The 144,179-nt window shown below is 47.2% G+C and overlaps 4 protein-coding genes and 1 pseudogene across 9 annotated transcripts; all 5 read left to right on the top strand.

Moving 5' to 3' along the window:
- The first annotated feature begins 101,878 nt into the window (after positions 1–101,878).
- On the top strand, positions 101,879–107,138 carry LOC121443752 (A-kinase anchor protein 17A-like). The gene is given in 8 exon segments (XM_041645554.1): positions 101,879–102,127; positions 102,215–102,517; positions 102,689–103,037; positions 103,247–103,395; positions 105,150–105,179; positions 105,181–105,234; positions 105,236–105,386; positions 106,328–107,138. Coding segments are annotated over 8 exon segments (1,863 nt in total). The 5' UTR covers positions 101,879–101,951; the 3' UTR covers positions 106,979–107,138.
- Positions 107,139–107,392: 254 nt separating this feature from the next.
- Positions 107,393–111,013, top strand: LOC121443725 (acetylserotonin O-methyltransferase-like). Its single transcript, XM_041645522.1, is given in 7 exon segments — positions 107,393–107,502; positions 108,140–108,319; positions 108,749–109,080; positions 109,157–109,260; positions 109,493–109,636; positions 110,175–110,297; positions 110,802–111,013. Coding segments are annotated over 7 exon segments (1,179 nt in total). The 5' UTR covers positions 107,393–107,418.
- A 3,264-nt stretch (positions 111,014–114,277) lies between these two features.
- LOC121443750 (CD99 antigen-like) lies at positions 114,278–119,674 on the top strand. 6 transcript variants are annotated; one of them, XM_041645550.1, is made up of 9 exons: positions 114,278–114,348; positions 115,002–115,028; positions 115,642–115,686; positions 116,162–116,203; positions 116,560–116,604; positions 116,971–117,087; positions 117,737–117,819; positions 118,826–118,974; positions 119,272–119,674. In XM_041645550.1, the coding sequence occupies exons 1-7, from the start codon at positions 114,285–114,287 to the stop codon at positions 117,793–117,795; spliced, it is 399 nt and encodes a 132-aa protein (XP_041501484.1). In that variant the 5' UTR covers positions 114,278–114,284; the 3' UTR covers positions 117,796–117,819; positions 118,826–118,974; positions 119,272–119,674. The 6 variants fall into 6 exon arrangements, with proteins under 6 accessions (XP_041501484.1, XP_041501483.1, XP_041501482.1 ...); XM_041645549.1 differs by having other exon boundaries at positions 118,454–118,974; XM_041645548.1 differs by having other exon boundaries at positions 118,394–118,974.
- Positions 119,675–119,707: 33 nt separating this feature from the next.
- LOC121443723 (neuroligin 4-like) lies at positions 119,708–123,776 on the top strand. Its single transcript, XM_041645521.1, has 3 exons — positions 119,708–119,723; positions 120,638–121,766; positions 122,465–123,776. Exons 1-3 carry the CDS (start codon positions 119,708–119,710, stop codon positions 123,168–123,170), a joined length of 1,851 nt encoding a protein of 616 aa, XP_041501455.1. The 3' UTR covers positions 123,171–123,776.
- Positions 123,170–134,227, top strand: LOC121443722 (annotated as a pseudogene).
- The last annotated feature ends 9,952 nt before the right edge of the window (positions 134,228–144,179 follow it).

Genomic DNA, 144,179 nt, shown 5'->3' with positions numbered 1-144,179 from the left:
GCTGTCCCCAGCAGTACACCCTGTCCTATAGCTGTCCCCATCAGTAGACCCTGTCCTATTCTATCCCCAGCAGTACACCCTGTCCTATAGCTGTCCCGAGCAGTACACCCTGTCCTATGCTATCCCCAGCAGTACACCCTGTCCTATAGCTCTCCCCAGCAGTAGACCCTGTCCTATAGCTGTCCCCAGCAGTACACCCTGTCCTATGCTATCCCCAGCAGCACACCCTGTCCTATTGCTGTCCCCAGCAGCACACCCTGACCTATTCTGTCCCCAGCAGCACACCCTGTCCTATAGCTGTCCCCAGCAGTACACCCTGTCCTATGCTGTCCCCAGCAGCACACCCTGTCCTATAGCTGTCCCCAGCAGTACACCCTGTCCTATGCTGTCCCCAGCAGTACACCCTGTCCTATAGCTTTCCCCAGCAGCACACCCTGTCCTATGCTATCCCCAGCAGCACAACCTGTCCTATGCTGTCCCCAGCAGTACACCCTGTCCTATGCTGTCCCCAGCAGCACAGCGTGTCCTTTTGCTGTCCCCAGCAGTACACCCTGTCCTATAGCTGTCCCCAGCAGTACACCCTGTCCTATGCTCTCCCCAGCAGTAGACCCTGTCCTATTGCTGTCCCCAGCAGTACACCCTGTCCTATTGCTGTCCCCAGCAGCACACCCTGTCCTATGCTATCCCCAGCAGCACACCCTGTCCTATGCTGTCCCCAGCAGTACACCCTGTCCCATAGCTGTCCCCAGCAGTACACCCTGTCCCATAGCTGTCCCCAGCAGTACACCCTGTCCTATAGCTGTCCCCAGCAGTACACCCTGTCCTTTGCTGTCCCCAGCAGCACACCCTGTCCTATAGCTGTCCCCAGCAGTACACCCTGTCCTATGCTGTCCCCAGCAGTACACCCTGTCCTATGCTGTCCCCAGCAGTACACCCTGTCCTATAGCTGTCCCCAGCAGTACACCCTGTCCTATTGCTGCCCCCAGCAGTACACCCTGTCCTATGCTGTCCCCAGCAGTACACCCTGTCCTATGCTATTTAGTTAAGTAAATTAATTAAAAAAAAAGAATTGTAAATACCAACACATCCACCAGCTTTTTGACCTACAACCATGTCCTGTCTGACTGCAATATTTACTGAGCTAATGGTAGAACAACGCTTGCAGAAGTAAACAACCAACATCCCATTTGACTTAAGAAACAAAGCTGACACTGCTTGTGGAATCAAGAACCACCTAAGACTACATAGCTCAGGGAAACAGTAATCTTCCTCCAGCAGTAGATGAGAAGAAGTACAGAGAGAGACCCACAGCAAGATATTACACAGAGTGACAAACCCTGGAACACTCAGCCTTAAATGGGATGTTTCCACCAGATCTCTCTCCTGGGGTTCAACAAACACCATTGGAGTGGAGGCAGGAAGAGCAAGAGGCATAGGGGAAGAAGGAAACAAAGAAAACGAGGCTCTCTAAAACAATGTGGTTAAAGCTCTTATGAATGAACTCACAGAGACCGAGGCAGCATGCACAAAGCCTGCGCTGGTGTGCACCAGATCCTCTGGACATATGTTGTGGCTTGCAATTTGGTAGTTTTATGAGATTCCTGAGTGTGGGAATGAGTAGGTCTCTGATTCTTTTGCCTCTTACTGGGCTCTTTTTCTTATGTTTTGTCTTTGTCTTACGTTTTCTTATTTTGTCCGAATCTTATAATATTTTAATATTATAACTTAGAAGTCCGTTTTTTCTTATGTGAGGGGAGGTGGGAAAAGACTATGAAGAGTAGAGGGAGGAAAAAAACATAATTAGGCTATATATATATATATATATACACACACACACACATATATATATATATGTAATGAGAGAGAGAGAGAGAAAGAGAGAGAGAGAGAGAGAGAGAGAGAGAGAGAGAATCTATTTCAAGTGAAGGGGAAAATCTAAAATAAAAATAAAGTGCTTCCATAAGATGTGACTGTAGGCAAACTTCTTTTTTTTTTTATTGCGAGAAGAAGAAAAAAAAACATAAACAAAAAAACAAGTTTCCACCTCCTCCCAGCCTCCCATTTCCCTTCCCCTTCTCCCACCCTTCTCCCCCTCCCTCTCCAGTCCACAGAACAGTCCGGGTTCCCTGCCCTGTGGTAAGTCCTAGGTCCTCTCCGTCCATATCTAGGAAGGTGAACATCCAAACTGGCTGGGCTCCCACAAAGCCAGCACATTAAGTAGGATCAAAACCCCATGCCATTGTCCTTGGTGTCTCATCAGCCCTCATAGTTCGCCATGTTCAGAGAGTCTGGTTTTATCCCATGCTTTTTCAGTCACAGTCCAGCTGGCCTTGGAGAGCTCCCAATAGATCAGCTCCACTGTCTCAGTGGGTGGGTGCTCCCCTCGTGGTCCCGACTTCTTTGCTCATGTTCTCCCTCCTTCTGCTCCTCCTTGGGACCTTGGGAGCTCAGTCCAGTGCTCCAGTGTGGGTCTCTGTCTCTATCTCTATCCATCACCAGATGAAGATTCGATGATGATATGCAAGATATTCGTCAGTATTGCTATAGGATAGGGTCATTTCAGGTTCCCAATCCTCAGCTGCCCAAGGAACTAACTGGGAACCTCATCTTGGGCACTAGGGAGCCCCTCTAGGTTCAAGTCTCTTGCCAACCCTAAAGTGGCTCCCTTAACTAAGAATTGTGGTTCCGTGCTCCCCTATCCACCTTTCCTTTATCCCAATCCTCCTGCTTTCCCAGGTCCCCCCTCCTTCCCTTCTACCTTTTCTCTCCCCATCTCCCTTTACCCCCATCCCACCCCATCCCCAAGATCCCATTTTCTCCCCGGAAATTTGGTCTACTTCCCTTAGCGAAGAGGACAACTATATGTTTTTCCTTGGGTTCACCTTCTTACTTAGCTTCTTTAGGTTCACCTATTGTAGACTCCGTGGTCCTTATTTATGGCTAGAAACCAATTATGAGTGAGTACATCCCATATTCCTCTTTTTGGGTCTGGGATACCTCACTCAGGATAGTGTTTTCTATTTCCATCCATTTGCATGCAAAATTCGAGAAGTCATTGTTTTTTACCGCAGCGTAGTACTCTAGTGTGTATATATTCCATACTTTCTTCATCCATTCTTCCATTGAAGGGCATCTAGGTTGTTTCCAGGTTCTGGCTATTACAAATAATACTGCTATGAACATAGTTGAACAAATGCTTTTGTCATATGATAGGGCATCTCTTGGGTATATTCCCAAGAGTGGTATTGCTGGGTCCAGGGGTAAGTTGATCCCGAATTTCCTGAGAAACCGAAACACTGACTTCCACAGTGGTTGCACAAGATTGCATTCCCACCAGCAATGGATGAGTGTTCCGCCTTCCTCCACAGCCTCTCCAGCAAAGGTTATCCTTGGTGTTTTTGAGTTTAGCCATTCTGACAGGTGTAAGATGATATCTCAAAGTTGTTTTGATTTGCATTTCCCTGATTGCTAAGGAGGTTGAACACGACCTTAAGTGTCTTTTGGCCATTTGAACTTCTTCTGTTGAGAATTCTCTGTTCAGTTCAGTGCCCCATTTTTTAATTGGGTTAATTAGCATTTTAAAGTCTAGTTTCTTGAGTTCTCTATATATTTTGGAGATCAGACCAGATTTAGTAATGTGGCAGGATACAAGATCAACTCCAAAAAATCAGTTGCCCTCTTATACACAAAGGATATGGAAGCAGAGCGGGAAATCAGAGAAGCTTCACCATTCACAATAGCCAAAAACAGCATAAAATATCTTGGGGTACATCTAACCAAGGAAGTGAAAGATCTATTTGACAAGAACTTTAAGGCATTGAAGAAAGAAATTGAAGAGGATACCAAAAAATGGATGGACCTCCCTTGCTCTTGGATTGGGAGGATCAACATAGTAAAAATGGCAATTCTACCTAAGGCAATTTATAGATTCAATGCAATCCCCATCAAGATCCCATCAAAATTCTTCACAGATCTGGAGAAGACAATAATCAACTTTATATGGAAAAACAAAAAACCCAGGATAGCCAAAACAATCCTATACAATAAAGGATCTTCTGGAGGCATTACCATCCCTGACTTCAAACTCTATTACAGAGTTACAGTAATGAAAACAGTGTGGTACTGGCATAAAAACAGAGAAGTCGACCAATGGAATCGTATAGAAGACCCGGATTTTATCCCACAAACCTATGAACACCTCATTTTCGATAAAGGAGCTAAAAGTATACAATGGAAGAAAGAAAGCATCTTCAACAAATGGTGCTGGCACAACTGGATGTCAACCTGTAGAAGAATGAAAATAGACCCATATCTATCACCGTGCACAAAACTCAAGTCCAAATGGATTAAAGACCTCAATATCAGCCCGAACACACTGAACCTGATAGAAGAGAAAGTGGGAAGTACCCTACAGGAGCTGGGCACAGGAGATCGCTTCCTATGTATAACCCCAGAAGCACAGACATTAAGGGCAACATTGAATAAATGGGACCTACTTAAACTGAGAAGCTTCTGTAAAGCAAAGGACATGGTCACTAAGACACAAAGGCAACCTACTGACTGGGAGAAGATTTTCACCAACCCCGCAACAGACATAGGCAAACTTCTTGTGCATTTTTTTTTTAATTAGTGAGTAATGACCCAGCCCATTGCATGGAAACCCTGGGCTGGTAGTCCTGGGTTCTATAAAAGAACAGGCTGAACAAGCCTGGAGGAGCAAACCAGGAAGGAGTACCCCTCCATGTTATCTACATCGGCTCCTGCTGCTAGGCTTTCACAGTTTGAGTTTCTGTCCTAACTTCCTTCAGTCATGTATTATAGATGTGGAATCTTAAGTCTTCCCTGACCATGCGAAAACAAGGAGCTAAGAGGACCTGTTTGTATATGGGAGAACATGCGAGTTATTATTTGTGAGTCTGTGTGTTTATGCTTTGTAGCTTCCTAGAATATGAGCTTTGAAATCAGTGAGTAGACAGCATCTGATTTACAGACACCAATTGTGTATCTTTTCTCATGTGCATCTTGAAACTTCTCACTTGCTACATTGTAATTGTGTTCTCTTTGCTTGCTCTGAAAACCATGACTCTAGCAAAGAGCATGCTTTGATTGATTTTATGGTGAGTCAGGGGGAATAAAAATTAGCAACTTTTTGCGGCTTCTCTGGAGAGGGGTTTGCAAGAAGCTACTTGATTAGTTCTTTGTCAGAATTCTTGGATCAATTTCCATCAGAGGCTGGAAATACTTTGGTTTACTCTTGTCTTTCCTTAAAAAATAAAATTTAAATGTTCAAATTTTAGTATTTCACAAATACTTTGTTAAATTTTTACTTAACTATTTAACAGCGTATATTTTTTGTAGATGTTGTTCATTGAAACAAGATCTGATGGTGGTGGGCCTAGCTGGCATTGATGGACACTTGTGGGTTGCAGTGTATTCTAGAACTGAACTCTTTGTCTTTTTGGTTGAGAACCTTAGCCTTTCATGACTGAACTATCCCTCAAGCCCTGTAGTCGATTGGAATTTTTACATGTGGGTCCCAGTATATCCCTCTGAATCGTAGCAGGTGGCATCAAGATCCCTGCTTCAAAGACAAAACTGAGATCAAGAAAGGTTAATTTAAGTCCTTGAAATTTTTATGTCTAATAAGCGGCTGCTTATTGCGTCCAAGGGCAAAGCCTTAGTCTTTTTTGACATTTTCCTTACCTTCAGGCCCCGAGTTATGTTGCATATCATATCTGCTTAAAGAATCACATGGTTTCTGAAAGCACCACTAAAAAAATCCCTTTGAGTATTCATTTCCAAAAATGTGGAAGCAGTGGCCTAGAGATTAACTTTTTCTCATCATTTTTAAAGCTCATACTTCAATGTAATGTTGCTCCCCCAAATAAGTGGAACAGACAAGGCTTTGATCATGAAATATGCTTCTTTGAAGATGTAAAGTCAGAGGAGGGTTGCCTCCTTTAGGCAAAGAACCTTCTTCCACGGCTTTGAATGTAACTGTGCAGATTGCAGAAAACATGCTACCGGCCCAAAGTGCTCACAGCTGGACGTCAAATGCTAACCGGACTCAATCATTGCTCCTTTCCTTTGTCAGTCAGTCAGTCAGTCCGTCAGTCCGTCAGTCAGTCAGTCAGTCAGTCAGTCAGCCAGTCATTTTGTGAGAGAAGAATCTGTTGCACATCAGGGAATTCTTAATATGTTGGTGAGGCCAGGAATGCACCTTTATTTGTCAGTTGACAGATACCCCGGCAGATTCTGTACATTGACCCCTGTGAATAGTGCTATAATAAATGTAGCTATGCAGGCATCTGTGGGCAAGTTGACCTGCATCCCTCAAATGCATGGCCAAGACTGGTGCTTGATCATATGGAGTATCTGAGGGCATGCTGACTGGCATCTCTTAGATGTGTGCCCAAGACTGGTGCTTGATCATATGACAGTTCTAATTTTAGTTTATTGAGAGATACTTTTACTGATTCCCTACCTCAAACTTGATCTCACAGAACATTTCAGTGTCTGGCGATTTTGTTCAAAGTGTCTTCTTTTGAACTGCTTAGCTCTGCTGATATAACACCTAATATTTTTTTGTTTCTTCCAAAAATCCCTGTTCAAAGATTTTAATTCCTCAAAAGTTTTTATTTCTGTGCTGTGTGTTTCCCTCTTAGATGTTGGTTCCTTAACTGAATTAGGCTGAAATGGAAAGCCATGTCTTTCTTTGCTATCCAAAAGTTCATTCATCTGAGCTCTTTTCCTGTTAGTTGACAGCATTACCTCCACCTTGCTTTTCAGCCCAGTGACTTTTGCTTCCTCCACCATCCTGTCTGAGTCCTTTCCATATCTAGGTCCTCACTCATAGAGGGACTATTCTTGTCCGTCTAGATCTGAAATAGTGTTGCATCCTTTTATTTCATTTCCTTCTATAATTCTGTTATGATTTCTCTGAGATAGATCTCCTGGTATGATTCCATCTTTTTCCTCTCTTGTTTTTCTTCACAGGGCCCTTATATATTACCAATACTAGTAATCTGACATAGAAAGGTACTTATTTCATCAAAGGTAGTATAGCTTTCCTTAGTTCTCTTAGTTCTATGCCTTTCTTTGTCTGTGTTTTTCTCTCCAGATGAATTTTGAGTCATAGATACTGCACTTCAATTCAGATACTTCTCTCATTTTACATGATCACCAAATGTTTGTGGGCTTTACAGTATTCACTTGTAGATAAATTTATTTTGATTTTATCTTTTGGTTTTAGAGCTATTTTCAAATTTGTCTATTTTCACATTTTATATACAATATAAGAGAAAGACAAAGATGGCCTTTAAAAAAAACTGTTGCTTTTTCTATGATGTAAAATTTTCTGTGAGTCACTGAAGATTTCCTAGGAAGTATGCCTAGCTACAGCTTCTGGCTATAGTAAGTACAAAGAATACTTTCTAAATGCCACATCACCTGGAAGAGTCTGGATTTGGCTTAATTTTTGTCTGGTATTTAGTTTTCTACAAGCATGGTTGCTAACAAGTAAACAGAAGCAGTCCCATGGATTTTTAACTTTTGATTTATTCTCACCTTTTTGGATTCAGTAGGAAAGAGGATATTCCATCCCAGATGGGTTTGTTACACATCCCCAGAGGTGCTATTAGGTTATTCACTTGTATATACATCTGAGTTACTGCATTTGTAATAATCTTTAAAAATTATATAGCTGCATTAGAATATTCACTATATGGAACCATTTTATGATTTTTGATACATTATCATACATTGATGACTCCTTGTGGTCTTGTAACAACACTTTGATGCCTGAAAATTTTTCCTGACATCTATGTTACAAATTTTTATTCTGTCTGTATAAGTTAGGCCAGTATTTATAAACTCCTACTATTAATTTTATTATTTTTATATTACCTTAATTTTCCCTTAGATTTATACTTGTTGGTAAGACATGAATTCAATTATATTGTAATTATTTTTATCATCAGTTTAATCAATTATTATTTTACAATTAAATAATATACTGACTCTTCTACTAAATTGTTATAGTAACGATTAGCATTCCATGCATTACTATGAGTTGTACAGAAAAGTTTTTTAATTAAATGATTTAGTGTTCTAAAACCAAACTTTAATAAAGTAATTACTTTGCTAATAATACAAAACTTATTATCTAAAAGGTGTGTAAGAACTTAACCTGAAGGTCTGTGAGCTGCCGAACCAGCACGGAGGCCTGATCTTTTGGCGCCAGGAGACCCAGCATTGGGGTGAGTTTCTGGCCCACGGCGCCAGCCTGGGACGGGGAGCTCGGGGGTTTCTTGGCCCCCTGTCCTGCTTGGGCTCTCTGCAGGGCCTCTACTCCCCGGGTGCTGCCTCTTTCTTCCTGGCCCACCCAGCTTCCGTCCAGAGCCCTCCCCACTTCGCCCCCACTGCCCTCTTTTGGCGCGTGGCATCGCCCAGCCCAGCCTATCTGGGCGCTGAGTCCGAGTACCTGGGGCTCCCGGGGGGGCAGCAGTTCCTTTGTTTCTGTGGCCTGCCTGCACCAAGCGGGGTAGGCGCTTTGTCTGCGAGCTGCCCAACCAGCACGGAGGCCTGATCTTTCGGCGCCAGGAGACCCAGCATTGGGGTGAGTTTCTGGCCCACGGCGCCAGCCTGGGACGGGGAGCTCGGGGGTTTCTTGGCCCCCTGTCCTGCTTGGGCTCTCTGCTGCCTCTTTCTTCCTGGCCCACCCAGCTTCCGTCCAGAGCCCTCCCCACTTCGCCCCCACTGCCCTCTTTTGGCGCGTGGCATCGCCCAGCCCAGCCTATCTGGGCGCTGAGTCCGAGTACCCGGGGCTCCCGGGGGGGCAGCAGTTCCTTTGTTTCTGTGGCCTGCCTGCACCAAGCGGGGTAGGCGCTTTGTCTGCGAGCTGCCCAACCAGCACGGAGGCCTGATCTTTCGGCGCCAGGAGACCCAGCATTGGGGTGAGTTTCTGGCCCACGGCGCCAGCCTGGGACGGGGAGCTCGGGGGTTTCTTGGCCCCCTGTCCTGCTTGGGCTCTCTGCTGCCTCTTTCTTCCTGGCCCACCCAGCTTCCGTCCAGAGCCCTCCCCACTTCGCCCCCACTGCCCTATTTTGGCGCGTGGCATCGCCCAGCGCAGCCTATCTGGGCGCTGGGTCCGAGTACCCGGGGCTCCCGGGCGGGCAGCAGTTCCTTTGTTTCTGTGGCCTGCCTGCACCAAGCGGGGTAGGCGCTTTGTCTGCGAGCTGCCCAACCAGCACGGAGGCCTGAACTTTCGGCGCCAGGAGACCCAGCATTGGGGTGAGTTTCTGGCCCACGGCGCAAGCCTGGGACGGGGAGCTCGGGGGTTTCTTGGCCCCCTGTCCTGCTTGGGCTCTCTGCAGGGCCTCTACTCCCCGGGTGCTGCCTCTTTCTTCCTGGCCCACCCAGCTTCCGTCCAGAGCCCTCCCCACTTCGCCCCCACTGCCCTCTTTTGGCGCGTGGCATCGCCCAGCCCAGCCTATCTGGGCGCTGAGTCCAAGTACCCGGGGCTCCCGGGGGGCAGCAGTTCCTTTGTTTCTGTGGCCTGCCTGCACCAAGCGGGGTAGGCGCTTTGTCTGCGAGCTGCCCAACCAGCACGGAGGCCTGATCTTTCGGCGCCAGGAGACCCAGCATTGGGGTGAGTTTCTGGCCCACGGCGCCAGCCTGGGACGGGGAGCTCGGGGGTTTCTTGGCCCCCTGTCCTGCTTGGGCTCTCTGCTGCCTCTTTCTTCCTGGCCCACCCAGCTTCCGTCCAGAGCCCTCCCCACTTCGCCCCCACTGCCCTATTTTGGCGCGTGGCATCGCCCAGCGCAGCCTATCTGGGCGCTGGGTCCGAGTACCCGGGGCTCCCGGGCGGGCAGCAGTTCCTTTGTTTCTGTGGCCTGCCTGCACCAAGCGGGGTAGGCGCTTTGTCTGCCAGCTGCCCAACCAGCACGGAGGCCTGAACTTTCGGCGCCAGGAGACCCAGCATTGGGGTGAGTTTCTGGCCCACGGCGCAAGCCTGGGACGGGGAGCTCGGGGGTTTCTTGGCCCCCTGTCCTGCTTGGGCTCTCTGCAGGGCCTCTACTCCCCGGGTGCTGCCTCTTTCTTCCTGGCCCACCCAGCTTCCGTCCAGAGCCCTCCCCACTTCGCCCCCACTGCCCTCTTTTGGCGCGTGGCATCGCCCAGCCCAGCCTATCTGGGCGCTGAGTCCAAGTACCCGGGGCTCCCGGGGGGCAGCAGTTCCTTTGTTTCTGTGGCCTGCCTGCACCAAGCGGGGTAGGCGCTTTGTCTGCAAGCTGCCCAACCAGCACGGAGGCCTGATCTTTCAGCACCAGGAGACCCAGCATTGGGGTGAGTTTCTGGCCCACGGCGCCAGCCTGGGACGGGGAGCTCGGGGGTTTCTTGGCCCCCTGTCCTGCTTGGGCTCTCTGCTGCCTCTTTCTTCCTGGCCCACCCAGCTTCCGTCCAGAGCCCTCTCCACTTTGCCCCCACTGCCCTCTTTTGGCACGTGGCATCGCCCAGCGCAGCCTATCTGGGCGCTGGGTCCGAGTACCCGGGGCTCCCGGGGGGCAGCAGTTCCTTTGTTTCTGTGGCCTGCCTGCACCAAGCGGGGTAGGCGCTTTGTCTGCGAGCTGCCCAACCAGCACGGAGGCCTGATCTTTCGGCGCCAGGAGACCCAGCATTGGGAGAGCCAACATTGGGGAGAGACAGCGTTTGGTAGGCAAGGAGACCTAATCCGGTAAAAGAAGATCCATAGGGAGCATTTGGAAGAAGAGATGGGCCGACGTCAAGGCAAGAATTCGCCCAACAAGCTGAAAAGCAACATGAAGCTAACAGAAACAAGTGACCTCACAACGGGAGGACAAGAACCCCTTAATCAAGAGGAAGGAGAAAAGATTGACTTCATGAAAGTGATTGACACCCTTAAACAGCATGTAAAAAACGCCCTTATAGAAATGGATGAGAAATATAACAGAAAGTTTGAAGAATTGTATAAATCAGTGAATGATACCCTAGAAAACCAAGGAAAAACAATCAAACAGATAATGGAAACAGTTCAAGACCTGAAAACTGAAATGGAGGCAAAGAAGAAAACACAAACAGAGGGCCGTCTGGACATGGAAAATCTAGGTAAACGAATAGAGACTACAGAAACAAGCATAACCAGCAGAATACAAGAGATAGAAGAAAGACTCTCGGATTCTGAAGATACCATAGAGAAAATAAACACACTGATCAAAGAAAACAGCAAGTCCAACAAACTCTCATCACAAAACATTCAGGAAATATGGGACACAATAAAAAGACCAAACCTAAGAATAATAGGAGTAGAAGAAGGAGAAGAAGGGCAGCTCCTTGGTACAGAAAATCTATTTAATAAAATTATAGAAGAAAACTTTCCCAACCTAAGGAAAGATTTTCCTATGAAGGTGCAAGAAGCATACAGAACACCGAATAGGCTGGATCAAAAAAAAAACATCCCCTCGCCATATAATTATCAAAACACAAAGCATACAGAATAAGGAAAGAATATTAAGAGCTGCAAAGGAAAAAGGCCAAATTACTTATAAAGGTAAACCTATCAGACTTACACCTGACTTCTCCATGGAAACCATGAAAGCCAGAAGGTCCTGGATAGATGTACTGCAGAAACTGAGAGACCATGGGTGCAAGCTTAGATTACTATACCCAGCCAAGCTTTCATTCACTATAAATGGAGAAAATAAAATTTTCCAGGATAAAAACAAATTTAAACAATACGCAGCCACAAATCCAGCCTTACAGAAAGTAATTGAAGGAAAATCACTAACCAAGGAGTCCAACAATGACCACAATAACTCAGACATCTAGAGACCCTTCACCAACACAAAACAAAGAAGGGAAACACACACACTCTACGACTAAAAAAAAATGACCGGAGTTAACAACCACTGGTCATTAATATCACTTAATGTCAATGGACTCAACTCACCTATAAAAAGGCACAGGCTAAGAGATTGGATAAGAAAACAGGATCCAACATTCTGCTGTTTACAAGAAACACACCTCAACCACAAAGACAGGCACCTACTCAGAGTAAAGGGCTGGGAAAAGGCCTATCAAGCAAATGGACCTAAGAAACAGGCAGGTGTGGCCATACTAATCTCTAACAAAGTTGACTTTAAACTTAAATCAATCAGAAGAGATGGAGAGGGGCATTTTATACTCATAACAGGAACAGTTCATCAGGATGAAGTCTCAATCCTGAACATCTATGCCCCTAATATAAAAGCACCCACGTACATAAAAGAAACATTGCTAAAATTCAAGGCAGCCATCAAACCGCACACACTAATAGTAGGAGACTTCAACACTCCTCTCTCACCAATGGACAGGTCAATCAGACAGGAACCTAACAGAGAAATAAGAGAATTAGTGGAGGTAATGAATCAAATGGACTTAACAGACATCTATAGAACATTCCATCCAAATAGGAAAGAATATACCTTCTTCTCTGCAGCTCATGGAACCTTCTCGAAAATCGACCACATAGTCGGTAACAAAGCAAACATCCACAGTTACAAAAAAATATTAGTAACCACCTGTGTCTTATCAGATCACCATGGATTAAAGTTAGAATTCAACAATAATGCTACCCCCAGAAAGCATACAAAGTCATGGAAACTGAACAGTCAACTATTGAACCATAGCTGGATTAAGGAAGAAATAAAGAAAGAAATTAAAGTCTTCCTGGAATTCAATGAAAATAAAGAAACAACATACTCAAACTTATGGGACACTATGAAAGCAGTCCTAAGAGGAAAGTTCATAGCACTAAGTGCCCACTTAAAGAAAACAGAGAAAGCTCACATTGGAGACTTAACAGCCCACCTGAAAGCTCTAGAAAAATAAGAAGCAGACTCACCTAGGAGGAGTAGAAGACTGGAAATAATCAAAATGAGGGCTGAAATCAACAAAATAGAAACACAGAAAACAATACAAAAAATCAATGAAACAAAAAGCTGGTTCCTGGAGAAAATCAACAAGATTGACAAACCACTATCCAAGCTAATCAAACGGCAGAGAGAGAATTTGCAAATTAATAAGATCAGAAATGAAAAGGGGGACATAACCACAGACACAGAGGAAATTCAGAGAATCATTAGATCTTACTACAAAAGCCTATATGCCACAAAATTGGAAAATGTAAAGGAAATGGATACTTTTTTAGATAAATATCATATACCAAAGTTAAATCAGGACCTGGTGAACAATCTAAATAGACCTGTTAGTCGCGAAGAATTAGAAGAGGTTATCAAAAACCTCCCTACCAAAAAAAGCCCAGGACCAGATGGTTTCAATGCGGAATTCTACCAGATCTTCCAAGAAGATCTAATACCTATACTCCTTAATGTATTCCACAAGATAGAAACAGAAGGGTCATTACCAAACTCCTTTTATGAAGCCACAATTACTCTGATACCAAAACCACTCAAAGACTCAACCAGGAAAGAGAACTACAGGCCAATCTCACTCATGAATATCGACGCAAAAATCCTCAACAAAATACTGGCAAATCAAATCCAAGAACACATCCGAAAAATTATCCATTATGATCAAGTAGGCCTCATTCCTCAGATGCAGGGCTGGTTCAACATACGAAAATCTATCAATGTAATCCAGCATATAAATAAACTGAAAGAAAAAAACCATATGATCATTTCATTAGATGCTGAAAAAGCATTTGACAAAATTCAACATCCATTTATGTTAAAAGTCTTGGAGAGATTAGGGATACAAGGGTCATACCTAAATATAATAAAAGCTATATACAGCAAGCCGACAGCTAACATCAAATTAAACGGAGAGAAACTCAAAGCCATCCCACTTAACTCAAGAACACGGCAAGGCTGTCCACTCTCGCCATACCTCTTCAATATAGTGCTTGAAGTTCTAGCAATAGCAATAAGACAACATAATGGAATCAAGGGGATTCGAATTGGAAAGGAAGAAGTTAAACTTTCGTTATTTGCAGATGATATGATAGTGTACATAAGCGACCCCAAAAACTCCACCAAAGAACTCCTACAGCTGATAAACAGCTTTAGTAATGTGGCAGGATACAAGATCAACTCCAAAAAATCAGTCGCCCTCTTATACACAAAGGATATGGAAGCAGAGAGGGAAATCAGAGAAGCTTCACCATTCACAATAGCCAAAAACAGCATAAAATATCTTGGGGTACATCTAACCAAGGAAGTGAAAGATCTATTTGACAAGAACTTTAAGGCATTGAAGAAAGAAATTGAAGAGGATACCAAAAAATGGATGGACCTCCCTTGCTCTTGGATTGGGAGGATCAACATAGTAAAAATGGCAATTCTACCAAAGGCTATTTATAGATTCAATGCAATCCCCATCAAGATCCCATCAAAATTCTTCACAGATCTGGAGAGGACAATAATCAACTTTATATGGAAAAACAAAAAACCCAGGATAGCCAAAACAATCCTATACAATAAAGGATCTTCTGGAGGCATTACCATCCCTGACTTCAAACTCTATTACAGAGCTACAGTAATGAAAACAGTGTGGTACTGGCATAAAAACAGAGAAGTCGACCAATGGAATCGTATAGAAGACCCGGATTTTATCCCACAAACCTATGAACACCTGATTTTCGATAAAGGAGCTAAAAGTATAAAATGGAAGAAAGAAAGCATCTTCAACAAATGGTGCTGGCACAACTGGATGTCATCTTGTAGAAGAATGAAAATAGACCCTTATCTATCACCGTGCACAAAACTCAAGTCCAAATGGATTAAAGACCTCAATATCAGCCCGAACACACTGAACCTGATAGAAGAGAAAGTGGGAAGTACCCTACAGGAGCTGGGCACAGGAGATCGCTTCCTATGTATAACCCCAGAAGCACAGACATTAAGGGCAACATTGAATAAATGGGACCTACTTAAACTGAGAAGCTTCTGTAAAGCAAAGGACATAGTCAATAAGACACAAAGGCAACCTACTGATTGGGAGAAGATCTTCACCAACCCCACAACAGACAAAGGTCTGATCTCCAAAATATATAAAGAACTAAGAAACTAGACTTTAAAATGCTAATTAACCCAATTAAAAAATGGGGCACTGAACTGAACAGAGAATTCTCAGCAGAGGAAGTTCAAATGGCCAAAAGACACTTAAAGTCGTGCTCAACTTCCTTAGTAATCAGGGAAATGCAAATCAAAACAACTTTGAGATATCATCTTACACCTGTCAGAATGGCTAAAGTCAAAAACACCAAGGATAACCTTTGCTGGAGAGGCTGTGGAGGAACGGGTACCCTCATCCATTGCTGGTGGGAATGCCATCTTGTGCAACCACTGTGGAAGTCAGTGTTTCGGTTTCTCAGGAAATTCGGGATCAACTTACCCCTGGACCCAGCAATACCACTCCTGGGAATATACCCAAGAGATGCTCTATCATATGACAAAAGCATTTGTTCAACTATGTTCATAGCAGTATTATTTGTAATAGCCAGAACCTGGAAACACCTAGATGCCCTTCAATGGAAGAATGGATGAAGAAAGTATGGAATATATACACGCTAGAGTACTACGCTGCGGTAAAAAACAATGACTTCTCGAATTTCGCAGGCAAATGGATGGAAATAGAAAACACTATCCTGAGTGAGGTGTCCCAGACCCAAAAAGATGAACATGGGATGTACTCGCTCATAATTGGTTTCTAGCCATAAATTAGGGCCACGGAGTCTACAATAGGTGAACCTAAAGAAGCTAAGTAAGAAGGTGAACCCAAGGAAAAACATATAGTTATCCTCTTGGCTAAGGGAAGTAGACCCAATTGCCGGGGAGAAAATTAGGATCTTGGGGGTGGGGTGGGATGGGGGTAAGGGGAGATGGGGAGAGAAAAGGTAGAAGGGAAGGAGGGGGGATTTGGGGAATCAGGAGAATTGGGATAAAGGAAAGGTGGATAGGGGAGCACGGAACCACAATTCTTCATTAAGGGAACCACTTTAGGGTGAGCAAGAGATTTGACCCTAGAGGGGCTCCCAAGTGCCCAACATGAGGTTCCCAGTTAGTTCCTTGGGTAGCTGAGGATTGGGAACCTGAAATGACCCTATCCGAGAGCAATACTGACGAATATCTTGCATATCATCATAGAACCTTCATCTGGTGATGGATGGAGACAGAGACAGAGACCCACACTGGAGCACTGGACTGAGCTCCCAAGGTCCCAATGAGGAGCAGAAGGAGGGAGAACATGAGCAAAGAAGTCGGGACCACGAGGCGTGCACCCACCCACTGAGACAGTGGAGCTGATCTACTGGGAGCTCACCAAGGCCAGCTGGACTGTGACCGAAAAAGCATGGGATAAAACCGGACTCTCTGAACATGGCGAACAATGAGGGCTGATGAGACGCCAAGGACAATGGCACGGGGTTTTGATCCTACTTAATGTGCTGGCTTTGTGGAAGCCTAGCCAGTTTGGAAGTTTACCTTCCTAGATATGGACGGAGGGGGGAGGACCTAGGACTTACCACAGGGCAGGGAACCTGGACTGCTCTGTGGACTGGAGAGGGAGGGGGAGAGGAGTGGGGGGAGGGGTAGAAGGGTGGGAGGAGGGGGAGAAGGGTGGGAGGAGGGGGAGGGAAATGGGAGGCTGGGAGGAGGTGGAAACTTGTTTTTTGTTTATGTTTTTTTTTCTTCTTTTCTTAATAAAAAAAATTATTAAAAAAAAAAAGAACTTAACCTGAAAAGGTGTAAATGGAATTTATAAATATTAATGCTACATTCCTTTTAGTATCTTACATCTGGACCTTTATATTGGGTTAGAAAACTAGGCAAAGGATTTATAAAAATGAAAAGATTAACCCAGCAATGGCCAAGACACCTAAGATAAGCAGAAAGGCAAGCCATGATTAATCAAGGAAAGTGATGTTTTTCAAGAAGGGTTTGTGTAGCTTCCATTACCCTATTACTTCTATCACCATTCTGTTTTCAGATCAGGTTTATTCAGTAGTGAAGTAAACATCGGAACTGGAGGAAGTTATTTTTTTCTATCAAATGCTTTACAGTCGCTTGCATCTCATACAACACACACACACACACACACACACACACACACACGTGAATATTTTCACAAATGAGTTTTATGGTAGTCGTTATAGAGATTCAATATTTGAGGCTCACAAATACCAAAGTAAGTGAGTATCAAACATACTTTGCATCAAAGCTAGTGAATTTTCCCAATCTCATCCTCACACATGATGTAAGCCACAGAATACTAGGAAAACAGGGTTTTCATTGAGACATTTTCAGAGGAATTCCAAAGAAAATACTACATAAAATCATTTATTTTGCAAGAAGGGTAAGTTAGTTGATATGCAAACTGTTTTTTCGATGTGAATGAAGTTTTTACATCCTTTTACTTTCCTAAACTTGGTTATATAGTTAATTTTCTTTGAGTATACTATAGAAAATGCTGGATTTTAGTGCTGTAAGAAAACAGACATTTTGAACTTTAAATTTCCCCCTGTAGGTGATAAGAATTCAAAGCATGATGCTAGCCTCTGGAAATTTATTAAAATGAAGATTCTCATTTCAACTGGGAAAGGGAATACTTTGCATAACATACATTGCCCCAGGGATCTGCACTCTGTGTGTGTGTGTGTGTGTGTGTGTGTGTGTGTGTGTGTGTGTGTGTGTGTAAAGTAAGTATCTGCATTTTGGGTAACTAAACCATGTTTATTTCAAAATGGAAATTTTCAAGTGAGAAAAAAGTTTACTTTGATGTAAGGAGAGGTTCTTTTTTTCTTTCTTTCTTTTTTTATTTATTTATTAAGGATTTCTGCCTCCTCCCCGCAACCGCTTCCCATTTCCCTCCCCCTCCCCCGATCAAGTCCCCCTCCCTCATCTGCTCGAAGATCAATCAGGGTTCCCTGACCTGTGGGAAGTCCAAGGACCTCCCACCTCCATCCAGGTCTAGTAAGGTGAGCATCCAAACTGCCTAGGCTCCCACAAAGCCAGTACATGCAGTAGGATCAAAACCCCGTGCCATTGTTCTTGAGTTCTCAGTAGTCCTCATTGTCCGCTATGTTCAGAGAGTCCGGTTTTATCCCAGACTTTTTCAGACCCAGGCCAGCTGGTCTTGGTGAGATCCCAATAGAACATCCCCATTGTCTCAGTGTGTGGGTGCACCCCTCATGGTCCTGAGTTCCTTGCTCGTGCTCTCTCTCCTTCTGCTCCTGATTTGGACCTTGAGATTTCTGTCCGGTGCTCCCATGTGGGTCTCTGTCTCTGTCTCCTTTCATCGCCTGATGAAGGTTAATATTCAGGAGGATGCCTATGTGTTTGTCTTTGGATTCATCTTCTTATTTAGCTTCTCTAGGAACATGAATTATAAGCTCAATGTCCTTTATTTATGGCTAGAAACCAAATATGAGTGAGTACATCCCATGTTCCTCTTTTTGGGTCTGGCTGATAAAAGCTTTATACAAAGGTGTACATTTAAAAAAAAACAAACTATTAGGTTATTAGACTAAATCAAGACTTCTAAATAGATGAGAATGATCATACAGTATAACCCAATGATTTAACATATTGTCTATTGGCGAATGAAACTTATTACTGACTATTTCCCTGAAAATAGTAATTTTATTTCAGTTATAGATTTTCCATTTACTTTTTGTTGCTTAAAGGTAACTGAACTTTCATAACCTTTGTCCTCCAATGTAGTCATTTCTCCTCTATTTGCACAGTGTCAAAACTAGCACAGAATGAAAATATGTTTTAAAGTAATTTTTTTATTTTTTTGCACTGATAAATCCTTCCTGGATCAATTCAAAAACCCACCAGGTTCATCAGTGTCCTTAATGCTAGGATTGTAGGATCTGTGTGCTTCTAAAATCTCCCCATTGGCTTCTCTATTTCCTCCCTTTCCTCCTGCTCTACCACCATCTTCCTTCCTCTTTTTCCTTCTTCACTTTCCACTTTCTGTTTTCCACACCCAGTCTTTATTTGTTTGTTTGTTTTATTTTTATTTTTATTTTTTGAGACAGGCTTTCTCTGTAGTTTTAAAGCCTGTCCTGAAACTCATTTTTGTAGACTAGGCTGGCCACGAACTCATAGAGATCCACCTGCCTCTGCCTCCCGAGTGATTAAAGGCATGCACCATCATTGCCCAGGTCATATCTAGTCTTTGAAAAGCTACTGATACCTGGCTTAGCATAATTCACTGCTTTTTCATATTGGAGTAGCTAACAGATCTTCTCCTCAAATCTGACAGTGTAGAGTACTCACTGTAGTAACCATTTGTTTTGTTTTAAGTGGAAGCAAAGGGAGCAGACACATTTATCTGTTCAAAAACAAGAATTATATGTCTTAAACAAAGCAAAGTGTTTACACCAGAAGTATTAAAACTCTCAACATAAATGGATTCAGGTTTCTACAAGTTATCAGTGTTCTAATTAATCTCTTATTTGTGATGTGTGGGGACTAACAAAGTGTATGCCATCTAATAACTAGAAAGAGCTAAAAATGGATGATGAGCTGAAGTATGTTTGTTTTCTATTCTATATTGTTAATTCAAATTTGTAATTTATTGATATTTGAAAAACAGTTATATAAAATGACTCAAAATAATATTTAGAAGGTGTTTCATATATACACTGGCATTGATCTTTAAATTTCTCTTAAGCAAATACATTTATCTAATACCTGAATATCAGTAGGGAGGGGCTTGTATTGAGTGGAGCCATATGGAACATGCCTTGGAAAAACATATGGATGGTTTCCTAGGTGATTAGAGATAATAGAAGAAATAGAAATTGGGTTTCTATCTGTCTGTAAAACTGCCAGAGAAGGTCAAGTTAAAAAGCAGATACCTAAAAGAAAAAGGAAAATAATATATATTTATATATTATATATAAATCTTATTTATATATATTTATAAATATAAGTGAATAAAAGCAAAATGCTGGGAAGCAGAAATGAAAGAATTATTCTATCTCATCATAAGAAAGGCTTTAGGACTCACTCATAAGTGGATTCTAGCCATAAATAAAGGACATTGAGCCTATAAGATGAGATCCTAGAGAAGCTAAATAAGAAGGTGAATCCAAAGAAAAACATATAGTTACCTCCTGGATATTGGAATGAGTCAAGTTTGCCAGGCAAAAATTGGAAACTTGGGGGTGGGGGTGGGGTGGGGGTAAGGAGATATGGGGAGAAAAAAGTGAGAAGGGGAGGATGGGGAGAGCTTGGGGGAATGGGACGGTTGGAATGGAGGAAGGGTGGATAAGGGAGCAGAGAAATATATATCCTAATTAAGGGAGCCATCTTAGGGTTGACAAGAGACTTGACTCTAGAGGGGCTCGCAGGTGTCAAGGGAGATGTCCCCAGCTAGTACCTTGAGCAACTGAGGATAGGGAACCTGAAATGGCCCTATCCTATAGCAATAGTGACGAATATCTTGCATATCACCATAGAAACTCCATCTGGTGATAGATGGAGATAGAGACAGAGACCCACACTGGAGCACTGGACTGAATTCCTGAGGTCCAAATGAGGAGCAGAAGGAGGGAGAACATGAGCAAGGAAGAGGACCGCGAGGGGTGCGCCCACCCACTGAGACGCTGGGGCTGATCTAATGGGAGCTCACCAAGGCCAGCTGGATGATGGAGCATGGGATCAAACCGGACTCCCTGAACGTGGCTGACAATGAGGGGTGACTGGGAAGTCAAGGACAATGGCACTGGGGGCTGATACTACTGCATGTACTGACTTTGTGGGAGCCTAGTCTGTTTGGATGCTCCCCTTCCTAGATATGGACGGAGGGGGGAGGACCTTGGACTTCCCACAGGGCAGGGAACCCTGACTGCTCTTTGGACTGGAAAGGGAGGGGAAGGGGGATGGGGGGAGCAGGAGGGAAATGGGAAAAGGGGAGGAGGTGGAAATTTTTAAAGCAATAAAAAAAGTAAAAAAATAAAAGTGTTGGGGTTGGGGCAAAGGGTGAGGAAAGAGTGTAATTATAGGCAGTGAAAGAATAAGGAGCCAGAGGTGGGCTTGGGACCTGTGCAATTCCTCCCAGCTGTGTGTCTACAAGAGCTAGTTCCAGGACAGGAACCAAAACCACAGAGAAACCCTGTCTCGACCCCCCCCCCCCCAAAAAAAAACAAAAACAAACAAAAAAATCTCTATACCAATTTTTAATGGGCTTATTTAGTGTGCTGGTTTCATATGTTTTGAGTTCTTTACATATTTTGAGTATTAGTCCTGTCAGATATGGAGTTGATGAAAATCTTTTCCCATTTTGTGGGTTGAATTTTTTTTGCAAATGGCTGTACCCTTTGTTTTACAGAAGTTTTTCAGTTTCACAAGGTCTTGTTTATTAATTTTCTTCTTAGTTTTTGTGCTCTTGGTATTATGTTCAGGAAACTGTCTCCTTTGTCAGTAAATTCAAGGCTATTCTCCACTTTGTTTTCTATCAGGTTAACAGCATCTGGATTTATGTTGAAGTCTTTGTTCCACTTGGACTTGAGTTTTGTTCTGGTTGATAGATTTGGATCTATATGCATTCTTCTACATGCACACATCTGTTTGAACCAGAGCCATTTGTTGAAGATATTTCCTTTTTATCCATTTTATATTTCTGGTTTTTTTTTTAATTGAAAACCAGGTCTCCATAGGTGTGTGTGTTTGTGTCTGGGTCTTTGATTCAATTCTGTTGATCAATGTGTCTGTTTTTATGCCAATAACATGCAGTTTTTATTAGTATATCTCTGTATTACAGCTTGATGTCAGAGACAAATTTTACCTCTGGAAGTTTATTTATTGTTCCGGATTGTGTTAGATATTCTGGGATTTTTTTTACACATAAAGTTGGGTTGTTTCTGCAAGGTCTGTAAAGAATTGTATTGAAGTTTTGAAGGGGATTATCTTTAATCTTTAGATTGATTTTGGAAAGATGGCCATTTTTACTGTATTAATACTTCCTACTTATAATAATGAGAATTATTTCCATTTTCTGGGGTCTTCTTCAATTTCCTTATCCAAAGATTTAAATATAGGTTTTTCACTTGCTTGATTAGAGTTATACCAAAATATTTTATTTTATTTGTGGCTATTGTGAAGAATCTTATTTTCTGATTTCTTTCTCATACTATTTATCATTTGTATATAGGAGAGCTACTGATTTTTTGAGTTAACATTATATCCAGCCACTTTGCTGAAGGAGTTTATCAGTTGTAGGAGTTTTCTGCTAGATTTTTTGGGGTCATCTTATGTATACTTTCATATCATTTGGAAACAGTGATACTTTGACTTCTTCCTTCCCAGTTCGAATCTCCTTGATCTTCTTTAGTTGTCATATTGCTCTAAGTGGAACTTCAAATACAGTTTTGAATACATATGGAGAGAGTGGATAGCCTTGCTTGTCCCTGATTTTAGTGAAATTGTTTCGAGTTTCTATCCATTTCATTTGATGTTTGCTGTGGACTTGCTGTATATATTTTTATTATTATGTTTAGGGATGTCCTTGTATCCCAGATCTCTCTAAGACATTTATTTGTTGGGTTTTGTCAGAGACTTTGTCACCATTAAATGTGATGATAACATGTTTTTTTTCCTTTCATTTGTTTATATGGTGGATTACATCTACTGCCTTTGATATGTTGAACAATACCTGTATGTCTGGGATGAAAACTACTTGATCATGGTGATGATTTTTTTTTGAATTTTCTTTCTTCTTAAATTCAGTTTGTGAGTATTTTAGGGAGTGTTTTTGTACCAATGTTCATGGGGAAATTGGTTTGCAATTCCCATTCTGAATCTATGTGTGTGATTTGGGAATCAGGGTGATGGTGGCCTCATGAAATTAATTCAGCAATGTTATTTCTGTTTCTATTTTATAGAATAATTTGAGTATTAGTATAATGTTTTCTTTGAAAGTCTGGTAAGATTGTGAGCTAAAACTATCTGGCCCATGGTGGTTTTTATTGTGAGACTTTTAATGACTGTTTCTATTTCTTTGGGGGTTATAAATATATTCAGTTTTTTTTTAAATCTAATCTTGATTTAACTTTTGTAAGTTGGTATCTATGGTGAAAGTTGTCCAGTTCTTGTAGATATTCCAATTTTATGGAGTATAGGATGTTAAAGTATGCTCCAGTGATTCTTTTGATTCCCTTGATGTTCCCCTTTCATTTTGTATTTTGTTAATTTCAATATTCTCTCTGTGTCTTTTAGTTAGTTTGGATAAGGGTTTGTCTCTCTTATTGATTCTCTCAAAGATCCAGTTCTTCATTGACTCATTATATTTTTCTCTTTGTTTCCATTGTATTGACTTCAGCCTCAGTTTAATTATTTTCTGCCATCCTGTCTACTCCTATCAGGCGTGTTTGCTTCTTTTTGTTCTACAGCACACAGGTGTGTTGTTAAGTTGCTAGTATGAGATCCCTACAATTTCTTTATGCAGTCAGTCAGTGTTATGAACTTTCCTCTTAGCAATACTTAGTGTGGGAGAATTGTCTGAATTCTATCAATCATGTTTTGAACAAATGCTGATTGGCCAGGCAGGAAGTATAAGCAGGTCGACCAGACAGGAAGTAGAGGCAGGGTGATGAGAACAGGAGTATTCTGGGAAGAAGGAAGCTCTTCTCCCATTCCAGCCCAGACCACCAAAAAGCAAGATGTAACTTGCCCAGCTGAAAGTATCGAGCCATGTAGCTAACATAAATAAGAATAATGGGTTAATATAAGCTACAGGAGCTAGTAAGTAGCCTGAGCTAATGATCCAATCAGCTTTATAACTTATAGAGATCTCTGTGTGATTTCCTTTGGAGCTTGTCAGCTGTGGGGTACCGGGCAAGACAGAAACCCCAACAAACAGGCCTCTCATGTTACAAATACTTTCATCATGTCCCATCAGTTCAGGTAGGTTATGCTTTCATTTTCAGTGAATTCTAGGAAGTCTTTAAATTCTTTACTTCTGCCTCGATGTGGTAGTTTTTCAGAATCCATGAGTTTGTAGGCTCTCTGTTGTTTTTGTTGTTTCTGTTGTTGCTAATACCAGCTTTTATCCAAGGTGGTCTAATAGGATGCACAAGGTTATTTCAGTTTTCTTGTATCTGCTGAGACTTGCTTTGTGATCAGTTTTAGAGAAAATTCTGTGAGATGCTATATTCTTTTGTAATTGGGTGAAATGTTCTGTTGTTGTCTATTAGATCTTTTTGGTTTATAATGTCTGTTAGCACCATTATTTCTCTGTTTAGTTCTTTTTGTTTTTTAGTACTTTAAAAAAATTCCCACTCCCTCTCCTCCTTTCACTCCCCTCTCACTACCTCCACATACCCTCCCACCCCAATCCCCTTCAATCTTAAAAGAGGGCAAGGCACCCTGCCATGTGGAAAGTCCAAAGCCCTCCCTACTACATCTAGGTTGAGCAAGGTATACATCCAAAGAGAATAGGATCCCAAGAAGCCAGTACATGCAGTAAAGACAAGTCCCAGTATCACTATCAGTGGCCCCTCAGTATACCCAAACTGTCAACCACATTCAGAGGTACTAATTTGTTCCCATGCTTGTTTACTCCCAATTTAATTGGGGTTGTTGGGCTACCATTAGCTCAGGCAAACTGGCTCAGTGGATGAACCCATCATGGTCTTGACTTTCTTACACATACTTTCACTCCTTCCACTCTTCAATTGGATCTTGGGAGCTCAGTCCAGTGCTCTGATTTAGCTCTTTACCTCTGATTCCATCTGTGGTTGGATGAAGGTTCTATGGTGATGTTTAGGAAAATCATCAATCTGAATACAGGGTAAGGCCAGTTCAGAACCTTCTTCTCTATTGCTTAGGGTCTTAGCTGGAGTCATCCTTGTGGATTCCTGGGCATTTTTCTAGATCCAGGTTTCTTGCTAACCTGATAATAGCTCCCTCAATCAAATTACCTCTTTCCTTGCTCTCATATCTGTCCTTCCTCCTTCTCAACTATTCCATTCCCTCAAGTTCTCCTCAACCCTCCCTTTCTCCCCTTCCTTCTACCCCCTTCCCCCATGCTCCCATATTTTGTCCAATGATCTTGTCTTTTCCAATTTCTAGGTGGGTCTATATAGGTTTTTCTTTGGGTTCACCTCATTACTTAGCTTCTCTAGGATCATTTAACTATAGGCTCAATGTCCTTTGTTTTTGGCTTGTATCCACTTATGAGTGTGTACATACCATATTTGTTTTCTGGGGGGTCTGGGTTACCTCACTCAGGATAGTGTTTTCTAATTTCATACATTTGCATGCAAAGTTAAGATGTCTTAGTTTAATACTGCTGAGTATACTCTAATGTGTAGATGTGTCACACTTTCTTTATCCATTCTTCAACTGAGGGGCATCTAGGTTTTTCCAGGTTCTAGATATTACAAATAATGCTGCTAGGAACATAATTGAACAAACATTTTTGTAGTATGATTGAGCATCTTTTGGGTATATTCCCAAGAGTAGTATTGCTGGATCCTGAAGTAGGTTTAGTCCCAATATTCTGAGAAACTGCTACACTGATTACCAAAGTCGTTGCACAAGTTTGCATTCCCACCAGCAATGGATGAGTGTTCCCTTTACTCCACATCCTCTCTAGCATAAGTGATTATTAGTGGTTTTGATCTTAGCCATTCTGGCAGATGTGAGATGATATCTCAGAGTTATTTTGATTTGCATTTCCCTGATACTTAAGAAAGTTGAAGATTTCCTAAAGTATCTTTTGGCCATCTGAAAGTCTTATGTTGAGAATTCTCTGTTTAGTTCAGTACAACATGTTTTAATTAGGTTATTTAGAATTTTAATGTCTCATGTCTTGAGTTCTTTATATATTTTGGAGATCAGACCTTTGTTTGATGTGGGGTTGGTGAAGATTTTTTTCCATTTAGTCAGTAGGCTGCCTTTTTGTTTTATTGACTGTGTCTTTTGCTTTACTGAAGCTTCTCAGTTTAAGTAGGTCCCATTTATTTATTGCTGTTCTTATCTGTCTCTGTAATAGAGCTTGATGTCGTAGGTAGTAATCCCTCCTGCAGTTCCTTAGTTGTACAGAATTGCTTGGCTATCGAGGATTTTCTGTTTTTCCATAAGAAGTTGATTATTGTTCTTTCAAGGTCTGTGAAGAATTGTGTTGAGATTTTTATGGGGATTGCATTGAATCTCTGGATTGCTTTTGGTAGGATTGCCGATTTTACTATGTTGATCCTTCGTACACAAGAGCATAGGAGATCTTTCCATTTTCTGGTATCTTCTTCAATTTCGTTATTCAAAGATTTAAAGTTTTTGTCAAAAAGATATTTCACTTATTTAGTGCTACCACAAGATATTACATGTTATTTGTGGCTATTGTGAAATGTGATGTTTCTCTGATTTCCCTCTCAGCTTCTTTATCCTTTGAGTGTAAGGAGGGCTACTGATTTTTTTGAGTTGATCTTGTATCTTGCCACATCAATGAAGGTATTTATCAGCTGTAGGAGTTCTCTGGTAGAGTTTTTGGGGTCACTTATGCACACCATCATATCATCTGCAAATAATGAAAGTTTGACTTTTTCCTTTCTAAACTGAATCCCCTTGATCTCTTTATGTTTTCTTATTGCTATTGCTAAACCTTAAAGAACTATGTTGAAAAGATATGGAGAGAATGGACAGCCTTGTCTTGTTCCTGATTTTAGTGACATTACTTTGAGTTTGACCATTTAATTTGATGTTAGCTGTCAGCTTTCTCTATTTTGCTTTTATTATATTTAGATATGATCCTTTTATCCCTAATCTCTCCAAGACCTTTATCATGAAGGGGTGTTGAATTTTTCAAATGCTTTTTCAGTATCTAATGAAATGATCATATGTTTTTTCTTTCAAATTATTTATATGATGGATTACATTGATAGGTTTTCATATTTTGAACCAGCCCTGCATCTCTGGGATGAAGTCTACTTGATCATGATGGATGATTTTTTTTTGATGTATTCTTGGATTCAGTTTGCCAGTATTTTATTGAGGATTTTCTAATCCATTTTCATGAGTGAGATTGGTCGGTAATTCTCTTTCTTGGTTGAATCTTTGTGTGGTTTTGGTATCAGGGTAACTGTAGCCTCATAAAAAGAGTTTGGCAATGCACATTCTGTTTCTGTTATGTGGAACACTTTGAGGAATTTTGGTCTTAGGTCTTCTCAAAAGTTCTTGTAGATTTCTTACTAAAGCCATCTGGCCCTGGGCTTTCTTTGGTTGGGAGGTTTTTGGTAACAGCTTCTATCTCCTCACAGCTTATAGGCCTATTTAAATTGTTCACCTGGTCTTGATTTAATTTTGGTATATGGTATCTGTGTAAAAAAATTTCCATTTCTTTTACATTTTCCAATTTTGTGGAATACAGGGTCTGTAGTAGGACCCAATCATTTTCTTAATTTCTTCAGTGTCCATTGTTATGTCCCTCTTTTCATTTCTGATTTTGTTAATTTTAATGTTCTCTCTTTGCCTTTTGAATAGTTTGGATAATGGTTTGTCAGTCTTGTTGATTTTCTCAAAGAACCAGCTCTTTGTTTTATTGATTCTTTGTATTTCTTTTATTGATTCTTTGTATTGTTTTCTGTGTTTCTATTTTGTTGATTTTAGCCCTCAATTTGATTATTTCCTGTCTTCTACTCCTCCTGAGTGAGTCTGCTTCTTTTTTTTTTCTAGAGCTTTAAGGTGTGCTGTTAGTTTACTAATGTGAGCTTTCTCCATTTTCTATATGTGGGCACTCAGTGCTATGAACTTTCCTCTTAGCATTGCTTTCATAGTGTCCCCATAAGTTTGGATATGATGTGCCTTCATTTTCATTGAATTAAGGAAGATTTTAATTTCTTTATATTTCTTCCTTTACCCATGGGTTGATCAGAAGTTGATCATTAAGTTTCCATGAGTTTGTAGGCTTTCTGGGAGTAGTATTGTTGTTGAATTATAACTTTACTCTATGGTGATCCTGTAAGACACAGTGAGTTAGTCATTTTTTTTTTATCTGTGGATGTTTGCTTTGTTGCTGAGTATGTGACCAGTCTTAGAGAAGGTGCCATGAGGTGCTGAGGAGAAGGTATATTCTTTCCTGTTTAGGTGGAATGTTATATAGATGTCTGTTAAGTTCATTTGATTCATTGCATTTGTTACTTCTCTTATTTCTCTGTTAAGTTTCTGTCTGGTTGACCTGTTCATTGGTGAGATAGGAGCGTTGAAATCTCCTACTATTAGTGTCTGGGGTTTGTTGTATGATTTAAGTTTTAGTAATGTTTCTTTTACATTTGTGGGTGCTCTTGTATTGGGGCACAGATATTCAGAATTGAGACATCATCTTGAAGAATTATTCCTGTTATGAGTATAAACTGTCCTTCTCCATATCTTCTGATTGATTTTAGTTTGAAATCATTTTTGTTAGATATTAGGATAGCCACACCCACTTATTTCTTAGGTCCATTTGATTGGAAAACCTTTCCCACACCTTTACTCTGAGGTAGTGTCTGTCTTTGAGGTTGAGGTATGTTGGATCCTGTTTTTGTATCCATTCTCTTAGCCTGTGACTTTTTATAGCTTATTGAATCCATTGATATTAAGCAATATTAATTACCAGTGATTGTTATCTCCGTTTATTTTTTGGTAGTAGTTTTTGTGTGTTTCCCTTCTTTGGTTTATGCTGGTGGGGGTTATCAGATGTCTGTGTTTTTGTGGGTATAGTTAGCTTCTTATGTTGAGGTTTCCTTCCAGTACTTTCTGTAAGGCTGGGTTTGTGGATACGTATTGTTTAAATCTGTTTTTGTCATTGAATATCATGTTTCCTCCATCAATAATGTATGAAAGCTTTGCTAGGTATAGTAGTCTAGTCTTGTATCTGTGGTCTCTTAGTATCTGTAGCACATATATGCAAGACCTTCTGGATTTCATGGTTTCCATTGAAAAGTCATGTGTGATTCTGATAGGTTTACCTTTATACGTTACTTGAATTTTTCCTTTGTAGCTCTTTCTTTTTTTTTCCTTTTGGTTTTTCAAGACAGGGATTCTCTGTAGCTTTGGTGCCCGTCCCTGAACTAGCTCTTGTAAACCAGGCTGGCCTCGAACTCCCAGAGATCCGCCTGCCTCTGCCTCCTGAGTGCTGGGATTAAAGGCGTGCGCCACCGATGCCCTGCTCCTTTGTAGCTCTTAATATTCTTTCTTTATTCTGCATGTTTTGTGTTTTGATTATTATATAGCAAGGGGATTTTTTTTGATCCAGTCTATTTAGTGTTTTGTAAGCTTCTTATACCTTCATAGGGATATCCTTCTTTATGTTGGGAAAGTTTTCTTCTATAATTTGGTTAAATATATTTTCTGTGCTTTTGAGCTGCAGTTCTCCTTCTTCTGACCCTATTATTCTTAGGTTTGGTCTTTTCATGGTGTCCCAGATTTTCTGAATGTTTTGTGTTAAGAATTTGTTGGATTTAATGTTTTCTTTTACCAATGAGTTTATTTCGTCTATAGTATCTTCAGCGCCTGAGATTCTTTATTTTATATCTTGTATTCTGTTGGTTATACTTGTCTCTGTAGATCCTGTTCATTTACTCAGATTTTCCATATTCATCCTTCCCTCAGTTTGTGTTTTCTTTATTACCTTCATATCAGTCTTCAAGTCTTGAACTGTTTTCTTTACCTGCTTGATTGCTTTTTCTATATTTTCTTCTGTATTTTTGAGGGATTTATTAATTTCTTCTAACTTTTTGTTTGTCTTCTATTCCATTTCTTCAAGGGAGTTTTTCACTTCCTCTTTAAAGGTCTCCATCATCTTCATAAAGTTATGTTTGAAGTTGTTTTATTTTACTTCTTTTGGGTTAGGAAAATCAAGTATTCCTGTTGTGTGTCTGCTGGGTTCTGGTGTTACCATGTTGCATTTTAGGATGTGGGAGGGAATCTTGCATTGGTGCCTACCCATCTCTTCTTTCAAATGAGGCTGGCAGTGTCTTGGTGTTTTGGTGCCATCCTTGCTGTGGCTGTCACTTAGGTCCGCTCAGTATTGGAGCAAGATGTGTTGCAGGGTTCCACAGAGCTCACAGGGAACAGGCAAGTTTAGGGGCCAGGTGGGTTGCAGGATAGCAGGAAAATTCCCTGCTGGCAGCTAGAAAAGTCAAGGGAACTGGTGAAGGGACCCTGGTATGTATGTATGTATGTATGTATGTATGTATTTAAGATTTCTGCCTCCTCCCGGCCACCGCCTACCATTTCCCTCCCCCTCCCCCAATTGTTCCACAGAGAGGTCCTAGAGAGTGGGGCATGCAACTTCCTGGCCACAGGGCCACTGCTGACTCACCTCTTAGGTCCACTCATTATTGGAGCAGGCTATACAGCAGGGTTCCATGAAGCTCACAGGGAACAGGCATTGATCTGTAATTTTCTGTGTAGATTTCATATTTCTTCATTTTTTTCCTTTTATTTTTTTTTATATATTGCTGGTAATTCAGCTTTAAAAATTCTTGGTTTAAAAATTCCAGTCTCTTGATTGGTAGAATTTGTTTCTTTTGGCATTGTTTTCTTCTATAAATGAATTATAGATTCCTGCATTTTTCTTAAGCTGATATGTGTTTTTGAGAATATAATACAGTGATAATATTTCTCCTTTCCCTTTCCTTTAAACATTCCCTTCCCACATACTCCTCCATGGTCTCCTTCATAGTCATAACTTGTGTTTTTGTTAAGTACTATTGAATGATATATATATATATATATATATATATATATATATATATATATATATACCTGTTCTCTTTCTATGTTACTTGTATGTATGCTTTCAGAGTAGACCATGCACTGGACAATTGGTATATTCTTTCCTGGGAAAGGCAAATAGGTCTGCACCAGCTTTCTTCAATTGAGAACAGTCTTTTTTTAAAGTGTGTTTAGAGCATTGTGAATAGCAATTTTGTGGTGTCTAGATTCCATGACATTCCTTTGAGAACATCCATTATATGTTCCCATTCCATTTTATGCTATAATTTCATTTATCTGGACTCAACTGACATACTTAATCTTATTTGCTTTTCATAGCTACTATTATTTGTTTCCTTAAAATTCATGTATTAAAATATTTGTTCCTAAGGTTATAGTAATTAGGAAATGCAGACTTTGGAATATAATTAGGTTATAAAGACAGAATCCTCATAAAATGTGATTAGTGACTTCATAGAATGATATACTAGAAAGGTTCATGGTCCTTGCTACCATGTAAAAGTTGAGAAAACATTCTCATATGTAAAAAAGAACTCTCATAAGACATAACATTTGCTTCATCTTTATCTCCAGCACCACTCAGTCTAAAACTCTAAGAAACATGTGTTTTTGTTGCTTGTAAGCCTCTTAGTCTACATCTTGTTTAAGTGCATGGATAGTCTAAAGAACAGCTTCTAATTCCTCAGTTATATTGTTATTTTGTTTGCTTTTGTTTTATAGGTGTGTGTGTGTATGTTTGCGGCAACATGTGTGTGAGTTGATGCACATGTACACATGTGTAGAGACTAGAGATTGATACCAGTTGTCATCTTAAATGACTCTTCTCTCTACCTTGCTTCCTACAAAAGACTATCTCAGTGAGGTTGGAGTTCATCAATTCTGGTTGCTGTGGCTAGCCAGACTGCTGGTCATTCCCTGTCTCTGCATTCCATGCTGAGATAACAGATGGGTTCCATGCACATATGGATTTTTACTTGGGTTCTGAGGTTTGGAATTCTAATTCACTCCCAGATTCATTTTTTTCCCAAGCATACTGACACACTTTGCACAAGCATGAGTGGGTGGGTTTCATTAAGTGAGCATTTTCATCAATATTATGACTGTCATCTTATGAACTGACGTTCCATCACTACAGCTGTTGCTTTTCTTAAATATTCCTCTTCTCATTCCACAAACCAATAAAACTACCCCTAAGTCACAGCTTGTTTCCATGGTTCTGACAGGATAAACATAGGCTAGAATTATTAAAAATTATAATAAAAATCCAGTCTGCCTTTTCCACAATCTGTTTCTTTTTAGCCATTCTCTCTCGTCTCTAGATAATTGTTTCTTCTCTATATTGGCTGAATGTACTTTTTATCCTCTTTACTCTCTGTTAGTATAAGACAACTATCAACAGAGAAATATGATGATGACACAATTTTCATACAAAACATGGTGATATGATATACTGGAATACTATAAAATATTATTTTCCAAACAACATATGAATAGACTGAATTTACTGCTTTGACTTTAGAATTCACATAACATTTCAAAATCCATCCATAGTAGAGTAGTGAACAGAAATAAAAATAGAGAGAGTGAGAGGTGTCAGCATACAAATAGTGTTCCCCATAAATACAGATTGAACATCAAAAAATTATGATAACCCCATTTATATGAAATAGTTTTCTAAATAGTGTGAGCCAATAATATGTAAAATGCACATCTATATTCTAGTAGAACTTTTAAATTATAGTAGTAGTCAAAATACATGAACATGAAAGTATCCAAATAAAATAATAGAATATTAATGTGTTTTCTCATTTAATATCCTTGCTATGAAAGACAGAAAAAAACAAGATGCATGTAGGGATAAGTCCCGCCCCTTAGTGGGCGTGTTCGCCTCGGGCTAATGTTTACCTATAAATCTGGCAAGCGTGCTTGCTGCGCTCACTTCTGCTTTCCTGGTCTCTGCAGAACGGTGTTTCTGTAGGTCTATTTCTACATTAAAGCTATATATATTTTTTTACAATCTGCATTCATTTACACCGTTACAGATGTAAATCATTAAAGCTTATATTCATGAATGGTGATACTTTGGAAATCTTACACATTAATTTTGGAGCTCTTTGGCAATAAGTACTCAATGTGAATACTGTTAAAATTGTTTCTTTTCTTTAATAATAAGATCAAGTTTGTGATAATATAAGTGAATTCTTTGAAAATCTTTATTCAAATTTAGAAAATTCGTGTAAAAGAAAGTTTGTTACTACTTTGCCATACATTCATGTGGCCATTCTAACAAGTTAATTTTTAAATTGATAAAAAACATTATATGTGTGTGTGTGTGTGTGTGTGTGTGTGTGTGTGTATATATATAATTTGGATTTGGTTGAAACTGAATATTGTCAATGTCCTACTCATGTAAAATAATTGATTGATTTATTTTGTAGCTTTCTTTTTCTGCCAAATCAATCAATATCAGCAATAATAGAAAGTTGGGCTTTATAAAACATGTTTATGCCTGATTACTATCTATCTATCTATCTATCTTCTACATATATGTATATTATTGACACCTATAAATTTTGTTTATATTTTGAAAAATTTAGTGTAATAATTGACACAAGAATATATCTCTTTTTAGCAAAAATAGATACAATATTACAGAATTTTTCTTGCTTCATATGATTGAAAATAGGTCACAGAAAGGCAGTGTGAAAGAACTTGTATTTTCTGAGAAATGCATTAAATAATTTTCTGTATTTTTCTCTAAAACTATAGTAGAAAAATTGGGTTCTTAGTATCTGCAGTTGCCATTTCTATAGTAATAAAAATCAAAGGAAGGAACCCAATAACCATTTTTCTAGGTCAGGGGTTTTGGTTCTATGTATTTTCTTTTTGTTTCTCACTAAGTTTTGCAAATTTCCAATTTCCCTCCCAATTAAAACTCATTTTCTGATAAAGGTTTTTATTTACTTAGTTAAATAACATTTTAAGTAAGACGGTAGTACATGTACACTGAAAACAATGACCAACTACATTTATTTCACTGTTATCAAACCTCTGTGAACACTACCTTGGTTTTCTCTTTCTCATCCCAGTACTTTCCAAATAAATTAAAAATTACTAGGATGGCATTCCTTGTAAATGTATTGCAATCATGTCTGTTATATTGCAGACTTTCTGTGGCGTTAGGCACTAATTCTATGCAGTGGGAGCTTTCAGAAGAACATGGCTCAACCATAGATTTGACAGTGTTTGTTTGGTGTTGATATGTGTCTTTCATTTTTTTAGAAATATTTAGCAATTCTACAGTTTGTTTCATTAAATATCATCTCCAGTGATGTAAGTACACTTGGTTTACATTTTATTTTCATAAAAATTCTCACTTCGTGTTCAATACAATTATGTATAAGGGGAGGAAATAGTTCTTCAAAATAGATTTCTTCCTTTCTCACATCATTTGTATTTTCAGATTTTACACAAACAATGAATTCCAAATCTTTGTTTTTCAATAAAATGAGTCATTTCTCTTTCCTTCTTAGCACAAAGTAATTTCAAAAACTCTCTTCAACAACCTTTGTCCCAACTTGATCCAGTCCACTCTGCCTCTCCCATAAAATAGTAATAAATGAGCAGAGTGGTGACCTTTTATAATGAGAAATATCACACTACTGCCTTTCCCACAGTATTTCAAGAGCTCTTCCTCCTGAAAGATCAGAGGGAGCTGCCTTTTATGTTCTCCTTGCTATGAAATTGTTCAGTTCTCAGATTTATCCTCATCCTTTCATGTATAGAATCAGAAAAATTAAAATTCTCCATGTTCTATTAAGAAAATCAAAGTCTTTGGAAACTATTCATGTTTTATTTAAATGAACAGTCATATAAATACGTGTTGCCATTTGATTTATTAGACTTTTAAAGCTATGGTCATATGCATTTGGTGTGTGTGTGTGTATATGTGTGTGTATTTAGATTTCTAAGTTATAAAACTGCATCCAAAATGCCCAAGACTCTAAAAAAAATATAAAATATATTATAATGAATTGAGTCTTTGATTAAATAAGATTCATTTTGTTCTCAAAATATACAAACATCATTTATATTAAATCATACTTTTATTGAATTTACCAACACAAGCAAAAGTGAAGTATCTGGAATTGGTGAGGTTTCAAGAAGCCATCCATCTACCAGTTCTTTTTGGAAGGGACCATGACTTTTCCAATCACTTTGGGCCAATAAATGTCAAATTAATGTTTTTAACGATGAAGTTAATTCTGAAATTTTCTTTAGTTATTTTTTGGTATATTGAGAATAAATTGCAGTTAAGTTTCTGTGGGAGAAAAGATTAATGATAACTACAAAACTATAAGAGAATATATATATATATATATATATATATATATATAGAGAGAGAGAGAGAGAGAGAGAGAGAGAGAGAGAGAGTTGCTGAAACTGGAAAAAGCAAGCATAGCACTACTTTATTAATCATTGTCACAGAGGGTAAGTGTTTTTATAAATAATATATGCATTCGAATCCAGCAAAGAAAGTCTGTCACTATTGTTAAAGCAAGCATCCAACAGTGTTTTATACATCCCAGTAAACATTTTTGCACTTTCAGATAAAAGGAAACTTTTCTCAGAGATAGCAGGATTCATCAGGGAAGATTTTGTACACCTTACTATTCAACTTTGCAAAGCAGAGGTATAAATGTTTAGGGTTCAGGTAATAACACATCTAAACTTGTATTTTGCCAAATATATGGGAAAATCCAATCTCTCTGAACATCTGGAGGTTCCTATATATCCTGTTTCTGGGAAACTGAAATTTAGCCCCTGTGGGAAAGAAGAAAACTTCAGTTCCAGAATACATCTCCGGTTTGCTTTGCTATAGAAAGAATATATTTAGAGGACCACTTAACATCAATTATAGAATAGGAATGAGAAATTGATTGAAAACTAAGAATTTCAGGGTGATTTATAAATTTCAAAAACCTTTCCTGATTTTAGAAACAGAAATCAGATGTCAACAGGAAGCTTGAAATTCTACAGCAGAAGTGGTAAATGCACTGCAAGAAGTACCTGAAAGAAAGCTGCGTGGGTCTGCAATATAGTTTCAAGGTAAGAGGGGGCTTGCCACCTGAGTCTATTGAACTGGGTTCAATCCCTGGAACCCATGTAAATGGTAGAGAGAACAAGTTCTATCAGGGGCCTCTGAGTGCCGGTCCCAGTGTCCCCTCAGGGTTCAGATAGAAGGCTCTCACATTTAGAGACTTTTACAGAATTATGAACTTTGATATATTCTTTATTTTGTTTGGCAGGTGGTACTGTCTATGCGCTGAGTTTTATGGCCAAAAGGGTACTTCTATCATGGGGTCACCTGTGATAAGGTCTAGGGAACAGCTAGACTGGCATCATGTTACATTTCCCCTGGGTCTTAGTGACTGAGTCAAACTTTGAACTAATCTTTCTTGAAATAGGTATAGTTTGTTCAAAGGCTCATTAATTTGACTGAATTAATCCTTTGTTTTACACAATTTGCCACACATTTTAAGATGAAGAACCCACTCTTAATCCAATCATGATGAGAAACATGTGCCAAGACAGTGTTGATAGCAGAGAAGTTTGCCAGAACCAACAGAGAGGAGACTGCTACCAATTATCTGAACTATTTCTTTGTTTTGTAGGATTTTTTTTTATCATGGTGTTCTTATAGTCTCATGCCAACTTCACACACACACACACACACACACACACACACACGAGATCTGACTATAAGACACTTTCTTAATTAGTTATTGATGGGAAAGTGTATAGCCCATGGTGTTTGGCTCAATCCCTGCGTGAATGAATGGTCCTGGGTTCTACAAGAAAGCAGGTCAAGAAGCCCATGTGGAGCCAACAAGAAAGCAATACTCTCTAGAGCCTCTGCATCAGCTCTTTCCTACATAGTCCTGCTTTCTTTGAGTTCCTTTGACGGTGAACAACAATGTGAAACTTTAAGCCAAATAACCCTCTCTTCCCCCACCAAAAAAAAAAATGAGAGAAACTTCTGTATATCCAAATGGTGACTGAATTAGTTTGTTTAAACATTGTATACAAAGAAGAAACATATCAATGGCTATAGATCAATGAGGAGAACACTTGCCTAGCAGATAAGAATTCCTATTTTCCTACCCCAGCACCTTGTAAGCCAGATGGAGTAGCAAAGTCCTGTAATTGTGATTCCTCTAGTTTGGAGACAAAGGGAGGAAGATCAGATATTGACTTATCCTTTGCTACATCAAAAGCTCAAAACTACTCTGTTTCAAAACAAACAGACAAAAGACAAAACCCAAGCAAAATATGAGCAAGAAAAATGTATTTTGGTAAATCAGCCTTGTCACAGCATTCATTTTCATATTGAGTCACCCCAAGTCAGCATGATTGAAAATTTTAATAGTTCACAATGGACAAAGAAAAGGAGGTAGAGAGAAAGTAGGTTGCGATTAAAGGGTAACTCTCCATCTGTGGTTTGAGTGAGTATGTCTCCTATACATTCATATATTTGCTTATTCAGTTCCCAGTTCATGAACAATTTGGAAGGGTAAGGAGCTATGGCCTTGTTGGAGGAGCTGTATCACTGTGGGTGGGCACTAAGGTTTCAAAAGTAAGGCCAGGTAAGTCTCTCTCTCTCTCTCCTCTCAGTCTCTCTTTCTGCCTTCTGCTTGTGGATCATGATGCAGTTCTCGGTTACTTATCCAGCAACATTCCTATTTGCCTGCTGCCATGCTCCCCAGCTTAATGATAACTGACTAACCCTCTGGAACCTTAAACAAACCCCAGTTCGATTCTTTCTTTTATAGGGATTTTCTTGATCATGGTGTTTCTTCCCAGCAGTAGAACAGTAACCAAGACACTGTTTTTCCTTCTAATTTCTCAATGCTTTCTGAAGATTTTAAACTTTATCAGAATTAGGTACTTTGATATTTCCCAGATTGTGTTGGGAAACTTCTTATCTTTTTCCTTTCATTCTTTACACCTTCTTTTTTTGTTTGTTTGGCTTGAGTCAAAGTGTCAATTCAACTTTAGCTTACCTGGAAATGTTTATAATGCATTCTGGTTTTATATTCATGGCAATCCTCCTGCCTCAGCCTACCAAGTATTGGGATTACAGGTGTGAGCCACCAACCAGGCACATTTTCTGCATTGTTTTCCTTATAACTTGAGAACTAACACATACTTGTTGAAGCAAGTAAAATGACTTAAAACATATGAAGAAAAATATAATCTCATTTATTTTACATACTATCTAAATTTGTTTTCTACTATTTTGTGATATAAATTTATGTGCTGTTCTTTATTTTTATATCCTCAAAATAATATTCATATGTACACCCATATTTACTGAAATGTATTATGTGTACTATTCTACAATTAAATATTTTCACACACACACATATATATGTTATGATCATCTTTTGTACTTAGATATGTAAAAGTATTTCCTCTTAACAACAATGCACTTTCTCTTGTATTGATGGCAAATATTAAATCATCCTTCATTTATGGATAGTAGAGTTGATTCTAGAGGGTAATTTTTAATCATAAAATTTTTCAATAAATGTGGTATGTATAAGTAAATAATATTAAGTGAATTATAAAGTAAGATTAAGCATTTCAAATAAAAAATAGTGATATTATTTTCAAAAACCATTGTGAAATTAAACATGTGATGTTCCCTATAGAATCCAAGTCAGACAGTAGAAGAAGGCTGAAAAACTCCAGGAACTGTGCAATCTAGATTAAATATGCTATATAACATTGGAAAACCCTTCAGACTACTATATTGTATGTGAATGTTCTGTGAATTTCTCCACAAGTTAAAAGCTTGTGAGGCTAGAATTGTTTTTTGAAAGTCCTGGGGAATCTTTAATAATGACAATGTTTATTCTTTATTACTGAGGAGCATCAGTCAGAGAGTCTGTTTCCTTAGTAGGATCACTTACAGTGGTTGGGAAGAGAGGTCCAAGCAAAAGAGCCCCATGAGTCATATAGATGGAGCTAAACTATCCAAGGTACAGCAGATGCAATTATTGTGATAAATGTTGAGGTCCCAATTTAATCCCAAGGGGCCATACATAAGAGGATTATAGATTTTGTTAACTGAATGTGAAACTGGTGAAAAACAGGCAGGCAGGGAGTAGAAATCAATTGGAACCTCATGATAATTTAAGGGTCAATGGGCTTATTGAGTAGTTCCCCAGTAACAAACTACAACACATGGCCAAGGAGATGCTTTGATCAGTAAAGTATTGGCCACACAGCAAGAGGACCTGAATTCATATGCCCAGTACCTAGGTTAAAACCAGGTAGACAAGTTCACGTTTACAGTATCAGTGCTGACTACCTAGTCAAACAAAATTGGTGAGCTCCAGGACCTAATGAGAGACTCTATCACAAAAAATAAGGGAAACAGTGATGTTTGAAGATAGTCAACCTTGCCTTCTTGCCTTCACACCCACATATTCACTAACATAAACATACCAATACACAAATGTGTACACACACACGCGCACACACACACACACACACACACACACACACACACACACCGTACATACATATGTCCAAAGAGAAAATTAAAACAAAATCTCTATTCCTGCCACACTTCTAGAACTCAATTAGTTTTCACACTTCAGGTTTATTAATGAAGGTAGACTGGGAGAAAAGACTCTGATATGTCATATCAAGAATATATGGTAGCAAATTTTCACATTGTTCTCTGGAAGGTCTGCAACCACTTAGTAGAGAATCTGGCAAAAATATATTTGAATAATGGGAAAGAGGGACATTTGAAGTTGTTTGAAACACAAACAGCTCTATGGACCATTCCTTTTCTTTGAGACAGTATCTTACTGATCAGTCCAGATTGGCCATGAACTGACTGTATTCAGGCTCACACTCATGGCAATCCTCCTGCTTCAGTGTGCTATGCACAGGGATAACAAAGGTGAGCCACCATATTCACTTTTGTCTCCTTACTGGAATTGATCCATGTAGACGGCAGGTAATAAATACAGCCCCAGAAAAGAAAATGCTCACAATTTATATGTTGTAAATTTGTTCTGGAATGATTTCTAATATTAGTTTAATGGGACCTAATATGTAATCCAGACAAATATCTTAGTAAGGGCTTCAGACACCACCCTTGACCTTTCACTGGTATGGTAACAGCTCTTATGGCAAGAAAGACAAGGGATATACTGTAAGTCTGCCTTATCTCTGACCAAACTAGAAAATCAGAACAATGTACATCTGGGTCAGCCACGTGAAGATTAGTGTTGTGCCCAAAGATGTAAAGGGTTCCTAAGCAAGTATCCCCATCATAATTCCATCTTAATCCTGGTACCCAGATGGATCTGAAAAACACCTCAAAGAAGAATTGAAAAGTAATGAGTTAGAACAATTACACACAACAGCTCCAAAAATGGCATTCAAGAAAAATAAAAGAGCTAAATTTACATACTGAGAGGGATATGTGGCAGGGAAAATTGATCCAGGTGAGCAACACGACATTTCCTTGTGAAATTAGAAGAAAATGTAACACGAAAGAAACGGTCAAAGTTCCAAGGAGAAATATCAAATATCTTGTATGAATAAATGTCAACTTGGCTTCACATTTCTTTCCACAACATTTAACATCTTCAAACAGTGAAATGACATAGATACAGAAAAAAAGGAGGAAAAAGTGGGTTGTGCAGAGTACAGATGGGGGTGCTGATCCTATTACAAAGGTCACAGTCAAGTAACTTTACACATGCAGTTTTTAGGGGCTTTTTATACTTGAACTATTCTTGAAACTTTCTTAAAGCATACATGCAAGACTATTAAAAATGCTGGGGAAACTATAGCTAAAGGATCTAACATGAGCATTTCGATATGAAAACAGAATTATAAATTGAGATGGTAGATTAAAAAGGTGAAACAGAAAGTGAATGTTATAAATTTTGACAAAACTGATCGGTCAATATTTGATAGGGAGAAATGTTGAGAACTAGGTTTTCAGGATTCATTATTTCTAATAGAAGACTGTTAAACAGAGCAGTGTTGGTTTTCTATGTCAAGCACAGAAGTAATCAGGGGGTTGTTACCACTGCACATGTATTCAACTAGGAAAAAATCTTACTGACAAATATGCACCAATGGAAAAAAAATTGAAGAAAGAGACTGTGGTTGATTCTATCTTTGCAGTATTGAAGAAAAATATGTCCTGTAAATGGAACAATCTTGGAAACACACACTATAAACTTAAACACACTAAAATTCACTAAGACTTTATAAATACAAGAACTAAAATCAGGAACAATGAAACACACTGAAATGAAAAGGATTCATTAAAATACTTCATAATTGAGGGGAGAAAGTGCATTGAGCACCAGATATTCATCTATGCAAAACATATGGGCTCATCTTGGAGAAATTATTTTAATTTTTAAAAGTTGAATTATACTCTTTGTGTTTTTTACATGTGTGTGTGTGCATGCCTCTGTGTGTGTGTGTGTGTGTGTGTGTGTGTGTGTAGGTTAGAAAGTAAGAAGACAGATTCTCTTCTTCCATCATAGGCTCCAGAAATGAACTCAGTTGTGTAGCAAGCACTTTTAGACCTAGTGCCATCACACAGGTACTTAGAGAGGTATCTTGCAGCTGCCTCTGACCTGGGACAATGTCAGCTATCTTTATAGTTCTGTCTTAACTTAGGGGTTACAACTACGGTAATAGCAAGGATTAGTTTTCCATATGATGTTGCTTGTTGTATGTTTTCAAGGCTGGCCACTGGTCCTGAAAACTAAGTAGCATGCTTTATTGCTGAAGAATATGTCCCCCTCTCAGCACTCCATAGTTGCCGGCAGTTTTGTCTAGGGTGGAGGCCTCCTGAACTTTCTTGTGTCCTCCCTTCAGGTCGTCTTTTGGCTTCCAAGCTGTTGAGAAATAACAGATTCAACGTCTCTGACATTCCTAGAAGAAACAATCTCACAGCAAACTGAGCAGGTTATATTTATATAAGCAGATTATACTTACATATGTATATATTTATTTATGGTTTATTTATATATCAATATATGTGTATGTAGACTATATGCACACACACATGCAAACAAGCATGATGCATGTATACATGCACATATAAAATTTAGTAAACTTTAGACACCGTGAATTTGAATGAGAGCAAGGGTCGGGATACAGTTGAGAAGTTGAAAGGAGTAAATTGTAACCTAATCTAAAGAAATAAAACATTACAAAAAGAATTAGTTTTTCTAAGGTGCATTGATATTTTTATAAATAACTTTCCTGGGGTGACTCACAAGCTCTGTATTAACTGAAATAATGATTGCTAACTCATTACAAACCTGTAGGAATTTTAGCCATTCTATCTCATGTAGTGGTTCCATAGATAGAAAAATCTAAGCATTCTAAATGTTCTATCCTCCAGAGTAGAAAGTCCATTTGTACTTTTTAAAATATAAAATAGCTGTACAGTGGTTGGACATGCCTTTAATTCCAGCACTCAGGAAGCAGAGGCAGGTGGATCACTAATACTTCAAGGCCTGCCTGGTCTACAGAGTGAGTTCCGGGACAGCCAGGGCTATTATACAGAGAATCCCTCTCTGGAAAAAACATATATGTATGTATATATATACATACATATATAATGATTATATATATTTATAAATATATAATTATAAAATAATTATATGTGGTAATGCACCAGAAATTATGATTGACTACTGTATTTTTTCTTTCCCATTTTTCAATCTTTCTTTATTGTATCTTAAGTAAAATGGATCATATCATCCAATAATAAGGCAATATGACACAAATATGTATATATGCATATATTTATGTTATATGTTTTTGTATATATTTATATGTGATATATTTGTTCATAATTTGTACACATTTATAGATATTTATGTGTGTGTATATATATGATCTGACTTATTGCTTTTGAGACTATGGCAAAGAAACTGATAAATGCAAGAAAAAATTCTACATTTAAGATGCCTGATACATGTCAGAAGTATATGGCTAGTCCTGGAATGACATGGTTTGATGTTTTTCAATAAATACACTTTCAGAAGTAGGAAGAATTTACTCAGATACAATAGGGCCACAGAAAGTTCATAAACTCGTGACGTACTTCTTTATTACCAAGTCGCCATAGTCACATGCTCATTCCATCACAGACGGCAAGGTTGCTATAGGTTACACTCCCACCTGAATCTTCAACTTTCTCTGTCTCCAAAGATTTTCTTTCATTGAAAAAAAAATCAATGAGGCATTTGTAACAGAACTGTTTTATATATTTCTTCATTTATCTCCGTGGGGACTCCCAAGTGTCTGAGGGAAAGGTTACAAATGCTAATTCACTCTATTTGCCTATTGCAAAAATCAATGGATCAGTTCTGTAGTCATAGCAACATGTTTTGTGACCTGTTCATGCCCTCCTTCATTAAAAATATAGTTTTACTTTTTATAGACTAAAATGGTTTGAAGCCCCCAGACTAGAGAAAGTTCTTTTATCTCATTGTACTCAGTGCTGTGGTCATAAGACCTTTAATTGTTAACTAGTCATTGCATTATCAGGTAAAGACAGTCATCTTGATGGGGCACTTTGTCAAGGAATATTAAACAGAATATTTAAGGGCCTGCTTTGTTGGGGTTTTTGTTCTTCCCATTTCCCACAGCTGGTAAGTCCCAAAGAAAATCACACAGACGTCTCCATAGGTTATAAACTGATTGGCTCATTAGCTCAGGCTTCATACTAGCTCTTATAACTTATATTAGCCCATTATTCTAGTATATGTTAGCCATATGGCTCAGTACCTTTTTCAGTGGGGCAGGTCACGTCCTGTTTCTTTAGTATCTGGACAGGACTGCTGGAAGAGCTTCCTTCTTACCAGAATACTCCTGTTCTCATTGCCCTGCCTCTGCTTCCTATCTGGTTGTCCTACCTATACTCCCTGTCTGGCTACTGGCCAATCAGTGCTCATTTAAAACATAATTGACAGAATACAGAATTGTCCCACTCCAATACATGACTTTTAAACTTGTATTTCTGTGTTCGGTTTTGTGTAATATACTTTATTTTTATCTATGATGATGTGGGATTTTCCTCTGTATGCTAGTAATGTGTTTTATTACCATTGGTTAATAAACAAGCTGCTTTGGGCCTATGGCAGTGCAGAATAGAGCAAGGTGGGAATTCCTAGTAGCGATAGAGGAGAAAAGGAGATAAAGTCAGGAGATGCAGTATAGCCTCTGCAGGAGACAGATGCCAAGCAGAACCTTACTGGTATGCCACAACCATGTGGCAATACACAGATTAATAGAAATGGGTTAAGATAAAAGAGTTATCCAGGAGTATGCCTAAGTTCTTGGATAAACAGTGTTGTAATTAATACAGTTTCTGTTTGATTATTTCAGGTCTGGGCAGCCAGGAATGAACAAGTAGTCTCCACCTACAAAAGTGGCATGCCAACTTTGACTGACTACATCCACATAAAACCTGAGAGAGCTTGGGAAGGAATTCAAGACACAAAAACACTAGAGTGAAGCAGAGCTTCATTTTCTCTGGTGGGCTCTGGTTTGCTAGAAGCAAGGAGGGCCATGATTCCTTGAAGAGAAGGCTTCCTGACTCAGCCATAGCAGTGAAAACTGCATGGTTCTTTTAAGAAGGCTTCTTGGTTCATGCTAGCTCCATGAACAGCTCTGGTGTTTTGGGGAGGTTAAATACTTGAATGGAGTTGTTGTGCAACATGAAAGTTTCTTGGTGGTAGCATAGGTCAAATTATTCCTAGGGTTGAGGTGGTGAGGATGACTCCCAAACAGTGGTCCAAGAGCTGGCAGTAAAGATACTTCTGCCATATTGAAAGACTGAGAGAGGCAGAGCCAGTGTCCAGGACCGCTGAGATCAAGTTGTTTACCATTTTAAAAGTTCTCTTGGTCAGAAAATGATTACAGATATGCAATAAAGACAGATGATGATAGAAATAAACTTCTGGATGGGTCACAGGGTATTTAAAAATGTAAATAGGCTTGAGAAAGAGGAAATAAGTGTATAGACAGTTATAGAAAGGAAGAAATAGCTTTAAAAACTAAAGCAAAGTCTTTAAAAAGATGAAGTAAGATAGTCATAGATTAAAGGAGTAAAGATAATAAAATAAATATTAAAAATAATATAGTAAAAAAGAAAAATAAGCCACATAAAGAGTCTGGATTATGTTTATTATCGTGTCTTCTTTGAATTTTTTGACTGTGAATGAGCTAAGTACAAACAGACATTTCATTGTACAGGCTTCTAAGCTAAACCAACATATATGTTTTAAATGCACCTTGATTTCAAAATTTGGATCTAAGAATATGTTGCTTTGGAAAAGAAGTCATGCTTTTGTTTCTACAGAGAATAGAAAGCTGTTAGATTTCTTACCACCTAATATGGTTTGATCAAACAAGATCCCATGAAGCAATGGCCCAGATGGTCCAACATTCATGATAGCTTCATAACTGTTGGCTGAGATGAACCTACCACACAGAATACCCCATGAAAGACCTGATTTACAGCATCCCTAATCAACAGGAAATAGTGTAGAGAACAACACACAAGTTCCCTAAATGATTGTTTTTAATTGTTTGTTTACATTTAAATGGGGGATAGAGATGAACATTTTGCATTGGTATGGACTTTGGTTTATTGATACAAATTTAAGATCATTTTATTATATGTATATTTCTGCTCTTGATTAAGGTATTGTGTTTGTGCAGCTCACTAAAAATGTAATGTATAATTAAGAAATACAGGTTAACAGATAGTCAAGCTTAAAGTCATGCTAGTTAGGTTGGTTTTCTAGACGTAGAAAGATATGTTTCAGATGGAGAAGTATTCTTCAAACCCTTGAAAGGTGAACAGAATATTGCATTTAACATGTTTTAAGAACTTAGGACTTTTCATGACAATGAGACATATCTCCTCCTGGCAGTACAAATCTACTAATAGAGGATGATGGGCATCTAAGAGGCTCCTTGTATAGTTTTTTAGCCTTTTGGGCAAGAAACTGCTCTTGCCTGAATGGGTTGATGGTATGCTGTATGGCTGGACATGGAAGACCCACAGAAAAATGACTGCTGAACTTGCCTAAAGGTGAGACAGTCCTTTGGGGTTCTTGCTTCGTGAAAGAGTCTGCCAGACATTCTGCAGAACCCAGAAGAAAGTGACTGACAAACTTTCAATCGAGATGAAATAGTCTTTCAAATTTCCTTATTCATGGAAAGTCTGCTGGATACTACTAAGGTTCTGTAGGCTGAGTGTGGATGCCCCAATATTATAGAAGAACTTTGGGTGATTGTCCAGACAACGAAATGTCTCTGCCAATTGTAGAGTTTTAGAAGTTATTTACAATGTGCTTCCTGTTTACTTAGGTAATATATCCTTCTGGGGACTTTGGTGGAGTTAACAAATAGATAGTTATAGTTTTCCTTAGTTATGATAAAAAATAAATGAGATATAAATCTTTAGACTCATAAAATACGATAGATGATAGAGTATTTTCCTTAATTTGCCAAATGTAAATGCATTAAATATTGTAACTATAATTCTTGTTTGATAACTCTCTTGTTATATGTAATTTTACTATGTTAAAGCTAAAATCTTCTTTTTTTATTTAGTTAGAAAATAGGAGATGATGTGGGATTCCCCCTCTGTATCCTATGAATATGTTTTATTACCATTGGTTAATAAACAATCTGTCTTGGGCCTATGCTAGCACAGAATAGAGCAAGGTGGGAATTCCAAGCAGAGATAGAGGGAAAAAAAAGGTGGAATAAGCAAGACACCATGTAGCCACTGCAGGAGACAGACACTAGACAGAAGCTTACCGTCACAAGCATGTGATGATACACAGATTAATAGAAATTGGTTAATTTAAGATATAAGTGTTAGCCAGATATATTCCTAAACTATTGGCCAAACATTGTCGTGATTAATACAGTTTCTGTGTGATTAGTTTGGGTCTGGGTGGCTGGGAACAAACAAGCAGTCTCTGTCTACACTATGATCATCTCGATAGGACATTTAAAAAATGCAGTGATTCTTGGTTGATTTTGTGAGTTGTCAGGAAGCGATGATATATTTTACAGCACAAAGCAGACCTTTTTACTTTGTTGAGTTAAAAAAATGTATAACCACTTCAAAACTTTCTACTTAATGATGATCAAACAGGACAGGCTCCGTTGCCCACAAAGGGATTTTCATACCTTCAATCCTCTTGTATCCAGCTCATAAAACTCTGAAGGGAACAGATTGGTGAACAGCAGTCTCCTGGTCTTGGGACCAAGAGCATGCTGTCTAACTTCTCAGCCCTTTGAACTTGAACCACCCCTACTAATCATGACTGATTTGGTAGGCTGAAGAGGCCATTCCTGATGGCTTTGCTGATTAATGTCTTGTGGCATTTGTTCCAATTCCCTGTGACTTTCCATCTGGGTAAATAGCTGTCATCATTAGGTAATGGCTGCTTTGTTAGGATATCAAATTACTAAGCAGTTCCTACAATCTAGTGCTGATTTAACATGACTTGATTTAATAATTAGTTATGACTTTCCCATTTCCACTTCTAGATTATGCCAATTTAAAGTGTTCTTGTTTTGCTTTCTGTTTCCTCATTCTCCTGGCAGTTATATTCCATTACAAATATACTATATCATTTCTCAAAGAATGAAATAATAGCACAGTTCATGGCCACTATAATTTAACTGTCATCATTATCTTGCACAGTCAGAATATATGGCCCTTCCATCATAATTTGCATAGTTTCAGGAAGGGTAGCATCTTGAGATGAAGAAGAAGAAATTTTTATATTAATTCTCATAACAAACATTAACTTGTTTATTTAATTATAAACCATAATGTCATGTATTATTTTCACTGGACTAGGAGGAGATTATTATGGCAAGAGATCCCTAAATCTATTTTCAAAAGTTGTCTGACACTGGACAGTGGTAGTACATGCCTTTAATTCCAGCACTTGAGAGGGAGAGGCAGGCAGATCTCAGTAAGTTTGAGGCCAACCTGGTCTACAAAGCAAGTTCCAGGACAGCCAGGATTATTACACAGAGAAAACCTGTCTTGAAACACCAAAAAAATAAAAAGGAAAAGCTTTCTGATATGAGACTAGACTAGATAGCCCAGGGACCTAGATTAAGAAATTAAAAACTATTATTCAGAAAGTAGAGGAAGAGGAGATGTAATGAGGAAGAGGCTGCTTGTTAGTTCCTTGCTGCTAAGCCCTGAAATAACCATATAAATACTGTATTAATTAAATCACTGCTTAGGTCATTAGCTCTAGCTTCTTATTGGCTAATTCTTATATCTGAATTTAACCCATTTCTAGTAATCGGTGTATTGTCACATGGCTGTGGTTTACTGGGTAAAATTCCATCCAGCTCCAGTGGGGCTATATGGCTTCTCTCTGACTCTACCTTCTCTCTTCATTCTGTTTAGTTTTCCCCCACCTAGCTCTGTTCCCCTGTAGCTCTGCTATAGACCCAAAGCACTTCCTTTATTCATTAATGGTAATCACAGCATACAAAGGAAAATCCCACATGAAGGAGAAGGACAAGAAGAAGAAGAAGACTTAGGAGGAGGAAGAAAAAAATAAAATGAATCCTAAAGAAATTCTAGTATACTTATATATTCATGCCTTTGTCAGTCATCATTGGAGATGCTGCCTCCTGCAGTTGATGAGAACAAACACAGAGACTCTTGGCAAGACATTATGTTGAGAGTGGGAGACCTTGAAACACTCATTCCTAAATGGGATGCCATGACCAACTCCCTTACCACAGGGCTCAGGAAATGCTGCTGAAGAAAAGACAGAATGAGTGTAAGAGTTACAGTGATAGAGAACATCCAGAAAACAAGGTTCCTAAATCAACAAGATTGATACACATACGAACTCACAGAAACCGAGGCAGCACGAACAGTGCCTGAATAGGTCTACACAAGAAGGGGTCCTAGACCTGAAAGAAGTGGACACATGCTCTTTTCTGTCTTTTAGTGTTTTTTTTTCTGTGACAATTCACCATGACCATAAAGCAAGCTGTGGAGCAAAGTGCTCATTCAGCTTACACTTCCACACTGATGTTCGCCACTGAAAGAAGTCAGGACAAGAATTCAAATAGCGAAGGTTCCTGAAGGCAGGAACCATGATGCTCCGTCAACTCTGCATTTGTATAGAACCCAGGACCACCAGCTCAGGGATGGCATCACCTACAATGGGCTGGTCCCTCCCCCCATCATTCACTAAATGAGAAAATGCCTTGCAGCCAGATCTCATGAGGCCTTTCCTCAAATGAGGTTCCTTCCTCTCTGATGACTCTAGATTGTGTCAAGTTGACACACAAAATTGGCCAGTATATCATCTCTAAAACAAAAGCAGTCAGCAATTGATAACCACTTGCAAATGCCAGTTTAGTTTCCTCCATGGTAGTTTCACTGAGAAGGAAATTACTCTTTAGGGTAGGCTGACTGCCCAGGAATAAATAGTTGGCCTGCAGAAAATGAACTCAAAGGCAAATTTACAGATTCCTTATCTTAGAGTATTATGTCACAGCTTTCCCTTTTAAACGTATTTTGTCTCAATTTTTATTTTAATGTTACTTACATATATATGTATATACATATTCTCACCTTTTACTCCACAGTTCCTTTGCACATATGTTGCTGTTTCCAATTTAATTTTTATGACATTCCTGTGTGAGGTGACAAACGAGTCTGTTTCGTATGTCTTCTTTTGGGCTCTTTTCCTTCTGTTTGTTTTTGCCTTTTGAAAGTGTGTTGGTTTTGTTTTTTTATTATATTAAATCATTATCCCTTATAGGCCTGTTTGTTTTCATTTTTGAATATTTTTTCTGAATAATAGTGTCTCCATCAATCTTGGTGTAGATACCCAGGATCTGGGTCCAGACCTGGAGCCATGTAGAGGTGTGGGGTTTTAAGGGCCATGCTGCCAATGGATCCATGTTGATCTAAATAATCTACACTGCCAACCAATACTATGGTGATATACAGCCTGGGCTGCTGCCAAGGTCCATGTCTGGGTCCCATGGTTTAATCTGACCAGAGGTCTGTATTGATGTCTGTGGCCATAAAACCACTCAGTGCCACAGGGATCAAGGGCATGGACCACCATCCAGAACCAGATTAATGTCTGAGGGTTGAGCCTGTGCTGGGGCCATGCAGATTTGAGTAGCCTGCATTGCCACCAGGGCCATGGCATTGTGTGAGTCTGGGCTGTTTCCAGGAGCCATACCTGACTTTGTGGCCTTGTCACCGTCACTGTTTGTGTTAATGTCCATGGCTTCTGTCATCCCTGAAAGAAGTGAGGATAGATCTATACAGAGTTGAGCCTATTCCTCACTGGGTACAGCACTAGGGAGAACTGGCCCTGCCCCCCTCCCCACCAACTGCACCACTCTGGAGAGTGGGTCCTGCACTTCCCAGAGCAGCACAGTAAAACTATCCCTGCTGGAGAGGATGCAGAATGTGGTGATAGCTAGTTTGTACAAATTAAGCTTGCCTGGAGATCAGAGGACAGAGATAGCCACAGCTAACTGTAGAGGTCTGGAGGTCTGTACAGAGAGATAGGAAGGGATACGGCTGGGTAGATAGAGAAAGTGATAAGGTGGGAAGAAAAAGGAACTCATGTCTTTTTGACAGGGAAGTGGAGAGATAAAAGTGTCATGGTTTTGCTACTTTGTCTCTCTCATATATCAGTATTTCTCTCAATATCTGACTGTGAGCTTTTATTATTAAATCCTGTTAGAACTCATGCTACTTATTGGAGCCCAATTTAAGAGCAGGAATTCACAAAAAGCCACTTGTCTGTGGCTACGTAGCTACCGACACAGGCCAGAGCTGCACACAGGGCTCCTGTCCCACATGGCTAGGCTTTCTTTCCTTGAGTGAGTTTGGGATTTTCCTCTTCTCCCCTTTCTGAAACAATCTCTAGCTGCGACCCAAACTCCAGAAGCCCCTGGATCCCAACACCAGAGGACTTAACAGCCCCAGACCACTTGCCACCTGCTACACATGCTTTTTCCACAAAATCCCTTGTATATTTTCTAGATCTCTCTCTCTCTCTCTCTCTCTCTCTCTCTCTCTCTCTCTCTCTCTCTCTCTCTCTCAGACTTTCCTTATACCCCCTCCCCTCAGTCTGCTACTTGCAACTCATGGCTACATGCTAGCAGCCACAGTGTCCCCAGCTAGGCTGTTCACTGCCTGTGCTCTCCACTCAGACATGATACCCCTCCCAGTTCATTGACATCACAGGCAGATTTGCTAAGACAATTGGGAGTTTCTAAAGAGAGGAAGTAGTTAAAAGACAGAGATTCTTTTTTCTCACATTAGAAACACTATTACTATGGAGGGATTTAGGATTCTGTATGATAATATGCCGAACAGTTTGAAAATGGAACAATTAAATGAGAGGAAAACTAATTTAGATGCAATGTAATGTAATTTAGATGTTATGTAATGTCAATTATAAGCACTATCAATTTTATCATTTTTGCTTTTTCACTAAAAGTTTGTTCAACATGAGTGCTGAGATACAAGTTTTAAAAATTCTTAATAAAACAGATCAGAGAGATACTCAGGATCAGACAGAGAAATTTAATGTAGAACCAAATTCATCATTGCATTATAAGGTTAGACAGAAGCAACCTAAAATTTCCTTTTATTTTTCATTTTTATTTATTTATTTATTAAAGATTTCTGTCTCTTCCCCGCCACCGCCTCCCACATTCCTCCCCCTCCCCCAATCAACTCCCCCTCTTTCATTAGGGGGAAGAGCAGACCTGGTTCCCTGCCCTGTGGGGAGTCCAAGGACCTCCCACGTCCTTCCAGGTCTAGTAAAGTGAACATCCAAGCAGCCTAGGCTCCCACAAAGCCAGTACGTGCAGTAGGATCAAAACCCAGTGCCATTGTTCTTGACTTCTCAGCAAATGAACAACTTTAATTTATCCAGAAATTACCAAAGACAGAGATCCCCAAGACTGTGTGAGAGTTAAGTAGACTCCTGTGGGAGAAGTAATAGTTTCATAAAAATACATTCACCTTTTGTGAAATAAATCTTAAAATCATGGTTAATATGTAATGGAATTATCCATAGACACTAGAAAGACTTGATTAAAGTGATCCTAGAATCTGGTCCTTAATTACAGTGGGTAAACTGGTTGGAAAAGAAGAGGCTAAGACCATTTAATAGCAAAGTAGGAATAGAGGTATGGAAATTGTCCAAAACCTACTTCTTAGAGAAGGAGATTATGCTGATGTGAAAAGGCAATCTCTATATGATGACCACATCCTACATTTATGCTGCATAGGAGCTTTGAATGCTTGGGACAGAATTAAAGAAGTAGTAAAGAAAATTGAGTCATTTACTAAAGTTATACAGGGTCCAAAGGAAGCCTTCATAGATTTCTTACATTGACTGACTTTGGCAATGAGTAGAAGGATACCAGATTCAGAAGCTAGACAAGTAATAATTAAGTATTTGGCATTTGAAAATACTAATGTAAAATGCAAAGGGGTAATTAAGCTGTTATAGGCAAGATCAGAAGACATGGAGGAATGGATCTGACACACAGCAAGTATTTATCTCATGACCATGATGATGCATAGATAGGAGAGGTAATTTTCAGAAGTTTGAGGAAAAAATTGAAATGTCAAATGTTTCAATTATGGCAAACATGGTAACCTAATAAGAGATTATAAACAGGATGTTCCTAGAAACAATGTTTTTTTTCTAAGCATAATTCAAACAGAATCCCTCTCCCTTCTGAATTATACAGATTATTGAGACTTTATCAATTAGCAGGAATAGACCCAGCAAAAAATGTAGTAACATTCATGAAAGATGATACTGACAAATTATGGGCAGAGAGTTAACCCTGGCAAAGAGCTTGTAGCAGTTTTGGGGAGATATTAACAGCATGTATCCCAAAAGCAAGAGAATTCTACTTCCACAGAGAACTGACTGAATCCTTCTTCACATTGTTTGGGAAAATATCTGGAGCCTCTACATTCTATAATGATGCAAATAAATCAGAAAATGCAGATCACAAATCATAAGTCCCTTATGATACTGTCCAAAAGTCAAAATTATATGGTATTCTCATAGTACTAATTTTTTTGTTTTTTTGTTTGTTTGTTTGTTTGTTTGTGTTCCCAAGAGAGGGTTTCTCTGTAGCTTTGGAGACTGTCCTGGAACTAGCTCTTATAAACTACACTGGCCTCAAATTCATAGAGTTTTGCTTGCCTCTGCCTCCCAAGTGCTGGAGTTAAATGTGTCTGCCACCGCCATCTGATGGCGTAAGTCACAAACAATCCCACACCAGTTTGGAATTATGACCAATAGAGAGGTTATTTATTTAAAGGGGAAAAACTTACATATCACCGTCCCAGACAATGGCCCTCTGTGCAATCAGGAAGGGAGCCTACTTGCCAGAAGTGGAGCCAGAAGCCAGAGAGCAAGCCAGGGCAGTTGCCGCTTTTTTAAAGAAAGAGAGACCAGGCCCCAATGGGCTGGTATCTCAGCAGCTACTAGCTGAAGAAGCGGAAGGAGCTCCCACAACAACCATCAAGACAGTGCTAGTATATTTTAAGGAAATGCTCAACAAAATTACTGATTCACAATGTACAGAAAGAGTAATTTTGCATATTGAAACTACTGAATTTATACCAGATGATTCAGAATTGACTTTATTATTTATTCAGTTATAAGAAATAATCGAGAATAGGAATCATCTCATATACATAACACACATAAAAATCAATATGGGTTTGCCAGGTCTTCTAGCAAAACGTAATGCAGAAATTGATCAATTATTGATGGGAAATATGTTGGAGGCCTTTTTTCATAAAATACATCATGTCAATAGCAATGGTTTAAAAAAAGACTTTTCCATCGTATGGTATTTTGTTAAGGAAATGTACTATTTGTTCTTTATACAACCAAGTACCACTATGAGAAGTAACCCAACTGGTACTCAAAGGAATGAAATATGGCAGATGGATGGGTTCCATTTTGTCAAATTTGGAAAACTAAAATATGTATGTACACCACACCATTGCAACCAAATCAGGTTTTCAATAAGCAACTGCTTTAAATTTGGAAATGGCTGATTTGGTAATCGCATATTTGTTAGATGTTATGGCCATCGTGGGTATACCTGTACAAATAAAGATAGACAATGGACCAGCATATGTCTCTATGAAAATTATATAGTTTTTGCTTATTATAAAATAAAGAATATTACAGGTAAACCACACAATCCTACAGAGCAACCAGTTATAGAAACATCAAACTGAACTCTAAAGGATATGCTAACAATAAAATAAGTGATGATAAAGGCCCCTAGAAATACATTACATAATGTTTTATTAACTTTGAATTTTCTAAATATTAATGTGAAAGGAACAACAGCTGTGGAGAGACATTAGATAGTAGAAAAACTATGGAATTAAATCAGCCATTTATTTTAAAGGTATGCTAAACTCAGAATGGCAGCCAGCACATGTGTTATGTTGGGGAAGGAGTTTTGCTTTTGTTTCTACAGGAGAAGAAAACCTATAGATACCATCAAAATTGATGAATATTTGATTTGAATAAGAGATACTCCTTGATTAGAAGAGGTAATATTTAATTAGACAGTGTGACCATTCAATCTAAACTAACTTTAAAACTAGCAAATGCTTTTCATTTGATCAGATATAACTTGTCATAAGGGAACCCCAAAATTAGGGTTGGGGAGTGTTTTGTTTTTTTTTTCATTTTTATGAGAACAAAGGCATTCAGCTAAGAAATCCAAAAACACTGAATATATAAGACGTCTGAAGGAAAAGGACATATCATCCTGAAAAAATGTCTCAAGAAAAAGAGTCAATTGATCTTTTGGAATATCACATTTCCATCAGTATAAAATTTTATAAACCTTCCCAAATGTTTGTTTCTGCTATTCTTTACAGACATACATAATACAAATGGTCTTTTTGTAGTCCCAGTCAACTTAAACATTAAAGCTGACTTTAGAGTTGGAGTGTGACTCTCCCCTTCTCTAAACCCAAGCATGTTCATTAAAGTAAAGGCCAAATCACTGTCTCATGTGAGAAGAGACACATAATTTAGAACAGAAGACAAATAATTTAAAAGACTAATTTATTGCCACTAATCTCATAATCCTTGATTGTATTTTGAGTCTTTGAAGATTTTCCTTAACCTCTTTGAGATCTGATATACATGACATTTTAAATGTCTAAGTTTTCTATAGTGAACCAAGACCATGTCCAACAGTGACATTTGAAGTCTCAAAAAAAAAAATGAAGGATGGGACCCCACAAGGACAATTCCACCAGGACTATGATAATACCACTGAGCTGAAAAACAATACCTAAAGATCAGCTTTGGGCTAAAAATTGCTCAGGACAATTTTGAGTTGGCTGAGACAATCCAGCCTTACAGACTATTCTAGTCAAGACATGAGACAAACCATGCATTTCCCTTTACACAGAGACTAGACTAGGCAACAAAAGTTATAGTTGCCTCTCCCAGGACTTGACAACTAACCCAAAATTTTCTTTGTAGTTTCCCTAAAGATACCGTTACCCTTAGATAGTAGGAAGTAACTTTAAGAATATGATACCCACATTTCTAAGAGGTGGAGTAGGTGGCTTTTTGTTGTTGTGTAATGGGTTATGGATGTTTGTTATTGTTTAGGGGGGTTGGTTGCATGTTGTTAGGGGTTATAGTCAGAAAGAAAGTTGAACGAAAACAATTAGATTCAGAGTTCTTGCTTTGAAAAAATGAGCAAGTGCATATATGTGATAGGATATCAGCTCTACTGTATAAAGAAATAAGGGGGATATAGAAATTGAATTAAAAGATAGATTATTCAAACTACTTTTAAATAAAAAAGCTACTAGTTTTAAATATTGGCTTGGATTCTTTGTATATTGATACAAAATTGAGATTATTTTTGTTAGAACATAATGTGCTTACATTTGTAATCTTGTTCAAGGTATGGTAACTATGCAATTCATTTAACCTTATAATGCATATATTTAGCCCTTGAATGTTATTACCAAGTATTTAGGATAATAGGAAGTACAGGTTATCAATTAATCATCTATTGCAATAAAACTTGTAGTTATATTAAGTAGGTTTTCAAGGTCATATAAAGATATAATTTAGATAGACAGATCATCTTCAAGTATTTCAGATATGTAAAGAAGATGGCATTTCTTTTCTTTTTATGACAATAAAACATGTCTGCTACTGAGAGAACCAATTTACTTCAGAGAAGATAACAGTCATCGAAGACATTCTTTTTGTGGCAAATATCAGCCACTGGCTAAAAAAGTGCTCTTGCCTTAATGGCTGACAGTATGCTGTACAGACTGGACAAGGAGGACACAAAAGAAATGATTGCCAAACTTTGCCAAGACAAGGGAGGACAACCCTTCAGAATATCCTGCTTCACAGAAATGTCTGTCAGATATGCTAGGCCTATAGACCAAATATGGGTACCCAAACTTTACAGAGGAACCTTGGATGACTGTCCAGGCAGTTTGCTGTTTCCACAATTTCTTATATTTTTTGGATGTTGTTTGCTTGTACTTCCTGTTTACTCATGTAATATTATTTCCTCATTGGATCTCTGATGAAGACTTAATAGTTACAGTTTTCCTTGTTATCAGATTCAGAAGAAGAAAGTCATTAAAGATCTATAAAGGTTGAGAGACATGAAAAGATAGTTAATACAATCTGGAACAGAAAGTGAATTAGGTAGAATTTTTGGACTCACCAAGATAGGAGACATATGGAGTATTTTCTCTGAATTTATCAATTGTTAATGGACTAGACATTGCTAATGAATTTATTACATGCTTATATTGTACATACCTGTTGTATCTATTTATATAATTTTTCCTACGTTAGCAAAAGTATTTTTAAAAAAATTTAGAAAAAAAAACAGGAGAAATGTGGTGCTATCTTGTTTTTACAAATAAAGTTTGCCTGAATACCAGAGGGCAGAGGTAGCCACAGCTAACCATATACGTCTACAGGTCTGTACACAGAGAGAGGACGTGATATGATTGGGCAGAGAAAGGAAGTGATAATGTTGGTGGAGAGAGGAACTTAGCTTCCCTTCATCTGGGAAGTGGAGAGGTAAGGTGACCGTGGTTTTGCTCCTTCATCTCTCTGATCTTTCCACATATTCATCAATATCTGACTGAAGATTATATATATATATATATATATATATATATATATAATACATATATATCATTAATATATTATTAAGACCTATTAGAACTCCTGCTACAGCAGAAGAACCAGCCTTCACTATTCGAGAGTGGGAGAGTCTACTCCTAACAGCACTCTGTACCTAGTCTGGGCACCATAGTACAGCTGATCATAGATAGAAATCCACATAGTACCACCTTCCTGTGATTGCAAGTCATGTCGGATATCTAGCTACACTCTTCATCCACCATATGGAGGGGTGAACAAGAGTGAAATGACCTCCCTCACCCCTCATCTCCTGTGACAGGTGAGAGAGCTGGCCCTGAGGACATGGCAGTAAGAGAATTTTCATGGTTTCCAACCAACAGCATCACTAAAGACAGCAGGTCCTTCAACTCACCTGGGTAACACATTAGAGTTGCCTCTGATGGTAGGAGTGCAGATGAGATGGCCCAGAGGGCATAACAGAAAGAGAACTGACCCCATTACTCCTTATCTGCCATGCTGTTGCAAGGGTGATAAAAAAAAATGCTCTCCCTCCTCTTGACCCTTGCCACCTTAACAGCTTGGCCCAGGGCCAGGAGAGTGAGGGAGCTGGCCATGACCCCCACCCACTGCAGAACATGGGAGAGAGGGCCCTACACCTTGCCTGGGCAAAACAGTAGAGTTGCCCCTATTCTTTTCCTGTTATAGCATTGAGAACTGACCCCATTACTCCTTATCTGCCATGATGTTGCAAGGGTGATAAAAAAAAATGCTCTCCCTCCTCTTGACCCTTGCCACCTTGACAGCTTGGCCCAGGGCCAGGAGAGTGAGGGAGCTGGCCATGACCCCCACAAGCTGCAGAACATGGGAGAGAGGGCCCTACACCTTGCCTGGGCAAAACAGTAGAGTTGCCCCTATTCTTTCCCTGTTATAGCATTGGATGACAAGTTTAACAGAAATAAGCTCTCTGTCCCAATCCCTTGCTAGCTGGGATGCGGGGAGAGCTGACATCAGGGAGCATGAGAATGGAGGACTTGGCCCTTTTCCTCACCAACTGAGGCAATAGGGTGAGTAGAGCGGGTCCTGTACCCCACCTGGACAAAATAATAGAGCTGGCTCTGGTGGGTGGGTGCAGATGAGCTAGACCCAACGGTGTGAGAGCAGGAGAACTCGCCCATTGGGCAAGTTAGCTGAGGCAGTGCTGTAGAGTTTGTCTGAGTGGTGATAATGAGGTAAAGCTAGCAGCCGGATCAATCCAGATACCACCCAGGCTCAGAACCAGGACTACAAGGAAACCCATGTTGCCCACCTCATCTATGAACTTCTAGAGCATGTGAAGGGGTCAGACCTTCAGAGTCAAAGCTCCAGGATCTCCAAGACATAAGACAACAATAGGATATCCAAAAGGATTACCAATCACGGCCCAGTATCAACAGTTTTGCAAAAACCAGATTCCTTGGACCAGAACAATGACTCATTGTGATGAACACTTACATGTAAAGACTTTTTATTTGATCTTTGTTTGGTTTGGTTTTTATCTTGTTTTACTTTTAAATTTTGTTTCATAGGGGAGGTTGCAAGGGTAAAAACCAGAAGCTAGGGGATGGGGACATGAGTGGGATCAGGATGCATGTTGGGAAATCCACAAAGAATTAATTAGCATTTTTTAAAAGAGAAAATAGTGTTTTTTTTCTTATACAATATATCTTGATTACAGTTTTTCCTTCCTCCACTCCTCCATGGTCCTTTCCACATCTCTCTCTTCCCTCCATACCCACTCCCTTTCTGTCTCTCATTAGAAAGGAGCTGGCTTCCAAGAGACAACAATCCCACATGACAAAATAAAATATAATAAGATGAAGCAAAAACTATCATTTGGATGTTGAACACAGAAACTGAACAGGATGAAAAGTGTCCAAAGAACAGGAACAATAATTAGAGATCCACTTGTTGCCACAGTCAGGAGTCCAATAAAAATACTATCCTAGTAGCTATAATATGTATGGAGAGAACCTGGCACAAACGCATGTACGCCCTGTGCTTGACACTTCAGTCTCTGTCTATGAGACTTGTTTAGTTGATTCAGAGGGTCTTCTAAATGTCCTCCATCCCCTCTTACTCTTACAAATTTTCTGCCCCGTCTTCCATGAGATTCTCTGAGCTCTGAGGGGAGGTATTTGGTGGAATCCTTCCATTTAGACTTTCTCCACATAAAGGTGGCTGTGGGTCTCTGCATCTGTTCCCATCGCTGATAATGGCTGGATAAGGCAGTGATCTATGAGTATAGCAGAATATCATTAGCAGTCATTTTATTGATACTTCAAAAAGGTTTTAGACCAGCTATTGGAGCTCACAAGACTGTACAGTGATGTACAGCTGACAGTATATTTCCATGAATTTTCTGGAAAACAATCTGCTTACAAAATCATTTTAGCAGTAAGGGGATGAAATGGCCATCTGTTGATGGAGGAAGGTCATTGGCCAATAAAGAAACTGCTTGGCCCTGTGGGTGGAGTAAACAGAACAAAATGCTGGGAGGAAGAGGAAGTGAGGTCAGAGACTCCACAGCTCTCTCGGGAGCAGACGCCTCAGACAGAGACGCCATGCTCCTGGCTCCTGGGCAGATGCACGCGATGAAGCTCCGACCCAGGATGGACTAGGCTAGAATCTTCCCGGTAAGACCGGTTCTCACAGATTATTAGAGATGGGTTGATCGGGATATCAGAATTAGCCAGTAAGGGCTAGAGCTAAAGGGCCAAGCAGTGATTAAAAGAATACAGTGTCCGTGTAATTATTTCGGGGCATAAGCTAGCCGGGCAGGTGGCCGGGGTGTTGGGGACGCAGCCCCACCGCCCTTATTACTTCAATCTGTGTTTATTAATGTATTTATAGTGCTGACATTCTGAACTGATTCAATTACTGGGCTGGCTAACAAACATTGTGTGTGTGTGTGTGTGTGTGTGTGTGTGTGTACATTAATGTGTCTGTCTGTGTGTGCGTGTGTGTGTGTGGTATGTAAATGAGAGAGTACGGGTGAAAGGAAAATGGAAGAAAAGAAGTTAAAATTGGAAGAAGAAAAACTAAGTCGAAAACAATTGATATAAAAATTGCTTCAGTTAATACTTCTTATACTGTTTTCACATAATTACACTACACAGATTTTGAGAAGAATTCAAATATTGAAAGGGAAAGGGATGGAGTTTGAACATGGTAGTTCTGTCAAAGAACTCATTATAACACAATATGTAATAGTTTATGCAATTTTTAGTACTTTTAGTTATTTGCCCTTCTTAGAGAAGGTCCCACAGAGAAGTCAAGTGCATGGAGGGTTGGTGCTACACAGTTTCACAAAGGCCTACAATTGTCCTGGGAACACAACAATGGCATGCTCCTATACATTTTTTTCCAATTCATTTTCAGAGATAAGAGGTTGATTAAAGTAAGTCATGCTGATATATTTAAAGCATAGAGGTTGGCAGGTAAATGCAAGAAGACTATTTTTCCCCAAGTAGGTGCTTTTTAATCATTTCAAAAAGTCCTTATTGGTTATTCCACTGCTTGCTTCATAAAGAATGACTGTTATATACTTATTGATAGTAAGTTGATTTTGAATTTGATACACAAAAAATTGGGAAGTTGCCACTATTTTCAATTACATCATACAAATCTTAGTACCTTAGGAATCTCATGTTGCAAGTTCAGTAGCATTGCTTATTTTTGCTCATTAATAGATCAGAAATCAAACAATACAACATTTATATTTCATAACACTTTACTTGCTGTTAAACATTTAATTCTTTAAAGTACTGAAAACATTGAACTTGATTGAAAATAAAAGTTTCAGTTTACTTATTTCATTGGATTACCAGGATTAACACTGTTCAGAGTAAATGACTAAAGAATATTCAGATGTCTGCCATGATAATCTGTATTTGAATTAATAAATCAAGGTGCTCCATTGTAGCACCCTCTCTGCTAATAATCAGCTCTGTGCCTTTAAACAAATTATAAACTTTCCTCCTAATCAAAAAAATGATAGGCTCAAGAGGATAGTACTTTAGTGTCTGCCGGTTTAAACATCCCCAGATAACCTTCCTAGTGCATTCGTTCTCTTAGAAGTAACTAAGTCTCTGTGTAAATTAACTGAGAATTTAAGGTATGTTTTAAACAAACCTTCTTGTCATTTGTGACTTATTAATTTACCTACTCATATTTAATCACATTCACACCCTTGTATTTTGTATATTTAGGCATATATTATATGTATCTATATCCACATGTTATCTCAAATATTTGTTATCATAATGTTCCTTTATCTCCCCTTGTTTTCATTTCTTTTCCTCTGATATCTTTCTTTGCTGCTGTTGTAATTGTTGTTCAAATCCCCCCTTAATCTACTTATTGCCCAGCTCCTTTGAAAGATCCAGGATATAACTCCCTCAGATATTGAGTGTCATGCCAATTTCTTTTTTTAATGCCCTGTAGATATTTATGATCTTTTGTATAAAATTGTGGTTATCAAAAAATTCTTTTAGTGTGTTCTTTTAAAAGTAATTACAGTAGGAGACAAACTGTCCACACTTGGCATTTTGTACTTTGTTATAAAATTATGCTATTTTAACGTAAACTTGAATTTCTTGGTGTTCCAAACACTAAGCTGTTTCATTATTTTTTTTTGTTGGGTATAAAGTGTAGGACAAAGCATTCTTTGATAGGAATTTATTTACACATTTTAGTTGATATTTCACTTATAGCATTTTGTAGATTATCTATTTTCTTTTTATAATTAACTATATGGGTATTCCTAGAGACATTGACCTTTTTCTGCTTTAAGGAAAATGTAAATGGCAAATATCTGTTTCTATGCATATTACACAGAGCTACATAATTTTACTTATATATTTGACATCGAAGTTTTGAAATATCCACAAATGATTTATTTTCTTTTCATCTCCCTTCTAAAATATTTTCTGCTTTATTCACGATTCATGTGGCTTTTATCATAGTCACCAGGGCTTTAGCCACACTTAGACATGATACTCTGTGAGTTTTACAATCCCTTAAGTTTCTGTTTGAAATAATATGATATTTTCTCTGCTATAAAAATAATTAGGAGATTTCTTTCTTTTTCAAAGGATTAAAGTGTGCAGGTATATACATTTGTATACATTCATCATTAACATTGATCCATTAAATAAGACTCTGAGATAAATGTTATTATTGGGTACATTTTTTTGTGTGTATGTGTGTGCGTGTGTGTACATGTTAGTGAGGATAGAGTAAATGACTAGTACTTACACAGGCTAGTAATGGCAGAACTGAGACTTGATTCAGTCCATATAGCTCAAGTTTTCAATTACTATTTTGTTTTGGTTTTGTTTGTCTGTGTGTTTGTGTGTGTATGTGAGTGAGTGTGTGTGTGTGTGTGTGTGTGTGTGTGTGTCTTTGTGCAGGATGCGCTGTCCCCCTAGAAATCAATACAATTTTCTGTGAAAAGGGTATTGGAAGTAATGAATATTCCATATTGTTTTGAAATTTTATGTGCTTTGTCCAAGCTTGACTGATCTATTTCTCTTATACAAACTCAAAGCAGAGCTTTCAAAAGCATGAATGCCAGGCACAAGGCTCCTTTGTTAAGAGCAATTTTACCTCTTTATTTTATGAATACCTATCCTTTCCTGTACTGTAGAGTGCACATTTGGAACAGTAAGGAGTCCTATTATAAGATATTTACTGAATTGATTTTTTTGAAACAGCAGAATTATTTCAGGCTTTAGAAGCAGAAGAAATGTTTAGAGAAGGCAATTGTCCTGTAAATAGTAATACAGTGTATTGAATGCAGCCCCAAACAGCTAGTGATAGAGAGAGACAGAATCAGTCACTAAATGACCATCATGGTTAATCAAGATGTTTAAGGTTGAACCTGGAAAGGTAGCTCAGCAGAGAGAGCAAGCTGCTGTTCTCAGTTCCAAGCATCCATATCAGGCAGCTCACAACTGCCTCTAATTCCATTTCCAAGGAATTGGACACCCTTTTCTGGTTTCTACAAACACGTGCGGGCATGTGCACACACGCACATACACACATACACAAAAATAAAACAAAGATAATATCTTAAAAATAAAATGAAATATTAAGACAGTGATTCTTTTTTTTTAAAAATTCTTACCTGAAAATTTATAATCAGAAAGGGTTTTTAATGAAGCCATTGAAAAGAAGAGAAACAGTAACCTTAATTTTCTGTCAAATAGTATTCATTGACAAATAGATATATTTAATCTTTTATGTTTTGTCTTTATTCTATCTGTATCATTATTTGTTTGAATAATGACGTATATAATGGATTTGACAATAACACTAAAAAAACTAAAAACTAAGAGCACAGCTTATCCAAATTACGTGTTTTGCAATTAATTGGGATAAAAATGTTAAAAGTATAATGTTAGAAGTGAATTTAGTAATTAGATATATATATTATATATGTGTGTATATATATATTATATATATTATATATATATATATCAGCATATATGTCAAACCCTTAGAATCCACATGTATTTCAGCATAGTATGACAAAATATAACGGTCAGTCTTTTGTTTCAGTGGTTATCACCTTTCCTCCTACAACCTGAGACATATGCATTTAAGAATGTCAGCCCTCCACAAACATGAATTTATTTGATCATTTAATTTTGAAACAACTATTAGTAATTTTCTACATATCAATAAGTCTCCTAGATTATTGTGTTAAAAGGGGTAGGAACAATGAGGGCTGATGAGACACCAAGGACAATGGCACGGGGTTTTGATCCTACTTAATGTGCTGGCTTTGTGGGAGCCTAGCCAGTTTGGATGTTCACCTTCCTAGACCTGGATGGAGGGGGGAGGACCTAGGACTTACCACAGGGCAGGGAACCCAGACTGCTCTGTGGACTGGAGAGGGAGGGGGAGAGGAGTGGGGGGAGGGGGAGAGGAGTGGGGGGAGGGGGAGAAGGGTGGGAGGAGGGGGAGAAGGGTGGGAGGAGGGGAAGGGTGGGAGGAGGTGGAAACTTGTTTTTTGTTTATGTTTTTTTTTCTTCTTTTCACAATAAAAAAGGGGGTAGAATTATTTTTTCACTTTGTCTGGAACCCTCAGGCACATAGACAAGGAGTAACAGTGAAATAAATTATTTGTTTATTTTGTTTTAAATTCACTATTCCCCTGTCTCCCAAATTGAGATTATAGTCACTGGTCACTATTCTCTATTTTGTCTAAAATGACCTTCTCATTAGGGACATACATAATGTGTTATAAAATGATTAATTGGAGTAAATCTGAATACATAAAAGTTTAAAGCAGTCTAGGGAAAACACAACTAAGATCAAAATATAAAAATATGGAAATAGCTGGGTGGTGACACATGCTTTTAATCCCAGTACTTGGGAGGCAGAGTCAGGTGGATCTCCTTGAGTTTGAGGCCAGCTTGGTCTACAGAGTAAGTTCCAGGATAGCCAGGACTGTTACACAGAGAAACCCTGTCTCAAGAAAGCAAAGCAAAATGAAAGGACAGAACAAAACAAAAATAATATGGGAAGAGAGTGGAAGGACATTTCTGAAAATGTAGATCAGGGAAAGGATTTTGCTAGGGAAACTGGCAAGTTGCTAGGTTACTACCACCTGCATCAGAAGATTCAGAGTGTAGTGTGATGAAGAAGAGAGTTGTCAGCATGGCTGAAGATACAGAATGCATCAGAAATACATTTCTGAAAGAAAAGAAAAAGGAATGGATCAAAGATCTTGGTTATTTTTCTATGAAGAACCTTGAGGTCTACTTTTTTTTCACTTCTCTTTAGATGCTGAACCTCCCCTTATATATTCCTCGGAGCTCAAGCTATGGGCCTTAATTTTGACATTGCTGCATGGTGGTGAATGATTCTAGAGTATCTGATTAACATCTTGCATCAAGAGTTAAAATCAACTTTAAATACTGGAAGATCCCTATTCCTTCTCATGATATCTTCTGCGTGTCTGTGAAATCACTGTCTTCTCAAAGAATATTTGATTCTTGTGGAAGCCCTAACAATGCAATGTGGTTCCAAGGCTGACAAAGAACTTGATGACTGGCTTTATACTAAACTTATCAATAGGTGTTATTTTTATAATCTTACTTCAGTTGTTGCAAAAATCATTTCCCATGACCTGGCACTTTACTTTTCAAGTAAAATCTTCAAAAAGATCCAACTTTAAAAGAGTAAAATGTATTCTTTTAAGCTGTATATGTAAAAATAATAATTAAAAATGGTTTATAGCTATCTGTAAGGGTATAATAGTTACAAGGCACTAATGTGAGATAGCACTTAGCATATGAAAATTCCTAGAATAAATCCCCACATAAGTGTTCCATAAATAAAATCTGTAAACCAGAAACAGATGTGGGAAGTTGAACCTTGTATAAATAAAAATAAATATTAAACTGTGCAGTGGTTAAGACCTGATCTTATTACATGTTCATAATGATATTTTTTTATTTTTCTTTCTTAATTATTGTTTCTTTAGTTTTCTGAGATTATAATACAGTTCCATCAAGTCTTCCTTCCCTATTTTCTCTTCAAATCTCGTCATATTTTATCTTCCCTTGTTCTCTTTCAAGTTAATGGCTTCTTTTCAGCCATTGTTTTACATGCGTATTTGTATACTCTTCCCTTGCAGAGAATAGTTCTCTCACCCTCAACACTCCTTAGTTGCTTGTAGTTCTTTGCATAGTGGTGAGTTCTAGTTGGTTTTTACCAGACAACTTTTGGATGTCTTTTGTTGTCCTTATTCAACTCATGTTTAGGTAGTCATGATGAAAAGATTTTATAAGTATAGCATCTGACATTACTAGGAGACATAGTCTCACAGCAAATTCTCTGATCCTCTGGCTCTTACAATCTTCTTGGCTCCTCTCCCCCCAATATTAGAGTACTACTCAGTAGTAAAAAAAAAAAATAATGACATCTTGAATTTTGCATGCAAATGGACGGAATTAGAAAACATTATCCTGCGTGAGGTAACCCAGACCCCAATAAACAAATATGGTATGTACTCACTCACAAGTGGATATTAGTCATAAACAAAGGGCAACTAGCCTATACTTCAGAATCCTAGAGAAACTAAGTAATAAGGTGAACCCAAGGAAAAACATATATAGACCTACCTGGAAATTAGAATCAGACAAAAATTTGGGAGCAGAGGAAAGGGAGTAGAAGGAAGGGGATAAGAGTAGTTGAGGAGAACTTGAGGGTATAGGATAGTTGCAATGGAGGAAGGACAGATATGAGAGAGAGCCTAGGAAAGAGATATCTTAATTGAGGGAGCCATTATGGAGTTAGCAAGAAACCTGGCTCTAGAAAATGCCCAAGAACCCACAGGGATGACTCCAGCTAAGACCCTAAGCAATAGAGGAGAGGGTGTCTGAACTGACCTTACTCTGTAGTCAGACTGATGATTATCTTAAATATCACCATAGAACCTTCATCCAACAACAGATGGGGAACAGAGGCAATCACCCACATTGGAGCCCTGGACTGAGCTCCCAAGATCCAGTTGAAGAGTGGAAGGAGTGAGAGTATGAGTAAGGAATTCAAGATCATGAGGGGGTCGTCCACTGAGACAGTTTGCCTGAGCTAATGGGAGCTCACCAACTCCAACTGGACTGGGAGTGAACGAGTATGGGAAGAAACAAGCTGCTTTTACGGGGGTTGACTGCTGGGGCAGACTGAGGGGCCACTGCTAGTGACACTGGGATGTGTCTCTACTGCAGATACCGGCTTCATGGGATCCTATTCTCTTTGGATGTAAACCTTGCTCAACCTAGGTGTAGGAGGGAGGGCCTTGGACTTTCCACAGGGCAGGGTACATGACATTCCCTTAGGGTTGGAGGGGTGGGGGCAGTGGGGGCAAGGGTCTGTGGAGGGAGAGGGAGGAGATGGAGAGAAGGAGAGGAAGTGCGAATTTGGATTGCTTTTTTAAAGTAATATTAAAAAAAGAAAGAAAGAAAAAAAGAAAGTAAGTCAGGAGAGGAAGTCAAGCAGGGCACGATGCTGGAGGGAGAAGATAATGCAGAAACCATGGATAGGTGCTGCTAACTGGCATTTCTTCCCTGGCTGTCTCAATCTGCTTTCTTATATAAGCCACGACTACCAGCTCAGTGCTGGAATCACTCACTGTGGCTGGGCTCTTCCCCAATGATCACTGAGAAAATGTCTTACAGCTAAATCTCATAGACGACTTTTCTCAAGGAGGTACCTTTATATCTGATGATTCTAGCTTGTGTCACACAAAAGCAGTCAATAAAATAGTTTACAAGAGAGTTAAAAGACAGTTATACACAATTTGAACTACAAACACATCTCTGATAACACTATAGCAAAATAAATGAGGAAAATGGTGTCACATCTTTAAACTTTGTCATTTCCAATAAACTTGTGTTTTCTAATTGAAAAAAAAAAGAATATCTGAGAAGACAGAACCTCAACTGAGAAAAATGTTTCTATTCGATTAGCTTATAGGTAATTTGGCTGGAAATTTTCTTGATTAATGATTGACTGTCAGAAGGTTTTGTCCAATGGGAGTAGTGTCACCCCCAGGCAGGTAGTCCTGGAGCCATAGCATTTTATCGCAGTAATAGAATCCCTAATTAAGACAATGAAAAGTCTCCTTGAATCTACACTGTGATCGTGATACTTTGTGAAGTCTCTGTCTGGTTAGAGGGCTTACAGTGCATACTCTAGTGTGTTGAGATCAGAGTGCAGAGAAAGAGAAGCTTAGTATTATTCTGTGAGTGAGATCTTCTACCAAGTGCCTAAGAATTCACAAAAGCTGATGTTCTCTAGTCTGGCCTCCATTTAAAACAGTGCAGCAGACACCTCAGTGGCAAATCTTTTGAGACACTAGATACAACAGACAGGAAACCTAAGATTGTTGAAATAGGAGTGGCGGGGCTGCGTCCCCGGCACCCGGCCGCCCGCACAGCTAGCTTTACCCGAAATAATTACACGGAAACTGTATTCTTTTAATCACCGCTTGGCCCATTTCTATCGAGCCTCTTCTAGGCTAGCTCTTGCACCTGGACTAGCCCATTTCTAATAATCTGCTGTAGCCCACGAGCTGGCTTACCAGGAATGATCTTAGCCTGCATCTGCCTGGAGTGGGAGAATCATGGCGACTCCTCGACTCAGCTTCGTTCTCCCAGCATTCTGTTCTGTTTACTCCGCCTACCTATGTTTTAACCTATGAGGGCCAGCCAAGCAGTTTCTTTATTTTTTTAACCAATGAGCTTCCTCCATCATAAGATTGTACTTTTTACTCTTAAAAATATTAGATAAGTAAATATATTTTTAAATTTTACGAAAAATGTGTTATATAATAATAGTCTATTGATATGTACACATGTCTATCAGGTTTAAGAAATACTTCTGAACCAAATTTGATAGCAGGGTTTTAAGCAATTTTATTTGTTACCAGTTATACTTCAAATAAATAAAAAGTGTGCATCTCCTTTGAGAACATGTTGCAAAATGATCATCCATCCTCATGAATAGACAATGAGGCTGGATGGGATTTTAATGCTACATGCGTCCCTAAAGTGTATTTTTTGCTGCTAGGAATTCTTGTATCTCCCAATGCCATATACCGCTCTAGGGGTTTAAGATCACATTCAAACTGAGAGGGATGAAGGAGAATAAAAATGAGGAATGAACTTGGCCTGACAAGACTAACTTAGTATAAAAATTTATAAATTTCTATGTAAGATTCATACTTTCTCAACTGGATCAACTTTCTCCCGAAGAAGAAACAAAACCTAATATCTATTTATATGGTCATTACTTCAAAGGTTAGTTTTTCTGGCAATGAAGAATATTATTCTCAAAGGAATACTATAAAATACATGGGAAATAAGCAAGTTTGATAAGGAGTAGAGTTGCCACAAGTTTTATTCTTCATTGGAAGTAACTTTTGATATGAACAACTAATATGCGGGAGGCATCAGATTGTTCTCAAGCCAGTAATAAATATTCATGGAAGTAATCTAGACAGATAAAAAAATAACTGGTCTGTGCATGTAAGCTTTGATCCCTTGATTTTAGGAGGGATTATTTTAGTAATGTGTTTTGAATTTAAAAAAGTTTTGAATCAGAGTTGAACAAATAGAGTGGGGAGTTGATCAGTCGGAGAAGTCTGAATCTGCTGGAACCCTGATAGCGCAGCCTCTCTGAAATCCTCCCACCTTGGGACTCCTGGTGTACTGTCATTAACCTCTTTGTTTCAGGATTGGACACAGGCACAGCTTTAAAATTATTATAACTCGAGCCCAGCCTATCTGGGCGCTGAGTCCGAGTACCCGGGGCTCCCGGGCGGGCAGCAGTTCCTTTGTTTCTGTGGCCTGCCTGCACCAAGCGGGGTAGGCGCTTTGTCTGCGAGCTGCCCAACCAGCACGGAGGCCTGATCTTTCGGCGCCAGGAGACCCAGCATTGGGGTGAGTTTCTGGCCCACGGCGCCAGCCTGGGACGGGGAGCTCGGGGGTTTCTTGGCCCCCTGTCCTGCTTGGGCTCTCTGCTGCCTCTTTCTTCCTGGCCCACCCAGCTTCCGTCCAGAGCCCTCCCCACTTCGCCCCCACTGCCCTCTTTTGGCGCGTGGCATCGCCCAGCGCAGCCTATCTGGGCACTAGGTCCGAGTACCCGGGGCTCCCGGGCGGGCAGCAGTTCCTTTGTTTCTGTGGCCTCCCTGAACCAAGCAGGGTAGGCGCTTTGTCTGCGAGCTGCCCAACCAGCACGGAGGCCTGATCTTTCGGCGCCAGGAGACCCAGCATTGGGGTGAGTTTCTGGCCCATGGCGCCAGCCTGGGACGGGGAGCTCGGGGGTTTCTTGGCCCCCTGTCCTGTTTGGGCTCTCTGCAGGGCCTCTACTCCCCGGGTGCTTCCTCTTTCTTCCTGGCCCACCCAGCTTCCGTCCAGAGCCCTCCCCACTTCGCCCCCACTGCCCTCTTTTGGCGCGTGGCATCGCCCAGCCCAGCCTATCTGGGCGCTGAGTCCGAGTACCCGGGGCTCCCGGGGTGCAGCAGTTCCTTTGTTTCTGTGGCCTGCCTGCACCAAGCGGGGTAGGCGCTTTGTCTGCGAGCTGCCCAACCAGCACGGAGGCCTGATCTTTTGGCGCAAGGAGACCCAGCATTGGGGTGAGTTTATGACCCACGGCGCCAGCCTGGGACGGGGAGCTCGGGGGTTTCTTGGCCCCCTGTCCTGCTTGGGCTCTCTGCAGGGCCTCTACTCCCCAGGTGCTGCCTCTTTCTTCGTGGCCCACCCAGCTTCCGTCCAGAGCCCTCCCCACTTCGCCCCCACTGCCCTCTTTTGGCGCGTGGTATCGCCCAGCCCAGCCTATCTGGGCGCTGAGTCCGAGTACCCGGGGCTCCCGGGCGGGCAGCAGTTCCTTTGTTTCTGTGGCCTGCCTGCACCAAGCGGGGTAGGCGCTTTGTCTGCGAGCTGCCCAACCAGCACGGAGGCCTGATCTTTCAGCGCCAGGAGACCCAGCATTGGGGTGAGTTTCTGGCCCACGGCGCCAGCCTGGGACGGGGAGCTCGGGGGTTTCTTGGCCCCCTGTCCTGCTTGGGCTCTCTGCAGGGCCTCTACTCCCCGGGTGCTGCCTCTTTCTTCCTGGCCCACCCAGCTTCCGTCCAGAGCCCTCCCCACTTCGCCCCCACTGCCCTCTTTAGGCGCGTGGCATCGCCCAGCCCAGCCTATCTGGGCGCAGGGTCCGAGTATCCGGGGCTCCCGGGCGGGCAGCAGTTCCTTTGTTTCTGTGGCCTGCCTGCACCAAGCGGGGTAGGCGCTTTGTCTGCGAGCTGCCCAACCAGCACGGAGGCCTGATCTTTCGGCGCCAGGAGACCCAGCATTGGGAGAGCCAACATTGGGGAGAGACAGCGTTTGGTAGGCAAGGAGACCTAATCCGGTAAAAGAAGATCCATAGGGAGCATTTGGAAGAAGAGATGGGCCGACGTCAAGGCAAGAATTCGCCCAACAAGCTGAAAAGCAACATGAAGCTACCAGAAACAAGCGACCTCACAACGGGAGGACAAGAACAACTTAATCAAGAAGAAGGAGAAAAGATTGACTTCATGAAAGTGATTGACACCCTTAAACAGCATGTAAAAAACGCCCTTATAGAAATGGATGAGAAATATAACAGAAAGTTTGAAGAATTGAATAAATCAGTGAATGATACCCTAGAAAACCAAGGAAAAACAATCAAACAGATAATGGAAACAGTTCAAGACCTGAAAACTGAAATGGAGGCAAAGAAGAAAACACAAACAGAGGGCCGTCTGGACATGGAAAATCTAGGTAAACGAATAGAGACTACAGAAACAAGCATAACCAGCAGAATACAAGAGATAGAAGAAAGACTCTCGGATTCTGAAGATACCATAGAGAAAATAAACACACTGATCAAAGAAAACAGCAAGTCCAACAAACTCTCATCACAAAACATTCAGGAAATATGGGACACAATAAAAAGACCAAACCTAAGAATAATAGGAGTAGAAGAAGGAGAAGAAGGGCAGCTCAATGGTCCAGAAAATCTATTTAATAAAACTATAGAAGAAAACTTTCCCAACCTAAGGAAAGATTTTCCTATGAAGGTGCAAGAAGCATACAGAACACTGAATAGGCTGGATCAAAAAAAAACATCCCCTCGCCATATAATTATCAAAACACAAAGCATACAGAATAAGGAAAGAATATTAAGAGCTGCAAAGGAAAAAGGCCAAATTACTTATAAAGGTAAACCTATCAGACTTACACCTGACTTCTCCATGGAAACCATGAAAGCCAGAAGGTCCTGGATAGATGTACTGCAGAAACTGAGAGACCATGGGTGCAAGCCCAGATTACTATACCCAGCCAAGCTTTCATTCACTATAAATGGAGAAAATAAAATTTTCCAGGATAAAAACAAATTTAAACAATACGCAGCCACACATCCAGACTTACAGAAAGTAATTGAAGGAAAATCACTAACCAAGGAGTCCAACAATGACCACAATAACTCAGACATCTAGAGACCCTTCACCAACACAAAACAAAGAAGGGAAACACACAAACTCTACGACTAAAAAAAAATGACCGGAGTTAACAACCACTGGTCATTAATATCACTTAATATCAATGGGCTCAACTCACCTATAAAAAGGCACAGGCTAAGAGATTGGATAAGAAAACAGGATCCAACATTCTGCTGTCTACAAGAAACACACCTCAACCACAAAGACAGGCACCTACTCAGAGTAAAGGGCTGGGAAAAGGCTTATCAAGCAAATGGACCTAAGAAACAAGCAGGTGTGGCCATACTAATTTCTAACAAAGTTGACTTCAAACTTAAATCAATCAGAAGAGATGGAGAGGGACATTTTATACTCATAACAGGAACACTTCATCAGGAAGAAGTCTCAATCCTGAATATCTATGCCCCTAATATAAAAGCACCCACGTACGTAAAAGAAACATTACTAAAACTCAAGGCATCCATCAAACCGCACACACTAATAGTAGGAGACTTCAACACTCCTCTCTCACCAATGGACAGGTCAATCAGACAGAAACCTAACAGAGAAATTAGAGAATTAATGGAGGTAATGAAGCAAATGGACTTAACAGACATCTATAGATTATTCCACCCAAAGAGGAAAGAATATACCTTTTTCTCTGCAGCTCATGGAACCTTCTCGAAAATTGACCACATACTTGGTAACAAAGCGAACATACACAGTTACAAAAAAATATTAGTAACCGCCTGTGTCTTATCAGATCACCATGGATTAAAGTTAGAATTCAACAACAATGCTACCCCCAGAAAGCCTACAAACTCATGGAAACTGAACAGTCATCTACTGAACCATACCTGGATTAAGGAAGAAATAAAGAAAGAAATTAAAGTCTTCCTTGAATTCAATTAAAATAAAGAAACAACATACTCGAACTTATGGGACACTATGAAAGCAGTCCTGAGAGGAAAGTTCATAGCACTAAGTGCACACCTAAAGAAAACAGAGAAAGCACATATTGGAGACTTAACAGCCCACTTGAAAGCTCTAGAAAAAAAAGAAGCAGACTCACCTAGGAGGAGTAGAAGACTGGAAATATTCAAATTGAGGGCTGAAATCAACAAAATAGAAACACAGAAAACAATCCAAAGAATCAATGAAACAAAAAGCTGGTTCCTGGAGAAAATCAACAAGATAGATAAACCCCTATCCAAACTAATCAAACGAAAGAGAGAGAACACGCAAATTAATAAGATCAGAAATGAAAAGGGGGACATAACCACAGACACAGAGGAAATTCAGAGAGTCATTAGATCTTACTACAAAAGCCTATATGCCACAAAACTGGAAAATGTAAAAGAAATGGACGCTTTTATAGATAAATACCATTTACCAAAACTAAACCAGGACCAGGTGAACAATCTAAACAGACCTGTAAGTCGCGAAGAATTAGAAGCTGTTATCAAAAACCTCCCTACCAAAAAAAGCCCAGGACCAGATGGTTTCAATGCAGAATTCTACCAGAACTTCCAAGAAGACTAATACCTATACTCCTTAATGTATTCCACAATATAGAATCAGAAGGGTCATTACCAAATTCCTTTTATGAAGCCACAATTACTCTGATACCAAAACCACTCAAAGACTCAACCAGGAAAGAGAACTACAGGCCAATCTCACTCATGAATATCGACGCAAAAATCCTCAACAAAATATTGGCAAATCGAATCCAAGAACACATCCGAAAAATTATCCATTATGATCAAGTAGGCTTCATTCCTCAGATGCAGGGCTGGTTCAACATACGAAAATCTATCAATGTAATCCAGCATATAAATAAACTGAAAGAAAAAAACCATATGATCATTTCATTAGATGCTGAAAAAGCATTTGACAAAATTCAACATCCATTTATGTTAAAAGTATTGGAGAGATTAGGGATACAAGGGTCATACCTAAATATAATAAAAGCTATATACAGCAAGCCGACAGCTAACATCAAATTAAACGGAGAGAAACTCAAAGCCATCCCGCTTAACTCAGGAACACGGCAAGGCTGTCCACTCTCACCATACCTCTTCAATATAGTGCTTGAAGTTCTAGCAATAGCAATAAGACAACATAATGGGATCAAAGGGATTCGAATTGGAAAGGAAGAAGTTAAACTTTCGTTATTTGCAGATGATATGATAGTGTACATAAGCGACCCCCAAAACTCCACCAAAGAACTTATACAGCTGATAAACAGCTTTAGTAATGTGGCAGGATACAAGATCAACTCCAAAAAATCAGTTGCCCTCTTATACACAAAGGATAGGGAAGCAGAGAGGGAAATTAGAGAAGCTTCACCATTCACGATAGCCACAAACAGCATAAAATATCTGGGGGTAAATCTAACCAAGGAAGTGAAAGATCTATTTGACAAGAACTTTAAGGCATTGAAGAAAGAAATTGAAGAGGATACCAAAAAATGGATGGACCTCCCTTGCTCTTGGATTGGGAGGATCAACATAGTAAAAATGGCAATTCTACCAAAGGCAATTTATAGATTCAATGCAATCCCCATCAAGATCCCATCAAAATTCTTCACAGATCTGGAGAAGACAATAATCAACTTTATATGGAAAAACAAAAAACCCAGGATAGCCAAAACAATCCTATACAATAAAGGATCTTCTGGAGGCATTACCATCCCTGACCTCAAACTCTATTACAGAGCTACAGTAATGAAAACAGTGTGGTACTGGCATAAAAACAGAGAAGTCGACCAATGGAATCGTATAGAAGACCCGGATTTTATCACACAAACCTATGAACACCTCATTTTCGATAAAGGAGCTAAAAGTATGCAATGGAAGAAAGAAAGCATCTTCAACAAATGGTGCTGGCACAACTGGATTTCAACCTGTAGAAGAATGAAAATAGACCCATATCTCTCACCGTGCACAAAACTCAAGTCCAAATGGATTAAAGACCTCAATATCAGTCCGAACACACTGAACCTGATAGAAGAGAAAGTGGGAAATACCCTACAACAGATGGGCACAGGAGATCGCTTCCTATGTATAACCCCAGAAGCACAGACATTAAGGGCAACATTGAATAAATGGGACCTACTTAAACTGAGAAGCTTCTGTAAAGCAAAGGACACTGTCACTAAGACACAAAGGCAACCTACTGACTGGGAGAAGATCTTCACCAACCCCGCAACAGACAAAGGTCTGATCTCCAAAATATATAGAGAACTCAAGAAACTAGACTTTAAAATGCTAATTAACCCAATTAAAAAATGGGGCACTGAACTGAACAGAGAATTCTCAACAGAAGAAGTTCAAATGGCCAAAAGACACTTAAGGTCGTGCTCAACTTCCTTAGCAATCAGGGAAATGCAAATCAAAACAACTTTGAGATATCATCTTACACCTGTCAGAATGGCTAAAGTCAAAAACACCAAGGATAACCTTTGCTGGAGAGGCTGTGGAAGAATGGGTACTCTCATCCATTGCTGGTGGGAATGCAATCTTGTGCAACCACTGTGGAAGTCAGTGTTTCGGTTTCTCAGGAAATTCGGGATCAACTTACCCCTGGACCCAGCAATACCACTCTTGGGAATATACCCAAGAGATGCTCTATCAAATGACAAAAGCATTTGTTCAACTATGTTCATAGCAGTATTATTTGTAATAGCCAGAACCTGGAAACAACCTAGATGCCCTTCAATGGAAGAATGGATGAAGAAAGTATGGAATATATACACGCTAGAGTACTACGCTGCGGTAAAAATCAATGACTTCTCGAATTTTGCATGCAAATGGATGGAAATAGAAAACACTATCCTGAGTGAGGTGTCCCAGACCCAAAAAGATGAATATGGGATGTACTTACTCATAATTGGTTTCTAGCCATAAATAAGGACCACGGAGTCTACAATAGGTGAACCTAAAGAAGCTAAGGAAGAAGGTGAACCGAAGGAAAAACATATAGTTGTCCTCTTCGCTAAGGGAAGTAGACCAAATTTCCGGGGAGAAAATGGGATCTTGGGGGGGGGTGGGATGGGGGTAAGGGGAGATGGGGAGAGAAAAGGTAGAAGGGAAGGAGGGGGGACCTGGGAAACAGGAGAATTGGGATAAAGGAAAGGTGGATAGGGGAGCACGGAACCACAATTCTTAGTTAAGGGAGCCAGTTTAGGGTGGGCAAGAGACTTGACCCTAGAGGGGCTCCCTATTGCCCAAGATGAGGTTCCCAGTTAGTTCCTTGGGCAGCTGAGGATTGGGAACCTGAAATGACCCTATCCTAGAGCAATACTGACGAATATCTTGCATATCATCATAGAATCTTCATCTGGTGATGGATAGAGATCGAGACAGTGACCCACACAGGAGCACTGGACTGAGCTCCCAAGGTCCCAAGGAGGAGCAGAAGGAGGGAGAACATGAACAAAGAATTCGGGACCACGAGGCGTGCATCCACCCACTGAGACAGAGGAGCTGATCTATGGGGAGCTCACCAAGGCCAGCTGGACTGTGACCGAAAAAGCATGGGATAAAACCGGACTCTCTGAACATGGCGAACAATGAGGGCTGATGAGACACCAAGGACAATGGCAGGGGGTTTTGATCCTACTTAATGTGCTGGCTTTGTGGGATCCTGGCCAGTTTGGATATTCACCTTCCTAGATATGGACGGAGAGGACCTAGGACTTAACACAGGGCAGGGAACCCGGACTGCTCTGTGGACTGGAGAGGGAGGGGGAGAGGAGTGGGGGGAGGGGGAGAAGGGTGGGAGGAGGGGGAGAAGGGTGGGAGGAGGGGAAGGGAAATGGGAGGCTGGGAGGAGGTGGAAATTTGTTTTTTTGTTTATGTTTTTTTTTCTTCTTTTCGCAATAAAAAAAGAAAAAGAAAAAAAAAAAAGAAACACACCTCAACCACAAAGACAGGCACCTACTCAGAGTAAAGGGCTGGGAAAAGGCCTATCAAGCAAATGGACCTAAGAAACAGGCAGGTGTGGCCATACTAATCTCTAACAAAGTTGACTTTAAACTTAAATCAATCAGAAGAGATGGAGAGGGGCATTTTATACTCATAACAGGAACAGTTCATCAGGATGAAGTCTCAATCCTGAACATCTATGCCCCTAATATAAAAGCACCCACGTACATAAAAGAAACATTGCTAAAATTCAAGGCAGCCATCAAACCGCACACACTAATAGTAGGAGACTTCAACACTCCTCTCTCACCAATGGACAGGTCAATCAGACAGGAACCTAACAGAGAAATAAGAGAATTAGTGGAGGTAATGAATCAAATGGACTTAACAGACATCTATAGAACATTCCATCCAAATAGGAAAGAATATACCTTCTTCTCTGCAGCTCATGGAACCTTCTCGAAAATCGACCACATAGTCGGTAACAAAGCAAACATCCACAGTTACAAAAAAATATTAGTAACCACCTGTGTCTTATCAGATCACCATGGATTAAAGTTAGAATTCAACAATAATGCTACCCCCAGAAAGCATACAAAGTCATGGAAACTGAACAGTCAACTATTGAACCATAGCTGGATTAAGGAAGAAATAAAGAAAGAAATTAAAGTCTTCCTGGAATTCAATGAAAATAAAGAAACAACATACTCAAACTTATGGGACACTATGAAAGCAGTCCTAAGAGGAAAGTTCATAGCACTAAGTGCCCACTTAAAGAAAACAGAGAAAGCTCACATTGGAGACTTAACAGCCCACCTGAAAGCTCTAGAAAAAAAAGAAGCAGACTCACCTAGGAGGAGTAGAAGACTGGAAATAATCAAAATGAGGGCTGAAATCAACAAAATAGAAACACAGAAAACAATACAAAAAATCAATGAAACAAAAAGCTGGTTCCTGGAGAAAATCAACAAGATTGACAAACCACTATCCAAGCTAATCAAACGGCAGAGAGAATTTGCAAATTAGTAAGATCAGAAATGAAAAGGGGGACATAACCACAGACACAGAGGAAATTCAGAGAATCATTAGATCTTACTACAAAAGCCTATATGCCACAAAATTGGAAAATGTAAAGGAAATGGATACTTTTTAGATAAATATCATATACCAAAGTTAAATCAGGACCTGGTGAACAATCTAAATAGACCTGTTAGTCGCGAAGAATTAGAAGAGGTTATCAAAAACCTCCCTACCAAAAAAAGCCCAGGACCAGATGGTTTCAATGCGGAATTCTACCAGATCTTCCAAGAAGATCTAATACCTATACTCCTTAATGTATTCCACAAGATAGAAACAGAAGGGTCATTACCAAACTCCTTTTATGAAGCCACAATTACTCTGATACCAAAACCACTCAAAGACTCAACCAGGAAAGAGAACTACAGGCCAATCTCACTCATGAATATCGACGCAAAAATCCTCAACAAAATACTGGCAAATCGAATCCAAGAACACATCCGAAAAATTATCCATTATGATCAAGTAGGCTTCATTCCTGAGATGCAGGGCTGGTTCAACATACGAAAATCTATCAATGTAATCCAGCATATAAATAAACTGAAAGAAAAAAACCATATGATCATTTCATTAGATGCTGAAAAAGCATTTGACAAAATTCAACATACATTTATGTTAAAAGTCTTGGAGAGATTAGGGATACAAGGGTCATACCTAAATATAATAAAAGCTATATACAGCAAGCCGACAGCTAACATCAAATTAAACGGAGAGAAACTCAAAGCCATCCCACTTAACTCAGGAACACGACAAGGCTGTCCACTCTCCCCATACCTCTTCAATATAGTGCTTGAAGTTCTAGCAATAGCAATAAGACAACATAATGGAATCAAGGGGATTCGAATTGGAAAGGAAGAAGTTAAACTTTCGTTATTTGCAGATGATATGATAGTGTACATAAGCGACCCCAAAAACTCCACCAAAGAACTCCTACAGCTGATAAACAGCTTTAGTAATGTGGCAGGATACAAGATCAACTCCAAAAAATCAGTCGCCCTCTTATACACAAAGGATATGGAAGCAGAGAGGGAAATCAGAGAAGCTTCACCATTCACAATAGCCAAAAACAGCATAAAATATCTTGGGGTACATCTAACCAAGGAAGTGAAAGATCTATTTGACAAGAACTTTAAGGCATTGAAGAAAGAAATTGAAGAGGATACCAAAAAATGGATGGACCTCCCTTGCTCTTGGATAGGGAGGATCAACATAGTAAAAATGGCAATTCTACCAAAGGCTATTTATAGATTCAATGCAATCCCCATCAAGATCCCATCAAAATTCTTCACAGATCTGGAGAGGACAATAATCAACTTTATATGGAAAAACAAAAAACCCAGGATAGCCAAAACAATCCTATACAATAAAGGATCTTCTGGAGGCATTACCATCCCTGACTTCAAACTCTATTACAGAGCTACAGTAATGAAAACAGTGTGGTACTGGCATAAAAACAGAGAAGTCGACCAATGGAATCGTATAGAAGACCCGGATTTTATCCCACAAACCTATGAACACCTGATTTTCGATAAAGGAGCTAAAGGTATAAAATGGAAGAAAGAAAGCATCTTCAACAAATGGTGCTGGCACAACTGGATGTCATCTTGTAGAAGAATGAAAATAGACCCTTATCTATCACCGTGCACAAAACTCAAGTCCAAATGGATTAAAGACCTCAATATCAGCCCGAACACACTGAACCTGATAGAAGAGAAAGTGGGAAGTACCCTACAGGAGCTGGGCACAGGAGATCGCTTCCTATGTATAACCCCAGAAGCACAGACATTAAGGGCAACATTGAATAAATGGGACCTACTTAAACTGAGAAGCTTCTGTAAAGCAAAGGACATAATCAATAAGACACAAAGGCAACCTACTGATTGGGAGAAGATCTTCACCAACCCCACAACAGACAAAGGTCTGATCTCCAAAATATATAAAGAACTCAAGAAACTAGACTTTAAAATGCTAATTAACCCAATTAAAAAATGGGGCACTGAACTGAACAGAGAATTCTCAGCAGAGGAAGTTCAAATGGCCAAAAGACACTTAAAGTCGTGCTCAACTTCCTTAGCAATCAGGGAAATGCAAATCAAAACAACTTTGAGATATCATCTTACACCTGTCAGAATGGCTAAAGTCAAAAACACCAAGGATAACCTTTGCTGGAGAGGCTGTGGAGGAACGGGTACCCTCATCCATTGCTGGTGGGAATGCCATCTTGTGCAACCACTGTGGAAGTCAGTGTTTCGGTTTCTCAGGAAATTCGGGATCAACTTACCCCTGGACCCAGCAATACCACTCCTGGGAATATACCCAAGAGATGCTCTATCATATGACAAAAGCATTTGTTCAACTATGTTCATAGCAGTATTATTTGTAATAGCCAGAACCTGGAAACAACCTAGATGCCCTTCAATGGAAGAATGGATGAAGAAAGTATGGAATATATACACGCTAGAGTACTACGCTGCGGTAAAAAACAATGACTTCTCGAATTTTGCATGCAAATGGATGGAAATAGAAAACACTATCCTGAGTGAGGTGTCCCAGACCCAAAAAGATGAACATGGGATGTACTCGCTCATAATTGGTTTCTAGCCATAAATTAGGGCCACGGAGTCTACAATAGGTGAACCTAAAGAAGCTAAGTAAGAAGGTGAACCCAAGGAAAAACATATAGTTATCCTCTTGGCTAAGGGAAGTAGACCCAATTGCCGGGGAGAAAATTAGGATCTTGGGGGTGGGGTGGGATGGGGGTAAGGGGAGATGGGGAGAGAAAAGGTAGAAGGGAAGGAGGGGGGACTTGGGGAATCAGGAGAATTGGGATAAAGGAAAGGTGGATAGGGGAGCACGGAACCACAATTCTTCATTAAGGGAACCACTTTAGGGTGAGCAAGAGATTTGACCCTAGAGGGGCTCCCAAGTGCCCAACATGAGGTTCCCAGTTAGTTCCTTGGGTAGCTGAGGATTGGGAACCTGAAATGACCCTATCCGAGAGCAATACTGACGAATATCTTGCATATCATCATAGAACCTTCATCTGGTGATGGATGGAGACAGAGACAGAGACCCACACTGGAGCACTGGACTGAGCTCCCAAGGTCCCAATGAGGAGCAGAAGGAGGGAGAACATGAGCAAAGAAGTCGGGACCACGAGGCGTGCACCCACCCACTGAGACAGTGGAGCTGATCTACTGGGAGCTCACCAAGGCCAGCTGGACTGTGACCGAAAAAGCATGGGATAAAACTGGACTCTCTGAACATGGCGAACAATGAGGGCTGATGAGACGCCAAGGACAATGGCACGGGGTTTTGATCCTACTTAATGTGCTGGCTTTGTGGAAGCCTAGCCAGTTTGGATGTTCACCTTCCTAGATATGGACGGAGGGGGGAGGACCTAGGACTTACCACAGGGCAGGGAATCTGGACTGCTCTGTGGACTGGAGAGGGAGGGGGAGAGGAGTGGGGGGAGGGGTAGAAGGGTGGGAGGAGGGGGAGAAGGGTGGGAGGAGGGGGAGGGAAATGGGAGGCTGGGAGGAGGTGGAAACTTGTTTTTTGTTTATGTTTTTTTTCTTCTTTTCTTAATAAAAAAAATTATTAAAAAAAATAAAAAAAATTATTATAACTCAATTATCTAGCTGCATTCTTTCCTTTTTGCTGTTTTTACTTTGATATGAGACTTTAAACTTTACCTACATGTTTAGTTTGTGATTGAGACTTGACAATTGCAAAATTTATACTTATGTAATAACTTATGACTATAAAAAGCTGTGTTACTTGGTTTTATTCTGATTTCTCATATTAAATACTGTTCTTACAGGTCAGGAGACAGTTTGTCATGATGGGGAGAACGTGAGTTGCTTTCTTACTTCTGGGTGGGTCAAGAAGCAGACAAGTCATAATGGCACTTGGCTCCACCTGCCTCCTCTTTTTTTAATCTGACCTAGATCCTAGCACAGTAAATGGTCCTGTTCTCATTCAATGTGGGTCTTATCCCTCAGTGAATCATTTTGGGAAATACCTTCACAAGCACATCTAATACATAAGATGTTTCTTTTTTATGTATTTATTTATTTATTATATATACAATATTCTGTCTGTGTATATGCCTGAAGGCCAGAAGAGGGCACCAGACCCCATTACAGATGGTTGTGAGCCACCATGTGGTGCTGGGAATTGAACTCAGGACCTTTGGAAGAGCAGGCAACGCTCTTAACCTCTGAGCCATCTCTCCAGCCCCCATAAGAGTTTCTTAATTTACTCAAGTCACAATCCCAATTACCCTTAACAAATGCAAAACTGCTTTTGCTGCACTGTTGTGGACTCTATGCCACCATTACTGACTACTCAGGACAGAACCCTGGCTTTGATTACTGATTGAATCTTGGGGAGTATCTTTACCCCTGTAGTCTACATTTTCTTTCTCTAAACAATGATGCTTCCAAATTCACAGTAATTCTTTGAGGATTAAGTTATCTAAGAATGAGTATACACTACATGCTCTAGAAACAATATTGATAGCATTATCTTCTTGCTAGGTTTATTTATAATATTTAATCTTTTTATTGTTAACAATGATCAATGATTTTTTTTGAAGCACTGGCAGTTGAACAAAAAGACAACATACAGTAGTTACATACTCTATTTCTCAGCCACATAGATGGTTTTGGGCTAAATCCAAGACTTGGCCTTGTTTCTATGCTTTGCTCTGTGACTTCATTTTCATTTAGGAGAAAGGTCAGGCCTGAAAACAGCTCCAATATTCCTCTGTGCTTTGCTCTCCTAAGAGTTGAGAAAATCTCTTTTCTTGGTCCTGCAATTGTTTAAATTGTGAATTTCTCTACATGTTTAGTTCATCCACAACATTGTCCTTTGGTGTGCAAAGCCCTTCTGTATGTGTATTGCTTTTATTGTTAATGAACAAAGCTGCTTTTAGCCAATGACTTGACAGTGTAAAACCAGCCAGGAAATACAAACTGAGATGTACAGAGTGAGTAGGCAGAGTCAGTGAGAAGCCATCTAGCCACCCGAGCTACACGCCAAGCCAAGGTTCCACACTGGAACCTTGCTGGTAAGCCACAGCCACAGCCACGTGGTAATACACAGAGTAATATAAATGGGTCAATTTAATATATAAGAGTAAGTCAGAACTACACTTAAGCTATTGGCCAAACATTATTATGATTAGTACAGATTTCTGTGTGATTATTTTGGCTATGGGCAGCTGGGAATGAATGAACAGCCTCCGCCAACAGATTGGCACACCAGTGTGATCTGAAATATTCGGGGCTAATGTCCACCACTCCCTTTGGGTCTGGATGCTTTTGTGCCCACTTGGGGTCAGGAGCAAAATAGCTGAGACCATGCCCACAGCTCAGCAAATTCCTGCTGTCATGCCCAGAGATATTTCCAAGCTGTGCAGTGTGCTGCATTAACAGATTTAGCTTTTACTCAGATAAAAAGGTTTGTATTTTGCTCGGTGCTACCAAGAGTTGAGGTGGTGAGGACTGCTCTCACCAGGCAATCTCAGAGGCAGTGAACAGACCTCCACCATGTTGGATTGGGTGGAGCCACAAGACAAAGCAGCCTTGCAGTCTTAGTCCTTGCTATACCTGATTAGCATTTAAAAAAAGCACCTGGTCAGAAAATAATTATAGATATGCACTAAAAACAGACTCAGGCAGAAATAAACCTCTGAATGGGTCACAGTCTGTCTTATAAAGTACATAGGCTTGAGATACGAGAAAAAAAGTATAGACGATTATAAATGGAAATAATTTTTTAAAAAACAAAACAGAGCCTTTAAACAGACACAGTGCAGACAGTCGTAGATTAGAGGAGAAAAGAAAAATAAGCCACATAGAGATGGAATATACACAGAGAGTCTGGGTAATGTATACTATTGTGTTTTCTTTGAATTATTTGACTGTGAAGGAGCTAAGTACAGAGAGACATTTCATTGTATGGCTGCTAAGCTAAACCAGCATGTGTATTATAAAGGTATTTTTACTGCTGAAACTACCTAAAGAAGGTGAGACATGAGACAGTCCTTCAGGGCTCCTGCTTCACTTAAGAGTCTGCCAGACATTCTGCAGGACCCAGAAGAAAGTGACTGACAAACTGCCAATATAGGTGAAACAGTTTTTGAAATTTCCTTCTTCATAGAAAAGTCTGTCAGATGTTATGGGTCAGTAGGATGAAGATGGATATTCCAAAGTTACAGAACAGCTTTGGGTGACTGTCCAGGCAGCAAGATGTCTCTGTTAATTCTAGAGTTTTGGAAGTTATGTACAATGCACTTTATGTTTACATAGGTAATTTTATATGCTTCTGGAGTCTTTCATGGACTTGAAGAAAAATATTTATAATTATAAAGAATAGATTACATATAAAGCTTTAGACTCACAAAATAAGATAGATGATAGAGTATTTTCCTTAATTAGCCAAATGTAAATGGACTAAATGTTGTAACTATAATTCTTGTTTGGTAACTATTTTGTTGTATATAACTTTGCTTTGTTAAGCTGGGCGGTGGTGGCGCACGCCTTTAATCCCAGCACTCGGGAGGCAGAGGCAGGCGGATCTCTGGGAGTTCGAGGCCAGCCTGGTCTACAAGAGCTAGTTCCAGGACAGACTCCAAAGCTACAGAGAAACCTTGTCTCGAAAAACCAAAAAAAAAGAAACAAAGAAAAAGAAAGAAAGAAAAGAAAAAAAATAACCGTGCCAATATTCCCAAATATTGTCTATAAATCTCCTTTTCCATTTAAAGGGGGATATGATCTAGATATAAATAATTTACATTGGTATAAGTTTTGCTTTGTTGATATAAATTGAAGGGCAATTGTTATATGCATATATCTATATATATATTTCTAATATTAATGATGGTACTGTGATTACGTAGTTCATGTAAAAATAAATTGAAGGGCAATTGTTATATGCATATACCTATACATATTTCTAATATTAATTATGGCACTGTGATTACATCGTTCATGCAAAAATGGAATGTATATAGGTTGTTAATGGATAATAAATAATAATCATTAATAATAATATACCTGGTCGTTATGTTCAGTAGACTTTCTTAATGTGCATAGATATATTTCAGGTAGGCATTCTTCATCTATCTCAAAGGGCACAGAATGATATTTTAAAATAAATCACTATTGGGTGACTGTCCGGGCAGCGAGATGTCTCTGTGATTTCTACAGTTTGGAAGTTGCTTATTTCTTGTTTGCTTAGGTAATATTTTGCACCTTTCTGGAGTCTTGGATGGAGCTGAGGAACGTACGTATGCAGTTGGCTTCCACCTCACAGTGCTCACCATTTGGGGGAAAATTGCATTTAGTCAGCTCTCTGTCCTTTCTTTAAGCAGTAACTCGGGTAAAATCTCATCCTTCTCTAAGATCTCTGACAGTTTTTGATGGCTGAGAGGTTTTGCCTGGTTACCTCAAAGAAATTTCTTTTTTTTATTTATTTATTATGTATACAATATTCTGTCTGTGTATATGCTGCAGGCCAGAAGAGGGCACCAGATCTCATTACAGATGGTTGTGAGCCACCATGTGGTTGCTGGGAATTGAACTCGGGTCCTTTGGAAGAGCAGGCAATGCTCTTAACCACTGAGCCATCTCTCCAGCCCCCAAGAAATTTCAAATCAAATTTCTCTCCCCATGCTACCTTACATGGGTCCACAAATTCTGTTTCCACAAACACCAGGCGTTCTTTTGAATCCCCGGGAGCTGAACGAACGACTTCATAATTAAACATGTCAGATCCCCCCCCCCTCATTTCCCTGCTAGAATTCTTTTTTTTCCCCCTCATTTAACTTTGTTTTCTGTTCTGCCGATGCCTTAAAAAAGGACAAGAGATACCAGACATTTCCATGCCACAGACAGCGGTGAGAAGCCAAGAGACCAGCTACGCCAGGATGGGGCCAGCACCCAGCCTACTCAGATTCTGAGCAAACCCCCTCCTGGGTTCTACGACCACAAAAAACGACGCACACACACCAGCAGTAAGCAGTTGAGAATTCTCAACCCCAATTCCTTCAAAATGCGGTGTGTAATACCCTTGTTTTGTTTTGTTTTTATAGAGAAGACCTGGGAATGTTATGGTTTTCTGTGTCTTTGGTTTTCTGTGTCTTCAACAGAATATTGTATACATAATAAATAAATAAATAAATAAATAAATAAATAAATATTTAAAAAAAAGAGACAAGCCACGCCCACTCCCTTCCTACCAGCTGAGGCAGGCTGATCTTCAGCTATTGGACCGAGCTCGCTCTCTTTTCCATCTTCCTTTCAGAGAGTCAGCTTCACTTGTGCCTCTCTCCCCACTTCTCTGCTTTCCCTTCTCTGCCATCACCGTTTGGAACCTACAGCATTTCCGCAGGGGATCTTACACCATTTTTAAATATATATATATAATATATATATTAAATATATATAATATAAATTTATAAATATAAAATATATATAAATATAAAAATAAATATAAAATATATAAATATAAAATATAAATATATATGAAATATAAATTAAATATATATATTAAATATATATACATATTTGAATATTTTTATTTAAATATTTAAATATTTTTAAATATGTAACCCCACGCCTCCGGGTACCCACAGGTATGGAATGTCTCTCCCAGGAAAAATCGGGTCTACACTGATCAGGTTTTTTTAGCTTCACCTTGCAAGGTGAGTCAACGAGCTCAAGAGCAAGCGGTTGCCCAAGATAGAAACCACGTAAGCAAAAAAATCTCCCTTTGAATTCACAGAAACCACGCCGCAACTGATCGCAAGCACTGTGGCCCTTACTCCCAACACAGGGACACAGGGCCCACAACACTCGGACCTCTATTTACTTATTAAATTTTAGCCTCCTCCTTAGTTTACATCATGGTGGAAGTATTTTTTTAAAGCATTAGTATCTTTATTACGGCATAATGCAGTACTTTATGAAGGTACAAACCGTTTATGTACAACACACAGACAGACTGAACAGAAAACCAGGTATAATTCAAAATCCAGAGTTATCTGAAACTGGAAAATATTTTCCAAAATTGGCTTTTTTAGATAACGGTACACTAGGAATTTACCTGAAAGGTGGCAAGCTGTTGACCATGACTTTCAGGAGTTATTGCCGAGTTTTGACAAAGAAACGGACAGGATCGACGTCCAGGACGGTAACTTACAGGATATCCAGGGGCCATTCAAGGAGCATATATTATCTTTAAAAGGAAACATGAAGAACTTGGACTCAGGTGCAGAATGGGGAACAAAAAAATTGATACCTTACTGGAATCCCTAGAGACGCATGCAGGTAAGGAGACGCATGATCTAAGAAAGACAATGATACAGAAATTTGAAATGATGGAGGAAATTATCTTTCATTTTTAAGACCTTTAATTACGATGACGAATCTTGGGTAGGATTAGCAATTTCTACAGCGATGAGGGGGACATAAGGAAAATTTGGAGGATAAGTCAGAAATTAAATTAAGGAAATAAGAAGCCTGTGTTTTGGCAGACCTCAACAAAATGCTCAGAGACTGTTTGCAATTTTAAAAGACATTGATGTTGAAATGTAACCATGATTTTACTATCACGGGATCCTTTAGATAGAACACCGCCCACACACAGTTTGTGCTCAGATTCAGGGACCATACCTAGGGGTTGCTTATAATTAATATACCTTTGAGGTTTGGGAGAGGAATTTTATAAGCTCAAGGATCTGTTTGAAAAAAAAAAAGATGGAAATTTGGATAGGTAATAACGGTATTTGTGAATATTCATGGCTAATTCCATGGGTATAGATTTTTGAATATGGATACAAAGCTGAGTTATGTTTAATATTGTATGCATGCACGCTTCTACCTATGTTTAAAACATCTTTGCACATCGATGCATATTGTACTCATATATGTATGCCATATCACAGTACACATTTCTACCTATGACTAAGATACTTATGTTATTTATGTATTGATATCCGTGGTTTCCATTTGGGGGGTAATTGTTCTCATTGACTGCACAGTTGTTCATTCTCTTAGTATTTAAGTTAGACAGGTCTTGAGAGTCAGAGATCAACAGTCATCATATTTATATGAGGTTCTTTAGATACATAGACTATATTTTGTATAAATAGTCGTCAAGCTCTTCCAAGAGCTGTAGAAAATGCCATTTAATTGATTACTAGCGTTCGGTGTTCGTGAGCGAGACACAATCCCTCCTGACAACACCGACCTATTCCCAAGATTTAAAAAAAAAAATCTCTGGCGTGTTAAAATCCGGAAATGGATGAGCAAATCTTGACAAGCCAGGGTAAAACGGTTTGGAAAAATCTCTGGCGTGTTAAAATCCAGAAATGGATGAGCAAATCTTGACAAGACAGGGTAAGACGGTTTGGAAAAATCTCTGGCCTGTAAAAATCCGGAAATGGATGCGCAGATCTTGACAAGCCAGGGTAAGACGGTTTGGGAAAAATCTCTTGCCTGTTAAAAGGAAGCTGTCAGTTATTCTAGAAAATTAGTCAAAGTTGGTGGATTCAACACTGAAAAAAATTGAGTTCCGTTGATTGCCCAGGTAGAAAGTTGTCTCTATGATTTGGAAGTTGTTGGGTTGCAATTCCTAATTGATCCGCTAACATGATTTCCCTCCTCGGATCTTCTATGGGGTTTGAGAACAGATAAATATAGAAACTTTCCTCACATGACCTGTCCACGTGATTTATGATGCACGACTTGGGATAGTTAGGATGGGATATATGCTCTTACTGTATACGATGTTATAGTCGGGTTAAAATGCTCTGACTTAGCGTGTGGGTGATCGGGGGAGGGAAATGGGAAGCGGTTGTGGGGACGAGGCAGAAATCCTGAATAAATAAATATAAAAAATATAAAATAAAATAAAATAAAATAAAATGCTCTGACTTCAGCCAAAGGGGGAGGTGCTGCCAATAGTCGCTCAGGGTGCTCAGTGCCCCAGGTGCTCAGTGCTCGGGGTGCTCAGTGCTCAGCACTCAGGGTGCTCGGTGCTCAGTGCTCAGGGTGCTGGGTGCTCAGTACTCGGGGTGCTGGGTGCTCAGGGTGCTGGGTGCTCAGTGCTCAGTGCTCGGGGTGCTGGGTGCTCAGTGCTCAGGGTGCTGGGTGCTCAGTGCTCGGGGTGCTGGGTGCTCAGTGCTCAGGGTGCTGGGTGCTCAGTGCTCGGGGTGCTGGGTGCTCAGTGCTCGGGGTGCTGGGTGCTCAGTGCTCGGGGTGCTGGGTGCTCAGTGCTCAGGGTGCTGGGTGCTCAGTGCTCAGGGTGCTGGGTGCTCAGTACTCAGGGTGCTGGGTGCTCAGTGCTCGGGGTGCTGGGTGCTCAGTGCTCAGGGTGCTGGGTGCTCAGTTCTTGGGGTGCAGGGTGCTCAGTGCTCGGGGTGCTGGGTGCTCAGTACTCGGGGTGCTCGGTGCTCAGTGCTCGGGGTGCTGGGTGCTCAGTACTCGGGGTGCTGGGTGCTCAGTACTCGGGGTGCTGGGTGCTCAGTGCTCAGGGTGCTGGGTGCTCAGTGCTCGGGGTGCTGGGTGCTCAGTGCTCGGGGTGCTGGGTGCTCAGTGCTCAGGGTGCTGGGTGCTCAGTACTCAGGGTGCTGGCTGCTCAGTGCTCAGGGTGCTGGGTGCTCAGTACTCAGGGTGCTGGGTGCTCAGTGCTCGGGGTGCTGGGTGCTCAGTGCTCAGGGTGCTGGGTGCTCAGTTCTCGGGGTGCTGGGTGCTCAGTGCTCAGGGTGCTGGGTGCTCAGTACTCGGGGTGCTCGGTGCTCAGTGCTCGGGGTGCTGGGTGCTCAGTACTCAGGGTGCTGGGTGCTCAGTACTCAGGGTGCTGGGTGCTCAGTACTCAGGGTGCTGGGTGCTCAGTGCTCGGGGTGCTGGGTGCTCAGTGCTCAGTGCTCAGGCCTTGGTACTCCGTGTGACACCGCGTGACCCCGTGTGACCCCGTGTGACCCCGAGTGACCCCGAGTGACCCCGTGTGACCCCGAGTGACCCCGTGTGACCCCGAGTGACCCCGAGTGACCCCGTGTGACCCCGAGTGACCCCGAGTGACCCCGTGTGACCCCGTGTGAAGGGTTCCCTGCCCTCTTAAGGAGGGAAGGGGGGAAGAGGGTAGTGGGGGAGAGGGTGGGGAATGGGAAAGTATAAATTTTTGAATGGAAAAACAACTAATTAGGGGGCTGGAGAGATGGCTCAGTGGTTAAGAGCATTGCCTGCTCTTCCAAAGGTCCTGAGTTCAATTCCCAGCAACCACATGGTGGCTCACAACCATCTGTAATGAGATCTGGTGCCCTCTTCTGGCCTGCAGACATACACACAGACAGAATATTGTATACATAATAAATAAATAAAATCTTAAAAAAAAACAATTATTTGTTTAAAAAAAAACAACTAATTAATTACTTAACTAAAAAAAATACAAGATAAGAGACGTTTAAAGAATGCCCATTTTAAAGCCACACATTTTATAATTGTTTCACAAGCATTTTTTTATTTATTTATTTTTATTTTTTGGTTTTTTTTTTTTGAGAGAGGGTTTCTCTGTAGCTTTGGAGCCTGTTAGGGTTAGACCTAGGGTTAGGGCATTGCTAGGGGTGGGGTGTGGCTGGGGTTAGGGTTAGACCTAGGGTTAGGACGTGACTAGGGGTGGGGCATTGATGGTGGTGGCAGGACTAGGGGTGGGGTGTTGTCAGGGAGGGGACAGGGTGACCCTGGGGTCCCTGGGGACATGGGGTGGCGAGGCGATGTCTCCAAAGATTCCCCGTGGTGGCAACTTTGCCTGTAGTCAGGGATGGACTGGGTATAGCAGTGTATCCCTGGCATCAAAGGCCGGGCTCCTGCCTGCCTGCCTGCTGCTCCAGCCAGGCTGGTTTAACCACCTTGCAGCCATGCAGGAGAAGCATGCAGGAGAAGCATGCAGGAGAAGCATGCAGGAGAAGCATGCAGGAGAAGCATGCAGGAGAAGCATGCAGGAGAAGGGAGAAAAGGAGAAAAACTGCTGCTCCCCCCCCTTCCCCCTTCCACCTGCTGCTGCTCTGCAATCACCTCCATGGCTTGTGGAGCCGCCTGAAGGGGGATCAAGGGCCCCAGTGAATGTATTAACTAATAAATAACTAATAATTAGTTAACTAATAACTATTAGATTAACTAATAACGTTTGCTTTGAAAGCCCCCTAAAGATGAGGAGAACAGGGCTCCCAACCACATCGTCTATGAAGACTATGAAGAGCTCAAGCAACTCAACGTAAAAAACAAAAAAAAACAATGTTAGAGACGGGAGGCTGGGAGGAGGCGGAAACTTGTTTTTTTTTTCTTCTCCTTTTCTCAATAAAAAAAAAAGGAAAAAAATGTAAGAAATATATATTTACAAATAAATCACCTTTATTCTTTTATGAAAAAAAAAATCTGGGAATGCACAGGAGAGGGAGGGGGAGAAGGGTGGGAGGAGGGGGAAACTTGTTTTTTTGTTTTTTCTCCTTTTCTCAATAAAAAAAAGGAAAAAAATGTAAGAATTTATATTTCCAAATCAATAACCTTTATTCTTTTATGAAACAAAAAAAAAAATCTGGGCATGGCCGCGCTCCGTTTTTTCTCTGTGACTCCGGTGTGCTCCCGTGTTCCCCTTTCTCCCCTCGGTGTAGACAGGAGGGCGGCTGGGGGATTTTTATTTATTTATTATATATACAACATTATCATTTTTTATATTTATTATGATTTATTTTATATTTATATTTATTTATATTTTCTTTTTTTAATATTTATTTATTTATTATGTATACAACATTCTCATTTTTTATATTTATTTATTATGATTTATTTTATATTTATATTTATTTATATTTTCTTTTTTTTAATATTTATTTATTTTTATTATACATACAATATTCTGTCTGTCTGTATGCCTGCAGGCCAGATCCCGGTTACGGTAACAAAAGTGAAAAAAAAAGGAAGCCTAATAAAATCAGCTGAGAACATGACAGGACCTTTCACTGAAGAAAGATGTACTCATGGTAAATAATTAATAATTATTAATAATTAATAATTAATCATAATTAAGTATTATTAGACACCCGTCCTTTTATTTCCTGAATTGGGCACCTGCATGGTTTTTATCACAAGATGGCCAACCTTCTTTGGATCCGATGTGTACTTTTCTGAAAGAAAAAATAATAATTCTGGACTCATAGATATTCAGTCACTCTTCTTGTGATATTATAAATCAAATATAAAATATAAAATATACCTTTATTTTACACCTGGGTATCAAATATAAAAAAATATAAAATATATACCTTTATTTTATACCTGGGTATAAAATATAAAAAAATATAAAATATACCTTTATTTTATACCTGGGTATAAAATATAAAAAAATATAAAATATACCTTTATTTTATACCTGGGTATAAAATATAAAAAAATATAAAATAGACCTTTATTTTACACCTGGGTATAAAATATTAAAAAAATATAAAATATACCTTTATTTTATACCTGGGTATAAAATATAAAAAATATAAAATACACCTTTATTTTATACCTGGGTATAAAATATAAAAAAATATAAAATAGACCTTTATTTTACACCTGGGTATAAAATATTAAAAAAATATAAAATATACCTTTATTTTATACCTGGGTATAAAATATAAAAAATATAAAATACACCTTTATTTTATACCTGGGTATAAAATATAAAAAATATAAAATATATACCTTTATTTTATACCTGGGTATCAAATATAAAAAATATATAAAATATACCTTTATTTTATACCTGGGTATAAAATAGAAAAAAATATAAAATATACCTTTATTTTATACCTGGGTATAAAATACAAAATATAAAATATACGGGAGGAGTTGTAGCAAAGGGGATGAATGTGGCCGAAATATGTTATATGAGAAAATTCTCAAATCCATAATAAAATATTTTTTTATGAATCTGATATTTTAGGGCAGTGGATTTTGGCAGCTAACATTGAATTATTTCACCACTAAAGGATTAAATTAAAAATTCAGTGATTCTAGATTTTTTTTAGAAAGGGAAAGCCAGGCCCAGCATCGGTAACGGACAAAAAAAATAATTTTAAATCACTAATTTCGGTATTTTACAGGAAAACTGCGAGATATAATTTTCTTTGCCTGTGTAAGATTAACCTTGTTATTGAAAGTCGTTTCTTTTCAAAATGAATATGAGAAAGTAAAACATTATTTGAACCAAATTAAATGAAATGAAAATCTAAATTAAACATTAAAATCCTCGTTCGTGTCGATCAAAACTTGATGAAATCGAAATGTTAATGTTCCCGCAAAGGAAATAAAATAAAAATGGGATTATATTAAAATGAAAATGACTTCAATAAATTTAATAAATTAGATTTCATGGTTTAATTATGATTATATTAAAATTAATCTAAAGGAATGTAATCAAATTCAATGACTTAATTATGATTATATTAAAATTAATCTAAATGAATTTAATGAATTAGATTGAATGACTTAATTATGATTATATTAAAATTAATCTAAATGAATTTAATGAATTAAATTTAATGACTTAATTATGATTATATTAAAATTAATCTAAATGAATTTAATGAATTAGATTTATTGATTTTAAACGAATTTAACAAATTCGACTCAATTTAATTTGGTTAAAATTATTGAGAATTAAGATTTACATTTAAAATTTAGATTTTAATTTAATGTAATTTGGTTCAAATAAATTTGGTTTTAAGATTTTAATTAAAAAGCTCATTTCAACTGAATGATTCCGTCGAATCCATTTTCACTCCTGATTAAATTACAATGAATCCATCTCGCCAAACGCAGATTAAAACACGGTTTTTTTAATTTTTTAGTTCACGTTGAGGCCAAAATGAAATAAACACAAAGGTTCCACGACGTTTAATTAGGGTTAAAATCGAATTAAAATTCTAATAACGTTAAGTTAAAATTAAATTAAAGTTTTAATCACAATAAAATAAAATCAAAAATTCTAATTACATTAAATTAAAATTAAAGTTTTAATTACAAAAAATACAAATCAAATCAAAATTCTAATTATGCTAAATAAAAATTAAATTAAATTTCTAACTGCATTGAAATCATATTAAAATTCTAATGGCATTAAATTAAAATTAAAGTTCTGATTGCATTGAAATCAAATTAAATTAAAATTCTAATTACGTTAAATAAAAATTAAATTACAGTTTTAATTACAAAAAATCAAATCAAATCAAAATTCTAATTTGTTAAATTAAAATTAAATTAAATTTCTAACTGCATTGAAATCAAATTAAAATTCTAATTACACTAAATTAAAATTAAATTAAAGTTTTAATTACAATAAAATAAAATCAAAAATTCTAATGACATTAAATTAAAATTAAAGTTTTAATTGCAATAAAATGAAATCAAATTAAAATTCTAATTACGTTAAATAAAAATTAAATTAAAGTTGTAATTGCATTGAAATAATTAAAATTCTACGTACATTAAAATTAAAGTTCTAATTGCAAGGAAATCAAATCAAAGAAAATCTAATTACTTTAAATAAAAATTAAATTAAGGTTCTAATTACAGAAAATCAAATTAAATTAAAATTCTAATTACGTTAAATCGAAATTAAATTAACGTTCTAATTACAATGAAATCAAATTAAAATTCTAATTACACTAAATTAAAATTAAAGTTCGGATTGCATTGACATCAAATCCAATTAAAATTCTCTGACGAAGCGATACAGGGGACAAAATAAAAATACGACATAGGAAATAAATTAAAAATAAAACCCTAATAATAAAATATGAAAATAAAAATATTCAATGTTTGTTTAATAAATAAATATATTTTTTAAAAAAACCTGAAACTAATTATTTTTTCATCATTTTAAATTAATTAATAATTCCCGTATAATATCGGTTTTGTGTCATCATTAATTTTATATTAATTTATCTCGGCGATTTCTTTTCTCATTACGAATTTAATGTCTGTGCGTTTCTCCCTCCGATGATGATTATTGTCATCAATTGGATTTTTATAGCCCGATTCTCTATTTCACAATTAATTATTTTATTATTATCAATTTGATTTCCACCCCCGTTCCGAGCTCAGGACTGGGTGCTCGGTGCTCAGTACCCCTGGGTGCTCGGTGCTCAGTGCTCCGTACCCCCGGGTGCTCGGTGCTCAGTACCCCGGGTGCTCGCTGCTCAGTACCCCTGGGTGCTCCGTGCTCAGTACCCCTGGGTGCTCAGTACCCCGGGTGCTCGGTACCCTGGGTGCTCGGTGCTCAGTACCCCGGGTGCTCGGTGCTCGGTACCCCTGGGTGCTCGGTGCTCGGTACCCCAGGTGCTCGGTGCTCGGTACCCCTGGGTGCTCGGTGCTCGGTACCCCTGGGTGCTCGGTGCTCGGTACCCCTAAGTGCTCGGTGCTCGGTACCCCTGGGTGCTCGGTGCTCGGTACCCCTGGGTGCTCGGTGCTCAGTACCCCTAAGTGCTCGGTGCTCGGTACCCCTGGGTGCTCAGTGCCCCGGGTGCTCGGTGCTCGGTGCTCAGTACCCCTGGGTGCTCGGTGCTCAGTACCCCTGGGTGCTCAGTGCTTACGGATCGGGTCTCAGTGCTCGGTACTCAGTACCCCTGGGTGCTCAGTGCTTACGGATCGGGTCTCAGTGCTCGGTACTCAGTACCCCGGGTGCTCGGTGCTCAGTACTCAGTGCTTATGGATGGGTGCTCAGTGCTCGGTGCTCAGTACCCCGGTGCTCGGTGCTCAGTGCTCAGTACCCTGGGTGCTCGGTGCTCAGTACCCCTGGGTGCTCCGTGCTCGGTGCTCAGTACCCCGGGTGGTCGGTGCTCAGTAGCCCGGGTGCTCGGTACCCCTGGGTGCTCGGTGCTCGGTACCCCGGGTGCTCGGTACCCCGGGTGCTCGGTGCTCGGTACCCCTGGGTGCTCGGTGCTCGGTACCCCTGGGTGCTCGGTGCTCGGTACCCTGGGTGCTCGGTGCTCAGTACCCTGGGTGCTCGGTGCTCAGTACCCTGGGTGCTCGGTGCTAAGTACCCTGGGTGCTCGGTGCTCAGTACTCAGTGCTTACGGATCGGGGCTCAGTGCTCGGTGCTCAGTACCCCAGGTGCTCGGTGCTCAGTAGCCCGGGTGCTCGGTACCCCTGGGTGCTCGGTGCTTGGTACCCCGGGTGCTCGGTACCCCTGGGTGCTCGGTGCTCGGTACCCCTGGGTGCTCGGTGCTCGGTACCCCTGGGTGCTCGGTACTCAGTACCCTGGGTGCTCGGTGCTCGGTACCCTGGGTGCTCGGTGCTCGGTACCCTGGGTGCTCGGTGCTCAGTACACCGGGTGCTCGGTGCTCAGTACCCTGGGTGCTCGGTGCTCAGTACCCTGGGTGCTCGGTGCTCAGTACTCAGTGCTTACGGATCGGGGCTCAGTGCTCGGTGCTCAGTACCCCAGGTGCTCGGTGCTCAGTAGCCCGGGTGCTCGGTACCCCTGGGTGCTCGGTGCTCGGTACCCCTGGGTGCTCGGTGCTCGGTACCCCGGGTGCTCGGTACCCCTGGGTGCTCAGTGCTCGGTACCCCGGGTGCTCGGTGCTCGGTACCCCTGGGTGCTCGGTGCTCGGTACCCCTGGGTGCTCAGTGCTCAGTACCCTGGGTGCCCAGTGATAAGTAAATTAATAAATTAGCGATAAATCAATAAATCGGCGCCGGATCATTCATAAAATTCATAACAAATAATAAACTAACGAGCCGGCAACGAATGAGTCAATAACAAATGCGTCGCAAGAGAATTAATAAATTAACCAATAATAAATTAATCGATAATAAATTAATGAATAATAAATTAGTAAATAATAAATTAATAAATAATAAATGGATAAATAATAAATTAGTAAATAATAAATTAATAAATAATAAATTGATAAATAATAACTTAATAAATAATAAATTAATAGATAATAAATTAATAATAACGGAGAATTAATAAATTAATAAATGATAAATCAATAAATACTAAATTAATAAATAATAAATTGATAGATAGTAAATTAATCAATAATAAATTAATAAATAATAAGTTAGTAAATAATAAATTAATAAATAATATATTAATAATAACGGAGAATTAATAAGTTAGTAAATAATAAATTAATAAATTAATAAATAATAAATTAATAATAACGGAGAATTAATAAGTTAGTAAATAATAAATTAATAAATAATTAATTAATGATAATGGAGAATTAATAAGTAATAAATTAATAGATAAGAAGTTAATAAATAATAAATTAATAAATAATAAATTGTAAATAATGAATTAATCAATAATAAATTAATAAATAATAAATTAATAGATAATGAATTAATAAATAATGAATAAATAATAAATTAATAATAACGGAGAATTATTAAATTGATAAGTAATAAATTAATAGATAATAAATTAATAAATAATAAATTAGTAAATAATAAATTAATAAAAATAATAAATTAGTGAATAATAAATTGATAAATAATAAATTAATAAATAATAAATTGATAAATAATAAATCAATAAATAATAAGTTATTAAATAATAAGTTAGTAAATAATAAATTAATAAATAATAAATTAATAATAACGGAGAATTGATAAATTAATAAATAAACCGAAGTAAACTCGTAATGAGTAAATTGATGAATGAACGGTCGACGGAAACAAAAAAGCGAGCGAATCGGGGAAGAATTAATAATTAAAATAAAAAAAAACAGGGATAAATTGACGATAAATCAAAATAAATTCGTAAGGAAATCAAACCAGTGACAAAGTAACGATGAACAAACTCATTAGTAAAATGATAACTGGTGATACATTAATAAATCGGGGATAAATTAATAACGAATAAAAAAATAAACCCGTATCGAGCAAACGAGCAAGCAGGCAGATGACGAAACAAGAACCGGGAGCGAAGATGGCAAACTCCGCGACCCTCGGGTATGTTTTCATTTTTATTTTCCGGCCAGGGGGGTCAAGGGTCAGGGGGGTCACGGGGGTCGGGGGGTCACAGGGGGGGGTCACGGGGGGGGGGTCCCGGGGGGGTCAGGGGGTCACGGGGTCAGAGGTTGGGGCGCAACCCTCGGGTGTGTTTTCATTTTTATTTTCCGGCCAGGGGGGTGAGGGGGACACGGGGGGGGTCGGGGGTCGGGGGGGGGGGGGTCAGGGGTCAGAGGTCGGGGCGCGACCCTCGGGTTTATTTTTCCAGTCAGAGATCAGGGGTCAGGGGTCATGGAAGTCAGGGGGGGTCAGGGGGTCTTGGGGTTGTCGGGGGTTCAGGGGTCGGGGGTCAGGGGTCGCACCCGGCAGCCCCCAGCAGACCCTGCAGCGCGTACCCGCCGGCCTTGTCCCTGCGGGTGGGGGGGGGAGGGGGCGGGGCCTCGGCGTCGGGGACACGCCCACTTCCAGTCTCCTCCCCCGGGGACACGCCCACTTCCTGTCTCCCCGGGTGGAGGGGACAACGGGCGGGGAGCGCAGGGCTTGGAGGCTTGTGTAGGAGTTCGGTGACCCTGTGTGTGTTGTTTTTTCCCTCCCTGGCCCCGCCCCCTGCTGATGTCACAGGCCCCGCCCCCGGTGATGACGTCACATGCCCCGCCCCCGCCCAGGCCCCGCCCCTCACGCCCACATAGGCTCCGGCTGTCCACGTAGTGGCGCATCAGCTCCTCCTCCTCTGTTAGCGCCGAGAACGTCACCCGCGTCTCCTCGTGGAACGAGGTCACTTCCGGGTCGCCGTGAGAGGGGTGGTTGCGCTTCCGGGTCAGAGGGCGCGGGTCCCGCGGCTCACGCTGAAACCCCGATTCGCCCCGCCAGCACCCCAGAACCAAAGCGCCAGGCCCTCACCGGAAGAGGAACATCCGGCGGAAGCGGAACCGATGTGCACGGGCGCCCGCGTTGCTCCGTTATCTTCGCGGGCGACGGCGCGGCGAACCCGGAACGGACGGATTTTTTTCCGCGGGTCCGGACAGAACCGGACGTCCGGCCGCCGGTACTTTTTTTTCCGCGCGCCCAAAAGCGTTCCCCTCGTCTACGCGGAACTTTTATCGCAGGCCCGGAAGCGCAACAGCGTTCGTCGTCCGGGGCGGTCTCTTTTTCGCGAGTCTTTTGTTCCGCGGATCTTTTTTTTTTTCGCACGTCCTGACGCGGAAGCGCGTCCCTCGGCCCGCGGAACTTTTCTCGTAAGCCCAAATTGTTTTCTCGCGAGTGCAGAAGCGCGTCCGTCGGCCAGCGGAACCTTTCTCGCGCGTCCCGCGGCTGGCGGAATTTCTTTCTCGCGCACCCGGAAGCGGAACAGAGTTCCTAGGCCGGCGGTACTTTTTTCGCGCGCCCGGAACCGCAGCTCTAACCGTGCGGAACTTTTCTCGCGCGCCCGGAGGTGGAACCGGGTCCCTCGGGGCCCGGAACTTTTCTCGCGCGCCGTAAACGGAGGCGCTGACCGTGCAAAACATATCTCGCGCGCCCGGAAGCGGAAGTGCTTCGCTCATCCTGCGTTCCTTTTCTCGCGCGCCTGGGACCCGCGGCACTGACCAAGCGGAACTTTTCTCGCGCGCCCAGAGGCGGAACCGCTTCCCTCGGGCCCCGGAACTTTTCTCGCGCGCCGTAAACCGCGGAGCTGACCAGGCGGAACTTTTTTCGCGCGGCCGGATGCGGAAGTACTTGGCTCATCCTGCGTTCCTTTTCTCGCGCTCCCAGGACCCGAGGCGCTGACTGGGCGGAACTTTTCTCGCGCGCCTGGAGGCGGAAGTCCTTGGCTCATCCTGCGTTCCTTTTCTCGCGCTCCCAGGACCCGCGGAGCTGACCCGGCGGAACTTTTCTCGCGCGCCGAGAGGCGGAAGTGCGTCACCGGGATCATCCGGGCGCCCGGCGGGCAGCGTCGGTTGCGGACGGAGCGGGCGGCCACAGCGGAGGCCTCGGGACGGGGACGGAGGCGGAAGCGGAGCCCGGGCCGGTGAGTGCGAACCCGGAAGTCGCCCGTCCGCCGCCCGGGGACCCGGATTGAACCGGTTCGGGGCGGATTCGGGCGGCGGACGAGGGGAGGGGGGAAAGGAGCGGGGCTGCGGGGGGCCGAGGAGCGGCGGGGGCGGGGTCTGGGTGAGGGGCGGGGCTGAAGCCGTTGGGGGCGGAGCTAGTCGGCAGGACGGGGGTGGGGATTGACCAGGACTCTGGGGAGGGCGGGGCTACAGGATGTGGGCGGGGCCAAAGAGCCTGGCTGAGAAGGGGGCGGGGCCAGAGGACAGGTAATGGAGTCGGGATTGGGCGAGGGGCGGCGCTTCTGTGTGGGCGTGGTTAGCGGGAAGGACAGGAAGGGGATTGGCTGGGGGTGCGGGGGCGTGGCCAGGGAGGGCGGAGTTAAAGGGCAGAAGGAGGGGGTGTTGGGGGCGTGGCCTGCATGAGGGGTTTATAGAGGGGAGGGCGGGGCCTCAGGGATGGGGCGGAGCCAGTGGGCAGAAGGGGATTAGGATTGACAGGAATAGCCAGGGGCGGGGCTTAGCTGTTGGGGGCGGGGCTCCAGGGCAGGACTGGGACAGGGATTGGCAAGACTGTCAGAGTGGGCGGGGCTGAGACTTCAAGGCCAGGATGGTGGGGCGTGGCCTCAGTGACTTGTTGATTTAGGTGAGGGCGGGGCCTGAGCGATGGGGGCGGAGCCAGAGCGCAGGACGGGGACACGGATTGGTCAGGAGGATGTGGTGGGCGGAGCCAGAGGTCAGGACGGAGACACGGATTGGTCAGGATGATGTAGTGGGCGGAGCTCTCCTGTGTGGGCGGAGCCAGAGGTCAGGCGGGGACAGCGATTGGTCCTGATGACCTTGTGGGCAGAGCTCTCCTGTGGGGGCGGAGCCAGAGCACAGGACGGGGACACGCATTGGCCAGGAGGACGTGGTGGGCGGGGCTCACCCTTGGGGGGCGGAGCCAGAGGGCAGGACGGGGACATGGACTGGTCAGGATGACGTGGTGGGCGGAGCTAGAGGGCAGGGACACTGATGAGCGGGGCTCTCCTGTGGGGGCGGAGCCAGAGCACAGGACGGGGACACGCATTGTCCAGGAGGACGTGGTGGGCGGGGCTCTCCTGTGGGGGCGGAGCCAGAGCGCAGGACGGGGACACGGATTAGTCAGGATGACGTGGTGGGCGGAGCTCCCCTGTGGGGGGCGGAGCCAGAGCACAGGACAGGGACCCGGATTGGCCAGGAGGACATGGTGGGCGGGGCTCTCCTGTGGGGGCGGACCCAGAGCGCAGGACGGGGACATGGATTAGTCAGGATGAAGTGGTGGGCGGGGCTCTCCTGTGGGGCCGGAGCTATAAGGCAGGGGTGGTTGCGGATTGTGAGGGCGGGGCTCACCCTTGGGGGCGGAGCCAGAGGGCTGGGCGGGGACCCGGATTGGTCAGGAAGACGTGGTGGGCGGAGCTAGAGGGCAGGGACACGGATGGGCCTGGAGGGCGGGGCTCTCCTGTGGGGGCGAAGCCAGAGGGCAGGACGGGGACCCAGATTGGCTGGGAGGACGTGGTGGGCGGAGCTCTCCTGTGGGGGCGGAGCCAGAGGGCAGGACGGGGACCCAGATTGGCTGGGAGGACATGGTGGGTGGGGCTAGAAGACAGGGACACGGATGGGAGGGGCTCACCCTTGGGGGTGGAGCCATAGTGCAGGACAGAGACACGGATTGGTCGGGAGGACGTGGTGGGCGGAGCTTCAGGGCGAGGACGATCGGGCGGGGTGGGCGTGTCCCTCACCGGCCCCGCCCCCCCCTCTCCCCCGTCAGCCATGTCGGCGGCCACCATCGTGCACGACCCGTCAGAGGCGGCGCCGCTGTGCCCGGCGCTCGGCCTCTACCTGAAGCCGATCACGAAGCTGGCAATCAGCGTGGCGCTGCCCGCGCGCCGTCTGCCGGGGAAGTCGATCTCCAACTGGGAGGTGATGGAGCAGCTCAAGGCCATGGTGGCGGGGGCGGGGCCCGACGACATCACCGCGGAAGGGGGCGGGGCCTCCATGGCGCCGGCCCCGCCCACCCCGCCGCCCCTGCGGGCGCCGCACGCGCAGTTCTCGTCGCTGCGCATCGCCGAGAGCACGCTGGACTTCATCCGCTTCGAGGGCGAGGTGGAGCAGCGGGCGCTGGTGCGGCCGTTCCTGGCGCAGCTGGACGGCCGAGGCCTCAAGCTCGCGGGGTTCCCGGACCCGCTCCGCGTCCGCGCCGCCAAGTTCCGCCCCGACGCCCCCTCCCGCCACGACTGGGACGCCTTCTTCCGCGACGCCGCCGACATGAACGAGACCCGGCCCGGCGAGAGGCCCGACACCATCCACCTCGAGGGGCTGCCCTGCCGATGGTTCGCGCCCCGCGCCGGCGGCCATGGTGGCGAAGCCACTTCTGCCAGGAGTGAAGCCACTTCCGCCACCACTTCTGCCAGTACTTCGTCCACTTCCGCCAGGAGTGAAGCCACTTCCGCCAGGAGTGAAGCCACTTCCGCCAGCACTTCCGCGAGCACTTCGTCCACTTCCGCCAGCGCTCCGTTTTCCGTGTCCGCCGGGACGGAGCGCCCGAGCGAGGCGGTGCTGCGCCAGGCGTTCTCGGCGTTCGGGGAGATCCGGCAGGTGGACATCCCGATGCTGGACCCGTACCGCGAGGAGATGGCGGCGGTCGGCGGGGTCGGCGGAGGCCTCCGCGTGGGCGGCGGCCTCGGAGGCGGCGGCCGCGGCGGGTTCCACACGTTCGGCTGGGGCGGCGGGCTTCACTTCGAGGCCTACGTGCAGTACCGCGAGTACGCGGGGTTCGTGCGCACCATGGCGGCGCTGCGGGGCGTGAAGCTCATGTACAAGGGCGAGGACGGCAAGGCGGTGGCGTGCGGCATCAAGGTAGGGGGCGGGGCCGCGGGGGGGGCGGGGCTCGTGGGCGGGGCCGTGTGGGCAGGGCGTGGGGCTCGGGTGCGAGGTGATGGGAGTAGGACTCGGGTTCGAGGTGGTGTCATCGGGGCGTGGGGCTCGGGTTCAAGGAGGCGAAGGGACGGTGGGCGGGGTTTCCGGGCGCCGAGGTCACACCCCCACCCCCCCGGCCCCGCCCCCAGGTCTCGTTCGACGCCACCAAGCACCTGAGCGAGGCCTCGATCCGGCGGCGGCAGCTGGAGCGGCAGAAGCTGCGGGAGCTGGAGCTGCAACGCGAGGAGCAGAAGCGGCGGGAGCGCGAGGCGGAAGAGCGGCGGCGGGAGGAGGAGCAGTGAGCGCGGGGGCGGGGCTTCAGGGGCGGGGCGGGGCTGCGCGGGGGCTTCCTGTCCCTCCTGGACTCACTTCCTGTCCCTCCTGGACTCACTTCCTGTCCCTCCTGTGCCCACTTCCTGTCCCTCCTGGACCCACTTCCTGTCCATCTGGGACCCACTTCCTGTCCCCCCAAGACCAACTTCCTGTCCCTCCGGGATCCACTTCCTCTCCATCCGGGACACACTTCCTGTCCCTCCTGGACCCACTTCCTGTCCATCTGGGACCCACTTCCTGTCCCCCCAAGACCAACTTCCTGTCCCTCCGGGATCCACTTCCTCTCCATCCGGGACACACTTCCTGTCCCTCCTGGACCCACTTGCTGTCCCTCCTGTGCCCACTTCCTGTCCCTCCTGTGCCCACTTCCTGTCCCTCCTGGGCCACTTCCTGTCCATCCGGGACCCACTTCTTGTCCATCAGGAACCCACTTCCTGGACCCACTTCCTGTCCCTCCTGTGCCCACTTCCTGTCCCTACTGGGCCACTTCCTGTCCATCCGGGACCCACTTCTTGTACATCAGGAACCCACTTCCTGGACCCACTTCCTGTCCCTCCTGTGCCCACTTCCTGTCCCTCCTGGACCACTTCCTGTCCCTCCTGGACCCACTTCCTGTCCCTCCGGGATCTACTTCCTGTCCCTCCGGGACCCACTTCCTGTCCCTTCTGTGCCCACTTCCTGTCCCTCCTGGACCCACTTCCTGTCCCTCCTGTGACCACCTCCTGTCCCTCCGGAACCCACTTCCTGTCCATCAGGAATGCACTTCCTGTCCCTCCTGTGCCCACTTCCTGTCCCTCCTGTGCCCACTTCCTGTCCCTCCTGGACCCACTTCCTGTCCCTCCTGTGCCCACTTCCTGTCCCTCCTGGACCCACTTCCTGTCCCTCCTGCGCCCACTTCCTGTCCCTCCTGGACCACTTCCTGTCCCTCCTGCACCCACTTCCTGTCCCTCCTGCGCCCACTTCCTGTCCCTCCTGCACCCACTTCCTGTCCATCCGAGACCCACTTCCTGTCCATCCTGAGCCCACTTCCTGTCCCTCCTGCACCCACTTCCTGTCCCTCCTGGACCCACTTCCTGTCCCTCCTGTGCCCACTTCCTGTCCCTCCTGTGCCCACTTCCTGTCCCTCCTGGACCCACTTCCTGTCCCTCCAGTACCCACTTCCTGTCCCTCCTGTGCCCACTTCCTGTCCCTCCTGTGCCCACTTCCTGTCGCCTTGCTTCTGGCCATGATGTGCAAATCCTGGCATGCAAATGAGATCATGAATATGCAAATCCCGGCATGCAAATGGGGTCATGAACACGCAAATCCCGGTATGCAAATGGGGTCGTGAATATGCAAATCCCGGTGTGCGAATGAGGTCCTGGCTGCTCGTGAATATGCAAGCACGGCATGAGCATGCAAATCCCGGCATGCAAATGAGGTCCTGGCTGCTCATTAATATGCAAACTGTAGTATGTAAATCGCCCCCGTGGCGCGCATATGCAAACGAGGCGCTCCTGTGCATGCGGCTCGTAGTATGCAAATGGCCCGTGCTTCATGAATTTGCAAATCCCGGTATGCAGATGAGGTCCTGAATACTCATGCATATGCAGATCATAGTATGTAAATCGCCCCACCCCCATCCCCACCCCCCACCCCCCCCCCCGCAGAGCACTCTGGGAAATGTAGTCCAGAGGCCCCGCCCCTCCCGATGACCTCACCCCGCCCCGCCCCCCGCAGGAAGCAGAAGCAGCTGGAGCAGCAGCAGCGCGCGCCGCCGGGAGGAGAAGCTGCGCCGCCGGGAGCAGCGGGCGCGGGAGCGGGAACAGCCACAGCCGCCGCCGGGCGGAGAAGCAACAGGCTGAGGAGCAGCGGCGCCTGCAGGAGAAGATCCGCACGGAGGAGCGGAAGCTGCTGCTCGCCCAGCGCAACCTGCAGTCGATCCGGCTGGTGGCCGAGCTGCTGGGCCGCGTGGAGGTGCGTATGCAGGCGGTGTCGCACTTGGGCGCGGTGTGTATGCAGGCGGTGTCGCACGTGTGCGCGGTGTGTATGCATGCGGTGTCGCACGTGTGCGCGGTGTGTATGCAGGCGGTGTCGCACGTGTGCGCGGTGTGTATGCAGGCGGGATTGCACGTGTGCATGTATACATGTGGGAGGTGTGTATACACGCGGTGTTGCACTGTGCGTGGTGTGTATGCACGCGGTGTTGCACGTGTGCATGTATACATGTGGGAGGTGTGTATACACGCGGTGTTGCACGTGTGCGCGGTGTGTATGCAGGCGGGGTTGCACGTGTGCGCGGTGTGCGTGTATACATGCGGTGTCGCACGTGTGCGCGGTGTGTATGTGTGTATGCACGTGTGCGCCGTGTCTGCGTATGCATTTGCTGTCGCACGTGTGCGCGGTGGGTGTGTATTCATGTGGTGTCGCATGTGTGCGGGGTGTGTGTATGCATGTGGTGTCGCACGTGTGCGCGGTGGGTGTGTGTGTATGCATGTGGTGTCGCACGTGTGCGCGGTGGGTGTGTGTGTATGCACGTGGTGTCGCACGTGTGCGCGGTGTGTGTCTGCGTATGCATTTGGTGTCGCACGTGTGCACGGTGTGTGTGTGTATACACGTGGTGTCGCACGTGTTCGCGGTGTGTGTGTATACACGCGGTGTCGCACATGTGCACTCCCAGCACTCTGGGACACGGAGTCCGCAGGACCCTGAGGCCCCGCCCCTCGCCCCAGGCCCCGCCCCCGACGACCCCACCCCGCTCCCCCCCGCCCCCGTGCGACCCCCGCAGTGCACTCTGGGAAATGTAGTCCACCGCAGCCCCGAGGCCCCACCCCCGCGGCCGCGTACACCCTCGGCGTCCCGCGTGCGCCCGAGTCCCGGGTCCCGAGTGCGAGTCTCCCCTCCCCCCCCCCCCGCAGGCCGCGAAGCTGCAGCAGCGCCGCCAGCACCGCGCGCGCCAGGAGGAGCAGGAGCGGCGCCGCCTGCAGGAGGCCGAGCTGTGCCGCGTGGAGGAGAAGGCGCGGGCGCTGGGGCTGCAGCGGCGGGAGCGCGAGCTGAGGCGGCGCCTGCTCTCCCTGCTGCTCGGACAGCGCCCGGCCGCCGGCGACTCGAACCCGGGACCCGGCGCCAACGACGCCGCCTCCTCGAATCCAGAACCCGGCGCCAACGACGCCCTCCTGCGGCCCGTGCTCGACATCCTGCACCGCGTGACCCACGCGCGGGCGCCCCCACCGCCCCCGACACCGCCGTTGCCGCCGCAGGACTCGAACCCCGAACCTGCAACGGCGGCGGCGGCGCAGGACTCGAACCCCGAACCCAAGATGGCGCCCGAGAACGCGACGCCTAAGCCAGGCGCGGACGCCGCGTCGACCCCGACCCGCGACCGCGGCGGCGGCGAGCGCGACAAGGGCGACCACCGGGGGCCCGAGTGCGAGGAGTCGCGCGGCGGCCATCGCCGTCGTCGCAGTCTCCGCCGCCGGAGCAGCCACAGCCACGGGCACCACGGGCACGGCCGCCGTTCTCGGTCCCGGTCGCGGTCACCGCGGAGGCGCGGGGCGTGGACCCGGTGAGGACGGCCGGATGGACGGACGGCCCCGGGGCATGCTGGGAACCGGGTCCGAGTGCGAGGTTTTTTTTTTTTTTTTTTTTTGTTTCCGCCCCGGGTGCGGATTCGAATCCCTGGGAAGATGGCCGCCCCCATTCCCCCCCCACCAGGTCGTTTGAGATTTTTTTTTTTCCCCGCCCCAGGTGCGAATTCGAATCCTCTGTGACCGCGCGGACTCCGCCTGGGTTCAATAAGGTCGTTGCCCCCCCTGCGCCCGGCGTCTGCGGTGTGGTCTCTGGGCGGGGTGCTGGGTGCTGGGTGATCTGGGTGCTGGGTGATCCGGGTGCTGGGTAATCTGGGTGCTGGGTGCTAGGTTATCCTGGTGCTGGGTGACCCGGGTGCTGCGCTGAGTCCCCCCCCCCGCCCATCCCAGATCGACCTAGCACCCAGCACCCGGGGCCGACGATGGCCGAGGCCGCGGACGGGGACCCCGAGGACGGGGATTTCCCTCTCCTCATGGACTACGCGCACGGCTTCATGGTCTCGCAGGTGGGTGCTGCGCTCAGTCCTCCCCGGGGTGCTGCGCTGAGTCCCTGGCCGCTGTGCCCTGGGCTGCCTTTCCCTGGGTGCTATACTTGGTCCTTCTCTGGGTGCTGCGCTGAGTCTCCCTCCTGGGCCGTCCTAACTCCCTTAAGAGTCAGGTGCTGAGTGCTGAGTTCCCCCGGGTGCTGCGCTCAGTCCTCCCCGGGATGCTGCTCTGAGTCCCTGGAGAAAAAGGTGCTGGGTGCTGAGTCCCCCAGGGTGCTGGGTGCTGAGTCCCCCCCTGGGTGCTGTGTTCAGTCCCATTGGGTGTTGGACTAAGTCACCCCAGGTGCTGCACCGAGTCCGCTGAGACGAAGGTGCTGGGTGCTGAGTCCACCCATGTGCTGCGCTCCGTGTCCCTGGCTGCTGGGTGCTGGGTCCTCCATCCGGGTGCTGCGCTGAGTCCCCCCAGGGTGCTGTGCTCAGTCCCCCCCGGGTACTGCGCTCCGTCCCCCCCAGGTGCTGCGCTCAGTACCCCCCCCCGGGTGCTGCGCTCAGTCCCCCCGGGTGCTGTGCTCAGTCCCTCCGGGTGCTGTGCTCAGTCCCCCCGGGTGCTGTGCTCAGTCCCCCCGGGTGCTGCGCTGAGTCCCCCTACGCCCCCCAGGTCCTGTTCACGGCCTCCGACCTTGGCCTGTTCGAGGCCCTGGCCGCGGGGCCCCTCGAAACCGCCGCGGTTGCCCGGGCCCTGGGTTCGAGTCCTCGGGGGACGCGGCGGCTGCTGGACGCCTGCGCAGGGCTGGGGCTCCTGAGCGCGGAAGACGGCGGGGGCGGAGGAGGTGATGACGTCACAGGGGGCGGGGCCTGGGGGTCGCGGGGGCGGGGTCTGGGGTGGTGACGTCACTGGGGGCGGGGCCTGGGGGTCACGGGGGTGGGGCCTGGAAGGAGGTGATGACATCACTGGGGGGCGGGGCCTGGGAGAAGGCGGAACCTGGAAGGAGGTGATGATGATGTCACCAGGGGCGGGGCCTGGAGGTCATAGGGGCGGAGCCTGGGAGGAGGAGGCGACGTCGTGGGGGCGGGGCATTTAGGTGATGTCATCATGGGGGCGGGGTCCAGGAGGAGGGGATGATGTCACGGGGGCGGGGCTGGGCGATGATGACATCATAGGGGAGGGGAACGGGGGCGGGGCGAGGGGAAGACGATGTCATCCCACTCCAGGCCCCGCCCACCCGATGACGTCGCCCTCCACCCGGCCCCGCCCCTGTCCCCGCAGGCCACGCCCCCGATGACATCATCGCCCCGGCCCCGCCTTCTCTCCCCGCAGGCCCCGCCCCCAATGACCTCGCCCTTCCCGCAGTCCCCGCCCCTTCTCGCGGGCCCCGCCCCCGATGACATCATCGCCCCGGCCCCGCCCCCTCTCCCCGCAGGCTCCGCCTTCTCCCTCACGCGTCTCTCGCGCCGGTTCCTGCTGGCGGGCAGCCCCCTGTCTCAGCGCGCGATGCTGCGCTACCTGGCCGGGACGACGGCGCGGTGCTGGGGCCAGCTGGGCGGGGCCGTGCGGTAGGGGCGGGGCCTGGGGTGGACGGGGCCTATGGGGGCGGGGCCGTGCGGTAGGGGCGGGGCCTGGGGTGGGCGGGGCCGTGCAGTAGGGGCGGGGCCTGGGGTGGGCGGGCCCTGCTAGAATGGGTGGGGCCAGCGGAACGGGGCGGGGCCTGGGGTGGGCGGGGCATCGGGTGCTCACGGCCTTTGACCTCTCGGAGTTCAGGGTCATCTGTGACGTCGGCGGTGAGGCCCGGCCCCCGGGGTGCTGCGAAGAGTCCTCCCCTCTCCCCTGGGTGCTGCGCTGAGTCCTCCCCTCTCCCCTGGGTGCTGCGCTGAGTCCTCCTTTCTCTCCTAGGTGCTGCGCTGAGTATTCCCCTCCCCCCGGGTGCTGCGCTGAGTCCTCCTCTCTTCCCCGGGTGCTGCGCTGAGTCCTCCCCTCCCCCCGGGTGCTGCGCTGAGTCCCCCCGTCCCCCAGGCGGCTCCGGAGCCCTGGCCGCGGCCTGTGCCCGCCTCCACCCCGCCAGCTCCGTGTCCGTGTTCGACACCCGCGACGTCGTCGCTGCCGCCCGCGCCCACTTCCGGCGCCCACGGGGGGACCCGCCCGTCCGCTTCCTGGGAGGTGGGCCAGGGGCGGGGCCTGGGGCGGGTCACGTCCTGTTTCCTGTCCGGGCACTTCCTGTTTCCTGTCCGGGCACTTCCTGTGTCCTGTCTGGGCACTTCCTGTGTTTTCTCCGGGCACTTCCTGTGTCCTGCCCGGGCATTTCCTGTTTCCTGTCCGGGCACTTCCTGCTTCCTATGTTTCCTCTTCGGGCACTTCCTGTGTCCTGTCCGGGCACTTCCTGTGTCCTGTCCGGGCACTTCCTGTTTCCTGCACGGGCGCTTCCTGTGTCCAGTCTGGGAGCTTCCTGCGTCCTGTGCGGGCGCTTCCTGTGCGCTTCCTGTGTCCAGTCTGGGCGCTTCCTGTATCCTGTGCGGGCACTTCCTGTGTCCTGTGCGGGCACTTCCTGTGTCCTGTCCGGGCACTTCCTGTATCGGGTGGGCGGGCCCCCGCCCCGCCCGCCTGTCCATCACGCATCGGGGGATGGGATTTCTCCGCCCCATCACCCCCGTGACCCCGGAGGCCCCGCCCCCTGACCCCTTGACCCCTTGACCCCCAGGCGACTTCTTCCGGTCCCCGCTCCCGCGCGCCGACCTATACATCCTGGCCCGGGTCCTGCACGACTGGACGGACGCAGACGCCGCGCAGCTGCTGGGGAGGATCGGGCGCGCGGGCGGACCGGGTCAGCAGCGGCGGGCGGGAGCCGGTCGGGGGTCGCAGGGGTCGCGGGGGTGGTCGCGGGGGTCACGGACGTCGGCCGGAGGTCACGGGGGTCACCCAGGAGGAACCGAGTTCAAACAGGGGTCATGGAACCCGTGGGGTCATGGAGGGGGTCGCAGAGGTCACCCGGGACCACGGAGATCGAGGCGTCGCAGAGGTCACACAGAGGTCACCCAGGCGTCACGGGAGTCACAGAGGTCGCACAGAGGTCACACAGAGGTCATGGGTACACAGGGTCACATGGGTCACCCAGAGGTCACCCAGGGATTAAGGGGGTCACGCAGAGGTCACACAGAGGTCATGGGGTCACAGGGGTCACCCATGGGTCACCAAAAGGTCACCCAGGGATTAAGGGGGTCAAAGTGGTCACCCAGAGGTCGCCCATGGGTCACACAGAGGTCATGGGGTCACAGGGGTCACCCAGAGGTCACGGGGTCACCACGGGCGTCCCCCCGTCACCCCCCAGACTCTGCCGTCCTCCTGGTCGAGGCCGTGCTGACCCCCGGGGGCCGCGGCCCGGCGCGCGCGCTGCTCCTATCGCTGACGATGCTGCTGCAGACGCGCGGCCGCGAGCGCACGGAGGCCGAGTTCCACGCCATGGCCGCCGCCGCAGGCTTCTCCCGCAACAGGCGCCACCCTACCGGGGGCGACCTTGAGGTCATGCTGGCCAGGAAGTGAGGTAATCGGGGCGGGGCGGGGCGGGGCCAATAAAGCGACTTCCTGTGTGAGGGACCCACTTCCTGTCCCTCCTGTGCCCACTTCCTGTCCCTCCTGTGCCCACTTCCAGTCCCTCCTGTGCCCACTTCCTTTCCCTCCTGTGCCCACTTCCTGTCCCTCCTGTGACCACTTCCTGTCCCTCCTGGACCCACTTCCTGTCCCTCCTGTGACCACTTCCTGTCCCTCCTGGACCTACTTCTTGTCCCTTCTGTGCCTACTTCCTGTCCCTCCGGGACCCATTTCCTGTCCCTCCTGTGCCCACTTCCTGTCCCTCCTGGACCCACTTCCTGTCCCTCCTGTGCCCACTTCCTGTCCCTCCTGTGCCCACTTCCAGTCCCTCCTGTGCCCACTTCCTTTCCCTCCTGTGCCCACTTCCTGTCCCTCCTGTGACCACTTCCTGTCCCTCCTGGACCCACTTCCTGTCCCTCCTGTGACCACTTCCTGTCCCTCCTGGACCTACTTCTTGTCCCTTCTGTGCCTACTTCCTGTCTCTCCTGTGCCCACTTCCTGTCCCTCCTCCGCCCACTTCCTGTCCCTCCTGAACCCACTTCCTGTCCCTCCTGAACCCACTTCCTGTCCATAACCAGCTTCCTGTCCCTCCTGTGCCCACTTCCTGTCCCTCCTGTGCCCACTTCCTGTCCCTCCTGTGCCCACTTCCTGTCCCTCCTGTGCTCACTTCCTGTCCCTCCTGTGCCCACTTCCTGTCCCTCCTGTGCTCACTTCCTGTCTCTCTGGGACCCACTTCCTGTCCCTCCGGGACCCACTTCCTGTCTCTCCTGGACCCACTTCCTGTCCCTCCTGTGCCCACTTCCTGTCCCTCCAATACCAACTTCCTGTCCATCTGGGACCCACTTCCTGTCGCCACCGCACGGCCCTCTGGGAAACGGAGTCCCACAGCTGGCGTGTGATGGTCCCGCCCCCCGACAGGAAGTGGGTGTCCTCCCGCCCCCCCACAGGCAGGAAGTGAACAGGATTACCCCGCCCACCACCTGCCAATCACGTGACACCCGACCTGGGCGGACCCCAGTTCTGATGATTGACAGCGGGGGGCGGTGGGGGCGGGCCCGACCCGAGAGTGACGTCATCGGGAGGCGGGGCCACCCCCCCCTCCGCCGCTGATTGACAGCCACACACACCAACCAGGCTCAAAAATACCTTTTCCTTTATTGGCGGGCGATGTCCCTCCGCGAGCAGCGGCGACGTCGTAAGTGGGGGATCAAGGGTCGGGGGTGGGGGGGGTGGTGGGGGGCGGGGCGATCTCTCTACATGGTAGAAAATGGCGTCACATGACGGATGGCGGCGTCCGGCGGGGGCGGGGCCTACGCAAGATGTGGGGAGGGGGGGAGGAGGCACGCGGCGCGAAATGGCTGGAGGCGGTGGTGATGTCATCGGGCGGTGATGTCATCGGGCTTTGATGTCATCGGGCGGCGACGTCATCATTCGGGCGGTGACATCATCGTTCGGGCGGCGACATCATCATTTGGGCGGCGTGATGTCGTCGGGCAGTGTGATGTCATCGGGCGGCGACGTCATTGGGCGGTGATGTCATCATTCCGGCGGCGACGTCATCGGGTGGTGATGTCATCGGGCAGCGACGTCATTGGGCGGTGATGTCGTCGGGCGGTGATGTCATCATTCGGGCGACGACGTCATCAGGTGGTGATGTCATCGGGCGGTTACGTCATCGGAAACCCCAGGGGCCGAGGGCGTCCATGGCAGGGGGTGTGGCCTGCTGGGAGAGAGGGGGCGGGGCCGGGTCAGGGTGGGCGGGGATATGCAAATGAGCTGGGCAAGGGGGAAATAAGCAAAAAGTGAAAATCCATCAAGCAATGAAATTCATGCAAATTTATGCAGGTTTATGCAAATTCGCACGCATCTATGCAGATTTATGCAAATTGATTCGGGTCCAAGCGCAGATAGACCCCACCCGGTGGGAGGGGCCCCCCAAATATTTAAATCCGCATGCAAATGAGCCACCGAAATTTTAAATTTCCCAATTAAATATGTTTCAGCGCGGTCTCTCCAGAGTCCAAGGTCAGAGGTCGAGGCCGCTGAGGTCACTTCCTGTCCCCCGAGGACTCCGCCCCCTCCCCTGGGGTCACAGGGTCATGAGAGGTCAAGACGAGGACAGGGAGTCTTGGGTGGGTCAGGCAGGGGTCACAGGGAGGTCAGGGGGAGGTCAGGGCATCAGGCAGGAGTCACTGGGAGGTCGGGCGTCAGGGAGGGGTCACGGGGAGGTCAGGGGGAGGTCGGGGGTAAGGCAGGGGTTATGGGGAGGTCATGGGTCACGGGGGAAGGGTGAGGGGTCACGTCTTTTTTTTTTTTTTTACCATCGCGAAGTCAATCAACCAACGCGGCAGATATTTTTTTTTTTTTTCCCGTCCTCACCCGCGGGTGACGTCACGGGGGCGAGTGGGGATCCGGGGGGGCGGGGCGTGACGTCACGGGGGCGGGGCGCGGGGGTCAGAGGCCGTGGTCGCAGAAGACATCGCAGCAGATGTACCAGAGGATGACATAGAGGATGAGGAGGATGGCGAAGATGAAGAGCGCGACCAGCAGCGCCTTGGTCACGGGCGACACCAGCGACTGCATCGTGACGTCACCCCGGCGCGACCCCCCCCCCCCCCCCCGTGACGCCGGAGGCGGGACTTCCGGCCACCGCGCCGCACCGGAAAACCTGAGTACTACAAAGATGGCGGAACGGGCGCCTCAGAGCCCAGGGAAAGGGCACTTCGGGTCGACCCTAAGCACTTCCGGTCCCAGCCGCTGAGCCTCCTGGGAATTGTAGTTTCCGGGATCTGATACGGAGGCTTAGAGCCCAGGGAAAGGGCACTGCCTGTGCCTGCGCCGAGCACTTCCGTTCCCAGCCGCCGAGCCTCCTGGGAATTGTAGTTTCGGCGACCCAAAACGGACCCTAGGAGCTAAAAAAAACCCACTTCCGGTGCAATTTTGAACACTTCCGGTCCTGGCCGCCGAGCACCATGGGAAATGTAGTTTCCCAGACCCGAAACGGAGTCTCACCGCATAGGGCAAGGCACTTCCTGTGCCTGTGCCGAGCACTTCCGGTCCCAGCCGCCGAACCTCCTGGGAAATGTAGTTTCCCGGACCCGATACGGAGCCTTAGAGCCCAGGGAAAGGGCACTTCCGGTTTCGACCCTAAGCACTTCCCGTCCCGGCCGCCGAGGCTCCTGGGAAATGTAGTTCCCGCCCGCCCTCAATCACGGCCGTGGTCATGGCTCCCGCGCTCCTGCTCCTCTTTGCGTTTGCGCTGCTCGAAGGCCTCGGCCAGGGCCAGGGTGAGCGGGGTCGGGGCGGGGTCAGGGGTCAGGGGCCGCGGCGGGGTCAGGGGTCGCGGCGGGGGTCACGGCGGGGTCGCGGCGGGGTTCGGGTTCCGCGCATGGGGCCGCTGCGGGCGCCTAGGAGTCCGCGCCTCCGCCTCCCTCCCCTTCGCCATCAATCCCCGGCCGCAGCTCCCGCCGCGGCGCGCGTGGGGAACGCTGGAAAATTTTTTGCCGCCGCCGCCGCCGCCGAGGATTTTTTTTTTTCTGTTTTTGGGGTTTTTTTTGAAATTTTTTATTTTTTGGAATTTTTTTTTTTTCTTTTTAAAAACTTTTGGGGCGCGGCTGCTCCCGGCATGCCGTGCGCCACGCCCACACCCCCGCCCCCCCACTCCAGGACCCACGTGACTCTGGCCCCGCCCCTCGCCCCTCCCACTCCGGACCGCGTTCTCGTGAAGTCAATCAACCAACCCCAAGGGGCGGCAATTCCCGGGGAGGAAGGGGCGGGGTCACGTGACACCGTGACTCAGGGCCGGGCGGGTGCAGCCCTGGGCGTCAGCATGGGTGGAGGGGGAAAAAAAATGACTCACAGGTTGTGACATTTTTTAATTTTTAATATATTTTTTTAATTTTTAATTTTTTTTAATTTTTAATTATCTTTTTCCTTCCAGATTTCGACCTCTTGGACGCGCTTGATGGTGAGTGGGGGGGGGGGGGCGGGGCGGGGCCGAGGCTTCCAGCCAAAAAAAAAAAAAAACCGGGAAATTCCGGTCTTAAAAATTAATAAATAAATAATAAATAAATGAAAACAAATAAATAAATGGAAAATTTCCATTTCAGGAAAAAAAAAAGGAAAATGAAGGCATGAAATATTTGTGAGGCAAAAATGAAATTTTTTCGTTCGTCTATTTTTTTTTGGAACAAATCTTTTTTGATCAATTTTTTAATAAGTTTAATAAAATTTTTAATATTTAATATTAAATGAATTTAATAAAAAATGTTCAAAAACATGAAGAAATGAAATTTTTTTTCAGGGGAGGAGGCAAAAGTGAAGTTTTTTCATTCACCTGTTTTTTTTTGGAACAAATCTTTTTTAACAAATTTTTTGATAAGTTTAATAAAACTTTTAACATTTAATATTAACAAATAAATCTAATAAAATTTTTAATATTTAATATTAAATAAATCTAATAAATTTTTTAACATTTTTAATAAATAAATTTAATTTAATATTTAATAATCAATAGATTTAATAAAATATTTAATATTTAATGAATTTAATAAAATTTTCCTGGTTTTTTCCCCCCCCAGAACCGAAGAAGCCGACGTCGCCGCCTAAGAAGCCTCCGCCATCGGGTGAGGTCGTGGTGTGGGGAAACTGAGGCAGCGACTGGGGGACCCCGCCCCCCCCTCCCTTCACTTCCGGTTTGCTAATTTATGCTAACGACCTCGAACCCCTCGGGCTTTGCAGGGCGGTATGCAAATGTTTGCTAACGACCGGGTATGTAAATGCATGCTAATAGGAGGCCGCGCTGGCGTGTGCTAGGTGAGTGTGGCTTATGCAAATCAGCCCCATTTGCATGGCTCGCCGCTATGCAAATCCATGCAAATGAGCCCGGGGAGACACACGATCCGCTTATGTAAATATATGCTAATCGAACTGCCGGTAATTTATGCAGATGCATGCTAATGACCAGTTGCTAATGAGACTCCTGCCACGTAAATCCACGCTAATTTATGCGAATCAGGCCATTTCCTTGGCTCCGTATGCTGATCCATGCTGATTTTATGCAAATCCATGCTAATTTTGTGCAAATCCGTCCCCTCCCAGGCGACTTCAACACGGACCTGGAAGACGCCACCGGGGGCAAAGGTGAGGCCACGCCCACTGTGATGTCATAGCCCCGCCCACCTGCGATGTCACCGCCCCGGTGATGTCATAGCCACACCCGTGATGTCATGGCCACGCCCACTGTGATGTCATAGCCCCGCCTACCTGTGGTGTCGCAACCCTGGTGGTCATAGCCCCGCCCACGGCAGTTTTGTGGCCCCGCCCACCCGTGATGTCGAGACCCTGGTGATGTCATAGCCCCACCCACCTGTGATGTCATAGCCCCTCCCACGGCAATGTCATGGCCCCGCCCTCCTGTGGTGTCATAGCCCCGCCCACTGTGATGACGTCATCGCCGCGCAGGCCCCGCCCACAGTGACGTCCTTTCTCCTACCCAGGTGGAGGCCAAGGACCCCAAGGGGAGGAGGAGCCTGAGGCGGACGGTGAGGACTCAGCGCAGCACCCGGGGGGGGGGGAGGGGAGGGGAGGACTCAGTGCAGCACCCGGGGGGGGGGGGGGGAGGACTCAGCACAGCACCTGGGGGAGAGGGGAGGACTCAGCGCAGCACCCGGGGGTGAGGGGAGGACTCAGTTCAGCACCCGGGGGGGGGAGGACTCAGCACAGCACCCGGGTTAGGGGAGGACTCAGCGCAGCACCCGGGGGAGAGGGGAGGACTCAGCGCAGCACCTGGGAGTACCGAGCACAGCACCCAGGGGGAAAAGAGGACTCGGTGCAGCACCCAGTGAAGGGAAAGACTCAGCACAGCACCCGGGAGTACCGAGCACAGCACCCGCCCCCCCACCCCGCAGGCTCCGCCCCCCAGGGCCTGGTCCCCGGCCTCATTGGGGCCGCGGTGGCCGCGGTCACCGGCGCCGGCTGGAGCTTCATCGCCTACCAGAGGCGGAGGCTGTGCTTCCGGGAGCGCGGTGAGGATGGGGGCGGGGCCTAGGGGAGGGGGCAGGGCCTAGGGTGAGGGGCGGGGCCAGGAGTGAGGGGCGGAGCCTAGGGGGTGAGGGGCGGGGCCAGGGGTGGTGCCAGGCTGAGGGGGCGGGGCCTCGGAGAGCGTGAGGGGCAGGGTTTCCAGGCCTAAGAGGGGGCGTGGCCTATGGGGCGAGGGGGCGGGGCTTCCTCTGATGACGGCCGCGTCCCTTCCCGCCCACCTCCCTGGCTCCGCCCCAGCGCAGGCCAATGAGGTCCTAGCGCTCGCACTCGCGGTCCCCTTCCCGGCCGTGCCTGGGGGAGGGGCGGGACAGGAAGTGACGTCATTAGCCCCGCCCCCACCCTGGTCGGCCCTGCCCACTCCAGAAGTTCCACAGGAAGCTCACGTCCCGGTTTGTCCCGCCCACTCCGGTTAGCCCCGCCCACCCCGGCATTTCCCAACTCCCGTTAGCCCCGCCCACAATGGAAATCCCCGTCCCCTGTTTAGCCCCGCCCACTCTACAATATCCCACCCGGCTAGCCCCGCCCACCCCGGCATTTCCCTTGTCCCAGTCGGCCCCGCCCACCCCGTCCGGCCCCGCCCCCTCACCATCCACACTTAGCCCCGCCCACTCTGATATCCCCCATCCCTACTAGCCCCGCCCACTCAAGTTAGCACCACCCATCCCTGGAATACGCAGAACTCGGTCATGTGACACAGCGACAGGAACGTGCAGAAGGTGCGGTGGGCGGGGGCCTGCCAGGGGGAGGGGGCGGGGCAGTGGGCGGGGCCTGGCGGGGGTCACTTCCGGCCGTCCCAGCAGCCCACTTCCTGTCCCTCCTGGACCCACTTCCTATCCTTCCTGGACCACTTCCTGTCCCTCCTGTGCCCACTTCCTATCCCTCCTGCGCCCACTTCCTGTCCCTCCTGGACCCACTTCCTGTCCCTCCTGCGCCCACTTCCTGTCCCTCCTGGACCCGCTTCCTGTCCCTCCGGAACCCACTTCCTGTCCCTCCGGGACCCACTTCCGGTCGCCACCGCAAAGCCCCATGGGAAACGTAGTCCTGCACAGCAGGGACACAGAAACCCCCACTTCCGGTTCTTGTCCCAGAGCATTCTGGGAAATGTAGTCCCACACCGCAGGGCCCCCAGACACCCCCAATTCCTGCCACTGACGCAGGGCATTCTGGGAAATGTAGTCCCAGACAGCCGGGCCACATAAAACCCACTTCCGGTCACTGACGCACTGGATGCTGGGAAATGTAGTCCCACACAGCGAACTCACATAAACCCACTTCCTGCCACTGACGCAGGGCACTCTGGGAAACGTAGTCCCAGTCCCCAGGGACACAGACACCCACTTCCGACCACAGGCGCAATGGATGCTGGGAACCGTAGTCCCACAGAGCCAGGGCCCAGGGCTCCACTTCTGCCTCTGATGTAGCGCATTCTGGGAAATGGAGTCCACAGCGCCCAGAGTCCGCGCCCCCGAAGACCTCACCCGCCCACCACGACCCTGTGTGACCCCGCAGAGCACTCTGGGAAACGTAGTCCCGCCCACGCTGCCGGGCCCCAGCGACCCCCCCAGACTTCCTGCCACTGACGCACGGGATGCTGGGAAATGTAGTCCCGCACATCCAGGTCCCGGGAACCCCCACTTCCGGTCGCCATCCCAGGGCACTCTGGGAAATGTAGTCCCGCACATCCAGGTCCCGGGAACCCCCCACTTCCGGTCGCCGTCCCAGGGCACTCTGGGAAACGTAGTCCCGCCCCCGCGCCGGGGCCCCGCCCCCTCACCTTCCTCGGCGACTCCGCCCCCTTGCAGCAGAGGATGTCCCGGGCCGCGGAAGTGATGTAGCTGTCCCAGGACTGGCACAGGAAGGCGGGATCCAGGGTCAGGTTCCGGAACAGCGGGGCTGGGGAGGGGGGGCGGGGCCGGGGTGACGTCATCGGGGGCGGGGCCGGGGCGACGTCATCGGGGACCCACGGGGGGGGGGGGGGGGGGGGGGGGCGGGGGGACTCAGCCCCCAGCACCCGGGGAGGACTCAGCACCTAGCACCCAGGGAGGACTCAGCTCCCAGCACCCAGGGAGGACTCAGCCCCCAGCACCCCGGGATGGACCCCGAATGACTGACAGCGGGGAGAGGGGGCGGGGCCACGTCACGTACCCGGCCGTGACGTCATCGCGCAGGCCAGGGGCGGCGCCAGCGCCAGAAGCAGCAGCAGCAGCAGCCGCAGGGCGGCCATGGCCTCAGCACAGCACCCAGGAGGACTCAGCGCAGCACCTAGCACCTGGAAGGGCTGAGCACAGCACCCAGGAGGACCAAGTACAGCACCTAACACTTGGAAGGACTCAGCACAGCACCTGGGGACTCAACATAGCACCCAGAAGGACTCAGCGCAGCACCGAGGACCTGGAAGGACTCAGCACAGCACCCAGAAGGACTCAGCGCAGCACCTAGGACCTGGAAGGACTCAGCACAGCACCCAGGAGGACTGAGCACAGCACTCAGCACCCGGGATGAGGAAGTCCCGCCCCCCCCGTGTGGTGATTGACAGGCGACACTGACGCGGAGGATTCTGGTTTTTTTTTTTTTATTAAAAAAAAACCGAACCCAAGCCCGGCGATGACGTCACTTCCGGGTCCGTGACGGGGGGGGGGGGGGGGGGGGGGTCAGAAGGGGTCACGGGTGGGAGGTCAGGGGTCACGGCGGCCATCTTGGTTCAGGGCGGCCCGCGTAGTGGGTGACCCATGACTTCATCGCCATGACCTCCCGGGGAGCCGGGGGTCGAAGGTCAGGTCTGGGTGTGGGGGGGGCGGTGACCTGTCAATCAGAGGTCAGGAGGGCGATGGGGTCAGCTGTCAATCACCTGGGAGGACTCGGCCCAGCACCCGGGGGGACTGAGCACAGCACCCAGGAGGACTCAGCACAGCACCCAGGAGGACTCAGCGCAGCACCTAACACCTGGAAGGACTCAGCCCACCACCTGGGGACTCAGCACAGCACCCGGGAGGACTCAGCACAGCACCCGGGAGGACTCAGCACAGCACCTAACACCCGGAAGGACTCAACCCAGCACCTGGGGACTCAGCACAGCACCCAGGAGGACTGAACACGCCACTAAGTACCCAGGAGGACTCAGCACAGCACCTGGAGACTCAGCCAAGCACCCGGGAGGACTCAGCCCCCAGCACCCGGGGAGAACTCAGCACAGCACCCAGGAGGACTGAACACACCACTACGTACCCGGTGAGGACTCAGCTCAGCACCCGGGAGGACTCAGCGCAGCACCCAGGTGGACTGAACACACCACTCAGTACCCAGGAGAATTCAGCACAGAACTCAGGAGGACTCAGCACAGCACCCGGGAGGACTCAGCACAGCACCCAGGAGGACTGAACACGCCACTCAGTACCCAGGAAGGCTCAGCACAGCACCCGGGAGGACTCTGCACAGCACCCAGCCCCCGGATGACCCAGCCCCCAGCACCCCCACTTCCTCTCTGACCCCCGAGCGCTGACTCACCCCCCGCCCCCCCCCCCCCCCCCCCCGCAGGCCTCTTCCAGAAGACGATCATCCAGACCGGAACGGCCCTGTCGATCTGGGCAGTGAACTACCAGCCAGCCAAGTCCACGCGGGCGCTGGCGGAGCAGCTGGGCTACGGCCCTGGGTCGTCGCCGGGGTCACCGGGGTCATCGCCGGGGTCGTCACCGGGGTCACCCTCGCCGGGGTCGTGGGACACGTCGGCGCTGGTGCAGTGCCTGCGGGGCGCGGGCTGGCGGGAGGTGTCGCGGCCCCGGGTGCGAGTGGCGGCGGCGGGGGCGTACCACGTGGCGTTCGGGCCGGTGTTGGACGGGGACGTGATCCCTGATGACCCGCAGATCCTCATGGAGCAGGGCGAGTTCCACAACTACGACGTCATGCTGGGCGTCAACCAGGGCGAGGGGCTGCGCTTCGTGGACGGCCTCGTTTGGGGCGGGGGCGCGGGTGCGAATCACGACGGTGAAGACACGGCAGACACGTATGACGACGACGGCGCAGGTGCAAGTCACGACGTCGACACGGGAAACGCGTACGACGGCGCGGAACGCACGAGTGCGAGTCGCGGCGAGGATGGGGACGCACGTGCGAATCACGACGGCGAAAACACGGAACACACGTATGACGACGAAGGCGAGGACCCGCGCGGCGGCGTGGGGGCCGCCGCGTTCGACCACGCCATCGCCACGTTCGTCGACCGGCTATACGGCGGCGGGGACGGCGGGAACGGCGACGGGCGCGCGGCGCTGCGGGAGACGGTGAAGTTCATGTACACGGACTGGGCGTCGCGGGAGCGCGGGGCAGCGTGGCGGCGGCAGACGCTGGTGGCGCTGTTCACGGACCACCAGTGGGTGGCGCCCGCCGTGGCCACCGCGGACCTGCACGCACGCTATGGCTCGCCCACGTACTTCTACGCCTTCTGCCACCGCTGCGGGGGTGGGGCCGGGGGCGGGGCCGGGGGTGCAGGGGGCGGGGCCGAGGCCGCGCAGGGCGACAAGGTCCCCTACGTGTTCGGCGTCCCCATGGCGACCTCGGACGACGCCGACGCCGCCGCCAACGACCTCTTCGCATGCAACTTCTCCCACGAGGACGTCATGCTCAGCGCCGTCGTCATGACCTACTGGACCAACTTCGCCAAGATGGGGTGAGCGCGGGGTCGCGGGGGGTCGCGGTGGGGTCAGGGTCAGGGCGACAAGAGAGTGGGGTCATTGCGGGGTCAACAGGGGGTCAGGGTGGGGTCGTCACGGGGTCAACATGGGTTCAACACGGGGTTAGGTTGACCATTCGGTGGGGTCATGGTGGGGTCGACACAGGGTTAGGGCAACGTGATTGTGGAGTCATCGGGGTCAGCACGGGGTCGCGGTGGGGTCGTCGCGGGGTCAACACGGGGTCGCGGTGGGGTCATGGCGGGGTCACGGCAGGCTCGGGTGCTTGCGGCATCCCGTGACGTCACGCCTTGAAATTTGTGTGACCCTGATGACCCCGCAGTGACCCCCCCCCCCCCCCCCGTGCGACCCCACCCCGACCCCTGAGCGACCCTCGTACGACCCCCGGGGGGACAAGCATGGCCCCACACGTCCCACACGTGACATCACACGCAACACGCACAACACCACACGCAACACGGCCGGCTTCATGCACGACATCACGCGTGACATCACACCGAACACGCATGACATCACACGTCCCACTGATGACATCACGCGCGACATCACACACAACACGGATGACATCACGCACGACATCACACGCAACACGGACGACATCACGCACGACATCACACGCGTGACGTCCCACGTTTCACGCGTGTCCTCCTCCCCCCCCCCCCCCGCCCCCCCGCAGGGACCCCAACCGCCCGGTGCCACAGGACACCACGTTCCTCCACACGCGCCCGAACCGGTTCGAGGCGGTGGCCTGGTCCAAGTACGACCCGCGGGAGCAGCTGTACCTGCACATCGGGCTGCGGCCCCGGGTTCGAGACCACTACCGCGCCGCCAAGGTCGCCTTCTGGCCCGAGCTCGTGACCCACCTGCACGGCCTGCGCGACCTCCTGCAGTACGTCAGCACCACCCCGCGGGCGCCCGGCGGGGACGGTGGCGGGGACACGGCCCACGCCAAAAACACGCGTGACCACGGCGCGGACGCCGCCGACAAGGACGCCCGCCGCGCGCACGGCAAGCCCTGGGCCGCCACGCGGAGGCCCGCGGTCACGGCGGCGAGGGGCGAGCACGGGCTGCGCCCACGCGGGACCCGCGCCCAAGGACACGCCAACCACGCGGAGGACGCCACTGTGCTGATCGAGACGAAGCGCGACTACGCCACGGAGCTGAGCGTGACGATCGCGGTCGGCGCCTCGCTGCTGCTGCTCAACGTCCTGGCCTTCGCCGCGCTCTACTACAAGAAGGACCGGCGGCGCCATGAGACGCACCGGCGGCTGCACGCGGGACACGGGCGCCACGGCCACGGGGTCGGCGGGTTCCCGACGGCGGCGAAAAAAAACGCTGCCGCCGCCACCACCGCCGCCGACTCGGCCCGGCCAGCGCCATGATGGCGGCGTGGGCGGAAACGGCGTGGACGCGGCCACGGACGCCACCGCCGCCGCCATCACGGGGGGGGGGATCTGCGCAGCCTGCCCGCCCGACTACGCGCTCACGCTGCGGCGCTCGCCCGACGACGTCGCGCTCCTGGCGCCCAGCACCATCGCCACGGCCACGGCGGGTGGGATCGGCCTCCGGGATGCTGGCGTTCAACGCCTTCGTGGGCGGCGTGGGCGGCGGCGGCGGTGGGGGGCAGAGCGGGTCGAACCTGCCGCACGGACACTCGACCACGCGGGTATAGCGGGCGGGTGGCGGGTTCCGGTTACGTCCACGCGGACTCATGCGGAGGAGACTCTCGATTTCCCCCCCACCCGCGGTTTAATCTCGTTTTTTGGGGGAGGGGCGCGGGTCTCCCCGTTTGCCGATTTTTTTCGGTCCCGCGTGTGGCGCCCACCGGGAGGGTGTGGACTTTTATCTTGACACGGACACGCGGACTCTGCTGGGGAAAAAAAAATCGATAAAAAATATAGACATGAAAAACTCGTGGGACACGGGAAGCACAGACACGGACGCCGCCGTGGCCGCAGGACTGAATTCGCGGGAACTTCGTGAACACGGGGGGCGGCCGGGGGGGGGGGGGAAACACGATCACAACCGTCATACGTGTGTCATACGTGTGCGACCCGGGAGGGTTTGCACAGAGCGGTGGGGGGGAGGGGGAACACGATGCCAATAAACGGTTTTTCTCGAACTCGAGTCCGTGGGGCGGGGCCTGGGGCTGCGTGGGACACGCGTGGGGTGGGCGGGGCTGAGTGTGGAGTGACACCGGCGTGGAGTGGGTGGGCGGGGTCGAAGTCTAGGAACGACATCACCCTGGTGGGCGGGGCTTCTAGTGGTGACTGACACCGATCTCACGCGTGACCTTACTCGCACCACACGTGACCTTTCTCGCACACACCCGTGACCTTTCTCGCGCACACGCCTGTGACCTTTCTCGCGCACAAGCCCGTGACCTTTCTCGCACCACGCGTGACCTTTCTCGCACATACCCGTGACCTTTCTCGCGCACACGCCTGTGACCTTTCTCGCGCACACGCCCGTGACCTTTCTCACACACGCCCATGACCTTTCTCGTACCCACGCCCGTGACCTTTCTCACGCACACGCCCGTAACCTTTCTCGCACCCACGCGTGACCTTTCTCGCGCCACGCCCGTGACCTTTCTCGTACGCGCATGCCCGTGACCTTTTTTGCACACGCCCGTGACCTTTCTCGTGCACACGCGTGACCTTTCTCGCACACACGCGTGACTTTTCTCACACACGCCCGTGACCATTCTCACACCACGCGTGACCTTTCTCGCAAACACGTGTGACCTTTCTCGCACACAGGCGTGTGACCTTTTTCTCACCCCCCGTGACCTTTCTCGCGCACACGACCGTGACCTTTCTCGCACCACGCCCGTGACCTTTCTCACACCACGCCCGTGACCTTTCTCGCACCCACGCGTGACCTTTCTCGCACACGCCCGTGACCTTTCTCGCACCCACGCGTGACCTTTCTCGCACCCACGCGTGACCTTTCTCGCACACGCCGTGACCTTTCTCGCACACGCCGTGACCTTTCTCGCACACGCCCGTGACCTTTCTCGCACACACGTGTGACCTTTCTTACACACGCCCGTGACCTTTCTCACACCACGCGTGACCTTTCTCGCACACACGTGTGACCTTTCTCACACACGCCCGTGACCTTTCTCACACCACGTGTGACCTTTCTCGCACCCGTGCCCGTCACCTTACTCGCGCACGCCCGTGACCTTTCTCGCACCACCCATGACCTTTCTCGCGCACGCCCGTGACCTTTCTCGCACCCACGCCCGTGTGATGTCAGCACTCGGGACACAGAAACACACGGAGAAGACTCAGCACAGCACCCGGGAGGACTCAGCGCAGCACCCGGGAGGACTCAGCGCAACACTCAGCACCCATGAGACTGGAGCGATGACTGACACCGGATCGGACCAGTGCAAACCCGTCTAGAAGCATCTCAAACCGGATCAAACGAGATCAGACCGGCTTAGCCTGGTTCAAAAGCGGATCAAACTGGTTTGAACCGGTTCAAACCGGTTCAGTATGGTTCAAAGTGGTTTAGATCCGTAAAAAGTGATTTAGACCAGCTCAAAACCGGATCAAACTGGTTCAAACCGGATCAGAACAGGATCAAACCGGTTCAAACTGGATCCATACCAGTTTAGAACAGTTCAAAGTGGCTTTTGACAGATTCAAAACCAGATGGAACTGGTTCAGACCGGATCAAACTGGTTTAGACTGGTGCAGACCGAATCAAACCAACTTCGCCCGGTTCAAAGCGGAATCAAACTGGATCAGACCGGACCGAACTGGTTCAGTGTGGATCAAACATTCAGACTGGTTCAAACTGGTTCAGACCGGTTCAAAACAGAATCAAACTGGATCAGACCGGATCGAACTGGTTCAGTGTGGATCAAACTAGTTTAGATCAGTACAAACCGGTTCAGACCGGTTCCAAACCGGATCACACCAGATCAGACCAGATGCAAACCTGTTCTGACCGTGTCAAGCCGGGTAAACTCAATCAGACCGGAACAAACCGGTTCAAACCGGATCCAACCATACCAAACGTGTCCTAAAAGGAACAAAAAAACGGGGTCACGTGGGGTCACGCGGGGTCACACTGAGCACCCAGCACCCCGAGCACTGAGCACTGAGCACCCTGAGTACTAAGCACCCAGCACCCCGAGAAATAAGCACCCAGCACCCCGAGCACTGAGCACCCAGCACCCCGAGCACTGAGCACCCCGAGCACTGAGCACCCAGCACCCTGAGTACTGAGAACCCAGCACCCCGAGCACTGAGCACCCAGCACCCCGAACACTGGGAACCCAGCACCCTGAGTACTGAGCACCCAGCACCCCTGAGCACTAAGCACCCAGCACCCTGAGCACTGAGCACCGAGCTCCCTGAGTACTGAGAACCCAGCACCCTAAGCACTGAGCACCCTGAGCACTGAGCACTGAGCACCCAGCACCCCGAACACTGAGCACCCCGAGCACTGAGCACCCAGCACCCTGAGCACTGAGCACCCAGCACCCTGAGTACTGAGCACCCAGCACCCCTGAGCACTAAGCACCAAGCACCCCGAGCACTGAGACTCCTAGCACCCTGAGCACTGAGCACCCAGCACCCTGAGTACTGAGCACCCAGCACCCTGAGCACTGAGCACCCCGAGCACTGAGCACCCAGCACCCTGAGCACTGAGCACCCAGCACCCCGAGCACTGCGCACCCAGCACCCTGAGCACTGAGCACCCAGCACCCTGAGCACTGAGCACCCAGCAACCCGAGCACTGAGCACCCAGCAACCTGAGTACTGAGCACAAAGCACCCTGACCACTGAGCACCGAGCACCCCGAATACTGAGCACCCTGAGGCCTGAGTACTGAGCACCCAGCACCCTGAGCACTGAGCACCCAGCACCCTGAGCACTGAGCACCCAGCACCCTGAGTACTGAGCACCCAGCACCCTGAGTACTGAGCACTGAGCACCCCGAGCACTGAGCACCCAGCACCCTGAGCACTGAGCACCCAGCACCCTGAGCACTGCGCACCCAACACCCTGAGCACACAGCACCCTGAGCACTGAGCACCCAGCACCCCGAGCACTGAGCACCCCGAGCACTGAGCACCCATAACCCTGAGTACTGAGCACCGAGCACCCCGAGTACTGAGCACCCTGAGCCCTGAGTACTGAGCACCCAGCACCCTGAGCACTGAGCACCCAGCACCCCGAGCACTGAGCACCCAGCACCCCGAGCACTGAGCACCCAGCACCCTGAGCACTGAGCACCCAGCACCCCGAGCACTGAGCAACCAGCACCCCGAGCACTGAGCACCCCGAGCACTGAGCACCCAGCACCCTGAGCACTGAGCACTCAGCACCCTGAGTACTGAGCACCCAGCACCACTGAGCGCTAAGCACCCAGCACCCCGAGCACTGAGCACCCAGCACCCTGAGCACTGAGCACCTGAGAACTGAGCACCCAGCACCGTGAGTACTGAGCACTGAGCACCCCGAGCACTGAGAACCAGGCACCCTCAGCACTGAGCACCCAGCACACTGAGCACTGAGCACCCAGCACCCTGAGCACTGAGCACACAGCACCCTGAGTACTGAGCACTGAGCACCCCGAGCACTGAGCACCCAGCACCCTGAGCACTGAACACCCAGCACCCTGAGCACTGAGCACCCAGCACGCTGAGTACTGAGCACACAGCACCCTGAGCACTGAGCACCCAGCACCCTGAGCACTGAGCACCCAGCACCCTGAGCACTGAGCACTCAGCACCCTGAGCGCTGAGCACCCCGAGCACTGAGCACCCAGCAACCTGAGCACTGAGTACCCTGAGTACTGAGCACCCAGCACCCTGAGCACTGAGCACCCAGCACCCCGAGTACTGAGCACCCAGCACCCTGAGAACTGAGCAGCCAGCACCCTGAGTACTGAGCACCCAGCACCCTGAGAACTGAGCAAAAAGCACCCTGAGTACTGAGCACCCAGCACCCCGAGAACTGAGCACCCAGCATCCCGAGCACTGAGCACCCCGAGCACTGAGCAACCAGCACCCTGAGCACTGAGCACCCAGCACCCCGAGTACTGAGCAACCAGCACCCTGAGCACTGAGCACCCAGCACCCTGAGTACTGAGCACCCAGCACCCTGAGTACTGAGCACTGAGCACCCCGAGCACTGAGCACCCAGCACCCTGAGCACTGAGCACCCAGCACCCCAAGCACTGCGCACCCAGCACCCTGAGTACTGAGCACCCAGCACCCTGAGCACTGAGCACCCAGCACCCCGAGCACTGAGCACCCCGAGCACTGAGCACAAAGCACCCTGAGTACTGAGCACCGAGCACCCCGAGTACTGAGCACCCTGAGCCCTGAGTACTGAGCACCCAGCACCCTGAGCACTGAGCACCCAGCACCCTGAGCACTGAGCACCCAGCACCCTGAGCACTGAGCACCCAGCACCCCAAGCACTGAGCACACAGCACCCCGAGCACTTAGCAAGCAGCAACCTGAGTACTGAGCACAAAGCACCCTGAGCACTGAGCACCGAGCACCCCGAGTACTGAGCACCCTGCGCCCTGAGTACTGAGCACCCAGCACCCTGAGCACTGAGCACCCAGCACCCTGAGCACTGAGCACCCAGCACCCTGAGTACTGAGCACCCAGCACCCTGAGTACTGAACACTGAGCACCCCGAGCACTGAGCACCCAGCACCCTGAGCACTGAGCACCCAGCACCCTGAGCACTGCGCACCCAGCACCCTGAGCACTGAGCACCCAGCACCCTGAGCACTGAGCTCCCAGCACCCTGAGCACTGAGCAACCAGCACCCCGAGCACTGAGCACCCGAGCACTGAGCACCCAACACCCTGAGTACTGAGCACTGAGCACCCCGAGTACTGAGCACCCTGAGCCCTGAGTACTGAGCACCCAGCACCCTGAGCAGTGAGCACCCAGCACCCTGAGCACTGAGCACCCAGCACCCTGAGTACTGAGCACCCAGCACCCTGAGTACTGAGCACTGAGCACCCCGAGCACTGAGCACCCAGAACCCTGAGCACTGAGCACCCAGCACCCTGAGCACTGCGCACCCAGCACCCTGAGCACCGAGCACCCAGCACCCTGAGCACTGAGCACCCAGCACCCCGAGCACTGAGCACCCCGAGGACTGAGCACCCAGCACCCTGAGCACTGAGCACCCATCACCCTGAGTACTGAGCACCCAGCACCCCTGAGCACTAAGCACCCAGCACCCCGAGCACTGAGCACCCAGCACCCTGAGCACTGAGCACCCAGCGCCCTGAGGACTGAGCACCCAGCACCCTGAGTACTGAGCACTGAGCACCCCGAGCACTGAGCACCCAGCACCCTGAGCACTGAGCACCCAGCAGCATGAGCACTGCGCACCCAGCACCCTGAGCACTGAGCTCCCAGCACCCTGAGCACTGAGCAACCAGCACCCCGAGCACTGAGCACCCGAGCACTGAGCACCCAACACCCTGAGTACTGAGCACTGAGCACCCCGAGTACTGAGCACCCTGAGCCCTGAGTACTGAGCACCCAGCACCCTGAGCACTGAGCACCCAGCACCCCGAGCACTGAGCACCCAGCAACCTGAGTACTGAGCACAAAGCACCCTGAGCACTGAGCACCGAGCACCCTGAGTACTGAGCACCCTGAGCCCTGAGTACTGAGCACCCAGCACCCTGAGCACTGAGCATCCAGCACCCTGAGCACTGAGCACCCAGCACCCTGAGTACTGAGCACTCAGCACCCTGAGTACTGAGCACTGAGCACCCCGAGCACTGAGCACCCAGCACCTTGAGCACTGAGCACCCAGCACCCCGAGCACTGAGCTCCCAGCACCCTGAGCACTGAGCAAAAAGCACCCTGAGCACTGAGCACCCCGAGCACTGAGCACCCAGCACCCTGAGCACTGAGCACCCAGCACCCCGAGTACCGAGCACCCAGCACCCTGAGCACTGAGCAGCCAGCACCCTGAGTACTGAGCACCCAGCACCCTGAGCACTGAGCAACCAGCACCCTGATCACTGAGCACCCAGCACCGCGAGCACTGAGCACCCAGCACCCCGAGCACTGAGCACCCAGCACCCTGAACACTGAGCACCCAGCACCCCGAGTACCGAGCACCCAGCACCCTGAGCACTGAGCAGCCAGCACTCAGAGTACTGAGCAGCCAGCGCCCCGAGCACTGAGCAACCAGCACCCCGATCACTGAGCACCCATCACCCCGAGCACTGAGCATCCAGCACCCCGAGCACTGAGCACCCAGCAACCTGAGCACTGAGTACCCAGCACCCTGAGTACTGAGCACCCAGGACACTGAGCACTGAGCACCCAGCACAATGAGTACTAAACACCCAGCACCCTGAGTACTGAGCACCCAGCACCCCGAGCAATGAGCACCCAGCACCCCGAGCACTGAGCACCCAGCACCCTGAGCACTGAGCACCCAGCACCCGGAGTACTGAGCACCCAGCACCCCGAGCACTGAGCACCCAGCACCCCGAGCACTGAGCACCGAGGACCCTGAGCACTGAGCACCCAGCACCCCGAGCACTGAGCAACCAGCACCCCGAGCACTGAGCACCCATCACCCAGAGCACTGAGCTCCCAGCACCCTGAGCACTGAGCATAAAGCACCCTGAGCACTGAGCACCCCGAGCACTGAGCACCCAGCAACCTGAGCACTGAGCACCCTGAGTACTGAGCACCCAGTACCCTGAGCACTGAGCACCCAGCACCCCGAGTACTGAGAACCCAGCACCCTGAGCACTGAGCACCGAGCAACCTGAGTACTGAGCACCCAGCACCCCGAGCACTGAGCACCCAGCACCCCGAGCACTGAGCACCCCGAGCACTGAGCAACCAGCACCCTGAGCACTGAGCACCCAGCACCCTGAGTACTGAGCACCCAGCACCCCTGAGCACTAAGCACCCAGCACCCCGAGCACTGAGCAGCCAGCACCCTGAGCACTGAGCACCCAGCAACCTGAGTACTGAGCACCCAGCACCCTGAGTACTGAGCACAGAGCACACCAAGCACTGAGCACCCAGCACCCTGAGCACTGAGCACCCAGCACCCCGAGCACTGCGCACCCAGCACCCTGAGCACTGAGCACCCAGCACCCTGAGCAGTGAGCACCCAGCACCCCGAGCACTGAGCACCCCGAGCACTGAGCACCCAGCACCCTGAGTACTGAGCACCGAGCACCCCGAGTACTGGGCACCCTGAGCCCTGAGTACTGAGCACCCAGCACCCTGAGCACTGAGAACCCAGCACCCTGAGCACTGAGAACCCAGCACCCTGAGCACTGAGCACCCAGCACCGCAAGCACTGAGCACCCAGCACCCCGAGCACTGAGCACCCAGCAACCTGAGTACTGAGCACAAAGCACCATGAGCACTGAGCACCGAGCACCCCGAGTACTGAGCACCCTGAGCCCTGAGTACTGAGCACCCAGCACCCTGAGCACTGAGCACCCAGCACCCTGAGCACTGAGCACCCAGCACCCTGAGCACTGAGCACCCAGCACCCCAAGCACTGAGCACACAGCACCCCGAGCACTTAGCACCCAGCAACCTGAGTACTGAGCACAAAGCACCCTGAGCACTGAGCACCGAGCACCCCGAGTACTGAGCACCCTGCGCCCTGAGTACTGAGCACCCAGCACCCTGAGCACTGAGCACCCAGCACCCTGAGCACTGAGCACCCAGCACCCTGAGTACTGAGCACCCAGCACCCTGAGTACTGAGCACTGAGCACCCCGAGAAGTGAGCACCCAGTACCCTGAGCACTGAGCACCCAGCACCCTGAGCACTGCGCACCCAGCACCCTGAGCACCGAGCACCCAGCACCCTGAGCACTGAGCACCCAGCACCCCGAGCACTGAGCACCCCGAGGACTGAGCACCCAGCACCCTGAGCACTGAGCACCCATCACCCTGAGTACTGAGCACCCAGCACCCCTGAGCACTAAGCACCCAGCACCCCGAGCACTGAGCACCCAGCACCCTGAGCACTGAGAACCCAGCACCCTGAGCACTGAGAACCCAGCACCCTGAGCACTGAGCACCCAGCACCCTGAGTACTGAGCACTGAGCACCCCGAGCACTGAGCACCCAGCAACCTGAGTACTGAGCACAAAGCACCATGAGCACTGAGCACCGAGCACCCCGAGTACTGAGCACCCTGAGCCCTGAGTACTGAGCACCCAGCACCCTGAGCACTGAGCACCCAGCACCCTGAGCACTGAGCACCCAGCACCCTGAGCACTGAGCACCCAGCACCCCAAGCACTGAGCACACAGCACCCCGAGCACTTAGCACCCAGCAACCTGAGTACTGAGCACAAAGCACCCTGAGCACTGAGCACCGAGCACCCCGAGTACTGAGCACCCTGCGCCCTGAGTACTGAGCACCCAGCACCCTGAGCACTGAGCACCCAGCACCCTGAGCACTGAGCACCCAGCACCCTGAGTACTGAGCACCCAGCACCCTGAGTACTGAGCACTGAGCACCCCGAGAAGTGAGCACCCAGCACCCTGAGCACTGAGCACCCAGCACCCTGAGCACTGCGCACCCAGCACCCTGAGCACCGAGCACCCAGCACCCTGAGCACTGAGCACCCAGCACCCCGAGCACTGAGCACCCCGAGGACTGAGCACCCAGCACCCTGAGCACTGAGCACCCATCACCCTGAGTACTGAGCACCCAGCACCCCTGAGCACTAAGCACCCAGCACCCCGAGCACTGAGCACCCAGCACCCTGAGCACTGAGCACCCAGCGCCCTGAGGACTGAGCACCCAGCACCCTGAGTACTGAGCACTGAGCACCCCGAGCACTGAGCACCCAGCACCCTGAGCAATGAGCACCCAGCAGCACGAGCACTGCGCACCCAGCACCCTGAGCACTGAGCTCCCAGCACCCTGAGCACTGAGCAACCAGCACCCCGAGCACTGAGCACCCGAGCGCTGAGCACCCAACACCCTGAGTACTGAGCACCGAGCACCCCGAGTACTGAGCACCCTGAGCCCTGAGTACTGAGCACCCAGCACCCTGAGCACTGAGCACACAGCACCCCGAGCACTGAGCACCCAGCAACCTGAGTACTGAGCACAAAGCACCCTGAGCACTGAGCACCGAGCACCCTGAGTACTGAGCACCCAGCACCCTGAGCACTGAGCATCCAGCACCCTGAGCACTGAGCACCCAGCACCCTGAGTACTGAGCACTCAGCACCCTGAGTACTGAGCACTGAGCACCCGGAGCACTGAGCACCCAGCACCTTGAGCACTGAGTACCCAGCACGCCGAGCACTGAGCTCCCAGCACCCTGAGCACTGAGCAAAAAGCACCCTGAGCACTGAGCACCCCGAGCACTGAGCACCCAGCAACCTGAGCACTGAGCACCCAGCACCCCGAGAACCGAGCACCCAGCACCCTGAGCACTGAGCAGCCAGCACCCTGAGTACTGAGCACCCAGCACCCTGAGCACTGAGCAACCAGCACCCTGATCACTGAGCACCCAGCACCCCGAGCACTGAGCACCCAGCACCCCGAGCACTTAGCACCCAGCACCCTGAACACTGAGCACCCAGCACCCCGAGTACCGAGCACCCAGCACCCTGAGCACTGAGCAGCCAGCACCCAGAGTACTGAGCAGCCAGCAACCCGAGCACTGAGCAACCAGCACCCCGATCACTGAGCACCCAGCACCCCGAGCACTGAGCATCCAGCACCCCGAGCACTGAGCACCCAGCAACCTGAGCACTGAGTACCCAGCACCCTGAGTACTGAGCACCCAGGACACTGAGCACTGAGCACCCAGCACCATGAGTACTAAACACCCAGCACCCTGAGTACTGAGCACCCAGCACCCCGAGCACTGAGCACCCAGCACCCCGAGCACTGAGCACCCAGCACCCTGAGCACTGAGCACCCAGCACCCCGAGTACTGAGCACCCAGCACCCCGAGCACTGAGCACCGAGGACCCTGAGCACTGAGCACCCAGCACCCCGAGCACTGAGCAACCAGCACCCCGAGCACTGAGCACCCATCACCCAGAGCACTGAGCTCCCAGCACCCTGAGCACTGAGCATAAAGCACCCTGAGCACTGAGCACCCCGAGCACTGAGCACCCAGCAACCTGAGCACTGAGCACCCTGAGTACTGAGCACCCAGCACCCTGAGCACTGAGCACCCAGCACCCCGAGTACTGAGAACCCAGCACCCTGAGCACTGAGCACCGAGCACCCTGTGTACTGAGCACCCAGCACCCCGAGCACTGAGCACCCAGCACCCCGAGCACTGAGCACCCCGAGCACTGAGCAACCAGCACCATGAGCACTGAGCACCCAGCACCCTGAGTACTGAGCACCCAGCACCCCTGAGCACTAAGCACCCAGCACCCCGAGCACTGAGCAGCCAGCACCCTGAGCACTGAGCACCCAGCAACCTGAGTACTGAGCACCCAGCACCCTGAGTACTGAGCACTGAGCACCCCGAGCACTGAGCACCCAGCACCCTGAGCACTGAGCACCCAGCACCCCGAGCACTGCGCACCCAGCACCCTGAGCACTGAGCACCCAGCACCCTGAGCACTGAGCACCCAGCACCCCGAGCACTGAGCACCCCGAGCACTGAGCACCCAGCACCCTGAGTACTGAGCACCGAGCACCCCGAGTACTGGGCACCCTGAGCCCTGAGTACTGAGCACCCAGCACCCTGAGCACTGAGAACCCAGCACCCTGAGCACTGAGAACCCAGCACCCTGAGCACTGAGCACCAAGCACCGCAAGCACTGAGCACCCAGCACCCCGAGCACTGAGCACCCAGCAACCTGAGTACTGAGCACAAAGCACCATGAGCACTGAGCACCGAGCACCCCGAGTACTGAGCACCCTGAGCCCTGAGTACTGAGCACCCAGCACCCTGAGCACTGAGCACCCAGCACCCTGAGCACTGAGCACCCAGCACCCTGAGCACTGAGCACCCAGCACCCCAAGCACTGAGCACACAGCACCCCGAGCACTTAGCACCCAGCAACCTGAGTACTGAGCACAAAGCACCCTGAGCACTGAGCACCGAGCACCCCGAGTACTGAGCACCCTGCGCCCTGAGTACTGAGCACCCAGCACCCTGAGCACTGAGCACCCAGCACCCTGAGCACTGAGCACCCAGCACCCTGAGTACTGAGCACCCAGCACCCTGAGTACTGAGCACTGAGCACCCCGAGAAGTGAGCACCCAGCACCCTGAGCACTGAGCACCCAGCACCCTGAGCACTGCGCACCCAGCACCCTGAGCACCGAGCACCCAGCACCCTGAGCACTGAGCACCCAGCACCCCGAGCACTGAGCACCCCGAGGACTGAGCACCCAGCACCCTGAGCACTGAGCACCCATCACCCTGAGTACTGAGCACCCAGCACCCCTGAGCACTAAGCACCCAGCACCCCGAGCACTGAGCACCCAGCACCCTGAGCACTGAGCACCCAGCGCCCTGAGGACTGAGCACCCAGCACCCTGAGTACTGAGCACTGAGCACCCCGAGCACTGAGCACCCAGCACCCTGAGCACTGAGCACCCAGCAGCACGAGCACTGCGCACCCAGCACCCTGAGCACTGAGCTCCCAGCACCCTGAGCACTGAGCAACCAGCACCCCGAGCACTGAGCACCCGAGCACTGAGCACCCAACACCCTGAGTACTGAGCACTGAGCACCCCGAGTACTGAGCACCCTGAGCCCTGAGTACTGAGCACCCAGCACCCTGAGCACTGAGCACCCAGCACCCCGAGCACTGAGCACCCAGCAACCTGAGTACTGAGCACAAAGCACCCTGAGCACTGAGCACCGAGCACCCTGAGTACTGAGCACCCTGAGCCCTGAGTACTGAGCACCCAGCACCCTGAGCACTGAGCATCCAGCACCCTGAGCACTGAGCACCCAGCACCCTGAGTACTGAGCACTCAGCACCCTGAGTACTGAGCACTGAGCACCCCGAGCACTGAGCACCCAGCACCTTGAGCACTGAGAACCCAGCACCCCGAGCACTGAGCTCCCAGCACCCTGAGCACTGAGCAAAAAGCAACCTGAGCACTGAGCACCCCGAACACTGAGCACCCAGCAACCTGAGCACTGAGCACCCTGAGTACTGAGCACCCAGCACCCTGAGCACTGAGCACCCAGCACCCCGAGTCCCGAGCACCCAGCACCCTGAGCACTGAGCAGCCAGCACCCTGAGTACTGAGCACCCAGCACCCTGAGCACTGAGCAACCAGCACCCTGATCACTGAGCACCCAGCACCCCGAGCACTGAGCACCCAGCACCCCGAGCACTGAGCACCCAGCACCCTGAACACTGAGCACCCAGCACCCCGAGTACCGAGCACCCAGCACCCTGAGCACTGAGCAGCCAGCACCCAGAGTACTGAGCAGCCAGCACCCCGAGCACTGAGCAACCAGCACCCCGATCACTGAGCACCCAGCACCCCGAGCACTGAGCATCCAGCACCCCGAGCACTGAGCACCCAGCAACCTGAGCACTGAGTACCCAGCACCCTGAGTACTGAGCACCCAGGACACTGAGCACTGAGCACCCAGCACCATGAGTACTAAACACCCAGCACCCTGAGTACTGAGCACCCAGCACCCCGAGCACTGAGCACCCAGCACCCCGAGCACTGAGCACCCAGCACCCTGAGCACTGAGCACCCAGCACCCCGAGTACTGAGCATCCAGCACCCCGAGCACTGAGCAAAAAGCACCCTGAGCACTGAGCACCCCGAGCACTGAGCACCCAGCAACCTGAGCACTGAGCACCCTGAGTACTGAGCACACAGCACCCTGAGCACTGAGCACCCAGCACCCCGAGTACTGAGAACCCAGCACCCTGAGCACTGAGCACCGAGCACCCTGAGTACTGAGCACCCAGCACCCCGAGCACTGAGCACCCAGCACCCCGAGCACTGAGCACCCCGAGCACTGAGCAACCAGCACCCTGAGCACTGAGCACCCAGCACCCTGAGTACTGAGCACCCGAGCACTGAGCACCCAACACCCTGAGTACTGAGCACTGAGCACCCCGAGTACTGAGCACCCTGAGCCCTGAGTACTGAGCACCCAGCACCCTGAGCACTGAGCACCCAGCACCCCGAGCACTGAGCACCCAGCAACCTGAGTACTGAGCACAAAGCACCCTGAGCACTGAGCACCGAGCACCCTGAGTACTGAGCACCCTGAGCCCTGAGTACTGAGCACCCAGCACCCTGAGCACTGAGCATCCAGCACCCTGAGCACTGAGCACCCAGCACCCTGAGTACTGAGCACTCAGCACCCTGAGTACTGAGCACTGAGCACCCCGAGCACTGAGCACCCAGCACCTTGAGCACTGAGAACCCAGCACCCCGAGCACTGAGCTCCCAGCACCCTGAGCACTGAGCAAAAAGCAACCTGAGCACTGAGCACCCCGAACACTGAGCACCCAGCAACCTGAGCACTGAGCACCCTGAGTACTGAGCACCCAGCACCCTGAGCACTGAGCACCCAGCACCCCGAGTCCCGAGCACCCAGCACCCTGAGCACTGAGCAGCCAGCACCCTGAGTACTGAGCACCCAGCACCCTGAGCACTGAGCAACCAGCACCCTGATCACTGAGCACCCAGCACCCCGAGCACTGAGCACCCAGCACCCCGAGCACTGAGCACCCAGCACCCTGAACACTGAGCACCCAGCACCCCGAGTACCGAGCACCCAGCACCCTGAGCACTGAGCAGCCAGCACCCAGAGTACTGAGCAGCCAGCACCCCGAGCACTGAGCAACCAGCACCCCGATCACTGAGCACCCAGCACCCCGAGCACTGAGCATCCAGCACCCCGAGCACTGAGCACCCAGCAACCTGAGCACTGAGTACCCAGCACCCTGAGTACTGAGCACCCAGGACACTGAGCACTGAGCACCCAGCACCATGAGTACTAAACACCCAGCACCCTGAGTACTGAGCACCCAGCACCCCGAGCACTGAGCACCCAGCACCCCGAGCACTGAGCACCCAGCACCCTGAGCACTGAGCACCCAGCACCCCGAGTACTGAGCATCCAGCACCCCGAGCACTGAGCAAAAAGCACCCTGAGCACTGAGCACCCCGAGCACTGAGCACCCAGCAACCTGAGCACTGAGCACCCTGAGTACTGAGCACACAGCACCCTGAGCACTGAGCACCCAGCACCCCGAGTACTGAGAACCCAGCACCCTGAGCACTGAGCACCGAGCACCCTGAGTACTGAGCACCCAGCACCCCGAGCACTGAGCACCCAGCACCCCGAGCACTGAGCACCCCGAGCACTGAGCAACCAGCACCCTGAGCACTGAGCACCCAGCACCCTGAGTACTGAGCACCCAGCACCTCTGAGCACTAAGCACCCAGCACCCCGAGCACTGAGCAGCCAGCACCCTGAGCACTGAGCACCCAGCATCCTGAGTACTGAGCACCCAGCACCCTGAGTACTGAGCACTGAGCACCCCGAGCACTGAGCACCCAGCACCCTGAGCACTGAGCACCCAGCACCCCGAGCACTGCGCACCCAGCACCCTGAGCACTGAGCACCCAGCACCCTGAGCACTGAGCACCCAGCACCCCGAGCACTGAGCACCCCGAGCACTGAGCACCCAGCACCCTGAGTACTGAGCACCGAGCACCCCGAGTACTGGGCACCCTGAGCCCTGAGTACTGAGCACCCAGCACCCTGAGCACTGAGAACCCAGCACCCTGAGCACTGAGAACCCAGCACCCTGAGCACTGAGCACCCAGCACCGCAAGCACTGAGCACCCAGCACCCCGAGCACTGAGCACCCAGCAACCTGAGTACTGAGCACAAAGCACCATGAGCACTGAGCACCGAGCACCCCGAGTACTGAGCACCCTGAGCCCTGAGTACTGAGCACCCAGCACCCTGAGCACTGAGCACCCAGCACCCTGAGCACTGAGCACCCAGCACCCTGAGTACTTAGCACCCAGCACCCCGAGTACTGAGCACTGTGCACCCCGAGCACTGAGCACCCAGCACCCTGAGCACTGAGCACCCAGCACCCTGAGCACTGCGCACCTAGCACCCTGAGCACTGAGCACCCAGCACCCCGAGCACTGAGCACCCCGAGCACTGAGCACCCATAACCCTGAGTACTGAGCACCGAGCACCCCGAGTACTGAGCACCCAGCACCCTGAGCACTGAGCACCCAGCACCCTGAGCACTGAGCACCCAGCACCTTGAGAACTGAGCACCCAGCACCCCGAGCACTGAGCACCCAGCACCCCGAGCACTGAGCACCCAGCACCCTGAGCACTGAGCACCCCGAGCACTGAGCACCCAGCACCCTGAGCACTGAGCACCCAGCACCCTGAGTACTGAGCACCCAGCACCCCTGAGCACTAAGCACCCAGCACCCCGAGCACTGAGCACCTGGCACCCTGAGCACTGAGCACCCAGCACCCTGAGTACTGAGCACCCAGCGCCCTGAGTACTGAGCACTGAGCACCCCGAGCACTGAGCACCCAGCACCCTGAGCACTGGGCACCCAGCACCCCGAGCACTGCGCACCCAGCACCCTGAGCACTGAGCTCCCAGCACCCTGAGCACTGACCACCCTGTACCCCGAGCACTGAGCACCCAGCACCCCAAGCACTGAGCACCCAGCACCCCAAGCACTGAGCACCCAGCAACCTAAGTACTGAGCACAAAGCACCCTGAGCACTGAGCACCGAGCACCCTGAGTACTGAGCACCCTGAGCCCTGAGTACTGAGCACCCAGCACCCTGAGCACTGAGCATCCAGCACCCTGAGCACTGAGCACCCAGCACCCTGAGTATTGAGCACCCAGCACCCTGAGTACTGAGCACCCAGCACCCTGAGTACTGAGCACTGAGCACCCCGAGCCCTGAGCACCGAGCACCCTGAGCACTGAGCACCCAGCACCCTGAGCACTGCACACCCAGCACCCTGAGCACTGAGCACCCAGCACCCTGAGCACTGAGCACACAGCACCCCGAGCACTGAGCACCCAGCACCCCGAGCGCCAAGCAGCCTGAGAACCGAGCACCCAGCACCCTGAGCACTGAGCCCCCAGCATCCCGAGCACTGAGCACCCAGCACCCTGAGCACTGAGCACCCAGCACCCCGAGTACTGAGCACTGAGCACCCCGAGCACTGAGCACCCAGCACCCCGAGCACTGAGCACCCAGCACCCCGAGCACTGAGCACCCCGAGCACTGAGCACCCAGCACCCCGAGCACTGAGCACCCAGCTTCCCGAGCACTGAGCACCCAGCACCCCGAGCACTGAGCACCCAGCACCCCGAGCACTGAGCACCCAGCACCCCGAGCACTGAGCACCCAGCACCCTGAGTACTGAGCACACAGCACCCTGAGCACTGAGCACCCAACACCCTGAGTACTGAGCACCCAGCACCCTGAGAACTGAGCACCCCGAGCACCCTGAGTACTGAACACCCAGCACCCCGAGCACTGAGCACTGAGCACCCTGAGCACTGAGCACCGAGCACCCTGAGTACTGAGCACCCAGCACCCCGAGCACTGAGCACCCAGCACCCCGAGCACTGAGCACCCAGCACCCTGAGCACTGAGCACCCAGCACCCTGAGTACTGAGCACCCAGCACCCTGAGTACTGAGCACCCAGCACCCCGAAGACCAAGCACCGAGCACTGAGCACTGAGCCCTGAGCAGCAAGTACTGAGGGTGCTGGTCTGTGGGTGGGGCCCGAGTCAGGGGGCGGACGTCTGTGGAGGGGGACTCAGCTCCCAGCACCCAGGGGGAGAACTCAGCACCCAGGGAGGACTCAGCGCCCAGTACCCAGGGAGGACTGAGCCCAGCATGCGTTGAGGACTCAGCCCAGCACCCAGGGAAAACCAGGCCCCCAGCACCCAGAAGGACTCAGCCCAGCACCCAGGGAGGACTCAGCCCCCAGCACCCAGGGAGTACTCAGCTCTCAGCACCCGGGGGGACTCAGCCCAGCACCCGGGGGAACTCAGCTCCCAGCACCCAGGGAGGACTCAGCACAGCACCTGGGGAGGACTCAGCCCCCAGCACCCAGGGGTTTCAACGCCTCATGATTTTTTATTTTTCATTTTTATTTCTCGGTGACGCAGGGACTCGCACCCGGGGCCCCGCGCGGACGCCATCTTTGGTGAGGGCGCCGCCGCCATCTTGGTCGTGGGCGCCGCCATCTTGGTCTCCGTCCCCTGGCACCCGGGTCAGCGCCGCCCGGGGCCGCCAGGTCGCAGCCGCTCAGCCACAGGGAGGGGTCGCGACCTCGGCAGCGCCGGGCCCAGGAGGCCCTGGGGGGCGGGAAGCGGTGTCAGGCCACGCCCCCAAAGCCACAGGCCCCGCCCCCAGAACCCAGGCCCCGCCCCCAGAACCCATGCCACGCCCCCAGAACCCAGGCCCCGCCCCCAGAACCCAGGTCACGCCCTCAGAACCCAGGCCACGCCCCCTGAACCCAGGCCCCACCCCAGAACCCAGGCCACGCCCTCAGAACCCAGGCCACGACCCCTGAACCCAGGCCACGCCCCCCAAACCCAGGCCACGCCCCCAAAACCCAGGCCCCGCCCCCAGACCCCAGGCCCAGCCCCAAAACCCAGGCCACGCCCTCAGAACCCCAGGCCACGCCCTCAGAACACAGGCCACGCCCTCAGAACCCAGGCCCCGCACCCAGGTCCCAGGCCCCGCACCCAGAACCCAGGGCACGCCCTCAGAACCCAGGCCACGCCCCCAGAAGCCAGGCCACGCCCCCAGAAGCCAGGCCACGCCCCCGACGCCCAGGTTCCGCCCCCAAACGGCCAGACCACGCCCCTCACCTGGCTCCGCCCACCAACACCCTGACTTTGCCTCTAAATCTAAGCCCCGCCCCCAAAACCAAGGCCTCGCCCCCAACACCCGGGCTCCGCCCCCCAAAGTCCAGGCCCCGCCCCCAACACCCAGACCACACCCCGACCAACAGACCCCGCCCCCAAATCTAGGCCACTCCCCCAGAACCAGACTCCACCCATAAAAACCCAGACTCTGCCCCTAAATCCAGGCCCCTATGACTTCCACAGGCCCCGCCCCCGCGACCCCCCCACCAGGCCCCGCCCCCGTGACCCCACCAGGCCCCGCCCCCTTCGCAACCCCACTCACCAGGCCCCGACCCTGCGACCCCCAGGCCCCGCCCCCGTGACCTCTAGGCCCCGCCCCCGTGACCCCACCAGGCCCCGCCCCGTGACCCCCAGGCCCCGCCCCCCCCGCGACCCACAGCCCCCGCCACCCCGGGACCCCCAGGCCCCGCCCCCCGCGACCCCCAGGCCACGCCCCCTCGCGACCCCCAGGCCACGCCCCCCCGCGACCCCCAGGCCCCGGCCCCTGCGACCCCCAGGCCCCGCCCCCGAGACCCCACTCACCAGGCGTCCATGCCCCGGTGCAGGGTCACGACCTTCTTGATGCAGGCGATGTCATCGAGGAGGTGGGGGTTGAGGAGGTCTGGGGGGGCGGGGCGGGGGGCGGGACCTCGGGTGTCAGTGGGTGGGGCCTGGGGAGGTCACGGGGCGGGGCCTCGGTGGTCAGGGGGCGGGGCGTTCCGTCATTCGTTAGTTCGTTCATTCGTTCGTTAATTCATTCATTCATTCGTTCGTTCATTCGTTCATTCGTTCATTCATTCGTTCGTTCGTTCGTTCATTCGTTCATTCGTTCGTTCGTTCATTCATTCATTTGTTCATTCATTCATTCGTTCGTTCGTTCGTTCATTCATTCATTCGTTCATTCGTTCGTTCATTCGTTCGTTCATTCATTCGTTCATTCGTTCATTCGTTCGTTCATTCTTTCATTCATTCGTTCGTTCAATCGTTTGTTCGTTCGTTCATTCGTTCATTAATTCGTTCATTCTTTCATTAATTCACTCGTTCGTTCGTTCGTTTATTCGTTCGTTCATTCATTCGTTCATTCGTTCGTTCATTCGTTCGTTCGCTCATTCATTCATTCATTCGTTCGTTCGTTCATCCATTCGTTCATTCATTCGTTCATTCATTCATTCGTTCGTTCGTTCGTTCATTCATTCGTTCATTCCTTCATTCATTCATTCGTTTGTTCATTCGTTCATTCATTCATTCGTTCATTCATTCGTTCATTCGTTCGTTCATTCGTTCATTCATTCATTTGTTCATTCGTTCGTTCGTTCATTCATTCGTTCATTCGTTCATTCATTCGTTCCTTCATTCGTTCATTCGTTCCTTCGTTCGTTCATTCGTTCATTCGTTCATTCATTCGTTCATTCGTTCCTTCGTTCGTTCATTCGTTCATTCATTCGTTCATTCGTTCATTCATTCGTTCATTCATTCATTTGTTCATTCGTTCGTTCGTTCATTCATTCGTTCATTCGTTCATTCATTCGTTCCTTCATTCGTTCATTCGTTCCTTCATTCGTTCATTCGTTCATTCGTTCCTTCATTCGTTCATTCGTTCATTCATTCGTTCATTCATTCGTTCATTCATTCATTCGTTCGTTCATTCGTTCATTCATTCGTTCGTTCATTCGTTCATTAATTCACTCATTCATTCGTTCGTTCGTTCGTTCATTCGTTCATTCGTTCGTTCATTCGTTCATTCATTCGTTCATTCGTTCATTCGTTCGTTCGCTCATTCATTCATTCATTTGTTCATTCATTCATTCATTCGTTCATCCATTCGTTCATTCATTCGTTCATTCATTCATTCATTCGTTCATTCGTTCGTTCATTCATTCATTCATTCGTTCATTCATTCATTCGTTCGTTCGTTCGTTCATTCATTCGTTCATTCCTTCATTCATTCATTCGTTCGTTCATTCGTTCATTCATTCATTCGTTCATTCATTCGTTCATTCATTCGTTCATTCGTTCATTCATTCTTTCATTCATTCATTTGTTCATTCGTTCGTTCGTTCATTCATTCGTTCATTCATTCATTCGTTCATTTGTTCGTTCGTTCATTCATTCGTTCATTCATTCATTCATTCGATCGTTCATTCATTCATTCGTTCATTCATTCATTCATTCGTTCGTTCGTTCATTCGTTCATTCATTCGTTCGTTCATTCGTTCATTCATTCATTCGTTCGTTCATTCGTTCGTTCATTCCTTTATTCTTTCGTTCGTTCATTCGTTCGTTCGTTCGTTCATTCGTTCGTTCGTTCATTCGTTCGTTCGTTCATTCATTCATTCTTCGTTCATTCGTTCGTTCGCTCATTCATTCATTCATTCGTTCATTCGTTCATTCATTCGTTCGTTCGTTCATTCATTCATTCTTTCATTCATTCATTCATTCGTTCATTCGTTCGTTCGTTCATTCATTCATTCGTTCATTCGTTC

The sequence above is a fragment of the Microtus oregoni genome, unplaced genomic scaffold, assembly GCF_018167655.1.
Source record: "Microtus oregoni isolate MIOR12 unplaced genomic scaffold, Mior012 000112F_ref0000385, whole genome shotgun sequence".
NCBI lineage: Eukaryota > Metazoa > Chordata > Mammalia > Rodentia > Cricetidae > Microtus > Microtus oregoni.
This window is presented reverse-complemented; position numbering and strand designations above follow the sequence as displayed.

What these genes read in the sequence shown, in the direction of transcription:
- LOC121443750 (XM_041645547.1), top strand. Translation starts at nt 114,285, where the DNA reads ATGGCTCCCGCGCTCCTGCTCCTCTTTGCGTTTGCGCTGCTCGAAGGC. An exon ending in TAAGAAGCCTCCGCCATCGG is followed by an intron (nt 115,687 to 116,161) that starts GTGAGGTCGTGG and finishes GTCCCCTCCCAG; the next exon opens with GCGACTTCAACACGGACCTG. An exon ending in AGACGCCACCGGGGGCAAAG is followed by an intron (nt 116,204 to 116,559) that starts GTGAGGCCACGC and finishes TCTCCTACCCAG; the next exon opens with GTGGAGGCCAAGGACCCCAA.
- LOC121443723 (XM_041645521.1), top strand. An exon ending in ACCAACTTCGCCAAGATGGG is followed by an intron (nt 121,767 to 122,464) that starts GTGAGCGCGGGG and finishes GCCCCCCCGCAG; the next exon opens with GGACCCCAACCGCCCGGTGC.